Below are 119,270 nucleotides of genomic sequence, written 5' to 3'. Positions count from 1 at the left end.
ATGCCAATCAAAACCACAATGAGATATTGTTTCACACCTGTTTTGACGCCTATTACCAAAGAGACAAGAGATGACAAATGTTGGTGAGGTTACGGAGAAAAGGGAACCCTTGTACACTGTTGATGGAAAAACAATATAGAGGTATCTGAAGAAAACAGAACCATTATCTGGAAGAGATATCTGTACTCCCATGTTCAGTGTGGCATTATATGCAATGGCCAAGGTATGAAAATGACTTAAGTGTTCATCAACAGATGAAAAAGAAAGAAAAGTGATATATAATCAGTATACTATTCAGCCTTAAAAAAGAAGGAAATCTGCCATTTGCAACAATATGAATGAAACTGGAGTGCATTCGTGCGTGTATGCTATGCCGCTTCAGTAGTGTCCAACTCTTTGCAACCCTATGGACTGTAACCTGCCAGGCTCCCCTGTCCGCAGGATTCTCGAAGCAAGAATACTAGAGTGGGTTGCCATTTTCTTCTCCAAGGGATCATCCCTACCCAGGCGTCTCTTAAGTCTCCTGCCTTGGCAAGTGGGTTCTTTACCACTAGCGCCACCTAGGAAGCCAGGAGGCCATTACGCTAAGTGAAATAAGCCAGAAGAACAAATACTGCATGGTGTCACTCATATGTGGAATCTTTAAAAAGTTGAATTCTTAAAACAGATAGTGGAATAGTGGTCGCCAGGAGCAGGGAAGTGAAAAAAATGGGGAGGTATTGGTAAAAGGGTACAAACTTTCAATTACAAGATGAATAAGTTTGAGGATCTGCTGTATAACACAAAGATTCTAGTTGAGAGTACTGTGTTGTATAATTGAAATATACTGAAAGTATACGACTTAAGTGTTCTTGCCCCCCAAAAATATATAGATAATATAAAAGTTCACTATGTGAGGTAATAGATGTGTCAATTAACTTGATTGTGGGATTCCTGTCACATTTTATGTATATCAACTCACCACACTGTACACTTTAAATATATTACAATTTTATGTGTCCAGTTTACCTCAATAGCACTGGAAAAAATATACACACATGATATTTGCAAGCTCATGCTTTGTAAGAAAAAGTCCTTCATGGAGTTACATTTTTCTCATACAGCAAATGATAGGGAAAAAATTGCCCAAAGTGAGAAGGGGAGTAAAAATATATCTGTTTATTTAAACATCAATGGGGGTGCTTTCCTGGTGACTCAGTGTTCAAGAATCCACCTGCCAATGCAGGAGACACGGGTTCGATCCCTGATCTGGGAAAATCCCACATACTGTGGAGCAACTAAGCCACTACAGCACAACTACTGAGCCTGTGCTCTGGAGCCTGGGAGCTCACATGCCACAACTACTGAAGCCCTCAGCCTAGAGCCTGTGCTCCACAACAAGAGAAGCCACCACAGTGAGAAGTTCAAGCACGCTGCAGCTAGAGAGGAGCCCCTGCTCGCCACAACTAGAGAAAAGCCGGTGTAGCCATGAAGACCCAGCACAGTCAAAAACAAACTAATTAAATTCTCTTTTTAAAATTAAAAACCAATGGAGAGGGATGGAATGAGCCATACCCCCTCCCCTGACTTACAACATTGCACTTCAGGAACACTACAGACCAATCAGAGTGGGGTTTGGGACTCATATTTGAGTTCTGCTCATTGCTTGAGGGGAACAGGCTGTGTAGGGTGTGCAGAGTGGAGAAAAGATACTCAGATTTGTGCCACAGCAGTCGGGGGTGGGGGGATTCTCCTCATTCAATGAAATAAACAGTTGCAAACTCCCAGCAACAAACATATCATCTGAAGACCCTTTTGACTCTGGCTTACTTTTGCACAGATCCTAATCCAGCAACTTGGCTGATGACAGGAATGAAATGGATTTGCAATATCTGTCAGCACAATTCTTTTCCCAGGAATTACTAGGAAGCTTTAGCTCTTATTTGAGACTGTGATTTATCTGATTGGCATGTTTGGGAAGAACAAACTAGACGTGCTTGACTTTTCAAAATACTGAGAAGCAACAGAATTTGGCCTCTGCACCAGAACCTGAGCAAATCTCAGAATTTCAATAGTTGCTTTCATGTCAGATTTCTCCCTGGCATATGGTGTTGGGTTGTCATGAAGTAAATAAAACATAATCTTGAACAGAAAGAAGAAAGTTCTCCAGATCATCTAAAGGGCTCAAACTTTCATCATGACCTGATTTCAAATTCCCCTTACCCCTACTTTACCTAAGACAAGGGCCTTTGTTGTAATTCTCACCAGAAGCAAGTCTCTCTTATGAGATTTCCATTTCAAAGATGAAATCAGTGGTAAGATAGCTCTGCTCTTTTGGTAACAGAGCTGTGCAAGCTTCCTCAACTCTAGCTGAATGAGGTCCTGCAACCTCCCTTCAACTATACTCAGGGAATGCTGAGGAGTGATTGGATGGGGAAGCCCTGGAATCTGTTCCCTAGTCAGAGAATCCCACATGAGCTGGCTTAGATCTGTAGGATTGGAAACAGTGGCTATGAGAACAGATGGACATAAATTCTACTTGAATTATGTCAATAGTTGGTAAAAAGATCCTTCATGGTATTTGTTTGCAAGAGTCTTTGCCCAGGTTGATGAGATCAGCTGTCTTTTTTGAGACATTTTGATGATCATCCTTCTGATGTTGCTGGAAGCTAGTTGTTAATATGTGATTTGGCAAAAAGGGAAGGGCGACAACTCAAGAATGGACTAGTTTAGACAGAGTATGACATCCCTTATACGCAAAATAAGGGATGCTTAATAAATACGCTTATACGCAGAATAAGGGATGCTTAATAAATACGCTTATACGCAGAATAAGGGATGCTTAATAAATACGCTTATACGCAGAATAAGGGATGCTTAATAAATACGCTTATACGCAGAATAAGGGATGCTTAATAAATACGCTTAATAAAAAGACATGATACAAAAGAACTTATTTACAAAACAGAAAGAGACTCACAGACTTAGAGAACAAACATGTAGTTGTCAGGGGGAAGGAGAGGGGAAAGGGATAGTTAGGGAGCTTGGGATGGACAGGTACACACTGCTATATTTAAAATGGATAACCAACAAGGACCTACTGTATAGCACATGGAACTCTGCACAATGCCATGTGGCAGCATGGACAAGAGGAGTGTTTGGGGGAGAGTGGATACATGCATATGTATGACTGTGTCCCTTTGCTGTCCACCTGAAACTATCACAACACTGTTAATCAGAAACACTCTGATATAAAATAAAAGTTAGGGTCTTCCCTGGTGGCTTAGATGGTAAAGAATCTGCCTGCAATATGGGAGCCCTGGGTTCAATCCCTGGGTGGGGAAGATCCCCTGGAGAAGGAAATGGCAACCCACTCCAGTATTCTTGCCTGGAGAATCCCATGGGCAGAGGAGCCTGGTGGGCTATGGTCCATGGGGTCACAAAGAGTTGGACTTGACTGAGCCACTAACCCACACAAAATAAAAGTTTAATAAAAATTTTTTTTCTTTCAGAAAAAAAGGGTGGACTAGCTGATTCCAGGAAGAATCACGGGCCAATCATTAAAATGGTATTCTAATAGGAAGCTATCAAGAAGTTTCCCACCTAGGTATTTTCCAAGAAATTAAGAGTTACAAATAGCAACCAGAGGCATCGCATTTAGATTCTGCTATTGCATACATTCTTTTCAAAACTGGAGTTTTGTTTTTGTTTGTTTTGCCCTAGGAGAGGTCTGACAGAATGTGGTCCACTGGAGAAGGGAATGGCAAGCCACTTCAGTATTCTTGCCTTGAGAACCCCATGAACAGTATGAAAAGGCAAAATGATAGGATACCAAAAGAGGAACTCCCCAGGTCATTAGGTGTTCAATATGCTACTGGAGATCAGTGGAGAAATAACTCCAGAAAGAATGAAGGGATGGAGCCAAAGCAAAAACAATACCCAGTTGTGGATGTGACTGGTGATAAAGGCAAGGTCCGATGCTGTAAAGAGCAATATTGCATAGGAACCTGGAATGTGAGGTCCATGAATCAAGGCATATTGGAAGTGGTCAAACAAGAGATGGCAAGGGTGAACGTCGACATTCTAGGAATCAGCGAACTAAAATGGACTAGAATGGGTGAATTTAACTCAGATGATCATTATGTCTACTACTGGGGGCGGGAATCCCTCAGAAGAAATGAAGTAGCCATCATGGTCAACAAAAGAGTCCAAAATGTAGTACTTGGATGCAATCTCAAAAACGACAGAATGATCTCTGTTCATCTCCAAGGCAAACCATTCAGTATCACAGTTATCCAAGTCTATGCCCCAACCAGTAACACTGAAGAAACTGAAGTTGAACGGTTTTGTGAAGACCTACAAGACCTTTTAGAACTAACACCCAAAAAAGATGTCCTTTTCATTATAGGGGACTGGAATGCAAAAGTAGGAAGTCAAGAAACACCTGGAGTAACAGGCAGATTTGGCCTTGGAGTACAGAATGAAGCAGGGCAAAGACTAATAGAGTTTTGCCAAGAAAACGCACTGGTCATAGCAAACACCCTCTTCCAACAACACAAGAGAAGACTCTACACATGGACATCACCAGATGGTCAACACTGAAATCAGATTGATTATATTCTTTGCAGCCAAAGATGGAGAAGCTCTATACAGTCAACAAAAACAAGACCAGGAGCTGACTGTGGCTCAGATCATGAACTCCTTAATACCAAATTCAGACTTAAAATGAAGAAAATAGGGAAAACCGCTAGACCATTCAGGTATGACCTAAATCAAATCCCTTATGATTATAAAGTGGAAGTGAGAAATAGATTTAAGGGCTTAGATCTGATAGATAGAGTGCCTGATGAACTATGGAATGAGGTTTGTGACATTGTACAGGAGACAGGGATCAAGACCATTCCCATGGAAAAGCAATGCAAAAAAGCAAAATGGCTGTCTGGGGAGGCCTTACAAATAGCTGTGAAAAGAAGAGAGGCGAAAAGCAAAGGAGAGAAGGAAAGATATAAGCATCTGAATGCAGAGTTCCAAAGAATAGCAAGAAAAGATAAGAAAGCTTTCTTCAGCAATCAAGGCAAAGAAATAGAGAAAAACAACAGAATGGGAAAGACTAGAGATCTCTTTAAGAAAATTAGAGATACCAAGAGAACATTTCATGCAAAGATGGGCTCAATAAAGGACAGAAATGGTATGGACCTAAAAGAAGCAGAAGATATTAAGAAGAGGTGGCAAGAATACACAGAAGAACTGTCCAAAAAAGATCTTCATGGCCCAGATAATCATGATGATGTAATCACTAATCTAGAGCCAGACATCTTGGAATGTGAAGTCAAGTGGGCCTTAGAAAGCATCGCTACAAACAAAGCTAGTGGAGGTGATGGAATTCCAGTTGAGCTGTTTCAAATACTGAAAGATGATGCTGTGAAAGTGCTGCATCAATATGCCAGCAAATTTGGAAAACGCAGCAGTGGCCACAGGATTGGAAAAGGTCAGTTTTCATTCCAATCCCAAAGAAAGGCAATGCCAAAGAATGCTCAAACTACTTCACAATTGCACTCATCTCACATGCTAGTAAAGTAATGCTCAAAATTCTCCAAGCCAGGCTTCAGCAATATGTGAACCGTGAACTCCCTGATGTTCAAACTGGTTTTAGAAAAAGCAGAGGAACCAGAGATCATGGAAAAAGCAAGAGAATTCCAGAAAAACATCTATTTCTGCTTTATTGACTATGCCAAAGCCTTTGACTGTGTGGATCACAATAAACTGGAAAATTTTGAAAGAGATGGGAATACCAGACCACCTGACCTGCCTCTTGAGAAATCTGTATGCAGGTCAGGAAGCAACAGTTAGAACTGGACATGGAACAACAGACTTGTTCCAAATAGGAAAAGGAGTACATCAAGGCTGTATATTGTCACCCTGCTTATTTAACTTCTATGCAGAGTGCATCATGAGAAACGCTGGACTGGAAGAAACACAAGCTGGAATCAAGATTGCTGGGAGAAATATTAATAACCTCAGATATGCAGATGACATCACCCTTATGGCAGAAAGTGAAGAGGAGCTAAAAAGCCTCTTGATGAAAGTGAAAGAGGAGAGCGAAAAAGTTGGCTTAAAGCTCAACATTCAGAAAATGAAGATTATGGCATCCGGTCCCATCACTTCATGGGAAATAGATGGGGAAACAGTGGAAACAGTGTCAGACTTTATTTTTTTGGGCTCCAAAATCACTGTAGATGGTGACTGCAGCCATGAAATTAAAGGACGCTTACTCCCTGGAAGGAAAGTTATGACCAACCTAGATAGCATATTCAAAAGCAGAGACATTACTTTGCCAACAAAGGTCCGTCTAGTCAAGGCCATGGTTTTTCCAGTAGTCGTGTATGGATGTGAGAGTTGGACTGTGAGAAGGCTGAGCGCCGGAGAATTGATGCTTTTGAACTGTGGTGTTGGAGAAGACTCTTGAGAGTCCCTTGGACTGCAAGGAGATCCAACCAGTCCATTCTGAAGGAGATCAGCCCTGGGATTTCTTTGGAAGGAATGATGCTAAAGCTGAAGCTCCAGTACTTTGGCCACCTCATGCGAAGAGTTGACTCATTGGAAAAGACTCTGATGCTGGGAGGGATTGGGGGCAGGAAGAGAAGGGGATGACCGAGGATGAGATGGCTGGATGGCATCACTGACTCGATGGACGTGAGTCTGAGTGAACTCCGGGAGTTGGTGATGGACAGGGAGGCCTGGCTTGCTGTGATTCATGGGGTCGCAAAGATTCGGACACGACTGAGCAACTGAACTGAACTTGCCCTAGAAAGAAAAAGTTAAAGGAAAGTCTAGACATCATATAAAACACCCACCCTAATTCTGCTGGTACTAAATTCTAATATAAAGTGTACTTGGCTAAATAGTGCCCCCCCCCCCAATTCACATCCTCTCAGAACTTGACCTTATTTGGAAATAGGTTCTTTGCAGATATAATTAGTTAAGATGAGGACACACTGGATTAGGATAGGTCCTAAATCCTTAGACTGTTGTCCTTACAAGAAGGTCATGTGAAGACTCAGACACACACAGGGAAGATGGCCATGTGGCATGTGGTAATGGGGGCAGAGATTGGGGTGACAGAGGTACAAGCCAAGGAATGCCAAGAAATGGCAACTACTAGAAGCTAGGAGACGGTGTGGACCTGATTCTTATTTCCAAAAAAAGCCTGCCCTGCTGACACTTTCACTTCAGACTTCGGACCTCTGAAACTGCAAAAGAACCCATTTCTATTGTTTCAAGCCACCCATTTTGTGGTAATTTATTACGGCAACCCCAGGACATTAAGGCACAGGTGATTTGGAGAGAAAACTACTGCCTAATGAATAAGCCTCTTTAACATTCCCCTCCCCCATTCCCGCACTCATCTGATGATACCTTTAATGACACCTCTACAGACGACCAAGCATTCATTCTCCACTGAGGAGCCTCCCATGTAGGCAACTTCTGTGTGTGTATGTGTTAGTTGCTCAGTCATGTCCGACTCTTTGTAATCCCATGGACTGTAGCCCACCAGGCTCCTCTGTCCATGGAATTCTCCAGGCAAGAATACTGGAGTGGGTTGCCATTTCCTACTTCTGTAGGCAATTTGAAAGTGAAAGTGAAGTCACTCAGTCATGTCCGACTCTTTGTGACCCCATGGACTGTAGCCTACCAAGCTCCTCTGTCCATGGGATTGTCCAGGCAAGAATACTGGAGTGGATTGCCATTTCCTTCTCCAGGGGATCTTCCCGACCCAGGGATCGAACCCGGGTTTCCCGCATTGGAGGCAGACGCTTTAACCTCTGAGCCCTTAAGCAATGATTATTCAAGAGATATGGGTTCTCATTCTAGCTCCATGGACTAATTTTGTATCTTCAGATAAATTACGTACCTTCTCTGGGTCCAAGATTTCATCAATCCATTAAGGAGGTTGAACACCCCTGGAGGTTCTTTAAAATTCCATCATGCTCCCATCTTCTGTGGTTTCACTGGAAGATGTTCATTTTCCCTAATACATGCATGCTGCATGCTAAGTCACTTCAATTCAGTTTAGTTCAGTTCAGTTGCTCAGTCGTGTCTGACTCCATGGACTACAGCAAGCCAGTCCATGACCAGTCCCTGACCATCACCAACTCCCAGAGCTTGCTCAAACTCATGTCCATTGAGTTGGATGGATGCCATCCAACCATCTCATTCTCTGTCATCCTGTTCTCCTGCCTTCCATTCCCAGCATCAGGGTCTTTTCAAATGAGTCAGCTCTTCACATCAAATGACCAAAGTATTGGAGCTTCAGCTTCAGCATCAGTCCTTCCAATGAATATTCAGGACTGATTTCCTTTAGGATGGACTGGTTGGATCTCCTTGCAGTCCAAGGGACTCTCAAGAGTCTTCTCCAACTCCACAGTTCAAAAGCATCAATTCTTCGGTGCTCAGCTTTCTTTATAGTCCAACTCTCACATCCACACATGACTACTGGAAAAATCATAGCTTTGACTAGATGGACATTTGTTAGCAAAATAATATCTCTCCTTTTTAATATGCTATCTAGGTTGGTCATAGCTTTTCTTCCAAGGAGCAAGTGTCTTTTGATTTCATGGCTTCAAGATGGTTAATTTCAGGAACAAGAGGTTAGGATGGGGGATATCACTTTTAGAATCAAACCCAATACCCGCCAGAGATGCTTGGAGGACTCAAAAAAAAAAAAAAAAAAAACCTTGTGCACACCAGGACCCAGAGACCCCACAGAGACTGATCCAGACCTGTGTTTGAGTCTCCTGTGGAGGTATGGGTCAGCAGTGGCCTGTCATAGGGGCAGGGGCTCTGGGTGAAGCTACCTGGTCACACAGCCTGTGGCATAAGCCCTCTCGGAGATCACCATTAATCCCATCATACAGCCGCTGAGCAGACAACCCACAAACTGCAGAACAATTATACCAAAGAAATTCTCAGAATGTTAAGAAAGTTCTAGGACCCACAACAGATTTCCCAACCTGGGGATCTGGCAAAGAGACTGAGAACTCCCAGAGAATTTGACTTTGGAGGCCAGTGGGATTTGATTACAGAACTTACACAGGACTGGGGAAACAGACTTTGGAGGGCATAAACAAAACCTTGTGAGCACCAGGACCCAGGAGAAAGGAGCAGTGACCACACAAGAGACTGGCCAAAACTTGCCTATGATTGTCCAGGAGTCTCTGGTGGAGGCATGGGTCGGCGGTGGCCTGCTGCAGGATCAGGGGCATTGAGTGTGGCAGTGTGTGCACGGGACCTTTCTTTGGTGTCAGGTCAAACAACAGAGAGGGAACACAGCTCTGTCCATCAATAAAAAATTGGATTAAAGATTTACAGAGCATGGCCCTGGCCATTAGAACAAGACCCAGTCTCCCCCATAGTCAGTCTCTCCTATCAGGAAGCTTCCATAAGCCTCTTATACTTATCCATCAGAGGGCAGACAGAATGAAAACCAAAATCACAGAAAACTAATCAAACTGATCACATGGACCACAGCCTTCTCTAACTCAATGGAACTATGAGCCATGCTGTGTAGGGCCACCCAAAACAGACAGGTCATGGTGGAGAGTTCTGACAAAACGTGGTCCACTGGAGAAGGGAATGGCAAGCCACTTCAATATTCTTGCCTTGAGAACCCCATGAGCAGTATGAAAAGGCAAAAAGATATGACATTGAAAGATGAACTCCCCAGGTTGGTAGGTGCTGCTACTGGAGATCAGTGGAGAAATAACTCTAGAAAGAATGAAGAGACAGAGCTAAAGTGAAAACAACACCCAGTTGTGGATGTGACTGGTGAAGGAAGCAAGGTCTGATGCTGTAAAGAGCAATATTGCATAGGAACCTGGAATGTCAGGTCCATGGATCAAGGTAAATTAGAAGTGGTCAAACAAAAGATGGTAAGAGTTAGCATTGACATTCTAGCAATCAGTGAACTAAAATGGACTAGAATGGGCGAATTTAATTCAGATGACCATTATATCTACTACTGTGGGCAAGAATCCCTTAGAAGAAATTGAGTAGCCCTCATAGTCAACAAAAGAGTCCAAAATGCAGTACTTGGGTGCAATCTCAAAAATGACAGAATGATCTCTATTCGTTTCCAAGACAAACCATTCAATATCACAGCAATCCAAGTCACTTCAGTAGTGTCCAACTCTTTGCAATCCTATAGACCATAGCCTGCCTGCCAGGCTCCTTTTTCCATGCGATTCCCCAGGCAAGAATACTTGAGTAGGTTGCCATGCCCTCCTCCAAGGGGTCTTCCTGACCCAGGGATCAAATGTGTGTCTCTTACGTCTCCTGCATTGACAGGCGGGTTCTTTACCACTAAGCGCCACCTGGGAAGTCCAAAACTAATTAATTTATTTGGCAGTACAAGGTCTTAGTTGTCACATGTGGGATCTAGTTCCCTGACCAGGGATCAAACCTGGACCCCATCTCACTCCTGCATTGGAAGTGCAGAGTTTTAGACACTGGACCACCAGGGAAGTCCCTATACAGGGTGTGTATAAATTTCTTTCTTCTTTTTTTTTTTGTGTGGCATCTTTGTCTGGTTTTGGTATTAAAGTGATGGTGGCCTCATAGAATGAGTTTGGCAGTTTACCTTCCTCTGCATAAATTTCTTGAAGACAAAGATCTTTCTCTTGTTCATTGCTGTTTCCTTGGTGAAGATCAGCGTCTGTCACATAGCAGGGGCACAATTAGTCCTTGAGAGTGAATGAATAAATGAAGACACAATCAAGGTAAAATGAGAATAACTGGTCCTGATGATTCAGGTACCTTTTTGCCTTTCCTTTTCCCAAGGCTGTTGAGACCAAGGTGAGGTCAAGGGTTCTAGATTGACTATCAACAGTGAGTGAGTGGTAGTCACTCAGTCATGTCCAACTCTTTGCGACCCCATGGACTGTAGCTCGCCAGGCTCCTCTGTCCATGAGATTCTCCAGGCAAAAATACTAGAGTGGGTTGCCATTTCCTCCTCAAGGGGGTCTTCCCGACCCATGGTTCAAACTCATGTCTTTCACATCTCCTTTTGCATTAGCAGGCGAGATCTTTACCACTAGCTCCACTGGAACCCTATCAACAGTGAGCATTGATGGGATTCACGAGATAATTATTCCTTCTGCACTTCCTTTGCTTGAGGAGATAGCTGAAGGGCCTATATGCACAGGAGTGAGATACTCAATTTTTTCTGGCTCAGGACATATTCAAAAAAGAAAGGAGGGTGGGACTTCCCTGGCAACCCAATGGTTAAGACTCTGAGTTTCCAATGCAGGGAGCACAGGTTCCATCTCTGGTTGGGGAACTAAGATCCCACATGGCCAAAAAGTAAAAAGAAAAATTAATTTTAATCAATCAATAAAAAGAGGAATAGTTTGAAATAACAATTGAATTACTGCATTGGAAAAAGTAAGATGGTCTGCCAAAAGTCTTTTGGAAAAGCTGTGGGGAAAAAAAAAGACCACATTTCTTATGAAGATAGGAAAATAAATCTTCCACACATGGGAAAAAAGCATAATGCTATCAAGTATCTGAGTACAGTTTAAATACAATTTTCATGGTACTTCAATTTTAGAAATGTTATAAAATATTTTGACAAGCATTCAGTCTCTACATTTCCTGGGGTAAGAGGCTAATGGTAAAATATTGAATGCAAAATAATAAATGAGAAGTCCTGCCACAGCACAGATCCCTAATCCAGTTTGGGGCAGGCTGTGTTTTAAATTATTAAACTGTTAAAAGAGTCATCTGACAGCTGCTTTTAAAGAAAACATGACAACTGTTGATTTTTTTTCTGGAGCAATACAAAATGTGGTAAAAAAATTTCCACTTGAGATGGACTTGAGGTCAAATATAATTCACTTAGAAATCTAACAGAAACAAATCTGTTCTGGATCTGTTATGCTACTGCCATGGACTATTTCCACTGTTATCTTATTTCCTTCTATGAGTAACACGGGACAGGACTACTTCCCAAACCCAGATTGATTAAGATCAGATGTTCCAACAGAGCAAGGGGCAAGAAGGAGGCCAGGGAAGGACAGGCCCTACATATCCTCTTGCACCCCTAGAACCACCATCCATACAACTTAGTTTAAAAGGAATGTCAAGGTCAGTGTAGTGTGAGGGATGAGGAAGGAGCTTGAGTTGACTGTGCACATGCTGGTTGTTTTTTTGTGTATTTTTGTGATTGAATAGGATTTTATTTTGTTTTGTCTTTTGACTGCGGTTAGAGCCTCCTCTTCCATCTCACCGAGAGTTGGTCCTAAGCCACTTGCTCATTTGTTGACAAGGAAACAGGCCCAAGTCAGATACTGCTGGATGCCTGCTCAATGGCCTTCCTACCTCCATGTCTTTCCTGATAGAGGGACCCTGATAGTGTCAGACCTTCAAGCCAAGAGCCCTTGATCTCAGGGAAGATGTCCCCACCCACTGTCATTAGTGGTTCAAGCCAAGCACAGCAAACCCACTTCTCTTATCATATTATAGGTGACCATGTTGCCTACTTTGGGTCAGTGAGATAAAGGAGAAGTTCACTGGGAGGTCTCTGGAAAAATTCTTCCTCTTTGATCAAGGATAGAGGTAGAGAGAGAGAAAGTGTCTGCCCTACACCCACTTCCTGCTTTGGGAGGTTGTCAGGCCATTGATTTAGTAGCTACCGAATACACCACTAAACTGTCTTTACCCACAGAAGATAGCAGTGTGCAAGGATAGAGAGAAAGCTGGGTAAGGAGAGGCTTAAGCTGTGGTCTTTTCACTGGAACTGTTTCCAAATGTTTTAATATGTGAGAAAATGAAATGTATTTGTCATTTAAACCAGTGTTAGTTACTCTAATACTTGAAGCCCAAAGCAACCTAATTGATTGATTTTGTTGTTCAGTAGTTCAGTCATGTCTGACTTTTTTTGACCCTATGGACTATAGCACTCCAGGCTTCCCTGTCCTTCATCATCTCCCAGAGTTTGCTCAGATTCATGTCAATTAAGTCGGTGATACCATCCAGCCATCTCCTCCTCTGTCTCCCCCTTCTCCTTTCACCTTCAATCTTTTCCAACATCAGTGTCTTTTAAAATAAGTTGACTTTTCTCATCAGGTGGCCTAAGTATTTGAACTTCAGCTTCAGCATCAGTTCTTCAAAAGAATATTCAGGGTTGATTTCCTCTAGGAAATTGATACTTGACACAAATAAACAAAGCAACATGATACAAGACACAAATAAACAAAGTGACATGACCAAGTGCCCTCAGGTCATTGGCATCAGTGGAACGACTAGATGTGGAATGAATATGGAGTTTGGAATTAAACAAACCCATATTTTTTGGCTCTTTTATTAAATTTTTTATTGAAGTAGAGTTGATTTGCAATGTTATGTTAGTTTCTGCTGTACAGAAAAGTAGTTCAGTTATATATATATATATATTTGTGTGTTTTTTTAATATTCTTTGCCATTATGGTTTACCCCAAGATACTGAATATAGCTCCCTGTTCTATACAGTAGGACCTTGTTGTTTATCCATCCTCTATATACACCGCTTTGCATCTGCTAATCCTTAATTCCCAATCCTTCCCTCCCCGACCTCCCCTCCCCTATGACAAGTCTATTCTCTGTTAGACCCACGTTTGAATCACTAATTTCCTGTGTGCTCTTGGACAAGTTACCTGATCTCTCTGGGCCTGTTTTCTCCTCCATTACATGGGGTTAACATGAGCATCCACCTCATGGAGTTGTTGTAAGTTTTAAATGAGATTACATAATGTGTCTGAAAGTCAGTGAATGTCAGCTCGTTCTGCTTCCTCCTTGACACTTTGTCCAGTGTAATCTTTTTTTTTCTTGTTTTAACAAATATATTTATTGTAACAAATATAATTCTAACAGAGTAATAATTTGTAAATTGATCATTTTATTTTTTACAAAATATGTTTGAAACAACGCAATCTTTTGACCTTGTCTTTTCAACCCACTCCAGTATTCTTGCCTGGAGAAGCCCATGGACAGAGGGATCTGGTGGCTACCATCCATGGGGTCACAAAAAGTCAGACATCACTGAATGACTAACACTTTTGGTTTCTTTCCTTAAGAACTATATTAGCAGTTGTGTTTTCATGATAAAATATTAGCTGTATACAACCTCATAGTACTTAGAGGATTAATTTTATTTCATTATAGACATTTTAATAATATTTAAATGTGCCTCCTCTTGGTAAGTCCCCCAAACAGTAGATTGCTTAGTACATTAATATCCAGAAAAGTTACCTCTGAATGCCTATATCTCTGGCTTTAAAAAATATTAGAGACTTGAAATTCGATGCATCATCTTGAAATCTTTAAGTTTTTCTAGGTAGTCCTTAAATCTCTGGGGTTTTTTTTTAATGCTATCATCAGACACCTACGACAAAAGCAGATGAATATAAGGAGTGACTCAATTGTTCCTACCTGTGAATATTGGAAAGAAAAATTATGCCTAAGTAACAGTAATTTACTTCCTGGTGGCTCAGAGGGTAAAGCGTCTGCCCACAATGTGGGAGAGCCCAGTTCAATCCCTGGGTCAGGAGGATCTCCTCGAGAAGGAAATGGCAACCCACTCGAGTGTTCTTGCCTGGAAAATCCTATGTACAGAGGAGCCTGGTAGGCTACAGTCCATGGGGTCCCAAAGAGGCGGACACGACTGAGCGACTTCACTTTTCACTTTAACAGTAATTTATGACATGGCCATAGTGTTTCTACAGCACAGGTCCTAATAACATCACATGTGAACAAATGCACTATCATAAATTTCTTCCAGTCATTATCTCAGCAAGTAGTGCCAACAACCCTAAATGGTGAGTTCTGTTATCCCCATTTGAGGGATGGGTAAACTGAAACTTGAGATAGTCAGTGATTTCTCCGAGGTCACACAGCTAGTTAAAGTGCTACAGCTGAGACTGGACTCAAGTTCTGTCAGACTTGGGAGCCCAGGTTCTTAATTTCTACACTTTCAGTTCAGTTCAGTTCAGTCAGTCAGTCGTGTCTGACTCTTTGCGACCCCATGGACTGCAGCACTCCAGGCCTCCCTGTCCATCACCAGCTCCCAGAGTTTACTCAGACTCATGTCCACTGAGTCGGTGATGCCATCCAACCATCTCATCCTCTGCCATCCTTTTCTCCTAGTGCCTTCAATCGTTCCCAGCATCAAGGTCTTTTCAAATGAGTCACCTCTTCGCATCAGGTGGCCAAAGTATAGGAGTTTCAGCTTCAATATCAGTCCTTCCAATGAACATTCAGGACTGATTTCCTTGAGGATGGACTGGTTGGATATCCTTGCAGTCCAAGAGAATCTCAAGAGTCTTCTCAAACACCACAGTTCAAAAGCATCAATTCTTTGGTGCTCAGCTTTCTTCACAGTCCAACTCTCACATCCATACATGACCACTGGAAAAACCATAGCCTTGACTAGATGGACCTTTGTTGGCAAAGTAATGTCTCTGCTTTTTAATATGCTGTCTAGGTTGGTCATAACTTTTCTTCCAAGGAGTAAGCATCTTTTTATTTCATGGCTGCAATCACCATCTACAGTGATTTTGGAGCCCCCAAAAATAGTCTGCCACTGTTTCCACTGTTTCTCCATCTATTTCCAATGAAGTGATGGGACCAGATGCCATGATCTTAGTTTTCTGAATGTTGAGCTTTAAGACAACTTTTTCACTCTTCTCTTTCACTTTCATCAAGAGGCTTTTTAGTTCCTCTTCACTTTCTGCCATAAGGGTGGTGTCATCTGCGTATCTGAGGTTACTGATATTTCTCCCAGCTCTCTTGACTTCAGCTTGTGCTTCTTCCAGTCCAGTGTTTCTCATGATGTACTCTGCATAGAAGTTAAATAAGCAGGGTGACAATATACAGCCTTGATGTACTCCTTTTCCTATTTGGAACCAGTCTATTGTTCCATGTCCAGTTCTAACTGTTGCTTCCTGACCTGCATTTAGGTTTCTCAAGAGGCAGGTCAGGTGGTCTGGTATTCCCATCTCTTTCAGAAGTTTCCACGGTTTATTGTGATCCACACAGTCAAAGGCTGAGGCATAGTCAATAAAGCAGAAAGAGATATTATTCTGGAACTCTCTTGCTTTTTTGATGATCCAGCAGATGTTGGTAATTTGATCTCTGGTTCCTCTGCCTTTTCTAAAACCAGCTTGAACATCTGGAAGTTCACGGTTCATGTATTGTTGAAGTCTGGCTTAGGGAATTTTGAGCATTACTTTGCTAGAGTGTGAGAAGAGTGCAATTGTGCAGTAGTTTGAACATTCTTTGGCATTGCCTTTCTTTGCGATTGGAATGAAAGCTGACCTTTTCTAGTCCTGTGGCCACTGCTGAGTTTTCCAAATGTGGTGGCATATTGAATGCAGCACTTTCACAGCATCACTTTTTAGGATTTGAAATAGCTCAACTGGAATTCCATCACCTCCACTAGCTTTGTTCATAGGGAAGCTTCCTAAGGCCCACTTGACTTCACATTCAAGGATGTCTGGCTCTAGGTAAGTGATCATACCATTGTGATTATCTCAGTTGTGAAGATCTTTTTTGTACAGTTCTTCTGTGTATTCTTGCCACCTCTTCTTAATATCTTCTGCTTCTTTTATCTCCATACCATTTCTGTCCTCTATCAAGCCCATCTTTGCATCAAATGGTCCCTTGGTATCTCCAGTTTTCTTGAGGAAATCTCTAGTCTTTCCCATTCTGTTGTTTTCCTCTATTTCTTTGCCTTGATTGCTGAGGAAGGCTTTCTTATCTCTCTTTGCTATTCTTTGGAACTCTGCATTCAAATATGTATATCTTTTCTTTTCTCCTTTGCTTTTGGCTTCTTTTCTTTACACAGCTATTCGTAAGGCCTCCTCAGACAGCCATTTTACTTTTTTGCATTTATTTTTCTTGGGGATAGTCTTGCTCCCTATCTCCTGTACAATTTCACGAACCTTCATCCATAGTTCATCAGGCACTCTGTCTATCAGATTGAGTCCCTTAAATCTATTTCTCACTTCCATTGTATAATCATTAGGGATTTTATTTAGTTCTTAGCTGAATGGTGTAGTGGCTTTCCCTACTTTCTTCAATTTAAGTCTGAATTTGGCGATAAAGAGTTCATGATCTGAGCCATAGTCAGCTCCCGGTCTTGTTTTTGCTGACTGTATAGAGCTCCTCCATTTTTGGCTGCAAAGAATATAATCAGTCTGATTCTGGTGTTGACCATTTCGGTGATGTCCATGTGTAGAGTCTTCTCTTGTATTGTTGGAAGAGGGTGTTTGCTATGACAAGTGCATTCTCTTGGCAAAACTATTAGCCTTTGCCCTGCTTCATTCTGTACTCCAAGGCCAAGTGTGCCTGTTACTCCAGGTGTTTCTTGACTTCCTACTTTTGCATTCCAGTCCCCTATAATGAAAAGGACATCTTTTGGGGGTGTTAATTCTATAAGGTCTTGTAGGTCTTCATAAAACCTTTCAACTTCAGCTTCTTCAGCGTTGCTGGTTAGGGCATAGACTTGGATTACTGTGATGTTGAATGGTTTGCCCTGGAAACGAACAGAGATCATTCTGTCGTTCTTGAGACTGCATTCAAGTACTGCATTTCAGACTCTTTTGTTGGCTTTGAGGGCTACTCCATTTCTTCTAAGGGATTCCTGCCCAGAGTAGTAGATATAATGGTTATCTGAATTAAATTCACCCATTCCAGTCCATTTTAGTTCACTGATTCCTAAAATGTTGACATTCACTCTTGCCATCTCCTGTTTGATCCTTTCCAATTTGCCTTGATTCATGGACCTAACATTTCAGGTTCCTATGCAATATTGCTCTTAACAGCATCAGACCTTGCTTCCTTCACCAGTTACATCCACAACTGGGTGTTGTTTTTGCTCTGGCTCTGTCTCTTCATTCTTTCTGGAGTTATTTCTCCAATGATCTCCACTAGCATATTGGGCACCTACCAACCTGGAGAGTTCATCTTTCAGTGTCCTATCTTTCTGCCTTTTCATATTGTTCATAGGGTTCTCAAGGCAGAAATACTGAACTATTTTGCCATTCCCTTCTCCAGTGAACCACGTTTTGTCAGAACTCTCCACCGTGACACATCTGTTTTGGATGGCCCTACACAGCATGGCTCATAGTTTCACTGAATTAGACAAGGCTGTGATAGAGTGCCTGATGAACTATGGACGGAGGTTCATGACACTGTACAGGAGACAGGGATCAAGACCATCCCCATGGAAAAGAAATGGAAAAAAGCAAAATGGCTGTCTGGGGAGGCCTTACAAATAGCTGTGAAAAGAAGAGAAGTGAAAAGCAAAGAAGAAAAGGAAAGATATACCCATCTGAATGCAGAGTTCCAAAGAATAGCAAGAAGAGATAAGAAAGCCTTCCTCAGTGATCATTGCAAAGAAATAGAGGAAAACAATAGAATGGGAAAGACTAGAGGTCTCTTCAAGAAAATTAGAGACACCAAGGGAACATTTCATGCAAAGATGGGCTCAATAAAGGACAGAAATGGTATGGACCTAACAGAAGCAGAAGATATTAAGAAGAGGTGGCAAGAATACACAGAAGAACTGTACAAAAAATCTTCACGACCAAGATAATCACGATGGTGTGATCACTCACCTACAGCCAGACATCTTGGAATGTGAAGTCAAGTGGGCCTTAGGAAGCATCACTACAAACAAAGCTCGTGGAGGTGATGGAATTCCAGTTGAGCTATTTCAAATCCTGAAAGATGATGCTGTGAAAGTGCTGCATCAATATGCCAGCAAATTTGGAAAACGCAGCAGTGGCCACAGGACTGGAAAAGGTCAGCTTTCATTCCAATCCCAAAGACAGGCAATGCCAAAGAATGCTCAAACTACTGCACAATTGCACTCATCTCACACGCTAGTAAAGTAATGCTCAAAATTCTCCAAGCCAGGCTTTAGCAATACATGAACCGTGAACTTCCAGATGTTCAAGCTGGTTTTAGAAAAGGCAGAGGACCAGAGATCAAATTGCCAACATTCACTGGATCATTAAAAAAAGCAAGAGAGTTTCAGAAAAACATCTCTTTCTGCTTTATTGACTATGCCAAAGCCTTTGACTGTGTGAATGACAATAAACTGTGGAAACTTCTGAAAGAGATGGGAATACCAGACCACCTGACCTGCCTCTTGAGAAACCTATATGCAGGTCAGGAAGCAACAGTTAGAACTGGACATGGAACAACAGACTGGTTCCAAATAGGAAAAGGAGTACATCAAGGCTGTATATTGTCCCCCTGCTTATTTAACTTCTATGCAGAGTACATCATGAGAAACGCTGGACTGGAAGAAGCACAAGCTGAAGTCAAGATTGCCTGAAGAAATATCAATAACCTCAGATATGCAGATGACACCACCCTTATGGCAGAAAGTGAAGAGGAACTAAAGAGCATCTTGATGAAAGTGAAAGTGGAAAGTGAAAAAGTTGTCTTAAAGCTCAACATTCAGAAAACTAAGATCATGGCATCTGGTCCCATCACTTCATGGGAAATAGATGGGGAAAGAGTGGAAACAGTGTCAGACTTTATTTTTGGGGGCTCCAAAATCACTGTAGATGGTGACTGCAGCCATGAAATTAAAAGACGCTTACTCCTTGGAAGAAAAGTTATGACCAACCTAGATAGCATATTCAAAAGCAGAGACATTACTTTGCCAACTAAGGTCCGTCTAGTCAAGGCTATGGTTTTTCCAGTGGTCATGTATGGATGTGAGAGTTGGACTGTGAAGAAGGCTGAGTGCCAAAGAATTGATGCTTTTGAACTGTGGTGTTGGAGAAGACTCTTGAGAGTCCCTTGGACTGCAAGGAGATCCAACCAGTCCATTCTGAAGGAAATCAGTTCTGGGATTTCTTTGGAGGGAATGATGCTGAAGCTGAAACTCCAGTACTTTGGCCACCTCATGCGAAGAGTTGACTGTTTGGAAAAGAGTCTGATGCTGGGAGGGATTGGGGGCAGGAAGAGAAGGGGACGACCGAGGATGAGATGGCTGGATGGCATCACTGACTCGATGGATGTGAGTCTGAGTGAGCTTCGTGAGTTGGTGTTGGACAGGGAGGCCTGGCATGCTGCGATTCATGCGATCGCAAGGAGTAGGACACGACTGAGCAACTGAACTGAACTGAACTGTGGTCCATGTGAATAGATTGGTTAGTTTTCTGTGATTGTGGTTTTCAGTCTGTCTACCCTCTGATGGAGAAGGATAAGAGGCTTATGGAAACTTCCTGATGGGAGAGACTGACTATGGGGGATACTGGGCCTTGTTCTGATAGGCAGAGCCATGCTCAGTAAATCTTTAATCCAATTTTCTATTGTTGGGTGCAGCTGTGTTCCCTCCCTGCTATTTACCTGGGGCCAAACTATGGTGGAGGTAATGAAGATAATGGTGACCTCCCTCAAAAGATCCCATGCATGTACTGCTACAGCCCGTGCTCCAACCCTGCAGCAGGCCACCATCGACCCATGCCTCTGCCAGAGACTCTCAGACACCCACAGGCAAGTCTCCTGTGGGGCCATTGTTCCTTTCTCCTGGGTCCTGGTGCACAAGGTTCTGTTGTGCCCTCCGAGGGTCTATTTCCTACACTCCATTGTTGCCTAAAATACCTGCTAAACTTCCTAAGTAACCACATTTTCTTAAACAACTGAACTGAAACATATATTTGTCATTCATCATACTACTTAGCATTTATTGAGCACCTACTGTATGCCAGGTAAATATCATTTCATTATCAGAACCCTGAAAGATAGGTATTATTGCTATAATAAAACAATAACTACTTATTGTAATCTGTATTAATATCAGTATCAATAGCATCAACATTAATTAATATCAACATTAATGGTAATATTTGTTAGTGTTAACATTCATTATTAGCAATGTTGATTAATAATATTAACATTGATTAACATTAATATTGATTATGAATTGATATGTACTGTGTGCTATGAATTAAGATAGATATTATTCATTCATAGTATTATAAATAAATATATTGTCTATTATAATAACTTTACAGATGAGGAGTGGGCAGTAAGTTCTCCAAGTCTGCACAATTGGTAGTGGGCATTCAGTTACAACGCAGCTCAATTTCAAAGCCTGTGTTCTTTCCATTGTGCCACATAGCTTCCTGTCATAACTAGAGTAACTGCCTTAAGGAAGCTGTTCCAGGTTTAAAGTGGAAAATATATCTATAGTAATATATTTTAAGTGTCTCAGGGGCCTTATAATTCTTTGGTTCCCCAAACAATTAAAATAGTGCTAGATACTGAGCATTCAATGATTGACTGCTTGATTGATAACGGACTGGTTGATAAACAGCAATGATCCCTTACTTACACCCATTTCCTTCTGAAGAAATGTTTATGGGCCTGACAGTGATGTGAATCTTATCATGCTTTCCAAGATATGTGTTATATTTGGCTGCAGGACATCCACAATGGCTGCAGGATGACCTCGCAGCAATGACAATGTCATCAGTTTGTGAAAGTCTTGAGGATACAATTGACAAAAGGAAAGCTGATCACATCATTTTTTTTAAGGTTACATATAGCAGTACCTTTACATGAGGAAAAATGAAAAGCCTGGAGATTTGATTCTTCATTAGTCCTTTATGCCAAAGTCGAGAAATGGATATGAATCATAGCTTGTAGACCTAAAATCTTAAGTGTCATGGCCGTAACTCTCCAGTAGATAGTGAAAGTGAAGTCGCTCAGTCGTGTCCGACTCTTTGCGACCCCATGGACTGTAGCCCACCAGGCTTCTCCATCCATGGGATTTTCCAGGCAAGAATACTGGAGTGGGTTGCCATTTCTTTCTCCAGGAGATCTTCCCAACCCAGGGACTGAACCTGGGTCTCCCACATTGTAGGCAGACGCTTAGATATATAAGCTGAAATTCTTGACATTTTATATATTCATGACCCTGAAGGAATAGAATGAATGGGAGTAGGAGTTGGTGTGTATTTTATGAAGAAAATTAAGTTTGGTGTTTAAAAGAATGTATTGCAATTTTATTTGTGTAATTTCAGATTGGTGGCCTGTGGGAAACTAGAGAGAAGAAAAACAGAGTCTAGTGCTTATCTAGTTGCTAACTTACTGTGTGACTTTCTTCCCACTCTCTGGAATTCCATTCCCCCTTCTCTACAATGAAGGCTTGACCTTATGATCTGTAAAGTCCCTTTCATGTCCAAGTCAGCCTATTTTCTTTCCTTCTACTCCCCAGGTCTTTGCCACAGGAAGAAGAGTGGACGTTCTTGAGAAAAGTCCCTTTGAGAGAAAATATACCATCTAACGAACCTGGAGAACATTACGCAAAGTGAACTTAGGCAGTCACAGAAGGACAAGCACCACTTAATAGGACGTCTATGAGGAATGGACTTCCCTGGTGGTTCAGATGGTAAAGCGTCTGCCTGCAATGTGGGAGATCTGGGTTCAATCCCTGGGTTGGGAAGATCTCCTGGAGAAGGAAATGGCAACCCACTCCAGTATTCTTGCCTGGAAAATCCCATGGATGGAGAAGCCTGGTAGGCTACAGTCCATGGGGTCGCAAAGAGTCAGACACGACTGAGAGACTTCACTTTCGCTTTTCACTTTTCATGAGGAATCAAAAACAGACAAACTCATAGAGGCAGAGAATGGAAGGGTAGCTGCCAGGGGCTAGAGGAATGGGGAAAGGAGGAAATATTAGTCAAAGGGTACTGAATTTCAGTTATAAGATGAATAAGTCCTAACAGGGAACTATATTCAATACCCTGATATAAACCACAATGGAAAGGAATATAGAAAAGAATGTCTAATGTATAACTGAATCTGATATATAACTGGACCAATGCTGAAGCTGAAGCTGCAATATTTTGGCCACCTGATGTGAAGAACTGACTCATTGGAAAAGACCTGATACTGGGAAAGAGTGAAAGCAACAGGAGAAAAGAGTGGCAGAGGTTGAGATGGTTAGGTAGTATCAGCAGTTCAATGGACATGAATTTGGGCAAACTCTGGGAGATAGTGAAGGGCAAGGAAGCCTGGTGTGCTACAGTCCATGGGGTCACAAAGAGTCGGACATGGCTTAGTGACTGAACAACAAAAATAACTAAATCACTTTGCTGTAAAGCAGGAATTCACACAACATTGTAAATCAACTATACTGCAGTACAAAAGATGATGAAGTCCTAGAAATCTATTGTATGGAATAGTGCCTGTAGTTAACAATACTCTATTGTATACTGGAAAGTTTGCTAAGAGAGTAAGTCTTATGTTTAAGTGTTCTTTTTCTTTTTTTCCTTAAACTCCAATAGTTTATTTCCCATATCCTAAGTTATGAAGTTCAGGGTAGAGTTTCAGCATTAAATAATGAAACATATCAAGTTTCAGACTATTTATTCATCAGTGTAAACCCCAACACAATACACCAACGTGATTTCGTGCATTTAGAGGGGAAATATTTTCTGGTTAAGTGGAAAATTGTGCGGATGGCTTCTGGAAGACCTTCATTCTAATCAGCTTTATAGTGAAATATTTCATTTAGAAGTCTGGACCTTCTTTCTTCAGTTTGCTGTAATCTACATTCACAGAGTAGAACTTGTACTGATCATTAGGACCTAGTTTTTTCCAAGGTTCTGGGTTATTCTTTCTGTCCCAACTGACATCGGATTGAACAATGGCAGGCGTGTGACATACAGTGCTGCTCCAGTCCCTCCTGCTCCAATAAATATGAAGAGGGGGATCAAGCTAGGATGCCTCTTGGCCTGACCAATGATCTGGCGGAGCATGGTTGCGACAGTGGCCTCGAGTCCAAACCGAGAGAAAAACTAAGCCTCAAGGCCGGAGATTAAGCACTCACCGCCTGTTTAAGTGTTCTTATCACAAAATAATAATAATAGTAAAAGAAGTGGGAAGAAACTTTGGAGGTGATGGGTATGCTTATGGAAAAAGTTGTGATGATGGTTTCACAGGTGTATACTCACCCTAAACTCATCAGGTTGTGTATGTTGATGTTTAACGCACAGCTTTTTGTCAAACAGACCTCAACAAAGTGGTTTGAAAAAAAAATACTCTGTCTTGAGTTGAAAGTACATGGAGACTATAAGGCTCTTCATTTTTGGAGCAAATAGCATGTTTCTTGTGTGTATTAGGATTCTTGGGGCTGCCAGAGATTTAAACTCAGCTGGAATTTTACTTATGCCAAAATGGGAGACTTCTTGGTTAATGTAACCAAGCCATGGGAAAGTCAAGGCCAACTGAAACAAAAGCCTGTGATAACTGTCAGGATTCTCTTTCTTTCTCCCTTTTCTCTCCCTTTCTTTTTCAGACTCCCATCTCTGCCTCCCTGAGTGTCAGCCTCATACTCTCAGAGTAATTTCTTGACACACAGCTAGATACATAGTAGCTGGCCAGATCTGTACTCATATTCCCAGAGTTGCTGTCAGAGAGGAATTTCTACCAGTTTTTCCTGAATGTCTTAGAAGTCTCAGGAGAGATTTTGATTGGCCTAGCTTGGATCAGGTGCCCACATCTCTACCAATCACTGTATCCAGGCAACAGAATTTGGCAAGAACATAGCAGTGTTCCTTCCATCACATGGTGGGAGTGGAGAAAAGAGCATTTTTCCAGAAGGGGAGTGCTGCTCTAGACAAAACACTAGACAGCCACTGAGTGAAGCTTCATTGTCTTTAATGGGAGACTGATGAGTACAATCCACAATAACACCAAAAGACTCTATGACATTTTGGTACTCGGGGCATGCTATAGACTGAATGTGTCCCCATCAAAATTCATATGCTGAAATCCTGATGCTCAATGTGATGACATTAGGAGGTAGGGCCTTTGGAAGGTGATGAGGTCAAGAATGTGAAGGCCTCATGAATGGGATTAGTGCCCTTATAAAGAGATCTCAGAGAGATCCCTTGCCCCCTTCAACCACGTGAGGACACAGCAAGAAGATGCCATCTATAAATCAGGAAGTGGGCTCTCACCAGACATCAAATTTGCTGGTGCCTTGATCTTGGGCTTCCAGCCTCCAGAAGTGTAAGAAATAAATTTCTGTTGTTTATAAGCCACCCAGTCTATGCTAATATTTTTATAGAATCCAGAACAGATTAAGGAGAGTCAAGGAAAAACAAATACATTGCTACATTGAACGCAAAGGGCTGAGGGTCTGAATGTGTTTTACCAGTTTCTTTTCTACAATGCAGACTTGCAATTTGGTAAAACACATCCATTTTCTATTATGTCTCTCAAGGAGTAAGCAACAGAAACTTCATCCATTTTTATTATTCATAACAATACTTGATACTTACACACTATGGCATTTTCATCAAAGGATCTCAGAACATACAATTAGCAAGTATTAGTCAGTTTTCAGATGGGAAGTCAGAAGTGCTGAGAAGGGGAAGCCAGGCACTGTGAGTCTGCCTGGGATGGTAAACTTCTGGAAAGTACCTTTTCTAACCCTGGCCTACTCAGCCAATTCAGAGAGGAGATGCCCTCCAGTTCAAAAGCACTATTCCAGTCAAAATAAAGAAAAGACAAAGGTCATGCTTTCATGGAACCTGAGATTCTCAGATATGGAAGAGTACTTGGAGGTCAGCTAATTTCCCATCCCTGCATATCTTTTTTCTAGATCATCAGCCATCTAGAGGTTGAAACCTATTCACTAAGCAACACATTTTATTCTTGAAATGGGAAGTTTATTCTTTACATTGGAATCCGTCTTTCCCAGGGCAGTGATTTTTTTTTTTTTAATCCACTCTTGAAGGCATATTCTGTGACTGACACCCAGCTAAGTGTAGGGCTATGGAGTGAGTAAGCATTGGTCCCTGTCCTCCAGGATCTTGGTGTTTAGTGCAAGATAGCTGTCTATGGTTTAGTGAAGGTGTGAACATGGGAACCCAGAATCACGCATGCTGACCTCTGTCCAGAGAGGAAGCCCTCCTGGAAGAGCTAGCCCCATAGTTGATGTCTGAAGAAATGATAAGAATCTGCCAGATCAGCAAGGATGGATTCTGGATGAGGTGGAGGTGAGACTGGTGTATGCAAAGGCTCAGAGATGAACAAAAGAATGACTAATGGAGAGAACCACAGGTAGTCCGCTGTGATTGGAGAAGTGATATTTGAGGTTTGAGAGGCCAGGTTGATTCAGAGAGATGTGGGTGGTCCTAGAGATTGTCATACAGAGTGAAAGAAGTCAGAAAGAGAAAAAAATATACCATATAATATCGCTTACATGTGGAATCTAGAAAAATGGCGGAGTTGATGCAAGGCAGAAATAGAGACACAGATGTAGAGAACAAACTTATGGTTACCAAAAGGAGGAAGAGGGGTAGGATGAACCAGGAGTCTGGGATTGACATATACACACTACTATGTATAAAACAGATACCTAATGAGAACTTGGTGTATGGCACAGGGAACTCTACTCGGTGTTCTGTGGAAACCTAAATGAGCAGGAAATCAAAAAAAGAGGGGATATATGTATACGTATGACTGATTCACTTTGCTGTGCAGCAAGAAACTAATACAACATTGTAAAGCAACTATCAGTTCAGTTCAGTTGCTCAGTTGTGTCCGACTCTTTGCGACCCCATGGACTGCAGCACTCCAGGCTCCTCTGTCCATGGGATTTCCCAGGCAAGAGTACTGGAGTGCGTTGCCATTTCTTCCTCCAGGGGACCATCCTGACCTAGGAATCTAACTTGTGTCTCCTGCATTGGCAGGGGCATTCTTTACCACTGAGCCACCTGGAAAGCCCATAAAGGATAATAAGGGAATACTACAAACCTCTCTACAGTCCTAAATTTGCAGGAATTTGTACCCAAATATTCATAGTGGCTATTTATAATAGCCCCAAACTGGAAACTACCCAAATGTCTTTCAGTAGGTGACTGGTTAAACAAATTGTAGTTCATCCTTACTGTGGAATGCTGCTGCTGCTGATACTGTGGAATACAGCTCAGCAAAACAGAGGAGTGTACCACTGACACACAGCAACAACTTGGATGAGTCTTAAGGGAATTGTGCTGAGGAGGCGAAAGCTGATCCTAAAAGAATAAATACTGTATAAGTATTATATAACATTCTCAGAATGGCAAAACTGTAATGATAAGAGAGCAGATTTGTGGTTCCCAGGGATGAGGAGATTGGAAGGGAGAGGATGGGTGTGGCTATAAAGGCATAACACAAGAGTTTTGTGGTGACTTCATGGCCAAGCATTTTGATTGAGGTGGTGGTTATACAAATCTTCACATGTGATAAAATTTCATGGAGTTATACACACACGCATACACAAGTGTATGTATATAACTGAATGAACTTGAATATGAGCCCTAGATTTTAACGGTAGCAATTTCTTGACTTCCCTATTGTGCTATAGTTGTATAATACTACCGCACAATTACACTCATCTCACAATCTAGTAAAGTGATGCTCAAAATTCTCCAAGCCAGGCTTCAGCAATACATGAACTGTGAACTTCCAGATGTTCAAGGTGGTTTTAGAAAAAGCAGAGGAACCAGAGATCAAATTGCCAACATCTGCTGCATCATGGAAAAAGCAAGAGAGTTCCAGAGAAACATCTACTTCTGCTTTATTGACTATGCCAAAGCCTTTGACTGTGTGGATCACAATAAACTGTGGAAAATTCTGAAAGAGATGGGAATACCAGACCACCTGACCTGCCTCTTGACAAACCTGTATGCAAGGCAAGAAGCAGCAGTTAGAACTGGACATGAAACAACAGACTGGTTCCAAATAGGAAAAAGAGTACGTCAAGGCTGTATATTGTCCCCCTGCTTATTTAACTTATATGCAGAGTACATCATGAGAAATGCTGGGCTGGAAGAAGCACAAGCTGGAATCAAGATAGCCGGGAGAAGTAACAATAACCTCAGATATGCAGATGACACCACCCTTATGGCAGAAAGTAAAGAAGAACTAAAGAGCATCTTGATGAAAGTGAAAGAGGAGAGTGAAAAAGTTGGCTTAAAGGTCAACATAAAACTAAGATCATGGCATCCGATTCCATCACTTCATGGCAAATAGATGGGGAAACAGTGGAAACAGTGTCAGACTTTATTTTTGGGGCTCCAAAATCACTGCAGATGGTGATTGCAGCCATGAAATTAAAAGACGCTTACTCCTTGCAAGGATAATTATGACCCACCTAGACAGCATATTAAAAAGCAGAGGACTTTGTCAACAAAGGTGTGTCTAGTCAAGGCTATGGTTTTTCCACTGGTCACATATGGATGTGAGAGTTGGACTATAAAGAAAGCTGAGTGCTGAAGAATTGATGCTTTTGAACTGTGGTGTTGGAGAAGACTCTTGAGAGTCCCTTGGACTGCAAGGAGATCCAACCTAAAGGAGATCCTAAAGGATCATTCTAAAGGAGATCAGTCCTGGGTGTTCATTGGAAGGACTGATGTTGAAGCTGAAACTCCAATACTTTGGCCACCTGATGCGAAGAGCTGACTCATTTGAAAAAAAGACCTTGATGCTGGGAAAGATTGAGGGCAGGAGAAGGGGACGACAGAAGATGAGATGGTTGGATGGCGTCACTGACTCAATGGACATGGGTTTGAGTAGACTCCGCAAGTTGGTGATAGACAGGGAGGCCTGGCGTGCTGCAGTTCATGGGGTTGCAAAGAGTCAGACACAACTGAGCGACTGAACTGAACTGAACTGCGGGAAAGGCTACTCATATCTTCCCTGTGTATTTCTTTGCAACCTCCTATGAATCTATAATTGACTGTTCGTACTCAGTCATGTCGATTCTTTGTGACTCCCTGCACTGTAGCCCACCAGGCTCCTCTGTCCATGGAATTTTCCAGATAAGAATACTAGAGTGAGGTGCCATTTCCTATTCCAGGAGATCTTCCTGACCCAGAGATAGAATCCGACTCTTTCACGTCTCCTGCACTGGCAAGCGGATTCTTTACCAGTGCATCACTTGACCCATTTTAATTATTTCAACATAAAGCATTATTTTAAAAAACATATGAAAGCCTCCATATATGAAATCCGTAGTCAACTGAGAAAGGCTGCATGTGCTGCACTGTGCTTACTTAGTGGCTCAGTTGTGTCCGACTCTTGGAGACCCCACGGACTGTAGCCCAGACTCCTCTGTCCATGGGATTCTCCAGGCAACAATTCTGGATCAGGTTGCCATGCCCTCCTCCAGGGGATCTTCCCAACCCAGGGATTGAATCCAGGTCTCCTGCATCGCAGGCAGATTCTTTACCTTCTGAGCATGCATGCCTATTATTAGTGCTGTTATTACTCATCTACCTTCCTGGTCCCAACTTTTCTCCATGTATAACAGCCTCAAAGAGGGCTTCCCAGGTGGCACTAGTGGTAAAGAACCCACCTGCCAATGCAGGAGACATAGGAGACACGGGTTCGATCCCTGGGTAGGGAAGATACCCAGGAGGGCATGACAACGCACTCCAGTATTCTTGCCTGGAGAATCCCATGGATGGAGAAGCTTGGTGAACTACGGCCCATAGGGTCGCAAAGAGTCAGACACAAGCGAAGCGACGTAGCACACACGCACAACAGCCCCAAAGAGTATTGCCAAAGTAAGCAGCTTTGCCCATCATGGTCGCTCCAGGGAAAACCAAAATCTTTTTGTTAACCTAGCTAAGGCATACAGTCCTCTATCACTCTGCCTCCTTCTAGTCCTTCCTTGAGTCAAGACAGCAAGATTTCTGATTGGACAATAAAATGTATTTTTATTAACACAGTACGAAGCACTTCAATAAGGGTGAGCTTCATGTCTAGTAAGAATAAGAGTTAACAAGAGCACCAGCATCTTCAGCTTTATATAATTGTATATGTATTAAATATAACAAGTGTGGTTTGTCATTAATTTATAGTAATTTAGACATAATAAAGACACTCTGTTCTCTTGCTTTGGAAATCAGCTTATTATTAATTCAAATCTTTCCCACTTTACTGGCCTAGGTTAAGAACATGGGCACTGACATGAGGTAAATAATGTATGTTTATGTCCCAGCTCTGACACTTACAGGTTGTGAGAATGTGAACAATTTGTGTTGAATCGTATAAGCCTGGCTTCCTCATCTATAAAATGAGGTCTTAATCACAACTAACCCAGATGGTTGCTGGAGTGAACCAATGAGATTTTGAAAAATTGGTCATCATGACACCTCCTGACATATAAAGTGAAAGTGTTAGTCACTCAGTCATGTCTGACTCTTTGTGACCCTATGGATTGTAGCTCGCCAGGCTTCTCTGTCCATGGAATTCTCCAGAAGAGAATACTGGAGTAGGTAGCCATTCCCTTCTCCAGGGGATTTTCCTGACCCAGGGATTGAACCCCAGTCTCTGCATTGCAGGCAGATTCTTTACTGTCTGAACCACCAGGGAAGCCCAATACACAGGAGTATTTGTAGTAAGTATTATCATCATCGTGATTATCACTTCACCACCCACCTCTTGTGGTGGCCAAGGCCCAGAACCCATGGTTTTAGGTGTCACTCGTTATTGTAATTCCAAGTGAGGCTGGTTCTTTCATTCTGCACCCTCTCAAAAACTTTTGAGAATATCTTCAGGCTCCAAGTAAACCTGTACTTATTTGGGGTCTACATTGTGGTTTTGACTGAGTTTCATTCTGATATTTAAGTTCAGCCAGAGGTAGAGTTCAAAGTGAAATCTAAAGAGGAAAGGCTCTTTTAAGCAATTATAACTGAAAAAAAAGTTTCTACAAAATGGAAAGTGCTGAGTGTTGCACAAATCTGAGGTCAGTTACTTTCTCAGGCCAGACAACAATTAAAGCTTTAATTCACTCAGCACTCCCACCGCCTGTTAGTCACACCATTCCCATGACTAAGGCAATGCTTTTACCAATGGAAATTCCTTTCTGGGGTGCCTTCTGGGTATAGCATTATAGAGACACACATTTTACATGTCAAACTAGAGAGTATTTTGTCTGGTGCAGTAAAAAAAATAAACCCCTGGGTGAATGGAAGATCCAGGAACATCTAGCTGAAGGATCCTGCCAACATAAAATAAATTTGGAGGATTATTCTTCCGCCTTGTTTATGAGTTTCACTTTTTCAATTTCCTTGCAGATTTTGGGATGCATTGCTTGATAAGAGAATTAGGAAGAAAAGCAGTTACCAGATATGCCTCGCTCATCCCAGCTAATGGCATACTCCTGAGTGTTTTCGATACCATTTCTTTAGGAAGTTTTCTCTGACCTTTTCTCCAGCTCCATTAGGTTGGGGCCCTATGGAATCTGTAGGAGAGCAAAATTTGCCACCCCAAGATATCTCTTTGTAATGGGGATTATTTCAAGCTGAAAATAATCAAGGCCCAAAATGACTCAGGAAGAAGCTCCCCCTAACTGCCTAAAGAGTGTAGCTTGAGGACCAGTTCCAGGCTGGGAGCTACCATCATTGGTAACTATAGTGAGAACTAAGTATGCACACAGGGCAGAACCCAGCAAAGTCTCTTACAATTCCTCTTTGTATCCTATTATCTCCACATAAAGCAGCAAACATTTATTTACCAAATATTTGCTTTTCCAGCTCCGTATGAATTGCCTTTCTCCCCTTTGAAACCCCAAACCACTACCCTGAATATCCTCTTTTGTCTTTTGCTGAAGTTAGTATTTCAGGTGAGAGTTTCAATCATTTGGGGAGTTAGTTTTCCTGGGTCTCTATCATGTATATATGTTCTTAAACTTGGCTTGATTTTCTCCTGTTAATCTGCCTAATGTCAATTTAATTCTTAGACCAGCCAGAAGAACCTAGAAGGATAGAGGAAAATTTCTTCCTCCCCAGTAGATCTCACAGTGTCTTGTTCCTTTCTTTCAGAGTGCTCATCACACTTAGAATTAAATAACAAATCACGTACTTGTGAGTGTAGTGTGGTTTTTTTTTTTTTTTCCTGCTAGACTGTACACGCTCTGAGGACAGAGCCTGTGTCCAATTTGGCCACTGCTTCTGGGACTCCTAGCTCACCACCTGGCACATAGTGGATGCTCAGTAAACATTTCTGAGTTAATCTAGTTTCCCCTCCATCCTTGATCTGAATTAGCTTGATGAACTTCTCTGCCTTGCCAACAAGAAACTTGAATAGAATACAAAGGAATCAATGAAAACTCAAAGCTTAGCTCAGGTTTTTTGCAAAGGGATTCCTTCCGTTTGTAACATGAAGGGCCCACATTTCTTTCCCAGGGGCTTGGATGAACTAGATCTATTTCCTCTTCTCAGGGGTAAAGTGTTAAACTACTCCTTCTTTCCTCACCTCCATTCTAGTTTCATTTTCAGCTTGCTAATCTGACCTTTAGTTTAGTTTTTTTTTTTTTTTAAAGGCATCAAACACAAAGAGTAGGTATTTTCCCCCAGTGATATTAACAAAGTGAGACCACATCTATTTCTTAGAGTCTCTGTCGTTAGAGACCCGTTTGCTGTTCAAGGTTCCTGCTCCCCACGCATATGCCAGAATGTGATCCATCCTTATCCCAAAGCCATTTTTTCTTGGAAAAGTTAGGCTGTGATGTTTATATGAATGTAGATCACTGAGAAAAGAATGGTGTGGTTTAAGCTTTGCTCAGGAAACCCAAAGACTTAGCAAATGCCAGACTTCTAAATATACGACTTAGGAATTACTCCCCCAAATGAGACATTTGCTCCCATTTAGTTCAGAATTTAATAAATGCACACAATTTCCTTCTCCACCCGGCTAAACCCCTATAACATTCAGGCAAAAATTGGAAGACCTCAGGCTGGCTTATGGTCAAGCAAAGCTCTGTACTGGGTGGAAGGCTGTCCTAGAAAACGAGGCCCCCTCACACCCACAAGGCAACTTATTAAGAATTACATAAGTTCAAAAAAGTCTGAGACATTTCTTGAGAATTCCTTTTAAAAATAATTATTATTCTTCACTCTTTTGCGGAATATCTTGGCAACATATTTTAAAATATAAGAAGACATTACTTTTCTGCCTCGGTTTGCAAGAGACATGGCTGCTCCTAATGATCTTTTGATCTCAGCTTAAGATGCCACATCACCTCCTCCAGGAAGCCCTCCTTCACCCCCACCAAGAAGGTGTCTTCCTCTGTGCTTCGAAAGCTGTCCTGGTGGGTCTGAGCTGAGCACTTAACCATGTAGTCCCTTCTGCCTGTTTCCTCCTGTCTCTCCCACTGGACTGAGATCCCCTGAAGGCAAAGAACACATCTTTTCCGGTCAGTCAATTCTGCCCTGGGAATTCCCTGGCTGTCCACTGGTTAGGATTTTGTGCTCTTACTGCTGAGGGCCTGGGTTCAATTCCTGGTCAGGGAACTAAGATCCCACAAGCCTCACAGCATGGCCAAACGAAAAAAAAATCTGCCCTTTCTTGCTTCTGGGCCTTCACTCCTAATTTTCCTTCAAGGCTTTTGTTTAAGCTCTTCTCCTCATACTCCCCACCCTAGACTGAAATCCTGTAGCCATGTGGCTTCCTAGCGTTACTGAAGCCATGGATTTGCTACTCTAGCTCCAATGGTTATGCTGGTCAATGTTTAATAACTGGTTTTCTGGGAAAAAAAAAAAATTCCTAGTTACAATGATCGCTGATTTCCATGGTATAAATACTTCTACCATGGTCAATTTCAAGCCATCAGTGTGAGGTCACTCAACATTGACTTGGGAAAAAGTACAATGAAAAATAAAATGATGAGGAAGTAATATACTTTGAGTATTTATTGCCTGTCTTAACTAAGTATATTTGATTTACTTGTAAGTTTATATAAATTAATTTTTAATTTTAACTTTTATTTGTTTATTTGGCTGTGCTGGGTCTTAGTTGTGGCATGTGAATTCTCAGCTGTGGCATGTGGGATCTAGCTCCCTGACCAGGGATTGAATCCTGACCCTCCTCAGAGTCCTAGCCACTGGATCACCAGGGAAGTCTCTATATAATTTAATTTTTAATAGCAGTGTGTTTAGTAATCAGTTTTCTAAATTTTTTAACATTTATCCACTCTCCCAAGCCAGCAGGAGCTCATACCAGCACAACCAAGCTCCCTCTTACTTCTTTTCTAGAAGGGACAAAAGTATGGATTTGCTGGGCTGTCTCCAGTGAAAATGGGTGAGTGTCTCCTCTGAGCTCGGTTGTGCTGTTTTACCACAAAGGTGTTGGAGAGGAAGAGAGTTTCCTCTACCCTTCTTGGTTCTTCCAGCTGGCCTAAGAATTTAACTGACATGAAACTGATGAATATCCAAAAATCACACAAAAGTTTAATAAGACATATACATGGGAGAGACCCAGGCAAAATCAGTAACTCCCCAAACATATGAAACCCTCACCTTAAATACCATCTTCAGTTAAAAACAAAAGAGGATGTCGGGGGTAGTGGTTTGGGACTTCAAAAGGGGTGGGAAGGCAACTGACCTGGAGATGGTCAAGCAAATGTTTGGTAAGGAAATGTTGGCTGGGCCCTGTAGATGCAAGGAGACACAGAGTGGACTTTGATCTCTAGGCCCTGTTCTGCCTTCCACCCCCGGCCCATATCCTCTGCAGATGTCTCTGCTGATAGCTCTATTCTGGAACCAGGTCTCTGAGTAAATTCTTTTAGGCAGTTAGAGAGAAGGTCTTGAGTATTTGGGGCTTTGATTATTTTCAGCTCAAACCCCTGACACCTCACAGCTGTATAACACCTCACAGCCAACTTCCTACCCACTAAGCTCATGCGTCACTCCCTGCTGAGAAACTGAACGAAGCTCTTCTAAGCACCTTACCCTGGACTTGAGGGGCAAGCACCCACTTTCTTCCTAAGGAAGCAAGCAAAACAGTGCAGGTTTGATATTAATGCCAAATTCACACCAAATCCCTTACAGCAAAAGAAAATTCTTGCCTTTCCAAGCCTCAGACATTGATCCAATTATTTCAAGACCCATTAGAATTCATTGAATTCCAACCCAATGGAAGAATTTAGACCCTTCTCTGAGGTTTCTTGGAATGATTTTGACTATCCTAGAGCACCAGACCAGCTACCAACAGGGTGTGTGTGTGTGTGTGTGTGCGTGTGCGCGCGCTCTCAGTCGTGGCCAACTCTTTTGACTCCGTGGACTGTAGCCTTCCAGGCTCCTCTGTCCATGGGATTTCCTAAGCAAGAATACTGGAGTGGACTGCCATCTCCTTCTCCAGGGGATCTTCCCAATCCAGGGATCGAACCCATGTCCCCTGCATTGGCAGGCAGGTTCTTTACCTCTAGCACTACCTGGGAAGGCCCCACCAACAAGATAGAACTACAGAATAGTCACAATGTGTTTGAGACCAAATCCCAGTCACAGTAGACCTACTTTTCAGGCACTAGTGGAATGTTCTGGAAAAGAACTTTAAATAATCAAAGCAATACCTCACACACAATGGATGCTTCCTACCTATGTGCCAAGCACAGTATAAGGCCATCCTCACAGACTAATTCATAAGGCCTCATGTAAAGACCTCAACTGGGCGCACCCTCATCTAAATTGTCAGCATGCTGGGGCTGTTGCCAATCCAGTGACATCAGACTGTGGTTTGGATCAAAAGTTTCTGCTTCATTATGTGTCAGAATGATGTCGTGGCTCTCTAAGAATTCACAGCTGGGGGGAAAAGTCTCTCAGGGACTATTCCTTTTCTGCCAAAATGGTGCCATTCAGAGTTGTAGGAGACGTGGCTTCCCCAACAAGGTGCCCAAGTCACCTTTACTCACTCCTTTGAGAAGCACGGCAGGAAGACATCCCGTGGGCTCAGCTTTGCCCCTCTCTGACATCCGTTCAGAGAGTTGAAATCCGTTGGCTCTTCAGGGCAGTGGGTGACACTACCCACGGTCCTTACAGATCTTCAATAAGTTGACATTTCGCATCATTTGCATAAATCAAAGTGACGGAGGTGCATGAAGTTGCTGAGTTTGGGAGATGATCATACAGAAGAGAAAAAGACATTTCATGTTCTTACTGATGAGTGAAATAAGTAAATTTTGAAAAGGAAGTGAGAAGCTTTGTGGGAGGAACCTCTCAGGGAGAGGGCTGCAGTGGTACCTCTGTCTTGTACCCCAGTAATACACTGCTGGGGAAATGTTTCAAAACCACCCATTATGTGCACCCTAAAACCCAACATGCAGAATCCACATTCTCCCTGGAAACAAGAGAGTCTTGATTAGCTAAATCCTGATCTCAGAATAAAAACTCTCTGTGTCACATGGAAAATTGATCTGGTTTCCTCTAAATGAAACTTGAGTCTTGGTCCCCTATGGCTGTTGATCTTTATCTTTTCCTGCAAAAATAAGTTTTTTTTTTTTTCCTTACTGTTGGTGTGCAGAAACAGCCTAAATCAGCTTCCAAGCTGCTTTCTTCAAAAGGAGTTTCAGTGGCAGTAAACTAAATGTCCATAGACAGAGGAAGGATGAAGGAGATGGAGTACATCTATACAATGGAATATTACTCAGCCACAAAAAAGAACAAGATATGGATGGACCTAAAGATTATCACACTGAGTGAAGTCACTCAGCCAGAGAAAGACATATATCACATGATATCGCTTATATGTGGAATCTAAAAACATGGTACAAACAGACTTATTTACAAAACAGAAATAGAGTTGCAGATGTAGAAAACTAACTTATCCTTCCAGGGTGTAAGGGGAGGGGGATAAATTGGGAGACTGAGATTAACATACACACATGACTATATATAAAATAAATAACTAATAAAGACCCACTGTATAGCGCAGGGAACTCTACTCAATACTCTGTAATGTCCTATATGGGAATAGACTCTTAAGTAAATACCATGTATACATATAACTGATTCACTTTGCTGTGCACCTGAACCTAACACAACTTTGTAAATCAACTGTACTCCAATAAAAATTAAAGAAAAAAAAAAAAGAGTTTCAAGAGTTCAGTGAGTGTCCCAGTTCTCAAGTGTTTCTTATGCACACAATAAATCATTGTGAAATGCAAAAAAAAAAAAAAGAGTTCAGTGAGTGAATAGAAGAGGCAAGCAAGCAAACAAACAAACAAAAACCCCAAGTGGCACAGCAATTTGGGTCAGAAGTTGAAAAACACAATGGTTAGGCCTCATTCAGGAAGGAAGATCTTTTTCATGTTAATCAACTACTAATTATAAAATAGGTGAGAGCAGGCGCTGTGAGGGACTGAAAAGGTGGGGGCTGGGGTGGTGCTACTTCGTAATTTACTCACCCTGGATTGGAGAGTGGGCGTTGTAAGATTTGGCACCAAACCCCAGCGAGTCACTCTGTAGCGTGGGTTTCTCTCAGTTTGGGCTTTCGGTTTGGATACCACAGGGTGGAGGAACTAAAGTCATTGTAAGACCAAGTTATCACATTGCTGATGTCCACTGCCCAGAACCAAGTCAAACGGAGGGGATTTGTGGTCTAGGAAGTAAATGGAAACAAAGTGATCTCAATGCTGCTTTTGTGTTAGAATTGCTTGGAGAGCTTTAGAAACTCTTGGTGTCCAGGCTGCACTGTGAATGAATTGAATCAGATTCTCTGGGAGGAAGATTCAGGAATCAGTTTTTTAAAGATAATTAATTTTTTTAAAGTTAATTAATTAATTAATATTAAGTTACTGTTGATTGATTGTTTCACTTATTTATAGGTATTGGCATTTTTAACAACAAAAACCTCCCTAGGTTGGCTTCCCTGGTGGCTCAGTGGTAAAGAATCCACCTGCCAATGCAGGAGACAGGTGATTTCAAGGTGCAGTTAAGATTGAAAATCAAGAATTAAATAGCAATAAAACATAGCTAAAATAATCAAGCATTCTAATATGTTCAGAGTCTGTATTTTCTCTTATAGTTGGCATGCAGCATGTGCGGTTAGCATTGTTGCCTCCTATTAGCATTGAGATACGTGTAAACTGAATACCTAATCAAGGGGCCAAGTATGGGGACTGACTTTGAGCAGACAGTAGGCTGGCAAAGCTGATGCCCTCCTCAGAGAGATAGGCCCCTGTGAACTCATGGCCTTGGCACTTGGTATAGTTGGCCAATCAGTTGCTACCAAGTGATCAAGGTGGAGCAGAGATCCGAGAGCCAGACATGCAGGCGGATCTGGGATTCTGAGGAAACAGCATGGAGAGGCATTAAATATGGAAGCCCCCGGACTTCCCTGGGGGTCCAGTGGTTAAGACTGCGAGTCCAGTGCAGGGGGTGCAGGTTCCATCCCTGGTCGGGGAACTAAGATTCCACTTGCTGTGTGGTATGGCCCAAACAAAAGAGAAACAAAACCTATGGAGGCCCCCCGAGACGGGATGGTGCACTGGAACACAATCAGAGAGGGAAGGAGCTTCATTCTGCCCCACGCTATAGAGTTCTTGATTTAGGTGCAGGCAGTAGCCACCCTCCTCTTTGGTGGGGTTTTTGGAGTTTGAGGGGATCTGCTAAGGCATCTGCTTCCTGGTAGGTCTGAGTTAGTTTCATGTTCAACGTGTTCGAGTCAAGAGCCACCTGTCAGATGGAGGACAAACTTTCGAGGTGCCTAAGACTTTCCTGGCTAGGAGAGCTGTGTGCTGCTCTGATGGGACTGGCACACCAGGCCATTCCTCCATGGCTGAATTCCTTGTAGCCTTTGGGGTCTGCTTGTGAAGATGGCACCCAATAAATATTCTTTTGCAGCTCATTTGAGGACATTCAAGGGCTTCCCTCAGAGAAGGCAATGGCACCCCACTCCAGTACTCTTGCCTGGAAAATCGCATGGGCGGAGGAGCCTGGTGGGCTGCAGTCCATGGGGTCGCTAAGAGTCAGACACAACTGAGCGACTTCACTTTCACTTTTCACTTTCATGTACTGGAGAAGGAAATGGCAACCCACTCCAGTGTTCTTACCTGGAGAATCCCAGGGACGGGGGAGCCTGGTGGGCTGCCGTCTGTGGGGTCACACAGAGTCGGACACGACTGAAGCGACTTAGCAGCAGCAGCAGCAGCAGAGAAAGAAGAGTTCATGCAGGAGCCAGAGGAGCCTCAGGAAGATTTGAGGAGAAGCAGCCAAGTGGCAGGAGGGATTGTCATGAGATCCCAGGGCATTGAGATAAAAGATCCAATTTAAATACTATTATATAATTAAGTCTTTGCCCACATTCCTAGTACCAGTCTATACCGACCCTGCTTTGCACGTATGGGTAAGATGAATTTCGTGCAATGATCAATTCTCTGTAGTTAAAAAGTTCCCTTTAACAAGAAATTTTTTTCCAACAGGAACATTTTTTAATTCTCTCCCCCAACCCTTTGCTACAAAATGCATTTACAGGCAGACCTCAGATATATTGTGGGTTTGACTGCAGACCACGATAATAAATCAAATCTCACAATAAAATGGGTCACGTGAATTTTTTGGTTTCCTGGAGGATATAAAATTTATATTTACACTCTACCATAGTCTATTAAGTGTTCAATAACTGTATGCCTGGAAAAACAATGCCTTGATTTTAAAGTATTGCTAAAAATTGCTAACTACCATCTGAGCCTTCAGTGAGTCAGAGTATTAACATCAGAGACCACTGATCACAGTTCAGTAAATAGAATGACAATTTAAAAGTTTGAAATATTTCAAGAATTAACAAAATGTGACACTGAGACACGATGCGAGCAAATGGTGTTGGGAAAATGGTGCCGGGAAAATGGTGCCAATAGACTTGTTCGATGCAGGCTGGTCACAAACTTTCAATTTGTAAAAAACCCAGTATCTTCAAAGCACAATAAAGTGAAGCCCAACGAATAGAGTTCTGCCTGTATTCTCCTATTGCATATATGGTACATATTATAACATCCTTTTTGGATAACTGTCCTGCTAATAAGAGACATTTCTAACTATTAAAAAATGATGCTTTGGAGAAGGGAATGGCAACCCACTCCAGAATTCTTGCCTGGAGAATCCCACGGACAGAGGAGCCTGGTGGGCTACAGTCCGGGGGGTCACAAAGAGTCGAACACGACTGAGTGACTAACATGCAAGCTTGTACCAGACTGGAATTTAGTCTAATCTCTATGTTAATAAAACAAAGTCTCCTTAGAATGCAACTTTCAAAAAAAAAAAAATGATGCTAAAGCTGAAACTCAGTACTTTGGCCACCTCATGCGAAGAGTTGACTCATTGGAAAAGACTTTGATGCTGGGAGGGATTGGGGGCAGGAGGAGAAGGGGTCGGCAGAGGATGAGATGGCTGGATGGCATCACTGACTCGACGGACGCGAGTCTGAGTGAACTCCGGAGTTGCTGATGGACAGGGAGGCCTGGCGTGCTGTGATTCATGGGGTCGCAAAGAGTCGGACACAACTGAGCGACTGAACTGAACTGAACTGATACCAATAAATAATCCATAAAGATATATTGTACAGCACAGGAAATACAGCCAATATTTATAATAACTTTATTTTTCTTAATATATATATTTTATTGAAGTATAGTTTACTTAAAATGTTTCAGGTGCATAGCAAGGTGATTCAGTTATACATATACACATACATTATTTTTCAGATTAATTCCCATTATAGGTTATTAATAAGATATTGACTATAGTTCCCTGTGCTATACCGTAAACTTTGTTGCTTGTTCCATATCAATTTTTTAAATTAAAAATCTAGCATTCTTTTCATACCAAGTCAAACAACTGGAATCAAAACATCATAAATGTTTTAACTAGGTAAAAATTCATAAGTTTTCAAAAATATATATTATACGTACTTTTTATATATGTGTATACAAAGGCTTTTCTACTATGCTTAGAAAGAACATAAAAAAAAGTGAAACTGGAAGACATAAGTAAATGAAATGGGAGCACTGAATATGAAATAGAAACAGTGAAACAAACTAGATAAAAGAAAAAGATCCTCATATAGTCCAGCTGTTTTCAAACATGGCTGCTGATAAACATATGTGGAGCTTTGAAGAAAAAAGACATACTTGGGCATTTATATTTTATCTTATATTCCAACATAATTCTGACACACATCTGGATTTGAAAAAGTGATTACAGATTTTTCTATTAAATGGTAGTTTTGCTGGTCTGGAATATAATAACTTTAAGTGGAGTAAAATGTAGAAAAATTTTGAATCACTATGTTGTACACCTGAAACTAACATTATATTGTAACTTAACTAAACCTCAGTAACAATTTTTAAAAAATACACATCAAATAAGCATCTTAGTCTCTCAAAACATGATTTAATTAAACTGCTAATGTAGAAACCATATTTCTGGTCACTGATATGAGTGGTGTGACTCCAGAGGCTTATCAACACATCACTTGCAGATGAGATTGTTTTTAACAAGAACATTGTAAGTTTCTCTTTAAAAGTCCCAGTCCCTGGGACAGTTTCCCTGCTGCCCCTGCCCCTAGAAAGGCAGAGATCACCTCTCTAGGGCAGAATTAGTTCCTCCACGCTCAGCAGCCCTGTTATTCCTGTAGATCATCTTGGAAATAAGAGGAAGAGGTGTGGTCCACAGAAAATTGAAAAGTGAGCTGTCAGTGTGGACTCAGCACACATGTCCTAAGTTGCCTGCCTCATGTTTTGACAGTGATCTTGAACGCTGACATTTATTAAGTGTTAACTCTATGGATAGCATAAGCCTTTAATCATCTCGGTTCAGTTCAGTTCAGTCGCTCAGTTGTGTCCGACTCTTTGTGACCCCATGAATCGCAGCACACCAGGCATCCCTATCCATCACCAACTCCCGCAGTTTACTCAAACTCATGTCCATCGAGTCGGTGATGCCATCCAGCCATCTCATCCTCTGCCGACCCCTTCTCCTCCTGCCCCCAATCCCTCCCAGCATCAGACTCTTTTCCAATGAGTCAACTCTTTGCATGAGGTGGCCAAAGTATTGGAGTTTCAGCTTCAGCATCAGTCCTTCCAATGAACACCCAGGACTGATATCCTTTAGGATGGACTGGTTGGATATCCTTGCAGTCCAAAGGACTCTCAAGCGTCTTCTCCAACACCACAGTTCAAAAGCATCAATTCTTCAATGCTCAGCTTTCTTCACAGTCCAACTCTCATATCCATACATGACCACTGGAAAAACCATAGCTTTGACTAGACAGACCTTTGTTGGCAAAGTAATGTCTCTGCTTTTTAATATGCTATCTAGCTTGGTCATAACTTTCCTTCCAAGGAGTAAGCATCTTTTAATTTCATGGCTGCAATCACCATCTGCAGTGATTTGGGAGCCCCCCAAAATAAAGTCTGACACTGTTTTCACTGTTTAACCATCTATTTCCCATGAAGTGATGGGACCAGATGCCATGATCTTTGTTTTCTGAATGTTGAGCTTTAAGCCAACTTTTTCACTCTCCTCTTTCACTTTCATCAAGAGGCTTTTGAGTTCCTCTTCACTTTCTGCCATAAGGGTGGTGTCATCTGCATATCTGAGGTTGTTGATATTTCTCCCAGCAATCTTGATTCCAGCTTGTGCTTCATCCAGCCCAGCATTTCTCATGATGTACTCTGCATAGAAGTTAAATAAGCAGGGGGACAATATACAGCCTTGACATACTCCTTTTCCTATTTGGAACCAGTCTATTGTTCCATGTCCAGTTTTAACTGTTGCTTCCTGACCTGCATACAGGTTTCTCAAGAGGCAGGTCAGGTGGTCTGGTATTCCCATCTCCTTCAGAATTTTCCACAGTTTATTGTGATCCACACAGTCAAAGGCTTTTGCATAGTCAATAAAGCAGAAGTAGATGTTTTTCTGGAACTCTCTTGCTTTTTCCATGATCCAGCGAATGTTGGCAATTTGATCTCTGGTTCCTCTGCCTTTTCTAAAACCAGCTTGAACATCTGGAAGTTCACGGTTCATGTACTGCTGAAGCCTGGCTTGGAGAATTTTGAGCATTACTTTACTAGAGTGTGAGATGAGTGCAATTGTACGGTAGTTTGATAATTCTTTGGCATTGCCTTTCTTTGGGATTGGAATGAAAACTGACCTTTCCCAGTCCTGTGGCCACTGCTGCGTTTTCCAAATTTGCTGGCATATTGAGTGCAGCACTTTCACAGCATCATCTTTCAGGATTTGAAATAACTGAACTGGAATTCCATCACATCCTCTAGCTTTGTTCGTAGTGATGCTTCCTAAGGCCCACTTGACTTCACATTCCAGGATGTTTGGCTCTCGGTGACTGATCACACCATTGTGATTATCTGGGTCGTGAAGATCTTTTTTGTACAGTTCTTCTGTGTATTCTTGCCACCTCTTCAGAATATCTTCTGCTTCTGTTAGGTCCATACCATTTCTGTTCTCTATCGAGCCCATCTTTGCATGAAATGTTCCCTTGGTATCTCTAATTTTCTTGAAGAAATCTCTCGTCTTTCTCATTCTGTTGTTTTCCTCTATTTCCTTGCATCGATCACTGAGGAAGGCTTTCTTATCTCTCCATCATTTAGTGTTCAAAAATAACCTTATAAATATGGTTATCCTTCCCATTTCACAGATAGGGGAAACAAGGCAAAGAGAAGTAAAGTGACTTGCCTGCTGCCGTCTAGCTAGAGCCTAGTAAGACTGGCAGCACTTGGCCTTAACTGCAGTCTACCGCCTCTCGGGAGGGGCTTCCCTGGTGGCTCAGTGGTAAAGAATCTGTATCAATGCAGGAGATGCAGGTTCGATCCCTGGGTTGGGAAGACCCCTGGAGTAGGAAATGGCAACCCACTCCAGTATTCTTGCCTGGGAAATCCCATGGACAGAGGACCCTGGTGGGTTACAGCCCACAGGGTCACAAAGTGTGACACAACTGAGTGTGCATGTGCGCACACACACACACACACGCATATCCTGCCTCTCAGGAAGCAGGAGCACGAAGCAGCACCAGCACCGTGAAGGAGTAAAGTGAGTGAATTCGAAGTCAGCTAGTCAAGTCCAAGCTCTGTATCCTAACAGCTGGCTGTGCTACATTTGGCAACTTAGGCACCCTCTCTGAGCCTCAGTTTTCTAATCGATACCAGGAGGATATGAATACTCGCTCTGCAAACCTCACCCGTTTGTTGGGATGATCAAATGAGATGTATTCTAAACGAAGGCTTTAAACGACAAAGCTTTGTGCAAACGCGAATAGGTGATAATATTATTTTCGCAGAACCTCACTCGGCAGTGGACGCAGAGTAGGAGCCGAGCACCGCTGATGAGGGGATCTCAGCCATCCCGGTCCATGCTCTGGCGACACGATCTGCACTGTATTGTAACTCTGCTTGGGAATCTGTCCGAGACTTGTTCGGGACTTGCCAACTCTGTCTGCACAGCACCTGGCTCAGCCCTTGGCCCTGAGAGAAGCCTAGGACATGGTACTAGTTTGTGGGGGTGACAGTGGGAGCGGCAAGAGGAGGAGAGGCCCTAACAGCAGCACTTGGAAGGACTCTTTCTGGGTGGCTACACCACCAACCTGTGGCCAGCAGAGGGCAGCAGAGACCCTTCCGAAGCCCAGACAGTCTCAGCGCAAGCCCTGGTACCCCGCCAGGAATCCGTGCATCTCGGACCTTGCTTGAGATTTAGCCTCTCTCTAGGGAGGCCTGATGTGCTGCAGTCCATGGGGTCGCAGAGTCGGACGCGACTGAGCGACTGAACTGAACTGAACCAAGGGGTGGAAATTGCGCTCCGTTTGACTAAAGTGTTTTCCGACCCTTTAGCAGTTTGCGAATTTCGGCCTGAAACTAGGGCAACAGGAGTCGTTTTAGTCACCAAGGCCAGACCCAACGTTCGCTAAGCCACCGCATCCGTGAGCTCTGAAACTCTCCGCGGAGGGACAGTTGTGCTGCCCGCTTCCTTGCCACAGAGTTCCATGCGTTTGACAAAAGGTATTATCAAATTTAGAAAGAGTTCCTGGCTTTTGAAGATTGAGAACTGGAAACTTCTGTTTTGTTTTGAATAGTGTATTCAAAGTCCCTTAGAGAGAGCTGCTATCTACATATTATTTTGATGTTCTATAGTTAATAGAAAGGCTCATAAGTCCGCATTGGGAGTCACTTAAAGTGGTTGAATGGATGGTAATTATTTTAGCTAGCAATGGAAAGAAGAGCCCAGCATACTGGTAAAGTGGCCTGCTTCTACTAATTGATGGGCCAGCCTTATTATTTTTTCCATTTGACACCAAAAGGCTGCTGGGACTAATGGCCTTTCAAGAGAAGGCAAAAGCTTTCTATTTATTTACCTTATTCTCTAGCTTTTACAGGGTCCCATTTTAATACCCCTTAATTACTCTATAGCAGTTGAGTGAAGGGGTTAAGAGTAATGGGCTTTGGAGTCAGACAAAACCGGGCTTGAATCCTGTCTCTAACAGCTGCCTGGGCTGGGCCACTTATGCTACCGCTCCGAGCTTTAATTTCTTATCTGTAAAATGGCAACACTAATTCCTGCCTGGAAGGGTTATTGTAAAGATTCAATGAGATGATGCATCTAAAGCACTTAGCCCAGAGCAGGGACCGATGAGTGCTCAGTAAATCATAGCCCTTGATATTACTCAAATATTGTAAGAATGCTAAAACACACGCATACGCAATTATGAATTCACATTGAGGATAGTCAGTAGCCATGATAAAATGCTCAAATCAGACCCTCATAAGGTAATGAGGTTCAGAGGGATGAGGTAATGCCCCAAAGTTGGTCAGAAACTGCTAGAGATGGACCTTAAGTCCTGTCTGTCTGAAGCTAGAATTAAGTTTTCCGTGTCAACTTTCTTCTGGAATGGCAATCAACTCTTCCCTCCAGCCTGAGATATCTCAGAGCTCTGGTGTAACGGGCTGCCCTGAGTCTCCTTGGACAGCCATCCTAGAGCCCATGTCTCTAATTGAGGCTGTCTCCCAGGAAGCTGAGTTATTTGCCTAGAGTCACACAGTTGGCTGAGCAAGACCTGGAGAAAGAGTGGGAAATCCATTGTTCCTTAGCCTTGACCCTGTAGTTCTAGAACATAGAGTATAATTAATATTCCAGGCATCCAGTCATTCATAAATATGGCACTGGGAATATGGTGGTGATCAGGACAGACCCAGTTCACTGTCTAGTGGGGAAGAGACAAGGGGATAGTCACCTGGGATAAACATGGGGTGGCCAGTGCTGTGATGGCTCCCAGGGAGCCATGGGAGCTCAGAGGAGGACACCTAATCTGGGCTTAGGTGGAGGTGAGGGTGCGGGCCTCTTTGTTGGCCAAGAATAACATCAACTGGCCAGTGACACAGTGCTATTTGCATTCATTTTTTGACCAAACATTTACTGAACGAGGTACCTGTGCCAGGCACTGTGCTAGGCACGATAAAACACAGAGATTACTCAGCCCTGGGTATTGCCCTTCTGAAAATTGGCACTTTCCGTTAGGAAGTAGGTGGCATGGTGCTTTTCAGTTTATTCAGAATTATCAACTCCCTCACCTTCAGGAAACAGGTAACAAAGTCTGAAAAATTCATTGGTTGGATTTCTGCCTGGTTAAAACATCTGTTGATTATTTGTTCTTTTTGCATCACAAAATGTGTTATTTTGTGAGCAGGAAAGCGCACCTGTATTTCTGGAACTTCCTGCATGGTTATAGGTTGTGATATTAACTAGTGGAGTCTTGAACACTGACCTTTGCCTTTTGAGGATGAAATCAAACTCAACGTCAGTGATATTAAAGCAGACATGTTAGCACTGAGGTTTGTTTTTTGATTTTGGCTTCCATTTTTTAAATTCTAGTTTTATTCCATTTAGAACCATGACATTTTCCACCATAGGTTTGTTCTACCTGAGTATATAAATTTTTTAACTGTATATAAATGGAATCTTGCTACTTCTTTTGGAACTCCAAAGTATTTCTCTTTTTGGTAAAAAAGGCAATATACTCTCAGGGTACCAAACTCTTCTGACCTAGAGTTGGAAATGCTTCTAATTTCAATAATTCTAGAAGTTACTGACATTAAGCCAGTTAGAGTGGACAGATTAACATTGCAGTCAGGTTTGGGGATACAAAATCTTAGCAAAAGGGTTGGGAAATTCTGAAAAATGTATCTCAATTATCTTCCTCAAAGTCCCTTTTCTGTCATTAGTAAGTTGGATGCAAACTAACAGAAAATGAGAACGTCATGTCACGGCCTATGTTATTTCAATGTATTTCACTTTCCAACTTCGCAAAGAATATATTCAGAGTATTTCCAATGAAATCCACTGCTGTTGCCTTCACAACATGACCAAATCATAACCAGAAAACTAGGGGTTTGTACCATCTTGCAGGATCTTACTTCCCTAACCAGGGATCAAACACGGGTCCCCAGCAATGAAAGCTTGAGTTCTAACCACCAGGGAATGCCCTATAAATATATTCTAAGTGAACGATTCTTTAAGAAAATCTCTGTGGGTGCAGGTCATTGTAGATTGTTTCATAGAGAGATTTTAGGTGCAAGGAAATGGTCAGCTCCTGCATTCTGGTATTATGATGAGCTCTGTGGCTTGATTGTCACCTTATCTGGAGATTCCAGATCTGCATTGACTCTGGGGTTGGGGAGACAGCAACAAGTGTGCCCTGTTAGAGCATCAGTTTTCTCTTTCTTCTTTCTGGGACATCATTTAAAAGTTCCCACGACTAAGAAAAATATTTTTTAGACTTTAAAAAATGTGATAGAAAGCACATCACTTAAAATTTATCATTGTAACTGTTTTAAGTGTACAGTTCAGTAGTGTTAAGTATAGTCACAATGTTGTATTGCATATCTCCAGAACTTTCTATCTTGCAAAACTGAAATTATACCCATTAAACAACTCCCTGTTCCTCCTCCCATCTCTAACAGGTTTTATCAAGGGACCATCACCAATCCTTTATGGGTCAGTGTTCTCACTAAAGGGAATAATTGTTACAGAAACTGTTCTCTCCTTCTCCCAGTGTTGGGACCTAACAAACGCCATGATAGGCTTCAGGGACTAAGGTAGGACTCACGGGAAAGGCTGAGTCATTGCCCAGTGAGGTCATCCCCGCGGATGCCAGGACTTGTCTAATCAGCATACTCCCCGTAACCTGGTTTGAGTTTATCAGGACGTAAAAGACATCCCCCTGCAGCCAATAGCCAATTAGTAAATATCCGGAAACCCCTGCAGCCAATAAAGATTAGCCAATTAGTAAATACTAGGAAACTCCTGCAGCCAATCAGCCCTTGCCAACTCTGTTCTAAAGCCTATAAATACTGCTGTAAATCTGGGCTCGGGGCTCCTTGCTCCACTCCACTGTGTTGGATGTGGCGGGAGCCCTAGCTCGAGCTAGAAATAAAACCCCTTCATGCTTTTGCATTGCTGTGGACGTCTTATTCTCTCAGTTTTGGGGACTCGGACTCTGGGCATAACACCTACCCACTACTCAGGAACAAAAGAAAGATTCTGAAGTAGTGATGTTTTATCTTTTGTTAACTCAGATCTCAGAGCTGAGTTCTATTTCCCACCATCATTGCCCACAAGGGCTAGAAGCAGAAGTTTGGAGACCTTGAAATGCAGGGTTTTTGTAAAAATAAAAAGTTAAAATTAATTCTTTTTTTAAAAAATTGAAATGGCAACCCACCCCAGTATTCTTGCCTGGGAAATCCCATAGACAGAGGAGCCTGGTGAGTTACAGTCCATGGGGTCACAGAAGAGTTGGACATAACTTAGCCACTAAGCAATAACCAGGAAAAAGTTGCAGAGATCCCCCTGGGCTAATAGAACATTTTCCTTAGAAAGGGGAGAGCTGGTTTGGAATTCCAGCTCTGAAGAATTTCAGGCTGTGTGACTACTACAGACTGAATGCATAGCTCCAAATTTATATGTTTTGACCTAACCCCCAGTGTGGTATTAGGAGGTGAGGCCTTTGAGAGATTAGGAGGTCACGAGGGTGGAGTACTCATGAATGAGATCAGTGCCCTTATGTAAGAGACCCCAGAAAATACCCTCACCCCTTCCCTTACCTGAGGACACACCAAAAAGATGACTGTTCAACGCAGGGCACATCATGAGAAACACTGGGCTGGAAGAAGCACAAGCTGGAATCAAGATTGCTGGGAGAAATATCAACAACCTCAGATATGCAGATGACACCACCCTTATGGCAGAAAGTGAAGAGGAACTAAAAAGCCTCTTGATGAAAGTGAAAGAGGAGAGTGAAAAAGTTGGCTTAAAGCTCAACATTCAGAAAACGAAGATCATGGCATCTGGTCCCATCACTTCATGGGAAATAGATGGGGAAACAGTGGAAACAGTGGCAGATTTTATTTTTGGGGCTCCCAAATCACTGCAGATGGTGATTGCAGCCATGAAATTAAAAGATGCTTACTCCTTGGAAGAAAAGTTATGACCAACCTAGACAGCATATTAAAAAGCAGAGACATTACTTTGCCAAAAAAGGTCCGTCTAGTCAAGGCTATGGTTTTTCCTGTGGTCATGTATGGATGTGAGAGTTGGACTGTGAAGAAAGCTGATCGCTGAAGAATTGATGCTTTTGAAGTGTGGTGTTGGAGAAGACTCTTGAGAGTCCCTTGGACTGCAAGGAGATCAGCCCTGGGTGTTCTTTGGAAGGAATGATGCTAAAGCTGAAACTCCAATACTTTGGCCACCTCATGCAAAGAGTTGACTCATTGGAAAAGACCCTGATGCTGGGAGGGATTGGGGGCAGGAGGAGAAGTGGACGACAGAGGATGAGATGGCTGGATGGCATCACCGACTCAATGGACATGAGTTTGAGTGAACTCTGGGAGTTGATGTTGGACAAGGAGGCCTGGTGTGCTGCGTTTCATGGGGTTGCAAAGAGTCGGACACGACTGAGTGACTGAACTGAACTAAACTGAACCAGGAAGCAGGTTCCCACCAGACACCAAATCTACCTGTACCTTGATCTTGGACTTCCCAGCTGTGAAAAATAAGTTTCTGTTAAGCGACCTGTACGTGTGTGTTCAGTTGTCTCTGATTATTTGTGACCCCATGGACTGTAGCCCACCAGGTTCCTCTGTCCATGGGATTCTCCAGGCAAGAATACTGGAATAGGTTGCCATTTTCTACTCCAGGGGATCTTCACATTTTAAAAAAACAAATGGGTTACAAAATTATTTTCAATTATGTCCAGCTGGAGAAACAGTTATGGAAAGGGCAGAGTTTATTGTTTATATGGGAGAAAGATGTGATACAAAGATAGCTACTTAGTTTTATCTCTGGAGGGGTTACTTGTTTTCTGTGTTACACTTGATTTTTAGAACGAAAAACTGCTTCTACACAAGTCTCAACTGGCTTTGCAAACATCCTTATTTGGAATTCTTGAGTTTTTGCTTACTGAAAAAAGGAAATTGTTACCTTTTGTTGTTTTTTTTAACCCAGGTATCATTCAAGTGAGTTTCCAGCCCACTGGAAACAATTCCCATTCTTTCAGATCATAAAGTTCAGGAATGGGTGTGTTTGGGGGGGAAGGGTCGCAGCCAGTGAGTCAGAGTGGATCAAGCCGCTTGTCAGTTTCTCAAAACTGTAGAGAAAAATGTGTTTATGGGCTCTAGCCCTATTGGGCTCGACTTTCCAGTTTCAAACCTTGATCCACCTGATTCCACCCCTTTCCCAGCTAGCTAGCATCTCATAAGATTATCAACTGGGAGTGTAGATTAAGCCCCACAGATAATACATGGGGCCGGCTTGTGTATGTGTGTGCAGTCAGCATGAGTAAAATGCCAAAAGTAGTCAAAGAAATGCTTTTCAAGTTAGCTTTTTGGAAGTGAGGGGGAAAGTAAGAAAGGATGGTTCTACACAGATGATCTGGGCAGGGATTTACTTGTATCAGAAGAGCTGGGGTCTTTCAGAGACAGGAGGCCTTTTCTTTTCTCTTTGTTAACGTGGGAAAATTGACTTCTACTTTCAGCTTTATACGAGAGAACTTCCAGGCTGAGGGATTTTCGGGGAAATAACATCAGATTACCCAGGTTACACCAAATGCCAGCCCTCTTGGAATCATTTCTTTTTTTTCCCTAAATAGCATAATTGAGTTCAATTCTGATGGTACGTGTTACCTTCTAACACAGACGAATCTTTCTACAGTGAGCCAAGATAAACACCCTTGTATAATGATGCACACAAGTGCTAGAGTCAGCCTCCACCCAGATTTTTCCCAACCATCACCTAAAAAAGAACAGCACTTTCGAAGGAAAATAACTTTGAAGGAAAATGTACTGTTTTTTTTTTTCTCTTAGTAAATCTCAGAAACACATGTAACACATTGGAAAAACGATTGAGACAAGAGAATTGCTCTATTACTACCAAGGTTATAGATTCACTCATGTAAAAGCTGTGGTCTTTATTTACACAGCAGATGGGAGAACTAAATATCTAACAGCCACCTTGATGGTAACCCTTGGTAAGTATTATGGTGGAGAGAAGAGCCCTGAGATCAGACCTGGGATCTGGGCTACGTGACCTTGGGCAGGTCATTGGCCAACTCTGAGTCTTAGTACCCACATGTATTGCTGCTGCTGCTGCTAAGTCGCTTCAGTCATGTCCGACTCTGTGCGACCCCAGAGACGGCAGCCCACCAGGCTCCCCCGACCCTAGGATTCTTCAGGCAAGAACACTGGAGTAGGTTGCCACTTCCTTCTCCAATGCGTGAAAGTAAAAAGTGAAAGTGAAGTCGCTCAGTCGTGTCTGACTCTTAGCGACCCCATGGACTGCAGCCTACCAGGCTCCTCAGTCCATGGGATTTTCCAGGCAAGAGTACTGACCCACATGTATTACGTGAAGGTAATCATGTCAATCGCAGAGTTGCTGGCAAATTTGCATGAAATCATGGAAGTGAAAGAATTTAGAATTAAGAATAGCTTAATCCAGAATTTTCACTTTATTAACCCTTTGAGCTATGGGAACAGGGGGTATATGTGTGGGGAGTGCTGAGGGCAGGGATACCGGGATTGTCAGAGCTAAGTACCAAGCTCATGCTGGACTGTGAGCTACCAGATTGGAGAGATGGAAGAATTTGGAGAAATTGGTCATTTCATCCAGAACAATCTGCAGGGAGGTCCCGCTGCCTGGTCTTGGACCCATGTGGGTATCCACCCGGGTAGCCCCAGTGGTTCTGTGCTGAAAAGTTAGTGTTTTCTCGATGTCACTGACAGTGGAAGAGCTGCAGGAAAGATCCCGTGGTGATGGCAGTCAGGCGGGCCCCTGTGTGAGGCTGTCAGGGGCAGACGAGCACACGTGGGGTGTGGAGACCCAAGGTCCTCCTTGGGGGGACGGCAGCCAAGAAGTCACGGAGCTCATCTAAGAATGCTCTGGATACAGAACTTACTCTAGGCCTGGCTTGGGATGGGACAGTTTGCTTACTAATTTGTGAGTTACTTGTCAGATTGCTCAGTGATTAGAATCACTGTTATGGAATTGAGTGATCAAATTTTTCAAGTGACAGTATCTCATTCATCAAGGCCAGCCTGAGACTTCTTCAGCTTCCCTTGAAACTTCAAGGATGCAGGAACCGTCCTGCCTCCCAGCCACTCTCTGTGGGTCTTGCCAATGCCATTAACAGGGAAGCTGGGTATCATCTGGTTAAGGCTAGAAAGTGTCAGGCTGTTTCTGGAATCTCTCTATTCAGTTGGAAGAGTGGGACAACCCCATTGGGTACCATGTGGTCACTGTTGATATGGGCAACCATGCTGATGGAGGGCAAGTTGGCCAATTGCTAAGTAGGAGGACAGTGAACACAGAGGGTGAAATTTGTCATTTTATTGGGAACAATCTACAGGTTTGCTCCCCACCACTAAACAGCTCTTTTAACCATCTTATATGCTCAAGATTCACTTAACAAGTTTAAAAAAAAACAAAAAACATGCTGCAGGGCATAGGTGCCAAGAAAAAGTATAGAATTTCAGAGAGAACAGAAACTTGCTTTGAACCCAGTGCTCTTTGGTGGCAACAAGAAAAAAGGACGGTGATGTCTCCAGACCCTCTGGATTCACAGCAGAAAACCAGAAGCAGGTTTGGAAAAAGGAATTCTCTTCTTTAAACCCATGTTCAATAAAAGAACAGATCTCTTCTTCTCTCTGGAGACTGGCTTCCTGAAAAATAGAATAAGCTTGATGAGATAGCAGCTGGCTTGGTGCCCAAGGAACCCAGGTTTGAGTCTTGACCTCACCACTCCCAGCTGTGTGACCTCAGGCAAGTTACCTAGCCTATCTGAGCCCCCCTTTCCCCATCTGGTAAATGGGAATACTAATGATACCCATTGCCTACATGAGTTAAACACATGTAAAGACCTTAGAACAGTGCCTGGCACAGATAGGCTCAGTAATACTTGTTAAAGAGGTAGTGTTCTTATATGGAGTAGAGTAGAATTAGCGTGTGGTCACACTGCAGCTAGCTTATTCGGTAAGACCAAGGACAGAAAACTGACCCTGGCACTTACCTTGACTCTGGGCAAGTTACTTAACCTCCCTAAAACTCCATGTTCCCATCTGTGAATGAGGATAAAAACAGCACCCATGGTGTAGCGAGCTATGGGTTCTTCTTTTACCTCATTTCTGTGGTTCTTGCCATTCTCTGCACCTTCTAATGACCTTTGGTTCACAGTGCCTCAGTCAGCCATTCGCTGTGGCCACACACTAGACCTTGTCATCACGTACACAGGTGGCACCCCTACCATCTCAATTTCAAACCACCATCTCCCGATGTCATTGGCTTAAGCAGTCTTATCACCACATTTTTACATACTCTCATCCTCCAATCCATCAACCTCTACTACCCAGCACCTTCCATCTGCCTCCATTTCCTTCTTTGAGCAGCTTACATAGCACGATCCCATGCTATGGGCCCTCATTCATCAGGCTCACTTGTCAAACTCTCAACCCTGGATGAGCCAGAGTTTGGCTTCTCTGTGCATTACATTAACCCAACAGCCCTGGTGGAAAAAAAAAAAAAAATCACACAAGTCAGCCAACTGTTTCCACTTAAACTCATGATGTCAGCCTTTATAGCTGATTCAAAATCATTTGATTAGTATGTTTCCGACTCCCCACAAACAAGCCTGCAAATCTAGTGGCATCTGTGTCCTTACTCCCCATCTTTTGTCTGCTTTCAATGGTAGAATGCCCCCTCCTCCTAGCAAATGCCAATGCTTCCCCACATCTTTGCAGTTGTCTCCAGCCATGAAGTTATTGTCATTGTCTTGTCATCCATCTCTTCATCTCTGTACAGGCTCTATTTTTATTTTTTCTTTCTGGTCACCTGAGGGGTTTTTTTTTTTTTTTTTTTTTTTTTGCAGTGGGGGGGAAGCTAATTACTTTTCTGTATAGGCTCTAATATTTGCCTTCTTTAAAAAATAAATAAATAAAAGACCCTCTCCACCCCACTAATCTCTGTAGCTACTACCTTACTTTTATTCACCTCCCTCAAGGCTAAGCTTCTGCAAGAAGCTACTGCCATTTACTGTGTCCACTTTCTCAGCTGCCATTCTCTCTTCAACCCACCCCATCCAGCATTCGTCCACATGCTATTAACGAAAACTGCTCTTAACTACATTATCAAAATCTCTGATGCCACATCCAATAGAAATTTCTCTGGCCTTCTCTCATTTGATCTCTCGGAAGCCTTTGACACAGGTAATCACTCTCTGTGTTTGGAAATTTTCTCCTCTTTGAGTTCCTGTAACACCTCACTCTCTGGCTCTTCTCCCACCCAGGGGCTGCTCCTTCTCTGTATCATCTGCTTGGTTCTCATATCCCCCAACTTCTAAATATTGGCACACTCCAGAACTCTGTCCTCTGCCCTTTTCTCTGCCTGGGTGATCTTTCAGTGGCTTGTAGTGTTGTTTTCATACCAAACAATCTCAAAAGTTTACTCAGGCTCTCCCCCGCTTCTGAACTCCATACTTACATACAACTGTTGGAGAGGGCCATCCACTTGCATGTCTTATCATCACCTAGAGTGAATGTGGCCAAGGCCGAGCTGTGTTCTCCTACAATCTGCCTCATTTCCACACATGTACCAGCATCCACAGAGTTGCTCATGCAGGCAAATGAAAACCTAAACACCCCACATATTAATAGATCTCAAACACATTCACTTCATCCAGCGTCCACAATTGCCATCTGATTCGGGCCACCATCTTGTGCTTCTGGCCTCCTAACTAGTTCTTTCTCCAATGCATCCTCTGCACAATAGTTCCGTAGCCTTATTAAATGCAAATTGGATCACACTTCAAACCCTGTCATACCTCACTGAGTCACTTAGAAGAGAAAATCAACCTCCCACCATGATCCAGAAGGTGCTGTGTCTCCTGGCCCCAGTTGACCTTTCCAGGGCTCACTCTGCCCACACTCATGTTTCTCCTAGTCCTCACTCACTTCTGGTCTGGGCAGGGCAGCCTCCCCCATCTCCATCCCAGCTCATCCTAAAGCTCCCGGCATCCCTCAGTCTATTTGGGTCCCTGCTCACATATCACTTCATCATAGAAGCCACCCTAGACCCCCTTTATCCAAAGCTGACCTCTGTTTTGCTCTGTTTCAACACTTGGTATGTTTCCTTCAGACTTACCGTAACTTGCAAACATTTTATTTTGTCCTTTTTTTTTTTTTGGTGGAGTCTACCTTCCCAACTAGACTAATAACTGTGGGAGCAGGGACCAAGAAGAGTTTTCTACACCATTATATATATATGTGTGTTAAGTGTACCATGTCTGGCAATATTTTCTGTAGAGATTGAAGGAATGTACAGTGAACCACTGTCTGTTTCTGCAGATTAAAAAAAATCAAATTCACTAAGTATTTTGGCACGTTTTGGGGAGTCCCTCCAGAAAGGTCCCTCCAACTATGCTTCCAGCAGATTGCTCTTCTCTCCACATGGTCTCTGCCTCATGTGGGTGTGTGGTACCCACTCGAGAGGACTAGACCATATTGGAGGGGCAGGAGAGGATTGCCTTCCTTCAACAAATATTTATCTGGGGCCTAACAGAGGAAATCTTTCAGACTACCAAAATCTTTCCTGACAGTTTCATCTAGCTCACTTCAAAATAAGGTCAATATATGAGAACTCCCTGGTGGCCCCATGGTTAGGACTCAGCATTTTCACTGCAAGGGCCCAGGTTCAATCCCTGGTTGGAGAACTAAGATCCCGCAAGCCACTTGGCATGGCCAAAACAAAACAAAAATCCCAAATCAGGTTAATATAAAATATATCAAGACTCAAACATATAAAGAGGCTAATGAGTTCCATGCCAAAACTACTCAACCAGGAAGTGATGGTGCAGAATCTGGGTTTCACAAGCTCCCCTCTGGTTTTCAGCATCAGGCAAGATGGGGAAATGGGCGCTGTGCTCTCTTAAGAATGTGGGCTTTGAGGGGTGTTCCTGGTCCTTTTTTCACCTAGAAAGTCACCCCCTTCCCACTCTCCATGTCCTGCTGCCTCCCTCTGCCCAGAGCCACAGTGGCAGAATAGCCAACAGAGGGCTGTTGGCATAGCCAGGTACCCATTCCACACTTCCTGTCAACTATTCTCCACATGGCCCCTTCTCAGGGTAATACTGCTCCTTTGCATGCTTTCCAAGTTTCTGCGACCCCTCATCTCAGGATACTGTCCTGGTTCACAGATGGACAGTGAGCCCATATACAGTGAAGCAATCATACCAGTTGCTAGTCTTCACTGCTGTACACTTGATTTAAGTTGGAATTGTTTTTGATGATTTATGTTTAATGTAATTTATGATGTTGATGATTATGACACTGTGAGAGCAAAGAAATAATTGTAACCCTGCCACTTGCTATATGATCTTAAGCCAAGTCCTTTCACCTGTTTTGAGACTCAGTTTACTCATCTATAAAATGGGTATATTCATTTCTTCACTCATCCAACCTCTACTTACTGCATGCCTCGTGTAAGGCACCTCTAGGATGTCTTCATACATGAATCATAAGGTCATTGTGGGGACTGAGCTCATAGCCACCACCGATACATGGTGTTGCTGTTAATTTGGGCCTATGAGCAATTGAAAGCATCAGGCTTTTGGTAATTCTAAGGCTTACAATTTTTTAAATGTATAAGCTAACAAGTACTTAGGAGACTTGATAATCCTGATTTCATACATTAGAAGGTGAGCAGAGCTCATCCCTTCAGGAAGACTTCCATGAAGCCTGATAAAACTGCTAAGGCTCTTGGATCAGCCCTTAATCTATCTTGTCACTTGGGCACAACCAGTTCCTCACAGAGGGTGATTTGTGACTTGCTTGTTTCTCTCAACGGCATCAAAAAAATTTAATTTATACTCTATCGATAGATAGATTTTTACCATTTCCTTTTTTGATGTTCTTTTATTGTTTCCGGCATCTGCTCACTCATTCATTAGACACATATGTTCTGACCTCCATGCCAGGCACTGCCACAGGTGCCAGGATGGGTTAGTACACCTCTCAAAGTCTTGGCCCTCAAGGAGTGGACATTTTAGGGAGGTCTATATATTTTGCTCACCCCCACTCCACACCAAACTGTAAAGTGCCAGAGATCCGAGGCTGCGGTGGCAGCTCTTCCCTTGATGCCTCTCAGACACACAGAGTGAGAACAGCTGAAGGCACATGGATGCCCTCCCTAAAGGCACTTTTTGCTGCCTTACCGTGTGCTGACTTACTAGAGTCTCATTTCCATTAGAATTTACATGTCAATACATATATGTAAATTAATCCTTATCAGAAATCTGATGAGGCGGGCATTATTTTAATCCTCCTTTTATAAAGCTACTGAGGTATGGAGAGATGAAGAAATGTGGTTAAAGTTCCTGAAGCTAGTAACTAATGAAGGTGGATTCAACCCTGAGCCATGAAGGTCCTCACGTCAAACCAGCGATCGCCCTCATTGGGCGGTTCTTACTAACACCACTTTCAAATTGAATGTGGGGCCCAGAGTCCTAGCCTTTGGTATCAGATGGCATTTTCTGACTGCAGAGTCCTGGGGTGGCCCTATGTTCTAGGCTGAAAACTGAACATCTGGGAAAGAACAGGCTAACCTTCATGAATTTGTTCATTTTCCTGCATCACCTTGGTTACCTCACTAAATCCAGCTCAGATAAAAGAACTTAATAAAATTGCTTTCACAGCCAAATTAGAAAATGGGCAAACCATTTTACAAGATACTAAGTGCATGGGCTCTTTGAGACTCAAAGGCAGTCAATTCTAAGGGTAAAAACACTAAATAACAGAAATGAGAGTCATTCAGTTGCTGGAGATCCTGGTTTTTCTGCTAGAAGTTTGTTTTCAGGATGTGGAGACAAGATATCAAAGACAGAAGCAGATACTCACTTTCAACTGCAAAGCTGGCACCGGCAGGTCCCCCATCAGGGGGGAAATAGATTTTCTTAACTAGGAAAGAAGAAAATATGATTGGGAATGAAATCAGGGACTGGGTTAGAAAGTGCACAGTAGCCCCCCAAGGAACCCTAAATCATGTGCTCCTCAATTTTGACATTTGACATGTTTTCTTTTATCAGATGCTACAAAAACAGAGACACTTCTGTTTTGTATGCCCTTGGGGTTTTGTTCCCATATTATGGGCAGTGTTTCTGATCAAAGGTTGCTGACTTCTTCCACAGATCCTGGACTGTCAGCCACTGATTCATCCAGTGGATATCAGCATTAGTCGGAGAGTGTAAAGAGTTAGCAACAGTTGAGACTTTGGTGATGAATATTTGTTTGAGAATCGATCTAGAACTTTCGGGACTATGATAATGCTGGCATTGTGGTTTTGCTATGATGTGCCTGGCATATACTAGATGCTTGCTAAATCTTTGCTAAATTTGATTTGAACTGCATGGGCTTGTTTTGTTTGGGACGCGATGATTTGAGCTGTATTCTAACCATCCATCAAGTCAGGGTTCTGCTGTGTGCGCACAAGCATATACACACAGTTGGCCTCATTTTCCCCTCTGAATCCAGCAGGAACAGATTTTTGAAAAAGAGGACAAGGGTGGGAATGCTCATAGGTTTCCCAAGCTTGACATTTTTATGATTTACTCTTTAAGTACATTGCTAATCAAACTCTGCAAATGATGGAATGGTATTTTAACAGAAAATTTGTTTTTGACATTAGGATGGAACACAGCATCTGACTTTAGACCTCGGTGTAACATAAATATACTTAGTTCAGAAGTAAAAGCAGCTTCTGGCAATTTCTTTCAGGCACAGACCAGGGAGCTGTAAAAGAAAACTCATCCAATGTGCAGAAAGCCAAAGATGGAGCCCCAAGAAACTATGAAGCATCTATTATTACCAATATTTCATGTGAAGGGCAAATCTTGCAGGAGAGTCACTTGTTTTTTTTGGTCAAAGTACACTTCAGGCCAGTTCTTTCCCATCCTTTTACAAAGAAGGGAGTCTTTTTTCTCGATGAGTATTTTGCATCTGCTGCTGCTGCTGTTGCTGCTAAGTCGCTTCAGTCATGTCCGACTCTGTGCAGCCCCAGAGACAGCAGCCCACCAGGCTCCCCTGTCCCTGGCATTCTCCAGGCAAGATTTTGCATCTAGTAGGTGCTAATTAAATATGTCGGGTGAGTGAGTAAATGGAATAAAACAGTGAATGAGCATTAAGGAGGTTTTCGTTTGGATGAGGAGTAGGGGTCAGGGAGCAAAAGCCCCAGACAGCCAGGCACCATGACGGTCTCCACGCAACAAGGGGGCAGCCTCCACTGTTTCTTTGAATTTTAATATGTGGAGCAGATGGTTGGTATAGATGGCCCTTATTTCTACCCAGGAGTCTGGCATTATTGCAAGTTGCCAACCTGTTTGGAGGATAGTTTTGAGCCTATAGGTGTATCACTGAGCTCTGTTTTACACATGGGTTATCTGGCAATTCACAGTGAGGTGAATGCAAGACCCTAAGATTTTAAGCAGCAGCCCATCATTTTTCTAGGCTAAGTCCGAGTCAGCAGACCCGGGTGAATATTCTGGGCCAACTGCATCTGGCTGGCTATCTATGCAGCCCTGTAGTCATTAAACAGTGACTATCGATACAGCCTAGTGAAGATAGATGTTTTGTCCCTCAGAAGCCCCACAGCTGGAGAGGCAGCAATTAGTCTTCCCATCCCATCTCATGCCAACTCACTCTCAACCACAACCAATCAGAAGCAACCCTCCAACCGTACTTGGAGGCATTTCCTTACAGTGGGCTGAGCTGGGAGGCAGGTTGAAGAGCAATCCTGTGCTTCCGGCCATCTGGGCAGAGTTGCCATCCTCCCACGAGGCAGATTCTTGAGGATGGGTTAGGCATCTCTCTGGCTGGAGGAGACTTAGGAGGGGCTCATACTTCCCCTCAGGCTGGGGCTCCGGAACCAAGTGCCCAGTGGAAAAAGCATGAGGGTAGCCAGGCTCTGGGAAGCTGGGGCTGGCGAGGGAGGAGAAATGCCACAGCTCGCCAGGTTGAACGGAGGGGCCCCCAGTCAGGGACAGTGGGTACTGATCCATAGGCATGAGACCAGATCCATTCAAGCTGCAGCTGGCGGCGCCATTTGCAAAAGGTACTTCCGGCTGTGGCTTTGTCCACGGAGCAGAGAAGCGCCACTGATTTGGAGGCATGTCACTATCTGGGAAGGAAAGATTTAGAAGACAGGTTTGTTTCTTGTTTTCAAAATGGAATTAGCTTTTTTTATGGTTAACACAGGGGCTTCCCAGGTGGCTCAGTTGTAAAGAATCCATCTGCCAATGCAGGAGATTCAGGAGATGCCAGTTCAATAGATCTCTAGGTTGGGAAGTGCCCTGAAGGAGGAAATGGCAACCCACTCCAGTATTCTTGCCTGAAAAATCCCATGGACTTACAGTCCAAAGGGTTGCAAAGAGTCAGACATGACTGAGCAACTGAGAATGCACACACCTACTATGTATGGTTAATATAATGTATTTTTAAATGTGAAAAATGTAGAGAAGGTTAAAAAAATCACTCTAAGGATAATATCAGAGACTATCAGTGTCTATCTTTAGGTGTACTTCTTTCCAGGATGTTTCTATATATGTACACATTGTTTTTCCAGTTGTTCTCATGTTATTAAAATATCACAAACATCCTGCTATAGCAACAAATAGAACCAACACCAGCTTTTCAAATCACTGCATGGCATGCCGTCAGAAGGCAGTAACATGACTAACAAACACAATACTTGGGCAGCTCAGTTATTCCATTTTTTCAATTAACAACATTGGGATAAGCATCTTCATATATACATCTTTATATACTCGTCCAACTAGCCCCTCAAGGAAACTTTTCTAGAAGTAGAATTACTTGATTAAAGGTGATTTATGTTGTTTGTTGCCATTGTTTGACTTTTATTTTATAGCTGATGTTTTGAATACACTGAAGAGAAGAACCCTTCATAAAGTTTTGTGAAGCCTTTCCTCTTCAATGTATTCCAAACACCGGTTGCCAGTATCATACAAGTCTGGGGTTGAAACTTCATTTTCAAGAACGGTCTGGGCCATGGGGATGTTAAGAGACTGGACCAAGTTAGCAAAGCAGATTAGCCAAGTAGAGATCGGAGCTGGAGGGGGTCAGTGATGGGTAGGAAAGTGGTTGCTTCATGGGCTCAGTCATGTCTGACTCTTTGTGACCCTGTGGACTGTGGCCCACCAGGCTCCTCTGTCCACGGGGATTCTCCAGGCAAGAATACTGGAGTGGGTTGCCATGCCCTCCTCCAGGGGATCTTCCCAACCCAGGGATCAAACCCAGGTTTCCCACATTGCAGGCTGATTCTTTACCATCTGAGCCACCAGGGAAGCCCAGTTTCTTGGATTTCTTCCTATAAAAGCAAAATGTTCAAGGTCAAGTGGTGACTCGGGTTCTTCTTGTGGACTAGCTAATGGGGATGGAGTCTCCTGTGGTCTCAGAGACACTATTCAAATTGTGCCTCTAACAGCAGCTGGATTGGAGTTCTCAAAGATCTTGGGCAGCTTGACATGAACGGATGTTTTCCCCATTCTCAACACCCACTCAGGCAAGAGGGGAGGTGGGAGAGAGCCCTGGCAGATGGTCCTTAAAGCCTGGAGGTTCTCATCTATCCAAGATAATGAAGGGGGCATGGGTGTGGAGACAAAGGGAGACTGGAGGGCTGGAGAGGCCGTCTGGCCCCCTTCCCTTCCTTGTGCACCTCACCCAGCGCTCCTGAATGTTCAGTTTGCCTGGATCTTTTCTGATAGGTCTGCCCAGTGATGCTGGAGTATCTTACGCACCAGCACAGCTTTTCACGTAATATAGATGGTAAGGGCAAAACAAGCCCTACCCTACATAGCAGATATTCTGCTCAACTTCTCACATTGTTCATGAGCAACGGTTGACTTCTTTTAATGAGGTCAAGGGCAATGAAACAATTAGCAAGATTTGTTCCTGAGGATGACTGCTACTTTTGAAAACTGATATCTGCTGGGTAGTAGCAATTCGAGGCAGTATCTATGTGGGGTAGTAGCAATTCAGGGCCACTGTGTAGCACAAATAGAATGATTAAGCTGACTTAGGCTAATCACTGTTCCTGCTTCATATTGAATGAGGGTACTGCATGTCCTAAGCACAAATGAGAAACAATGTTTAGCCTCTGACAACTGGGCAGTTTCCATCTGAACTGGCCTTCCAGATCTCATACATAGGACCAAGGTTTGGAAGGCTTGAAATGTGGAAAGCAGGGCCCCAGCGTGTTTTGAATATTTTCTTTAACTGCTTCCCTTCCAGAATTGTCTGACTGAAAGGTTAAGGGGACGGGGTGGATGTGCCTGTCCAAGGTCCCACTTGGTCACTGAGTGCACCAGAGCACAGTTTGGATGGGAGTATGTGGGAAGACACAGAGAGTCCCAATCCTGAATTCACAGTAACCCAATTGTAGCCCTTGGGGAGCCCAGAAAAGTCAGCTTTCCAGGGCAGGCTTGGGTGTGGTGTCCCATGGAGTGGACATCCTGGACTTTGGTGGTCTCTTTCTCAGGCTTCTTGGACAAACTGCTCCAGTAACCACACCCATCTAGTCGGAGAACCACTGGACTGGCTCATGGTGGCCGGTGCAAATAAGTGGCCCTGGTAACACTTCCTTACCCAAGTTCCCCCTCTTAGAGCCCCAGGCAAGATTCCACTGCCTTCTCAAACCCCAGCCTACACTAATGAATGGAGAGCAAGCAAGGAACACCTTGGGGACATTTAGGGAAGGCTAGGTTTTTCATGTTCTATTTTTTCCTTCAGATGTGAGTCTATACTAGGCAGTGTTTATGAAATATTAACCACCCATATCTTATGATGTCTTAAAGTGGATGCAGCTTTAGTCTTTTTTAAAATTGAAATATAATTGGCTTACAATATTATTTTAGTTTCAGGTATACAACAGAGTAACTCAATATTTTTAGAGATTATATTCCATTTATAGTTATTCTAAAATATTAACTATAGTCTCTGAACTATACATTACATCCTTACAACTTCTGTCCATAGTAGTTCGTACTTCTTAATCCCCTTCCCCTATTTTGCTCCTCCCCTCCCCCCCAGGCTGGATCTTTCTTTCAGTAGGAATACAAAAAGCTTCCAACCCCTGGACTCCTACTGTGAGCATCTAGCCCCTGCCTCTTAGTTCCATCCATGCCTCTAGCATTCACGAAGCCCCTGGTTCTAAGACCAGGTCCTGTTCAGAGAGCACAAGTCCCCATTTCCTCCTTATCCCTTTAGGATGAAAATGTCAAGCTACTCTCCCACCTGTTAAGCAAACCCAGAGACATCACCCATGACCACCATAGATGCTTCTGAGAGCCCCAGAACCTTCTAGAAAGCACCTCTAGGAATCAAGGAGTTTGCTTCTACCCCAGAGGATCCTCCCTACACTCTGTCCTTGCATGGTGGCCCTGACACCCTGTTCCAGGCTGGCTTCTGGACACACCACCTTCAATGTCAACCCCTCAGAGAGGCTTCCCCTTAACAGCCAATGACAGCGAACATGTTTCCTCTCATGGATGGAAGAGGACAATCCATGTAAAAGGTTTAGCATGGTGCCCAGGACCTTATAGGCACTCAAGAAGTGAGAGCTGCTGCTGTGGTTAATATTATTAATTATTATTTTGGTTTAGAAACGCAGCATAGGCTCACATTCACGGGTTTCTCTCCTGGCTTGCGACACTCTACAGGATCAACCAGGAAAAAAGCCAAACGGTAACGCGGGGGGGCCTGAGGAGTCTCTTTGCCCTCAGTCATCACAGAAGGGAGGGGAGGAAAGGCCAGAGCCAAGGAGCCTGGGAAGCAGCGGTGCTTCAGGGCTGATATGGAGGATGGAGTAGATACTGGCTATAAAAGAGAGATTTCTGGGACTTCCCTGGTGGTCCAGTGGCTAAGACCCGCGTTCCCAATGCAGGGGTCCAGGGTTCCATCCCTGGTCAGGGAACTAGATCCCACATGCCACAACTAAAGATCTTGCCTGTTGCAACAAAGATCGGAGATCTGTGCGTCAACTAAGGCCTGGTGCAGGCAAATAAATAAAATAAAAATTAAGGGAGATATCAGAAGCCTTTGCTCCGTGTGTCAATTCCCAAAAATAATCCATCAAAGGTGGGCAGCAAAGATTGTCAATCTAGAGGAGCTTTTGTTTACTAAGCACTTACTATGGGCCAGGCTCTTTGTCTAGCATTCTGGATGCATCTCAGGAGAGCTTCACAACTGTCCAGATGAGAAAATAGAGACTCAAAGTGGTTAATGTAACTCGCCTAATGCCACAGAACTAGCAGGTGGAGAGCTGGCTGAGTCTCAGCTTCACGCTTGGCCGGCTCTGCCTCCTATTATCTTGAGAATGCACCCACTCCTGCAGCTGGAAAGGTGGCAGATGAGCACAATGGGCATAACATTTCTGGCAGCAATTTATCAGCAGATATCAAAACCCTGAAATCTGAGTGGACTTTTTGATATAGTCATTCTACCCACAACAATATATTTTAAGAATATAATCAATGATGCTTATAAAAGTTGAGCTGCAAGGATATTCAATGTGATATTTACCTATAGTGAACGACTGGCAACAATCTAAATGTCCAAAAATTTTAACAGATTTGAAACACCTATAAAAAAGGATACTCTTGAGGCATAAAATGATGTCTTAGTAGAACATGAAATGGCAGTAAAGATATATATGGTTTATTACCCGTTAAAAATCCAAGTGATGTTAGGTTGTAAAACTTAGTATGGGCACCTAGATGTGCATGTGGTTTTGTGTCCTGAATACTTCTCTGTGTTTTGTAAAGTTTCAAAACTTAACACAGTATCTTTGTGATTAGAAAAATTTGTTTTAAAGTAAAAACTTAAGAACCCACTTGACTCAATGAACCTGAGTCACAGCTGTGAAAGGCCAGTGCATAATTGCCTGGTTGCCTTCCATCTAATCTTTCCTTCCTTCCTTCTTCGTCCCGTCTCCACCTTTAATATAAATGCTGCTTTACAATGAAGTCGAAGCCGAGAACCCTCTGAACACACACACATATCTTGCCCCATGAAGTTCCCAACTTTGGCCTGACCGATGTGCACACACTGACACTCCCCTCTCTGCCATTTTGGCTGGTGGCACTTGTCTCTGATGTATTCACTCCAGAAACAAAGAAATATTATTTGTATTAGCTGAGGTTGAAATAACACTAGGACAGAGAGACAGCTTGTGGGGGACAGCTCTGTTTCAGGGCACCCCATGTATGTGTAGGGGGGAGACTTTCCTACTCAGTCTCACCCCCTCCTTCACAACCACCTGTCTAGGTCCTTTGCTGATTAGCCAGGTTCCCTTTCCCAACTGAAAATGGACATGAAATACAGAACATGTTCTTGTATTTTGAAAATGGCTAAGAGCTCTGTGCATGCATGTTCAATTATGTCCGACTTTTTTTGCTACCCCATGGGCTGTATGTAGCTCACCAGGCTCCCGTTTGTGGGATTTTCCAGGTAAGAATACTGGAGTGGGTTGACATTTCCCCCTCCAAGGGATCTTCCTGACCCAGGGACCAAACCCAGATCTCCTGCATTGGCAGGTGGATTCTTTCCCACTGAGCTACCTGGAAAACCCAGTAAGAGCTCAGTATCTAGAATCAAATGATTTGGTTATGAACAGCTGCTCTTATGAGCTGTGGGATCTTGAACAAATCACTTGATTCTCTGAGCTTCATTTTCCTTATCAGGAAATGAGCACGGTTAGAGTTAACCAAAAGGTTACTGTGAAGATTCACTAAAATAATTCACGTGCCAGCCCCTGGGAAAGGGCCTGGAACATAGGAAGCACTCAATAAATGTTGGCCATTAGAAACATTATTAGTGAGAGTGCTTATGGGCAACAGTGTGGATGACCTAGAGATTGTTCTACTGAGTGAAGGAAGCCAGACAGAGAAAGACAAATATCATTATGATATTGCTTATAGGTGGTACCTAAAAAGAACTTATTTATAAAAATAACACAGACTCGCAGGCATGGAAAACAAACTTATAGTTACCAAAGGGGAAAGAGGGAATATAAATTATGAGTTTGGGATTAACAGATACACTCTCACAAGGAACTATATTCAGTATCTTGGAAGAATCTGGAAGGGAAAAGAATCTGAAAAAGAATAGATACATATTATATACTTATATATAACTGAATCATTTTGCTGTACATCTGAAACTAACTCAACACTGTAAATCAACTATACTTCAATTTTTAAAATTGAAAAAATAAATAAAAAAGAAAGAAAGAAACCCAGCATTTCTTCCCCAACCCCATTGGATTCTGGAGGAGGGGAGGGGAGGAGACTGGCTATGAAAGACCTCGGAGGGCTCAGGTTGTGCGAATACCTTCTCTCAGCAGCCCTTGAGGGAAAGGAGCCAGCCCTGGGGCTGGGCTCATGGCTGGGACAGGAAGAATACAGGGTGGGTTGTGCACCAAGACAAGCCCCCAGAAATGGTAATTTATGAAGCTTCTCCGAGTTACCTACTCTGAAATCGCCAATGTCCTTTTAAAAGGGAAACAATTCAGATACTTTCAGCCTGTGTTTTCTTTTCTACCAGTAGGGCCAGTATAAATTATACATAAGTAAATAAAAAAACCAACTTGGATTTGAAAAAAGCAGCCAGGAAATTCAATGGCATTTCCTAGCCACATGGGCCTGTCAGAGTACCCTTAAAATGTGGGTGAGCCCGCCATGGGAGCCCATGAATGGGAGCCTGTTCTCAGCTTAGCTGGGGCCTCGCTGAGGCCAGGCAGCCTGGGGCAGGCCTGCAGGGGCTGAGAGGATGCTAAGTGTCGGACGAAGAGCCACTTTATGGATTTCCCACCATATTTGAAGCTGCGTGCAGTTCATAGAACACCTCCAGTGAGAACCACTGGGGACACGTCTTCTTTCAGGGGACCCTCCCCAGAGGCAACAGAGCTTATGAGAAATTTGACTCCTAACTGTGTAAGAGAGGCCTTGAAGAAAAGAGGCTTTCTCCTTCATTTGTTCAGTCAGCTGGACAAACACCGGCCTAACCCACAACACATGCTGCGAGGGAGATTTCTTCACAGTCGGGGGATCTGTGAGACTATCACACGGAAAATGTGACAACACAGAAGGTAGGTAGAGAAGAAGGCCGCCTCTGTTTGGCCAGAGAAGGCTATGTTGGGCCAGATACAAGACCACGTCCAAGCTTTCTTGGTGGGCAGGGGCTTCATAGAATACAAAGTGAAGTCAGGAGAGTTAAGAAACAGGGCAGCGGCCACCCAGCAGAAGCCAGTGGACAACTTGGAGGCTGAGGGGAGGGTCCTGCTGGTTTGAAGGCGGGCCCTCACATCCACTGTAGACATTCAAAAAACCTGCCTCGAGCCCTCACACACCACAAAAATTAACTACCACCTCCATGGCATTTACTATGCGCCACTTGACATGAGTAATCTCACGATTCCTCCATTAGTTCAATGATACTCAGTTTTACAGATGAGGAAACAGAGGCCCAGAGAGATAAAGTGATGTGCCCTGAGGTCACATGGTTAAACAACAGTAAAGCTGACCCAGCCCCAGGGTGCCTGGGTCTAAAGCCATATACCAAATGATACTGTCTCTCCAGTAACCCCATCAACAACAGACATCAGCACCCTGTGATCCAAATCACAATTTCATTCATTCTCTAAATATTTATTGAGTACCTTCCATGTGTCGGACATTAGGGTGGGTACTTGGAAAACAGCACTTTAACAGACCGACAGCGTCTAGGGGGTAGGAAGAGATAAGAAACCCGTAAAATACACAATATGCCCGATGGTGACGCATGCTAAGAGAAATAAAACAGGGTAAGACAGTGACAGGGTGGAGACTTCTATGTTTTAAATAGACTGTTCAGGAAGGCCAGTCTGAAAGACGACATTCTAACAGAGATTTCAATAAAGGGGAAGTCTTGCAGTTACCTGGGAAAGAGCATTTCAGGAAGAGGGGAGAGAGGAAGTGCAAAAGGCCTGAGGCAGTACTGTACCTGCCACACGCTATGAAGAGCAAGGAGGCTATGCTGGAGTGAGAGGATGATGAGATCAGAAAGATGACAGGGGCTCAGGCAAGTGAGGGCCCCCTGTAAGGCCTTGGATTTGACTCCAAGTAAGATGAGAAGTGGAGAAGGCAATGGCAGCCCACTCCAGCCCTCTTGCCTGGAAAATCCCATGGATGGAAGAACCTGGTGGGCTGCAGTCCATGGGGTCGCTAAGAGTTGGACACAACTGAGGGACTTCACTTTCACGTTTCACTTTCATGCATTGGAGAAGGAAATGGCAACCCACTCCAGTGTTCTTGCCTGGAGAATCCCAGGGACAGGGGAGCCTCATGGGCTGCCATCTATGGGGTCGCACAGAGTTGGACACGACTGAAGTGATTTAGCAGGAGCAAGATGAGAAGTTACTGGAGGATTTTGAACAGAGAAGTGATATGGTACAACTTTCTAATGGCTACTTTGAGAACAGACTGAAGGGGAGCAACAGAAGCAGCAGAGAGACTGATGAGGAGGCAAAAATCCAGTGGGGAGAGGATGGCTTTTCAGACTAAGGGGACAGAAGTGGAGGTGGAGAAACATGTTCAGAGCTCAGACAAACTTTGAAGGTAGAACTTACAGAATTGTTCAAAGGGTTGGATGTGGGGTATGAGATAAAGAGAGGAGTTAAAGATGACTGCAATTAATTGGAAGGATGCAGCTGCCATTCATTGAGACTATGGACAGAGCAGGGTGAGGGGAAGATCAAGAGTTCAGCTTGGGGGACATCCCTGCTGGTCTGGTGGTTAACACTTAGCCTTCCAGTGCAGGGAGTGTGGGTTTGATCCCTGGAAGGGGAGCTCAGATCCCACATGCTTCTCAGTAAAAAAACCAAAACATAAACAGAAGCAATACTGTTAACAAATTCAATAGACTTTTGGTCCACATCAAAAAAAAATCTTAAAAAGAAAATTTAGCTTGGGACCTGTTTGGTTTAGATTCCTATTAGCTATGTGAAGTGAAGATATCAACTAGGCAGCTGTGTAGATAAGTCTGAAATCCAGTCTGGGTAAAGATATGATATTTCATCAGCACATAGGTGGTGTTTATGTAGATGGTATTTAAGACAAAGAGACTAGAATAGATCCCCCAGGGCATGAATGTAGAGAGAGAAATTGAGATCAAAGTCCTAGGGCCCTCAAATGTTTAAGAGATGAAGCCTTGAAGAGAAGAGGGCATTCAGCAAAGGAGACTGAGAAGGAGGGGTAACCAGGGAGAGAGGTGGAAAACCGTGAGTATGATATTATGGAATCCAAGCGAAGGAGGTTACTTCCAAGAGGAGGGAGCAATCAACCGCAGCAAATGCTGCTGATGAGTCAGCTAAGACGAGGACAGAGAAAGACCATTTGCTTTGGAAAGTGGAAGTCTCCCACGAGCCTGGATAACAGCATTTCAAAGAGTGATGAGGATGACAGCCTGAGGGGAGCAGATCCGAGAGAGCAGAAGAGGAAGAGGAAAGAGCATGCATGGACACCTCTTAGGAGTCTGGCTGCGAAATAAAACCAAGAAATGGGACAATAAGCAACCAAGAATTGGTTATATCTCAGGTTGGGTTTACGAGGCAAGGAGAGAGAAAATGAGGGATGACGAATTGCTGGTGCTGACAAAGAAACGATTGTCATATATTCAAGGCAATGTGTTTAGAATTAACTCAGAGTCAAATAGCCAAAGTGGACAGACTTAGCTATGCATGAAGAGCCTGGGATTTTGACCCTTCCTAGGAGCCAGATAGAGCCTCTGAATCCCATTGACCACATGGATGGGCTTTTACCCACGCATCAATTCCCCAAACAACTCAAGAGCAGCCATTCCTGCAGCTGCTCTGAAGTACTCAGCACACCCTTAGACAGCACCTCCATGCTCTCCACCCAGCCCCTGGTCCCCAGTGTTAGCTTTAGTACCTGCTTCTACTATGCTCCCCTTCCACATGTTTCCTGAACTCCAAAGAGTCTCTGAGAAACCATCTCACCTGACTGGAAAAGTTATTTCTAGGAGAGAAGCAAATCTGAAAGGCTAGAGAGGCTAATACACCAATTCCCTATCCAGACCCAGAGTCTAGCCAGTCAGAGTGATGGCTTCTGAAAACCAGTGAGCTCTTCACCCACAGGCAGAGGCCCCCTCCTGGGAGGCATGTCCATCCTCCAACGGGAGCAGGGCATTCAACGCATAAGCTCAGCACCTTTTGGCATTGTGCTCTTGAAGTAAGTGTTTTGAGATGAGACAATGCTTTAAAAAAAAAAAATCACCCAATAGTGTGTGCAATAGACACCCCCAGTACTGTTAAGGGTAGGGAGACGGATGCAGAGAGACAATCATTTTATCCACCTCCCTCTGGCCCCACTCCACCCACTATTAACTGAGAGAAGCCTGGGTGTTTCTACAGGGGACGCATGCCCAACTCCTTTGGTGTTCTTGCCCTGTCAGACCAAGGTAGTAACAATAATGATAATGGTGCTCTCATCGCATACTGAGTGTGAACCTAGCATTTAACCTAATTGAGGACACAATGAAATCCGTATATTAATTTGATTAAAGTGTCTTTTTTTTTCTTTTTTTTTGCCCACGTCATGTGGCTTGTGGAATCTTAGTTCCCTAAACCAGGGCTGGAACCTGTGCCCCCTGCTGTGGAAGCGTGGAGTCTTAACCACTAGCCAACTAGGGAATTCCTTAAACAGTGTCCATTTTCAAGCGAAACTTCTGAGAAAGGGGTGTGGCTTCTCACGGAACAGAATGATGTACCTTTAGCAAATATACACACGTCTCAGAACATCAGAACTGTTCTTTGATGATAGCCTGATAGGGAATTCCAGCCCCTCCCTCCCGACATGCTCACCATTCCTCAGCAGCACATCTCCACTCGGGCTGGAAGGGTTCTGTCCCTGGGGGCTCTTGACATTGCCCAGAGCTCTGGAGAAGTGTTCATCCACCACACTGCTAATGTCCCCTTGGAAATAGGTGAAAAGGACACAGCGGGAATTCCATTCAGTTTTAATAGGGCTCTGTGTGTGGACGGTGGTCTTCGTCACGTCTTCCATGGTGACTCAGGGGAGAGCTGCAGAGCAAACGCAAAATGTTACTGGCACTCTTTTTCCAAGCGGTTTGGCTAAGTTGGCAGAAGTGGCTTCCTTGAGGACAAGCAGTTTGCACCTAAGGTTCAGGTTCTCTCACTGGGGCTCCCAGGAGCTGCGCAGCTGCTGAGCAGTCTTCAGGAAAAAAGATAAAGTGCTGAAGGGGTCCTCTCTTATAAATGCAAAAGAGTGCCTGGGAACGTGATTAGAAGAGCATCAGGAAATGAAAAAAAAAAAAAGGGAAAGAAAAAGGACACTGAAGCCAAAGACTGCAGTATTGCCAGCTGGGGAAGTGCCTGCCTCCCACTAGATTCCCCTGAACAAGGGCACGAGTCCTCCAGTAGACCTTGACTAAGCAATCAGTGGATACTGACAATTTGTTTCCCTAGCAAGCCTTGATTTCCACCTTGCCCACTTCTGTGCAGAAGCACCAAACATACCAAATTCTCCTGCTCCCCCTGACACGGTGATTCGTGTGGGATGGGGTCCTGTACTCACCCCCACCCCATCTTAGAATTAGCAATTACAATCAAGGCCTCCAGACAGACATACTCTGCCCAGAGTCACTTAGAAAATGTCAGAGCTTTAAATCCAGGTGCATATTGTTTTATTTTTATTTTTTTGGCTGCACAGTGTGGCTTGCAGGACCTCAGTTCCCCAGTGAGGGACTGAACTCGGACCATGGCAGTGAAAGCCCAGAATCCTAATTACCAGGCCACCAGGGAATCCCCAGACAGACACACTCGGCACCCAATGCAGCTAACATTTTTCACACTGATACTCTGTTGGGAAAGAGCACTCTGTTCACCAGGCTTCCTGTGCGCCTAGAGCGGTGCCTGCTCAATATTGAGCAAATGCTCCAACAGTCATTTGCTGAATTGCCTTCAACTTGGCCTCAATGGGTCCTACCTGTGAGCTCCCTGAGGGCAGAGGCTGTCCTTTTTTGCACCTAGGCAGGGACCAGGCACGCAGACGGAACTGCAGAGAGAAGCCATGGCTTTTCTTTACCAGGGAAATAATAGTTCTGGGTGCTTCGTCACCTCTGGCCATCCAATCCAACTTGCCCAGAGTTCTGGCTAAAGACATTCTAGTCATTCTGATGCATATAATGCAAATGACTAGAGTTGAATAGCCCTTCTCCTGGTCTAGTCTCTGAGATCCAGGAGGATGGGGGCCATTTCTTATTCATTTCTTTATCTCTAGCACCTAACACTAAGTAAACAATGGCTGAGTGATGAAATGCCATTTCGTGCAGAGAAAGCACAATGCAAGGAAATCACACCAATTAGGGCTCAGAGGACCTGGGCTTGCCCTTGACTGGGTGTGTGCCTTTGGGGAAATCACAGGGCCTCTCTGGCCTTCAGATTCCTCTACGGTAAAATGAAGAAGTTGGAGTATATGAATTCTCCAGCCTATTTTATTTTCCTGCCAGAAGTGTCAGTCGATTATCATGGGAACATTAGGAGGGAGTCTGGGAGTAAGCAGAGGACCCTTATTTAAAAGTTCTCCTTTCAGAGTCTCAGCCCCAGTCACAGCTGGATTCTGCTGTCTCTAGAAGCCTTTGATTGAGCACGTCAATCTGTTTCCCCCTGGGTGATAGGCATGTTAAGCATCACCAGGCACCATCCTAAAAAAAATGAATCCACTGTATTCTTATTTCAAAAACACATGGGAGCCACCACGTTGAAAAACCGTGCAGCGGTGTCTTCTAAAGCTAAGCGTTCGCTTACCATAAGACCCAGCAATCCCACTTCTAGGCACATAACCAAGAGAAACGAAAACAGATGTGCTCACAAAGACTTCTACATGAGTGTTCGTAGTGGCTTTGTTTATAAAAGTGAAAACAGCCCAAATGTCCATCACCAGGAGAACAAATAAACGAACTGTGACATTTTCATACAATGGAATGTTCTTCAGCCATAAAAAGGCACAGACTACATCCACCCAACAGCATAGATGAATCACAAAAACATTAACCTGAGTGACAAAAGCCAGACACGAAAGACTGCATATTGTATGACTTCACTTACATGAAACAGGCACAAATAATCTATGGTGATAAAAATCAGGACAGCAGTTGCCTTGAGGTAGAGCTTGGAAAAGAGTGAGAGTGGACTCACAGGGGTGCTGGAAATGTCTTACATGTTGAAGAGGCTGAGGGTTACATATGGGTGCAGATGTGTCAAAGCTCATCAAATTGTCCAGTTCAGGTCTGCAAGTTTCACTGAAGGCAAATTATTCCTCAGTGAAAAAGCACATGATATCTTCAGATACTTGGGACTTCGAGCAATAAAGCAAAGGTGTAATCCTTGAGCACGTTACGGCATCTCAAAGTATAATCTCATTTATCTGTGGAATTTTCAAGAGCCAAACTACAGAATAAAATGGTCATTCCCAGGGGCAGGGGGGACAGAACCAATGTTGTTTAAGGGAATAAATGTGCAACAAGCAGTGAACAAGCCCTAGAAATCTACCACACAGTGCAGTGAATCTAGACAATACTGCATTCTAATCATCAAACTTGCTAAAAGACTAGAATTTAATTATTTGAACCAATAAAAAGGGTAATGATGCATCATGATAGAGGTGTTAATTATGGCCATGATGGTAATTGTATGACAATATATAAATTCATCACATTAACATGTTGTACATGTTAAATCTACACAATGTTATCTATCAAATATATTCCCAAAAAATAGCAAATCAAATGAATAATAAAGGGATGGTATTATGAATGACCAAGTAATGATAAGCATGGACGAAGCCTTTTTGCTAAAGCTGCAGTTCACAGAAGACCTATTCTGTCCCAGAGGCTCCAAATATATTTTCTCCAATCTTTACAACCCTCAGACTAGGTACTATTATCCCCATTTTAAAGATGAGCAAATCTGGGCTTAGAGAAAGAGGAAATCAAGGGCCCAGGCCATGCACCTAGGTGGTGGCAGAGCTGAGGTTTGAACCCAAGTCTCCCTGGCTTCGGTGTCTGGCCTTTTCTCACCATCCCTTTCTACCTGTCGGGGCGAACAGTCCCTTCCCCTCCATGGGACCCTCATCCTAATCCAGTCCTCTGGCTCCCAGTCAGGCCGGCAGACGGTCTGTCTGTGCATTCTCATGGTGTCTCCTGGAAGCCTTCACCTGCAAGGACAGCATAGCACCTTTGTGTGTCTTGCCCTCTTACCCTCTTGCCAGTGGCCGGTGCCACTGGCTCAGGTATGACCCAGCCTGCCACCTCTCCTTGCTAAGTCTCCCTGAAGCCATGAGAAGCAGCTGGCCGGACCCCTGAGACATCAATGCCGTGAAACACGCTCCTAGCCTCCCTGGGCAAAGACCATATGCTATTCCATAGAAATAGAGCAGATCAGAAAATACTGTCTCGGTCCCCCTCACCTGAGGAGCTCAGACCTCACACAACTGCGGATCCTCAATAAATCTTAAGTCCTACACATGCCCCTCTTTTCCTTGCCAAACACATGGACACATACTCTAAAGGAAAGCCCTGGAGTACATCTCTGGATCACATCTCATGAGCAGTTCCCTGGCTGTAGTCAGACCTCGGGGGATGAGGGTCGGTACTTGAGGGCTATTCACATCTGTGAGCTGTTACCTGGTTTAATCCTTTACAGAATCGCCTCCCACTGGACCTCTGGAGTGACTTGAGCGGTTTCATCCCCACACGAACCCTCCTTGAAGGGTCTCTTTCCTCGGGAAGTGAAGTGGTGGGGTGGGTCTGGCTTAGAAGCAGGTGCCGCAAAGCTGGAACCGAGGGTAGGACTTTCCTGGCCAAGATGCTACTGTATTGGAGCCTGGCTTTGTAGCAAAAGCCTCTTGCAGACAAAACCCTTGGCCTTGGCCAAGCTTTGCCAGGTGTGCAGTTCAAATAATGTAATTACAATATTCCCCAGTGCTCAGAAATTTAAGACACCAAGTAGGCATCGAAATAATGCCTGGTTTTCGGCCCAAATATTTTGGGCCAAGAGGAAAAGAGCAATAGTTTGGCCTCCATTCTACCAGGATGCCTACCTGCACACGCTTACCACCCTTCTGAGAAATGGTACCCAGCACCCCTGGGCTTGGGATGGGGAGTCTGAGAGGTTGTCACAGTGATCACTTGGAACAAAGCCCCAAGGGCACCGGAAGGCATCTCCTTAAGCAAAGCATGTGATGCCCCCTACCACCACCACCTCCCCCCCAGCCCCAGTTCCTTCTCAGTTGAATTCACATCCCTCCTGCCTCCCCCAGAGTTCCTACCTTCTCTCACCTTAATTCTCTACCATCGGCGGCGGAGACACAGCAAGATGCTATGGCCGGTCGAAGGTGTGTTTTGCTGGCTGGAGCTGCCTGGCCTGCTTTAGAGCAGCTCAGTACTGGTCCGAGCAGGGCCTGGCGATCTTGTGCCCTCCCCTCGCTAACTTTCTACCCCTCTAGCTGAGCCTATACGAAGCATTTCCTGCTAGCTATCTATTAAGAATGCAGAAAATGTACTCCAACAAGTCAATCGGGTTGGGCACCTGCAGGAATGAGGAAAATAGGTAGTTCTTTTTTTATTTCTTTCTTTTTGCATTAAAAAAAAAGTGCTTAGCGATATTGTCTCTTAAAGTGGGCAGCCAATTGTTAGCCCGGAAACCACACACAGAGTAGTAGCGTCTCCAGCATCAGTGCTGGGGCTGGGATCCAACCGATGGGACTTTGGCACTGAGAGAAAGCTTGGCTGGTCACTAGTTTCTTCCTGTGGGAAGAGAAAGGGAGCTCAGCCCTCTAGGATTCTGGACTTTCTCAGGCTTCCATGGGCCCGGAGGGATCAGGGATCGAGGACTTCTCCAAACCTGCAATAGATGAAGCAGTTCAGGACTCCAGCTTCAGGCTCATAGCAAAGGAGTCCCAGTCCACATTCTGAAAAATCTGCAATAGCACCATCATTCAGACCCCAAAACCTGGAGCCGTTCTTTGCTTCTCCCATTCTCTGTTTCAACCATATTAATTTAACAGATATTTATTAAACACTTCCTATAATGCCAGGCACCATTCTGGGAATTTTGTTCCATAGTGAACAAAACAGACCAAATCCCTGCCTTCGGGGAATAATAAATATGTAACATGTTTTATGTGATGTTTGCCTATAGTATATGGACTTGTCAGGTGTCAGTAAGTACTATAAAGAGAAATTAATCAGCCAGGGAATAGGAAGTGTCTCATTTATCTAGGATGTTCACGAAAAAATTTTCTGATGAGGTGACATTTGATCAGAACCCCGGGTAGTGGGGGAAGCATGTCAATACCTGCTTGCCTGATATCTGGGGGAACATCTAATACAAAAGATGGGATCACACCCAACCTGTTCACAGAAGGGTGAGGAGGCCAGCATGGCTGGAGAGGAGGGGAGAGGAGAGATGGGGCCATGGCACAGAAAGCCTCCTCGGCCATGCTTAGGCTGTGGACTCCTCCTGTAAGTGAGAAGGAAACCCATTGGAGACATTGGAGAAAACCATCAGAAATCTTGACACACAGAGCGTCAAAACACATTCCAGTCCCGTCCTTTTCTTGGTCACCTCTGTCCTTTGTCACCACCTCAGCCCTGCTCACTCTCCTGCAAAACCCCATCATTTCTCTGCAGGACCGCAGCTTCAGAACTCAGTACTTCCACCTTTCACTTTTCTAATTCTTCACCCCAAGACAGCCACAGTGATCATTTGAGGATGTGTATTAAACACTGTCGCTCCCTGTTGAAAAGCTTCTAGTGGTTATTTTTTCCTGACTTGCCCCAACCTTGCTTCACTCCAGCCCCACTCACTGCTGACTGGTCCTTGACCCAGGATGCTTATCCCCCAGACCACCTCCTGACTGGCCCGCCTCTTCAATGAAACCTGGGCTCCGTCACTGCCTCTGAGAAGCCTTCCCTCACATTCCTATCCAAGCCAGCAGCCTCTCATACTCTTTGTCCTCTTCTCGCACTTCCTATTTCTTCAGGGTACTTTTCACCTCTGGATGTCGTATTGCAGAGCTCTTTATTTATAGTTGGTCGCCTCTTCTAAAATCATGCCTGGTATATGTATTACTAGGATTTCAGTAAATATTTGCTAAATGAATGAGTGAGTAGTGAGGGGAGAGAGAAATTATTCAGGTATTCACACAAATAAATAGACGACCGCAAAGGTAATGAATTAGTATCTGGTGCCAGGCGAGGCTGTGATAAGGATGCTTGAATTCATCAGCGAAGGCCAAGTTGTCTTCCCTGTGCAAATAATGCTCGAGCTGAGATCCCAGAGGCTGAGAAGGAGTTAACCACACGAAGAGGGGAGAGATGACTGGTCCAAGCAGAGGAAACAGTATGTTCAGCAGCCCTGTGGCGGGAGGGGCCTGGCAAATATGAGTCACAGGGAAAAAGGTAGGGAGACAGCGGCAGGGAGTGCCTTGCAAGGTGAGCTGGAAAAGTAAGCAGGGGCCAGAGCCAGCAGGGCTTTTTGAGCCCTATGGAATAACTCTATCTCTTTCCTAAGAAGAAGAAGAAGCTATTAAATGGTTTTATGGAGATGTGTGTTAAAAATGGGGAAGGGGAGGGAGTTAGAAGCCCCCGATAGTGAAAGCGCAGAGTCCTAACCACTAGACTGCCAGGGACGTCCCCAGACACACATTTTGAAAACCTTGGTCTGACTGCAATATCAAGAAAGAATGGAGGGAGCACGTGGCCGTGAAGAGATCACTTTGTGGTCTAGGGTACAGAGGATGGTAGCTGCATCTGGGAGTTGAGGTGAAAGCAGAGAGAAGTGGATGGATTCAAGATGTATTTAGAAAACAAATTTGATACTGGATTGGACACAGGGAATGAGGGGTCTCAAAGATGATAACTCCTAGGTTTGGAGGGTGCATAACTTCATTAATTAGTGTGGCTTTCAGAGCTATGAAATATCACTAGTGTGTTTTCTTTAGGAGAGGAAATCAAAGATTTCTGTTTGAACATGTTGATTTTGAGGAATTTTTGAGCTGTCTAAGAAAGGATTGACAGTAGTCCATAGGCAGATAGGTCTGAGTTGGAGATAGAAACATGGAAGCTAATGTTATATAAACTGTTATTAAAGCCTTAGACTCTAACTCACCCAGGAAGGGTAGAGACTAAAACATAGAAAAGAACTAAAGCACTCTAAAAAATAAGGGAAAATAAAGGAAGCAAGACCTGTTCATGTAACTGCAACCTTTACCAGTCAGGTGGAAGTGACAAGCCAACAGACATTACAGAGAAAGAATGGCAAAGGAGAGAGGATAAACATCATGAGTGTCAGGACCCTACAGCCCAAAGAGGACCATGTTTCAAGATGGTGGAACCTATCACCTGGGTCCCATATGCTGAAATGTGGGAGAATCTGATGCCTGAAAATTGGATTTAGTAGCATGGAAGTCATAAGTGATTTTAGTGAGAGATGCTTGCTGGAGGCAGAGGCAGGCTCCAGTGGGATGGGAGAAGAAGAAAGTACCCACAATGTAAAGAGGAGTTTGCAGGAGTTTGGAGGTGAAAGAGAGTGGAAAGATAGAGCAGAATCGAGCAGTGGGAGCATCAGGGCTTGAATGACTTGGGATAGATTTCAACATGACTAAAGACCAGTGGAAAGGGTCCAGTTCAGAGCAAGAGATTGAATCTACCACAAAAAGAAGGTATTGTTAATAATAAGAAAATATTAGAATTGAAGATTTTAAAATTAAAAAAATAAATAAAGAAATAAAGAAACAAAAAAAAAAAGAAAAAGAAAAGAAAATATTAGAGAAAGCAGGAGGAGAGAATGGGATCAAAGTCCAGGTGGAAAGATGGGCTTTAAATACAAGGAAGGACTGTTCTGTTTTCACAGGAGAAAAGGGACATAAAATGGCCACAGACATACATAATTTATACCTTTGGTACCTCTGGTAAGTATTTATCTACTTATTTTCAGTACGAGAGGAACTGGACTAAGATGCAAGAGATCTTGACTTTTGTATCAGTCCTTCCCCTAAATAGACTTATAGCTGGAGAAGTTCTTTCTCATTTCTTTGCCCATTTTTAAAAGGAGCGTGCTCTATTAGATGATCTCTAGGACTTCTTACAGCTATACTTTAAGTAAATCAAGGGAACGTGCAATTCAAATAGCACAGTGGTAAAGAATCCACCTGCCAAGGCAGGAGACACAAGAGATGGGGGTCAGGAAGATCCCTTGGGGAAGGAACTGGCAACGCACTCCAGTAGTCTTCCCTAGGAAGTCCGATGGACAGAGGAATCTGGCAGGTGACAGTCCATGGGGTCACAAAGAGACGTGACTGAGCACAGCACACACACATACTTTCAGCACTTCCAGTGGGCCAGCTATTGCACTAAACAATTAATGTGTTTTAAACCACTTAAATAATTCTGCAAGGCTGGCACTATTATTATCCAATATAAAAACGAGTAAACAGAGCCACAGAGAGGTTAAGAGCTTGTTGGAGCCAGGCAGGCCGATTCCATAGGACTGTACACTAAACCACTGTTATCTGACCTTTTGGAAACAATAGGAAATTTCTGGAAATTATACTCTGGAACCCACATCCTGCTCACACAGGAATGGAAGAAGGATATTGGGGAAATGATTATGAATCTTCCAAATAGAGCCCCTGAAAAGCTCAGAATTCGCAGGGCTTAGCAGCTAGAGTGAGTCATGAAACAGAAAGTAGAGAAGATAGGTAAAGGTCTGCCAAAGTGGCTGGGCCATTCTCCAACTCTGTGCACAGTGTCTTGCTGTAGTGTTTAGCCCTGGCCATGGCCAGTGAGAGAAGCTTTCTAAATAAAGCCCTTCTTGTGCACAGAAAGGGAGCCCAGCATTGACTCTGTGGCTGGAGAGATAAGTGGGGATTGTCCAGGTAATTTGTAGACCACCATAAGGCTATGGAGAACAAAGGACATGTTGGAATAGCAGTTAAGTCCTGTAAACCATGATACATCCACTAAGACACTTTCCCCACCTCTGATTGCCACCTGTTCCCCACCCATTCCTCATAAACAGGAATCCTCCTGTTGGCACATCCTAACTGTTCACCTGCATAGCTCTGTCACATTTCGAGAAAAAACCTGTCTGGTGAAGAGTGATTCACAACTGCTGTAGACTACAAACCAATTAACCAAAATGTAGCCACCTCAGTCCTTCATACGAATGGCCTGTCAGTAGACGTTTCAGGAAAACCAACAGCACAATGGAGAAACACTAGAATGAACAAGAAAATAATTGACTTCTGAGGGGAAAGTTCATGCGGAAAATGCTTTAAAAATTCTACCTTGCATCCTGAGAGATGTCCAAGAGAATACTGCATTGCTAGAACAAAATTAGTCTGCTAAGAACAACTGCTGAGATAAAACAGGTCAATCACAATGGGCATAACTTGAAAATGGCCTTAGCAGCATGGAAGCCAGATCATGGAAGAACAGTAGGACAGACTATGGAGTACAAAGGAGTATTTCATATTTTTTAAGGTTCCATATCAGCAGGGAACAAATGGATGAATCAGTTGATGGTATCAAGACAACAGGTTATTCATTTGGAAACAAATTAACTTAGAGGCATATCTTAGAGTTCAGTTATCCCCTTTCTCTCCCACTTGAGTTTCTCAGTCTCTATTGGATCATTTCCATCATTATTCAGATATGCCCATGTATCTCCCATTTTTAACACCTCATCCATCTCCATTTCCATTCTTTTGTTCTTCTTCAAAGCAACATTTCTTAGACTTGTGGTCCATGAGTAGTCACTATCTCTACTTCTTACCTTTCCTTTCCCTCCTAAACTCAATCCATGGGGGTGTCCATTCTTACCACTCCAACATATCTGCTCTTGTTGAGGTCACCAATCATCTCAACATTACTAAATTCAGAGACATCTCTCTGTCCTTTTCCTACTTGATCTCTTACAGGTGTTTAGCAGGGTTGGTCACTTGCGTTCTTCAAACATCCTCTTCTGGGTTTCCATGGCACCACTCTTTCTTGTTTTCCTCTGACTTTACTGCCTCTTTTTTCCCAATCTGCTTTGTTCAACGGATTGCTTAGTTTTGGGCTCTCTCCTTTGATTCTATAATCTCTTGTTTGATAATCCCACCTCCAGAGTCATAAATATCTTCTATGTAACAATGACATTACATTACTTTGCCAACAAAGGTCCGTCTAGTCAACACTATGGTTTTTCCAGTGGTCATGTATGGATGTGAGAGTTAGCTATAAAGAAAGGTGGGCACCGAGGAATCGATGCTTTTGAAGTGTGGTGTTGGAGAAGACTCTTGAGAGTCCCTTGGACTGTAAGGAGGTCAAACCAGTCCATCCTAAAGGAAATCAGTCCTGAATATTCACTGGAAAGACTGATGCTGAAGCTGAAACTCCAATACTTTGGCCACCTGATGCGAAGAGCTGACTCATTGGAAAAGACCCTGATGCTGGGAAAGATTGAGGGTGGGAGGAGAAGGGGACAACAGAGGATGAGATGGTTGGATGGCATCACTGACTCGATGGACATGAGTTTGAGTAAATTCCAAGAGTTGGTGATGGACAGGGAGGCCTGGCGTGCTGTAGTCCATGGGGTCGCAAAGAGTTGGACATGACTGAGCGACTGAACTGAACTGAGCTGACACAAATTTACATCCCTAGCCCAGACCTCTCCTCTAATATGCACTTCGAACATTGCATGTTGAAAACTGAACTCTGAATTCCTTGTGCTCCAATTGTTTCTTATGTTTTATGAAAAGTAAATACTAGAAGAGTTAAAGATAGAAACATAAAAATTAAACCATTAAACTACAAAAAGAATATGTAGAAATGTATATAGGGGAAATATATTACAGTAAGTATCATTTGAGATGGGGGAGGTCTTTCAAGCATGCCACAAAGCTCAGGAGGTATAAAGGGAAAGATTTTTCTATTGAAACACAGAAAACTCCTGCATACCTAAAACGAACATAGAGTTACAAGACTAAGGACGGAGAGAAACTTCTTGCAGCACTTATCACAAATGGCTACTATTTAGAATAGAAAAAGAACTACAAATCTTTGAGAAAAGCCAAGCAAGTCAATAGAAAACTCAACAAAGGATATGAAGAAGCAAATACAAGAGGAAGAAACATCAAGAGCCAACAAGAGAGAATAGATGTTTCACTTCCCTAGTTATTAGGGAAATATAGATTAAAAAGAGACCACTTGCAACTATCAGACTAGCAAACATTTTAAAGATTAACAACACTTAGTAATTAACAAAAATATGGGGAAACTGCACACTTTCACACACCATTGTAGTGAGCAGTGGTGTGAGCTCAACATTTTTGGAGAGCAATTTGGCAAAATTTTAAACATGTACATGATTTATGATGCAGCATCCTTCCTTTATGAAACATATTTTAAAGAAATACTAAAAGGCATTTAAAACTCAACTGGCATTTCACACAATGTTCTGATTTATAACAAGATAACTACAGGTCAACTGTGATCGTTTGAACGTGAACACCGTTCATCTGTGTAAACCTCCGGAGAGACTGATAATAACTGTTAGTCTTTGCTTAATTTAAAAACAAAACAAAACTAAAGCGAACTAAAGAATGTCAATCTACAGAGAGGTACAGTAAAAATTCCCTTTTTATCAAATGGGTAGAGCCTGCAGCTATTAGATAAGCACCGGTATTCTGCGGGTGTGGGGGAGGGGAGACAGTGGATATTTATCTAAAGCATTTCTTAAAAATTTATTATAGTTTATGGTAGGAAATGAAGCACATTTGTGTCGCCCCTCTTTCCCTCTTTTAAAAGTGAATTGCTTCCCATAATCTAAATTCACAGTTTAGAAATGGTCAAGTGTTATTCAAATCATTTCCTACCATATTTATTTAGTAAAGCTAACACCTCATGAAGACTGCATTATCTAAAATCAGTGTTTCATTGTAATGCTTGGCAGCACAGTGGATATGTTCATTACAGCTGTGTTAACAATCAATGTCGATCGCCACGTGACCTATTTAGTTTCTCCTGACACCACCAGAAGTGCCCTCCCTCTCCTTCTGTTCTTGGTGTGCCTGACTTAACACATCTTTGCAGCTCACATACTTTCCTTATGAAGCTTTTCCTGACTCCTGCCCCTCTCCCCCACCATGGAGATGGGATCAGTGTTTATTTGTGGCCCCACTGCTTCCAGGCCAGCCTTCTATCAAGACTGGCTGCACCAGCAGCACCTGGGAGCTTGTTAGAAATGCAGAATCTCAGGCTCTACTCCAGATTTAGGGAATCACACTCTCTGGGGGTGGGGTCCAGTGTTTTAACTAGTTTTTCTAGTTTTATATACTAAAATTTAAGAAGCACTGACCTAGGGATACTTGACCAGAGCCTCATCAATCTCTGGGTACAAATGAAATCACACTGACATCACTGCCCAAATGACACTAGCTCCCTTGGTCACCCCCATTTGTGGGATTCTCAAATCCTTTCCAGGTCTGCTCCCTTCCCCACCAAATATTTCTGGGAGTCCCTAGGGTGTGTTCACAAATGTGCCTGAGTTGATCAGGATGGCTGCTCACCCCCGCTGTGCCTGATCTCCAATGCTGCTCAAGAGGAAATTTTTTTGAAACAATAAATTTGTTTATTTTTGGCTGCACTGGGTGTTCGTTGCTGTGAGGGCTTGCAGAAAATGGGGGCTACTCTCTAGTTGTGCTGCATGGGATTCTCACTGCAGTGGCTTCTCTTGTTGTGGAGCATTGGCTATAAGGCACGTCGGCTTCAGCAGTGGTGGCCCCTGGTCTCAGCAGTTGCAGCTCAGAGGTTCTAGAGCACAGGCTCAATAGTTGGGACGCATGGGCTTAGTTGCTCTGAAGTATGAGAGATCTTCCCGGATCAGGGATTGAACCCATGTCTCCTGCATTGGCAGGCAGATTCTTTACCACCGAGCCACTAGGGAAGCTCAACAGGCATCTTTTAAGCTGATAGTTCTACACAATCCACTTAAGAGCTAGTTCAGTTCCTCAAGTGAGCAAAAATATAACTGTGTTTTGGCCTGGTGGAGTTAGATGTGAATAACTGCTGGTCACAGCATAAGGCTAAATGTGTTATCTGCCCCATAACTTGCATGGAGCAACTGAATTGCCCAGCCAAAGGTAACTTGCTTGCATCTCCAATTGAAACATCCTACTGAAGTGTTTCCCTGGTAGCTCAGATGGTAAAAGCATCTGCCTACAATGCAGGAGACCCGGGTTCGATTCCTGGATGGGGAAGATCCCTGGAGAAGGAAATGGCAACCCACTCCAGTATTCCTGCCTGGAAAACCCCATGGACGGAGGAGCCTGATAGGCTATAGTCCTTAGGGCCACAAAGAGTCGGACACGACTAAGTGACTTCACTTCACTGAAGTGTTTTGACCTGTAAGTACCCCCTCTTCTCTTGCACATCCATTTCTCTGCAGCATACCATCTGCATAGTGTCACACACTGTGTGTGTGTGTGTGTGTGTGTGTGTGTGTGTGTGTATGCTCATTAAAAAAAAAAGACTTCCAGTTCTGGTCTGATCTGTAAGAAACTTGGAAGTCACCAATGCATCCTAACAATAAGTAAAAAGCTACAAACTTAAAAATCAACAACTCTTCTTAGATTCGTAAGACTAGTGAGGTCACAGGGCAAACTGCTGCCCCCAAATAGAAGAGACTGACAGGGGAATACAGAGAGCCCCAGTTTACTGGAGCAGAAACCACTGAGGAAAGTGGTGCTCGGGCAGGAAAACCTGAACTGTAATCAACAAATTGCTGGAGGATCAGTATGGGCAAGTCTGAGAGATAAAATACTCCAGGGGGACCTAGTCAGCAGTGAGTGTCCACATTTTATGAGTTTTACCTCCAGGAACTCGACCAGGTTCTCACAGTAAATATTCGAGAAAAATTCCCTTGTGCTTCCAAAAGGGGGAGGGGAAAAGGAACCATTTTGAAAAACACCAGAGCACTCTGGTTTTTTTTAACAAGATATACCCTCAAGAGAGACAAGAGAGACTAGTTAACCAGAGCCTAACCTACTAAGGTTTTTAGTGGATCCTCTCACTTTCCACTTTCATGCACTGGAGAAGGAAATGGCACCCCACTCCAGTGGTCTTGCCTGGAGAATCCCAGGGACAGGGGAGCCTGGTGGGCTGCCGTCTCTGGGGTCTCACAGAGTCAGACACGACTGAAGCGACGTAGCAGCAGCAGCAGCAACTGACCTGAGAGAAGGGAAATACTCAACTCTAGCCCCCTCTAGCCTTCCTCTCCCACCTAAGGAGGGAGAAAAAGCTGAGAAACACTTGTGAGTTCATATTCCCGAGGCAAAGTTTCATTAAAAGACTGAGACCTAATCCTAGGACTGTAGAATGCCTCCCCTTCCCCAACACCTTATCTGCCTATCACTAAAGTTCTGTGTATCAGAGTTCCTTTCATCTCATACATTGCGTCTAAATTTCATGAAAAAATTCCAAGGCATACTAAAAGGCCAAACGCATATTTTGTTGTTTTTAAATGATCCTTTCAGTACAGAAAAAAATTTAATAAATTTCAACACCTATTCATACACATTCATTCTGAAGCTTTTATAACTTCAGGAAACTCAGAATGGAAAAGAACTCCCTTAATTTGATAAAGGGCATCTGTAGAAACACTGACATAATAATAAATAATACATCAAAATACAAATTTGAAGAAACAGAGCAACCATCAGAACCAGATGTTGGAATTATCAGACCAGAAATTTAAAGTGACTGTGACTAAGTTGATAAGAGCTCTAATGGATAAAGTAGACATTGTGTCAGAACAGATGGGCTCAGTAAGCAGATAGATGGAAATTCTAAGAAAGAATCATAAAGAAATGCTAGAGACCAAAAGTTCTGTAACAGAAATGAAGAATGCCTTTGGTGGGCTTATTCATAGACTGAATACCACTAAGGAAAGAGCCTCTGAGCTTGAGGATATCTCAGTAGAAACCCCTAAAGAAAACAGGAAAAAAAGAGTGGGAAAAAACCCCAGCAGAATATCCAAGGACTGTGGGACACCTACAAAATGTGTAATAATACACACATAATGAGAATATCAGGAGAAGCAAAGGAACCGAAGGATTATTTCAAACAATGATGATGTCCCCAAATTAACGTCAGACACCAACCTACACATCCAGAAAGCTGAGACAACACCAAGCAGAATAAATGCCGACAAAACTACAGCCAGCTGTATTAGTTTCAAAGGACAGAAAATCTAAGATAAAGAAAAATTCCTAAAAGAAGCCAGAGGGGAAAAAACACCTTACCTGCAAGAGGTACAAAGATAAGAATGATATCTGATTTCTCAGAAACCATGCAAACAAGGAGAACGTCGAGTGAAATATTTAGTGCTGAGAATAGAATTCTACCAACCTAGAATTCCATAGCCTGTGAAATTATCTTCCAAAAGTGAAAGCACAATTCCTTCACTTTTTGTTTGTCTAAGAAGGTCCTCACTGTTTTTTCACTTTTGGATAGGTCATTCTTGATTCTTCTCTTGCCCTCAATCCCCACTCTATCAGCAAATGCTATCACCTCTCCCAGAGAATTATATCCAGAATGAATGCAATCATTTCTCACCATCTTTACTGCTATTTTCCTAATCGGAACCACCATCACCTCTCACCTGGAACAGTGCAATAGCCTCTCGGGGCATTGTTTGTCCTCTAGGCAGTCAGCAGGATCTTTCTGAAGCAGAAATCAGATCACATCACTCCTTTGCTTAAAAGCGCCAAAAGCTTTCTTTTGTATAGCCTCTTTCTGATAGTGTGTCTTTGTGTGTTGGAAATTACTTAATAAGTAATAAGGGACTGATATTGGGATAACACAGAAATTGTGCTGGTTAACACACTGTTTTTCTAGTGCGTTAACATTTTAAAGTGATCTGTGGCAACCATCCTCACTATTACAAAGGCCTGGGCAATGTACAAAGACCCTAAGCAAAAAGCAGGAAATCTACAGAGAGACTTTCTATGAGTACTAGTATGCCTGGTTTAGTGCTCTGCATAGAGGCTGTGGTCTTTTCTGTGGTAAGCTATCTGTCCAAGCAATGAGTACAGATGAAGATGCTGCAAAGGCATTTCTCTCATGGTAAAATGACAAATAAAAAGGCTATGCCCTGGATTTCACTGGTGGTACAGTGGGGAGGAATCTGCCTGCCAATGCAGGAGACATGGGTTCGAACCCTGGTCTGGGAAGGTCCTACATGCCGTGGAGCAACTAAGCCTGTGTGCCACTACTGTTGAGCCCACGAGCTGCAACTACGGAAGCTTGTGCACCTACAGCCCATGCTCTGCAACAAGAGAAGCCACTACAAGGAGAAGCCTGCACACTGCAATAGAGAGTAGCCCCCACTCACTGCAACTAGAGAAAGTCCACGCACAGCAAAGAAGACTATGTTCTGATTCATTTTATTTAATTTCACTGTGTGTATGTGTGCTTAACTATGTCTGACTCTTTCTGGCCCCATGGACTGTAGCCCGCCAGGCTCTTCTGTCCATGGGATTCTCCAGGCAAGAATACTGGAATGGCTTGTCATTTCCTTCTCCAGGGGATCTTCCCAACCCAGGGATTGAACCTGTGTCTCCTTTGTCTCCTGCATTGCAGGCGGATTCTTTACCACTAGAGCCACCTGGAAACCTGAGGATGGTCTTTATTAGAAGTGAATGCCCTCAAGAACTCATGTCTTGGAGAAAGAAGCTGACTCAGGGATTAAGACTGTGAAGGATTAACTGGCTGGGCTACAGAGCATAAATGCCATCAAGGTATAACTCTACTATTACCGTAACTGGAATTTTGTGTGTTAGTCGCTCAGTCGTGTCCAACTCTTTGCAATCCCATGGACTGTAGCCCACCAAGCTCCTCTGTCCATGGAATTCTCTAGGCAAGAATATTGGAATGGATTGCCATTCCCTTCTCCAGGGTGTCTTCCCGACCCTGGGATCGAACCCCAGTCTCCCTCACTATAGGCAGATTCTTTACCATCTTAGCCACCAGGGAAGCCCATTAGAATTGGTATTGCTTTTTAAATGTTCTGGTTACCATGTTTCTTGGGTTTTGAGTGGTTTGCCCTAATGTTACATTTCCCATTGTTGATTGTTCAGTCGCTCAGTCACATCCTAATCTGACCCTATGACTGCAGCACACTGGACCTCCCTGTCCTTCACCATCTGCTAGAGTTGCTCAAACTCAAATTCATTGAGTTGGTGATACCATCCAACCATCTCATCCTCTATTGACCCCTTCTCCTCCTGCCTTCAATCTTTCCCAGCATCAGGGTCTTTTCTAATGAGTCAGCTCTTCCCATCTGGTGGCCAAAAGTATTGGCCCTATTATTTTTAGCACACATTCTCTGCAGAATGTGAAGTTTTTCAGAGGCATTGTTATAACATTAATAGAAACATCTGTATTTACATAATCAAAACTTCTTACCACCTTCATCCCCCATGTTAGATCTACCTCCAAAACATGTCCTTAATCCAATCACTTCTCACCTCTTCCATAGCTACAACCCAGTCCAAACCACCATCTTTGCTTGCCCGGACTACAGAAATAGGCTCCTTTCTTCTCTCTTCCTTCTAGTTCATTCTCTACGTAGGAGTAGAGGTCTCTGAAGAGATCCTTTTAAAACACAGATCAGGTGGCACCAACACTCTGTTTAAAAATCAACTCTCTGGGTGGGGGGAGGGGTGATAAATTAGGAGTATGGGATTAACAGATGTGCAACATTGTATATAAAATAGATAACCAAGGACCTACTGCATAGTACAGGGAACTATATTCAGTATCTTGTAATAAACTATAATAGAAAAGGAGAAAAGAATATACATAAATATGTAGAACCAATCACTTTGCTCTATACCTGAAACTAACACAGTATTGTAAATTCACTATACCTAAGTCAAAACCAAGTCCAAAAAAAGTAAAAGAAAACATCAACTCTCTAATGGCTTCCCATTATATTCCAAATAAAACCCATTCCCTTTCCTTGGCTCTCAAACCATGCTTTAGAGTCTGTTTGTTACTCCCTCTTCCTGGAACTGTCTTCTCCAACTCTTCATCTGGCAGGTTCTTTCTTATCATTCGGGTACTGGCTTAGATGTCATCTTTCCAGTGACCTTCCCTCTTTACCACACTAAAGAATTTTCTCCCCACCAAATCAACTCTAGCACATCATCTTGGTTTTACTTGCTCCCAGTATCTACCATCTGAATTTATCTTTTAAAAATATATGCATTGTCTATCCACCCTCCAGATTCCCCTTGTTCACTTCTGTATTCTCAGACCTAAAACAATGTTTGGGCCATAGTCTCTATCCACTGAATGAACAGATTAACTAGTACTTCTGAAAGCTGTATAAGCAAACTCCTGATTACATGGGACTCAGACATAAAAAGTTCTAAGATTTACAGACCTGTTCTTGTATTCTATGGATATACTTGAATTCTCCTACTCATTCATTTGAAGAGGTTCCTTGACTTCACCATTGTCTCTGTCATCATTCTGGGTGATTTCAACATTGAAGTGGAACTGGAAATGAAGCTCAAAATCTTGGTATTAAGGCAGTGAGTTTGTAACAGAGATATTGGTATATATGGAAATGAAATAGAGTCTTCCCACCAACTTGCCCAAACCCCTACTCTCTTGCAGTGATACTGGCCTTTGTATTTGAATCTGGCTCTTGTTCATTAAAGATGGAGCTACTTCTACTGGTTGGTGATGATGTGCATAGTCAGATTGGAAGAGACCTAGTTTGTAAAGAACAACATTTTGGTAAAGTTTCCAGCTGTCTGCAGAGCTGGTAGAGAATAAAATGACAGGGAAGAAGAGTGTCAGGAAGTCAGAGAACGAGATGAAAGGGATTTTACAATGGAAATATTCCACTGTTCATTTGCAAGAGATACTTTCTACCCAGTAAGATTTCCAGAAATGAAGAGTCCATAAGCTCCCTAGAGAGAGTTCCTAGCGATTAACTGTCAGAATGCTTAACCTATCTTAGCAAGGCCTTTTGCTATAATTCAAATCCAGTTTTGTATGAAGATGAAGAAAAACAATGTGATAAAACTGTAATAATGAAATTTTTCATGTTCCCCAATAGAGATTAACTCTAACCATGAACCTTGTGTTTACAAAATCTTATCTCATTGGTGTTACATTACAGATAACTGTTGCCCTACTTGAAGTTCTTCACATTTTTCTAAAAATGTGGAGATTCTCACAGAACACAACATTCTTGATTATGATTCCCAGCCCTGAAAAAATATTTGATTGTCTATTATGTGGGAGAAAGCTGTGGCTGTTACTGAGCGTGCAGGCAGCTGGGTCTGGCGGGGGTGGCAGATGGGAGGAGGGGGATAGGGAAGGCAAGTAAACAAAATAATCTGTTGCTATGAAAGGGGTTCAACAACAATAGTATCAAGGGGGAGAGGAGGGTGGGTTACAGAGGGTCAGGATTTCTAGGCAGGTGATACCTGATGGGAAGGGCAAACTCACTGGGAAAGACCCTGATGCTGGGAAAGATCAATGGCAAAAGGAAAAGGAGGCAACAGAGGATGAGATGGTTAGATGGCATCATTGACCCAATGGACATGAGTTTGAACAAACTCCAGGAGACAGTGAAGGGCAGGGAAGCCTGGTGTGCTGCAGTCCACAGGGTCACAAAGAGTCAGACATGACTGAGGGACTGAATAACAATACTTAGGCAGCCTGAAGGATGAGATCCAAATTGGCCGGGGAGACAGCATCCCAGGCTGAGGCATGTGCAGAGGTCCTGGGATAGGAATAAGAACCCAAGGTGATGGCAGTGTGAACATGAGTCTGGAGAGGGCAAGATCACTCAGAGCTTTGTGAGCAGGCCACAGTAAGCAGTTTGAACTTTATTCTAAGTGTGAATGGAGCATTTTAATAGAGACCCATCAGGGCACTGTGGGCAGTAAATGTGGTGGAAGTAGACATGGGATGAAGTGTTCAAATGTTGGGTATATTTGGAGTTAGAGCCAACATGGCTTGGACGTGGGAGGTGGAGAGAGAAATCAAAGATGATTCCTAGATGTGGAATTTGGAGAGTTGGGCTGCTGAGGTGGGAGGACCAGGGGGAGAACAGGATAATTTATTTTGATTTGAAACTCACCAAGAATGATGATGAGGTAGTGGAAAAGCCAACAAACGTCTTCAAATGAATGAATGACAGTGTGCAAATGTATCCATAGAATAAATTCATTCATTCAACAAATATTTGAGCCCTTATTAAGGGCAAGGCTAGTGTCTCAGCAGTAAAAGAATCCGCCTGCCAATGCAGGAGATGTGGGTTTGATCCCTGGGTCAGAAGATCCCCTGGAGAAGGAAATGACAACCCACTCGGATATTCTTGCCTGGAAAATCCCATGGACAGAGGAGCAAGAGTCAGACGTGACTTAAGTGACTAAACAACTGTGCAAGGCTCTAGAAATGGTACTGATGGATCACTGCCACATTTGCTTTTCTCCTCCACACCGCAGGGCATGTGGCATCTTAGTCCCCTCAACTAGGGATCAAACCCGTGGCCCCTGCATTTGGAGCTGAGTCTTAACCACTGGGCCACCAGGGAAGTTCTGTCACTTTTTTTTTTTTTTTGTCTTATCTAAACATAGATTACAGCTGCCTATTGAGGAGGGTTCATGCCTAATGCTGCCTCTATTCTCACTGCCCCTTCTGTCCCACTCCATCTAGTATATTAATAGATATACATTGGCCCAATCTATACTTATTAATGGACTGAATCAAATGAAATAGATGCTACAGTGAGTGTAAATATACCAAACCAAGTCTAAATTACTTGTATGTTAATATGGCCCCTAGTAAAAAGCATTAAAATGATATACAAATTTTGATTACCCTCATCTGTAATTTCTTAAGAATCTCCTGAAAACCAAAGCTTATGTTACTGGAATATAATTGTTTTACAATATTGTGTTAGTTTCAGCTGTACAACAAAGTGAATGTTATACGTATATATATTTTCTCTCTTAAACCTCCCTCACCCCCCACCCCCAGCCCACCTCTCTAGGTCATCACAGAACACTGAGCTCAGTCCCCTGTGCAATATAGCAGCTTTCCACTAGCTATCTACTTTACACACAGCAGTGCATATACGGCAGTGTTATCCTCCCAGTTCATCCCACCCTCCCCCATCTTGTTTATTTAAAAGATAGTTTTGTGAGATCAGTAATATTCTAACCTTCTGACATGGATTTTCAAGTTTATTCCTATATAAAGTAGTTGAAGACTCAGAGGGCATGGTGTTCAAGCCTTTCAAAGGCATTCCTGAAGCAACTTTTGGTTCGTGCACTCAGAGTGGAATACATTATACTTATAGTTTTAAGAAGCACTACTCCTTAGAAATTGTCAGGGAATTGTTGAGCATTGCTGTGCTTACCACTCACCCTTACATTTTAATTTTCTTTTGATAACAGGATGTACTGCTGCTTAACAATAAATTCTGTTTTTAGGACCAATAAAACCTGATTACTTGGAAAACAGGTGGGTGCTTCATGACTCTTAATGTCTGCTCACCAGTATCACCTCATAAATTATTTACCATTTTACAGCTGTTGGTGAATTTTGCTTCCAGGATGTTTATGTGAAAAGAGTATGAGTATTTGATATAAACCAAATTAATGAGCAGGGGAAAAGAAGTTAGAACGAAAATGGCCTCCTTCTAAGTCTTAGAGCTAATGTATATTGTAGTTACATGTTCCATTGTGTACAGAAGATAAAGCATTCTTTCCTTTTTGTTTAGAAAAAGAATTCTCCAACAAATTACTATAAACTGTGAAGTGAAAGGGAAATCACTCAGTCTTGTCAGACTCTTTGTGACCCCTAGATTGGACAATCCATGGAATTCTCCAGGCCAGAATACTGGAGTGGGTAGCCTTTCCCTTCTCCAGGGGATCTTCCCAACCCAGGGATCGAACCCAGGTCTCCTGCATTGCAGGTGGACTTTTTACCAGCTGAGCCACAAGGTAAACCCATAAACTGTAGTAAAACGCAATAAATAAAGTGTTTAAATACTTCTGCCTTATCTTTAAAAGGAGCACTATTTTGGTGTGCAATTTTTCTGTTTAACTATCTTCACCTCTTTCACTGATTTGTCCCTGGTGAAAAGCCTGAAGATTTTTAACAGATCCCAGACATGAACTAAAAAATTCTCAGAAAGTTGGCTTGAAGTACAAGTCTTTTCTGTCTGAAGAGGGTAATGATTACACTGACAGACGGTATAATGAAAATGCACCAATGCAGTTTATTTTAATTCTAATTTATGAGAATAACTTCTTAAGTGCAACATGAGAAGTCAATTCATCAATACTGAATTTGGAAAGCGCAATCAAGAAAAGAGCCACATTTTTTTTATTGGAACAACACAATTTCCATAGTACTAGGTACCACGATTCTAGAACAAAATCAAAAACAAAAATCTGAAGTATGTGTGACAATAGTTCTTAAACTCCAGGAGATCCACACGAACTGCCCCAAACTGGATACAGAAGGTTGTGTAGTGTACGTACAGATTTTTCTGGGGAAAGGTCCTGTAACTTGAATCACCTTCTAGAGGTGTCCAAACAGTAAATGGTAGAATTCTAATCTCCTCCATATTTTCAGTAATGGAAACTGTGGACTTTGGGAAGTTCACCTTTGCACATTTAAGAGTGAATTTTCATGGGAAGAGGGTAGAAAAAAGTAACTTGTGAGGACTGGGGAGCAAAAAACGCCGAAGAGTTCTTTACTTCATAAGTTTTAGTAACATGTTCTGGTTTAGAGAGGGGAAATGGGGATATCAGTGGTAACATCATAAAGTGGAAGCAAGGAGACACCTACAGGGATTTTTCAAGGCCTTAAAAAAAAAACCAAATGTTAGTATGAATAAAGCAAGAGCAAGAATTAAAAATGCAATTTAACTCAAGTACAGTTTTCTGTTTCTGCATATCAACAACTTTCTTTATTTCTGAATGTCACAAACTTCAATCAGAATACTTTAAAAAATATTATTTTGCATGCACTTAAGAAATCTGACAAAGGACGAGGAGCAAGTTAACTTGCATTATGCTATGGAGTTTGAACTGAACAGCCAATGAACACATAAAATTTAAAATCATTAGGTACAGGTAACCATGAACACGTCACTGCATTAATCGGATGGCATCCTACCTCTATGCACACGTTCATGTAACACTACGAGTAATTACCCTGCAGCAGAGGCAAAATGGAGATGGAATCTCCCTAAAAAGCAAGTTTAAGGGATTAAATAGTGTCGTCATCATCATCATCATCACTACTGAGAACAAAGCTGCTGCCTGTGGACAAGGGCCCTTCCTCCTTAACATTCCCTAAGCCACCCACAGTCCCTCTCTCATCCGAATCTTCAAACAATTTGTCACTGGAGTCATCATCAAACAACTTCTCGTTGGAATCATCATCTTCAAACACCTTTTCATCTATGTCTTCATCTTCCTTTACATCTCCATCTTCCTCATCTTCTTTTCCGTCCGAATCTTCAAATACCTTTTCATCTGCATCATCGTCTTCGTCTTTTTCATCAGCATCTTCAAGTTCCTTTTCTTCTGCATCTTCTTCGTCCTCTTTCTCATCTGACTCATCATCAAATACCTTTTCATATGCATCTTCCTCTTCTTCCTTTTCATCTGACTCTTCGTCTAACTCTTTCTCAGAGCCTTCTTCATCAAACACTTTTTCAGAGCTGTCATCTTCGAATTCTGATTTTTCAGACTCATTTTCGTCTAACTCTTTTTCCGGAATGTTTTCATTAAATTCCTTGTCAGAGGCATCTTCCTCAAAACCTTTCTCAAGGCCATTTTCTTCTAACTCTTTTTCAGAGCCATCGTCAAACTGCTTTTCTGAGCAGTCTTCAGACTCTTGTTCTGAGTCGTCATCTTCAGAAGCCACCTTTTGGGGGCTGGCCTCCCCCTCAGACTCCTTGCCGGGGCCTTCTTCTTCAGACTCCTTCTCACGGCCGTTCTTGTCAGGATCCGTTTTGAGTTTCTTCTTTTTGGATTCTCTTTCAGGGACAGTCTCTTTTGACTCTTTGTTAGGATTACCCTCTTCACGCTCTTTCTCAGGGCTGCCTTCTCCAGACTCTCTCTCGGGGAAGTCTTCTTCACGCTCTCTTTTGGAACAGCCTTCCTTAGACTCTCTTTCAAGGCAGCTCTCTTCAGATTCTTCTTGGGGACCTTCAGCTTCTTTTTCAGGGCCACTTTCTTTAGCATCTTTTTCAGAAGTAGCTTCTTCAACTTCTCCCCCATCTTCCATTTTCTCAAACTTCTTTTCATCTATAGGTTCTTCAAATGCCATTTCAGTTGCAGCTGCTTGAACATTTGTTTGAGATGTGCCAGGGTGCTCAGAAAAATGCCTAACTCTAGAAGGCCCTGCCCTTTCTGGAGCACGGATGGAATTTGAACGCTGTAGGCCTCTGTTGGCCTCAGGAGCATTGAGGAAAGCCTCCCATCCTCTCAGCCTTTCCTCCCTTTCTCTTGTGGTCTCCTCCACCTGTGTACACATGGAAACTGCTGTTAAGAGATGTTTTAGGCCAAAAGAAGTAACAACGTCTTGGAACATTTCTAATATTGCTCACAGTACTCTGATTTTATAAGGTATCACTTCTGGGAAATGAAAGCAATTCCCTATCTTCACTTTCCAAACTTTACACCTTAATTTAGCAGCGCTGATCTTAAGATCGTTTAAATAAATGCCCAATGCCACAGCACTGCAGAAATGTCTCATCAATTAAAAAGTTAATCATTGAACTGTCTGTACTTTATAAGACAGAAAAGAAGAGAAACACTTTAGCTTAATGCGTTCTTTCCCTATTGCTGTTCTGAGCAAGCTCAACACTTCAGACTTATAAACTGAAAGAATGAAACATTTTTCTTTCCATACTCTCAATGTAAAGGATTATTTAAAGGTACTGTTACATTAAACAGATTACACATAACTGAAAACTTACATGAAAAACTGCTAGATCAGTATCTGTTGGAATGAAACAATTCATGTGCCCTTGACAGTTGCAGAACTCACCTGATAATCCGTAGTTCCATCCCATGCTTGGGCAGTGATTTGACGCCCACCAAACCACCTTCCATTGAGGGTTTGAATACAATAATCAGCTTCCTCTGGATCCTTAAAGGACACAGAGGCCACACCATCGGGGTGTCTCTAAAAAAACAAGGAAGATAAAAGAAGGAATGAATGAGAAAACTGAAAGAGAAATATACACATGTGGCAAAGTAGGGCAGTAGTATTTTTTCTGATCATTTAAGCTAAAGATTTTATGTATGAAGTCTTTCTTTCCATTTATTCCAACCAGTGACAAGCAGCTAGCTACTTCTTTAGCCTAACTTTGTCTAGCAAAAACCAAGCATGATATACTTGGCAATGTTCCTGCTCGTAACAGTGTCAAAGGAGAAGCAGAACAGCATGGTTGTTAAGAATGTGGACTCTGAAGCTGAACGGCCTGGGGATTAAATCCTGGCTCTGCCATTTAGCAGCTAAATGACCTTGGGCAGGGTGCTCAATCTCTAAACTCTCTCATCTGTAAAATGGGTAAATAAATAAAAATAAGTAAAATAGCACGTACCTATCTCAGAGGATTAGGAGGATTAAATGAGATAACATGTAAAGTAACTGTAGTTTGCAATCAATAAATGTTGACTCTTTTATACTTTCACCTGGCCATACACTCACTCAAGAGTGATGACAAAGGAAAATAACCAAGGCATAAGCAAGTCTATCAAAGTCTTGGCTTGTAATCCATGTTCATCTAATTATGCTATCTAATACTGCTAACAGACCACCACCACTAGAGAGCAGACCTACTACATAAAAACATTAATATAAAAAACTTGGAGGCATACTGACATTTGGTAATAACTTACTAAAATGGAAAAAAAAATTGCTTTAGGAATCATTTGTTTAAGCCACGAACTTACATCAAAGAGAAGGAGCTTCCTAATTTGTCCAAACTTTGAACACTCTACTCGAAGGTCTTCTCTGATTTCATTCAACACCAGTGGATCATCCTACAAAAACACACTCAATTAAAAGGGGTTTTCCCCTTTATAAATCCTGAGAATGAAATTTATTGCTTTGACAAACCAACAAACAAAAGTTTTGCTTAAGGTTATTAGCTATGTTTGCCTGCAGTCTACAAAATTAAAAAAAAGTCAAAGTCTAAAGAAGTTAGACTATCACATCTGCTGCTACTACTACTAGTCGGCCTGGCTTTAAGATAGGGGAATGGACAAGTATGGTAGGCAGCAATGGGAATGTCCAGTGGTAAAGGAGAAGGAAGAAACATGTCAGTGAAAATCCCAAATAATAGCAACTGTAGAAGGTGAAGTCCTGTGGCATATATTAAGTCAGAGACTAATAATTCTTATGTTCTGCATCGGCATCACAATGACTGTGAAGATGAAAAACCTTTGCTTTGTGCTTTGCATAGATTCCTATTTACCAAAATGTTGCAAGGAGGAGACATATATCCTTTTCATTGACTGAAGTGAAGTGAAAGTTGCTCAGTCGTGTCCGACTCTTTGCGACCCCATGGACTGTATAGTCCATGGGAATCTCCAGGCCAGAATACTGGAAAGAGTAGCCTTTCTCTTCTCCAGAGGATCTTCCCAACCCAGGGATTGAACTGGGATCTCCTGCATTGCAGGCAGATTCTTTACCAATTGAGCTATGAGGGAAGCCCTTCACTGACTGAGTGTCCTACAATCATTCTTCATGCTTCTGAGATTTTATTTTAACTCATAGGGTAAACCTCCCCTATAAGGATTCCTGTTCATCTTGCCTCCTACCACACTGCAATAGAAACCCACAAATAAGGAGCTGCTGTTAACCACACAATAAAAACACGCACTTAACTACTGCTTTATTGCAACTATGAGTCTATTAAGAATACTCAAACACTGCTGCTTCTAGTGGTCTTGAGTCCCCCCTCCCCCAACAACAAAAGGATTTAAGATTTCTTGTGGGAATTAAATTTTCTTCAAGTTCCAAAGCATGAAAAAGGCTCATAAAAAGTTATATTATCAACTTGAATTTCAACTACATAAAAACATCTACAAGGGTATCCTACCTACTAATTTCTATTGAAGCAGACCTAAACACTTTTTAGGAAACATTTGAATCCTCACCAACTAAAGAGAACAGCCAAAAAATGACAAGTGGCTTCTCCTTCCTAAAGTTTGTCAAAAGGCAAAAATAAACAACTGGTAGGCAGTTACTGAAATCAAATTTAAAATTAAAACTGTAAAAATCCTATAAATCTGAGGCTTCTAAAACTATAGCTGGCAGGACTCTGGATTTCTCCCACTTATAAAACCTAACTCTGGAGAATATGCCAATTTGTTTTATATAAAATTCTCAAACCTGAGAGGAATGGGGAATGGAACATAAACTCTATACTCATTTGGTAAAGCCATGGGCTGGCTTCTAGGGATGTGTGTGTGGCAGGTAGCTCCTATCAGATTGGGTGCTTTCTGCAAACAGGAATCTCCCTTGACTGAATTTCAAATACCTCATAGAACACAGCACAGTTTTTTCACACAATGAACAGTCGATAAAAACTTTTTCAGTTTGATAAACTGCTCCTAGTAACTATTTTCTTTACCAAAGGAAATCAGAATTATATTAAAAAAAAAAGTTTCAAAATATTTAACGAATTTAAGCATGATTCCACAGCTCTACTGTGGAAGGGAGAGGTGCATTACTGTCTTTGTTTCTTTTTTAAAAACTTTTTTATTTTTATTTTTGGCTGTGTCAGGTCTTAGTTGCAGCATGCAGGCTTAGTTGCCTGGTGGCATGTGGGATTTCATTTCCCCAACCAGGGACTGAACCAGTGTCCCTTGCATTGGAAGGTGACTGTCAACCACTGAAGCGCCAGGGAAGTCCCTGTCTTTATTTATCAAAGCCTCAGTGCCCTTCCTAAAAGAACATCAAATTTCAGCCAAAGACTTCCCAGACTTCTGTTTTCATTTTTACCAGCTTGAGAAACAAATATGTCTTTACAGCTATAGTATCATGAGACTTAAAGATAGTAACCCCTTCCCCTGGTTAAGTATCTTTAACTTGGCTAAGCATGAAAATTTTCCAAAGACAGCTCTTTGCAAGCAACAGACCTGAGACTAAACTCAGACTGTTAAGCCGAAACCTTCCACATGCGACACTCATAATTTTTTTCCAGAGTGGTGCTTTGTTTTCCCAGGAATAAACCGTATTTCTCATTCCTTTCCAATCTAAACCTATTCAAGACAATAGCTACCCCATGTAGCTACTGAGCCCTTGAAATGTGGCCTGTCCAAATTGATGTGGGCTGCAGGTGTGAAGTAAATACCAGATTTTGAAAATTTAGTACCAAAGTGGGGGGGGGGGGACAATGAAACATAGCTTATTAACATTTTTATAGTATATGCTAAAATTATAATACTTGGATATATTGGGTTAAATAAAATTCATTATTAAAATTTACTTCCCCCGTTTCATGTTGTATTTATACTGTGGCTGCCAGAAAAATTTAAGTTACACATGTGGCTCAGATTAGACTTCTATTGAACAGCCCTGGTATACACAATGAGAAACCCACCTCTGCATCTGAGTTTCAGTTTTCCATCTTTTAGTATTCAGATTTGCCAGGCATGATTTTTTTTAAATAAGGCTTTGAATTAAACACTGAAAACCCCCTAAAGTTACATTTAAAATACTAGCCTTCACTGTTCACCCTGATACCAAAAAGTATTTCTAGGTATTTTGCTTCTAGCACTAATCAACTGTTTGGAATAAAGACATACAGGCATACCTTGGAGATACTGCAGGTTCGGTTCCAGACCAGCACAATAAAGCAAATATTGCAATAAGGCAAGTCACACGAACTTCTCTGGTTTTCCAGTTATGTTACACTATACTGTAGTCTATTAAGTGTACAAAAGCATCATATCTAAAAAAGATATGCCTTAATTTTAAAAATACCGCTAAAAAATGCTAACCATCATCTGAACCTCCAGCAAGTCATCATAGTAACAAAGATTACTATAACAAAGACTATAACACAAATCACCATAACAAATATAGTAATAAAGAACAAATATGAACTACTGTGACAATTACCAAAATGTGACAGAGAGAAAGAGAGTGAGAAAATGCTACTAGAAAGATGGTGCTAACAGGCTTGCTCCACACAGGGTTGCCACAAAAACTTCAATTTTTTTTTTTTAAAAAAAGGTTCAACCCCTGGTCAGAGATCTAAGATCCCACAAGCCACATGGTATGGCTAAAAAGGAAAAATAATAATGATAAAATAAATAAACTGAAATAATTACATGTGGCTATAGTCTACCATACGGGACAATCTGCTACAGTGGACAGACCTATACTGATACACTTTTACATTCAAGCCGATGAAACACTGACCAAAAAAACAAAAACTGCTGACAGGCTCTCACCAAGCTGGGCAGACCGCACGAGCCCAGGTAGATGGGCAAACAAAGACAGCACCAAGGGTTTCTCTGCCCAAGAACTCTGAAGCCCATCACTGCCCCTCCCAGCCGCTGTGGCACAGCTGTCTGAAAACTTTCCTTCATTTGCAAAGATGCTAAAGAGAAAATATTCTATTCATTGAGTGAATGAAAACACTCTGCCTTGTGAGTAAAAGGGGTTTCATTCATTCTTTCACTTCTTCAGATAAATATTGAGGGCCTTCTGTGTCCTACGCACTGGGAATATAACAGCAAACCAGGAAGACAGAGCCCTGACTCTCACGGAGCTCATATGCTAACAGATAAGATCCAAAGACTTCAGATAATAAATGCTATGAATAAAATAAAACTGGCTACTATAAAGGCTCTATAATTCCACAGTTTATACTAAACCAATAAAGACTTTCTTTTTTAAACAATCAAGAACTGACAAGCATAAAATTTCTATCCTTTAAAACATCCACTGGAGGGAATTTGTAGGAGTCAAGGAAGAATAAATGTGGCTTTTGGGAGGAAAGATTATTTGTTAAGCTAGGAAAAATTAAGTCTGCCCAGGGTGATAGCTAGACTTAAGTGTCTCAATGAGCAAGGCAGGAGGCAGAAACAGGTTAATCACTCAACAGACTTCAACTTACAGAGAACCTGGATACTTAATAAATTAAATATACATTTATGTTCAAGTGTTAGGAGTATAGAATGTTGTGAATCTAGAGGTCTCCAGTCATAGAAATTAATAGGTCACCTAACTAAAAAAATAACTATCTGCCAAAGAAATAAAATGTAGATGAATCACAGGGAATTCTGGAGTTGTACCAAGCAGACTAGATACCATGATCCATCTATACATGCCTTTCAAAGCCCCAGCTGGGAGGGACAGCATTTCAAAAAGCATTTAGTGTGCATGTGAACGTGTGTGGGCTTTTTTTGGCCAACCTTCCAGCTTGAGGGATCCTAGTTCCCTGACCAGGGACTCAACTTGGGGCCCCCAGCAGTGGAAGCTCAGAGTCCTAACCATTGGGCAACCAGGCAAGTCCCTATGTGCATTAAAAAATAACAAACCATTGGGCAACCAGGCAAGTCCCTATGTGCATTAAAAAATAACAACAACAACATAGTTCATTATCACTGCAAGTCTAAACTGGCTCTGTCGTATTTCAAGATTCTTCAGGATTCGAGACAGAAGAGACACCACACAGTACTAATAGACCACATGTATCTTCTCGATGACCTCAAAAGATACAGGCTTCATAGATGCACAGTAAATCTTATCACCTCACTATTTGCAGAGATGGAGTTTCACAGACCATTTTGGAGCTCTCTAAAAGGGGGGTAAAATGATATTGCCACTCTGACTCTGTTTCAGTGCACAAAAGAAACAAGAGTGGGCTTTGATAGGAACAAGAACATATGCAAACTGTCTGGAATTTTACATTACGAACATTGTTTTCTTATGTGTAACTTGTTATCATTAATTTCAGAATCCAGGCAGAGAATAAAGAATTGTTCTTCCATGAATGATCCCATGAGTCTAGGCCAAAACACACAGATAAGAACAAGACGCAGAATGTAACACAAGGTACTCTGATGGCAACTAATATTTCTTAAACCTCTCTAGTAGCTCTTCTTCCTTTATTCACTTTTATTTGCTGTTCCTAGAATTGTCCATGGACATCAAGTATTACAAAGTCCTCCTAATAGCCACTAAAGGGTTTTGTAAAAATTAGATTCTGAAAAAACAACCTCCACTACTCAAATGTCAGGGACTGTATTTCACTTGGAGAAGGAAATGGCAACCCAATCCAGTACTCTTGCCTGGAGAATTCCATGGACAGAGGAGCCTGGTGGGCTGCTGTCCGTGGGGTGGCACAGAGTCAAACACGATTGGAGCAACTTGGCATGCATGCATGCATTGGGGAAGGAAATGGCAACCCACTCCAGTATTCTTGCCTGGAGAATCCCAGAGACAGAGGAGTCTGTGGGCTGCTGTCTATGGGGTCGCACAGAGTCAGACACGACTGAAGCGACTTAGTAGCAGCAGCAGCAGCAGTATTTTACTAACCTATGGTTTTTTTCAGGATCAAACTTTTAGCACTAAAGTGAGGTTTTCATTTCCAATTGTGAAACTGGTCCTCCCCACCAAAGTAAGCCTGTATTGTTGAACTGTACTTAGCATCCACAAGTAACTCACAGAAATCTTTTTAAGACTGTATTTTTATATAGCAGCTGCCATCTGGGGCCACAGTATGGGTATTAGCCTGGTTTACTTGGGATATGACTAAAAGAACACTGGGCTAAACCTGGGAAAGTCTGAAACCTTCAATTGATTCTTGGTTCCATTTTCCAACCATGACAACTCATGAACATGCAGGATGTGACATGAGAAAGATGCGATGAGGCAAGCTTTGGGTTCTCTTGAAAGAGAGAATATCTGTGTTTCTAACCGTAAGAATACTTCTTCCTACCTCAAAATCCATTGGATGAAACATGTTTTTGATGATGACAACTCGCTCATGGCGCATTCGGGATGGGCCAGCTCGTCTCTCAGGTCTCCAATCCAACTGCCTAATGTGACAAAGTAGGAACAAGAAGTTGTGAATTTCATTTCAGACTTGTTGGAGAGAGAAAAAAACAAGCTATAAATATAATCCTTTACTGAATGCTTAATAATGATAATTATTATTTGATTTCAAAACAACAATGTGTATTTTAGTCACAGTTACTGCCCAGCTTTCTGAAATAAAGACAATCGGCAGGTGAAAGATGGACCCAGTATCTGAAATGCCCAGAGTAAGTATATTTTTCAGAACTGCTGTCTGGTTACAAACATTCCAATGAGACTCCTGGAAAATTGGTAATTATTTAGTATTTATGACTATCTAGGAAAAGACACTTCGAGGCCAAGGAAATGTTCAAATTGTATTAGTTTCTAGGTATTTTATAATTATAAAGAACAAACAACTGCACTGAAATATGTAAAACTACTCTGTTACAATCTTAAATCTTACTGGTTTGTCTATAAAGTGCTTAGGTATCTACTTTATTCCTATAAAAACTATTGGCATCACAACTAAATGCTTTTATAACCATTTTACCATTAGTTTAAGTCTGGTGTTAGAAGCTTTACTAGAATTCACCCTGATCTAAGTGCTCATCATTTTGGCTCATTTCTTAAAAACAGCATATTTCAAAAAACATTAAATAACGTAATAGAAACTTGATGACATGTATATATTATATATAAACACATAGTACATAAAAAATGATAAAGCTTATAATTTCTAACTCCTACTAACAAGTATGAATGTAAAAATTTAGCTCCTGGTACGCTGATTCCATCCACATTAAAAATGAACTAATGGCTCTTGTATATAAACCTAAAACATCTTATTTAATTTGATATTCAACATTTTCTGTAGAGATGGCTTTAGTTTATTTAAGTTCCTATTGTATTAAAAATGAACACCCCAGAAAATGAAAAACACCGTCACTACCAAACATCCTGTTACACAGATTACTGAAGGTTTCTGAGGATCTAATAAAAGTTTAAAAAATTTTTGTTTTACATTGGCATATAGTTGATTTATAATGTGTTATTTTCAGGTGTATAGTAAATGAAATTCCTTAAAAATAATCTGTAGGCATATTTGATGGAACAAAACTATGCAGTTATTACCAAAAACATACTCTAGAATATTTATACAAAATCTTTCAAAACAGAAAAAAAAACCACCAACTTTTGTTGCATAGACAGCTTTTTCTTGTAGTCTTTGCACTTCTTCTTCTTCTTTGAGGCGTCATATTCTCCCTTCAACTGAAATTTTGCCACCTCCACATGTAATTTGTAGCCTCTAATTTCATCTTCATCCAAAAGTTTTAATGCCAGATCCACAGATTCTCTCTTTGTAAAGTGAAAACAAGTTACAATCAGTAAGTTACACACTGAAATGAAACTTTAGGAGTGTTTTAGATGAATGATTTGACTATACATAAAATAAAAATTTAAATGTAACTACCTACATGGGAATAAAGAACTCCAGAATGCCTATCAGGAAACTTGTATTTAAGTCACAACTGTCCCCAACCGGTTATATGAAGCTAGGCAAGTTATTCAAGCTCCCTGAGCCCCAATTTCTTCATCTACAAAATGGGAATGGAAATGCCTTCTTTGCAGAGTTCTTGACAAAATTAAAGTTATACCATTACTGGAATAGCAGTTTTGCCTTTTGGAGTATCGATTTCTCATCTGTATAATGAGGCAAATGGACTTGCGTGATTTCTAAGGTGCACTCCAGTTTTAAAATTCTAAGTTTCCTACTTAAAAGACTAGATGACTCAAGAAACTGGGAATAGTTTGGTCAGCCTTTAATTTTTTTTTGTTCATCAATTAAAATGTAGGTCTGTGATATACTAGGAAGATGATTATCTGACAACTTGAACATTACACACATGTGTGGATTCTGGGTCCTATACAAAGGGGGCAGTTGTCAGCTCTGCACTGACTCAAAGATCTAAGGAAAACTCAAAAGGACAACTGAATTCAGCCACACAATCAAATATGGATCCTGGAACAATTAACTATGTTATTCTGGAACTCAATTCACTGGTTTGGTAATCTTGTACTTTTATGGGTCATAAATTTTATATAAAAAGTTTATCAAAACCCTACCTTTCTCTTTAAAAAATTTTAAAACTCAATGAAACCCCCTAATAGACTCTTCACAGATTTTTAGTAAACCCTGAAGAACTTATTAAGTGTTCAAGCTCCTTACATTTGAAAATTACATAAATATCTTCCTATAATGGTCATAGTCTTGTATGATCCCCATTATGTTCGAGAACGAGGTCAAAAACCTATCTTTCCCAAAGCTGTCAGCTTACTCTTAGCCCCCTCTGATTTCACTGAAATGCTGTATACCCGCAACACACTCGTGACATTGATACTGTTGTTTTAACACTTTGAGTTCACTTTGTAATTATTTTCAGGTTCCATGACATATGTAATATGCCATCATTGTGCCCATTTCTTTTGTACCCCGCAATAATGCATAGTAACACATGCTCCTAACGTGACAGGTGTTCCAAAAATAATGGCTGCCTTGACACTGAGCTTTCCCCTTTGCAATTTATGGTACCATGAATACATAAAGTTCTGCAGATGTCTGTTAATACCATTCTATCTTCTCTCTCATTCAAAATATATTTCAAAGCACTAAGCTTAAGTTATCACTTCCTTTATGGTTTAATTCAGGGGTCAGAAAACTTCTTTTGTAAAGAGCTGGTAAGTTAATATTTTAGGCTATGTGGGCCATGTGGTCTGTGTTGCAGCTACTCAACTTTGCTGTTGCAATGTGAAAGGAGGTACAGGCAAATGCTTAAATGAAACAATGTGGGAATGTTCCAATAAAACTTCATTCACAAAGACAGGCAATGGGCAGAAGTTTGCCAAACCCTGGTCTAACTCATTCCAATGGGGGAATAAAATGTTAGACTTTCTTATCTTTGTGGCTTTTTGAATGTGTTCTGCGTTGATTACATTCATATACTCGTAAAGAGATCTTTGCAGCAAGAATTCTTTTAAGACAAAAGAAGCACCTCTGTCCTACGACTTACATAATACCTTGACTTGGTAACATAGTTTCTTACAAGAGCAAGTGAGTAACTTTACAACATAGTTTTTTACTACAGCAAGTAAATAACTTTATCAGTGTGATACACACAGGCACAATCAGAAACAATAGTTTTATTCCCATCCTGTTTTGAATAGCCCTCACCCTTGGTTATCAACTATACAAAATTATAGCCCTGGTTCCTGAGCTGAAAATGGAGATAGAAGAAACTTCCATGACCATATAACTAACCTTCAAATAACAGCAAAGTCCATCTCCTTTAAGATTTCCTTGATTATCTTTATAAAGCTTGACCTTAAATTCTTCTGTTTGAGGATCTCTCATAATAATGCCAAACTTTGACATGAGCTGTATAAATTCATCCACTGTAATGTCTGGAGGCAAACCTGTGATGTTAAGGAAAAAAAATTATAAAGGCATCTATAACAAAGGTGAGGGTTACTTAAGTTTCTACTAATTCAAAATCTGTAACTTGGATAAGTGATAAGTGCACCAAAATTTTGGTTTTCTAAAAGTGTAAAAATCTCACATCTATAGACTTGAAGAAATTTCATGTTTACATTTGAATACATACATACTCATTTGAAATATACATACTCAGGTAACTGCTGAGTTACCTACAGCCATCAGAAAGGATGGCATGCAAAGTTATATACATGTATTTTTTCTTAGTTTTATAAAAAAAACAACATATTCCTCACTAATGTAAATGGCTGAGCAAATAAATGACACAATGGTTAAAAAATAGAATTCAGAGATATGGAAATCTAAAAATAACTTTGTGGAAAACCTCAAAATCAAATATTTTCTATTCTAAATGTGGTTAAAAGGTATACATACCAGATACATAAACATTTGTATTTCTGCCTTCTTCAACATGAAACCATCCTAAAAATAAAAATCGAGTAAAAAATCAAGTAAAAACACATGCAAGAAAAGGTAAGAGTCCCATTATGAAATCCTGACAGTGTGGCAGTTTCTCAAAACTTCCAGAAACTTTTTCTTACCCTTAGAATAAGACAGACTAAATCAAATCACTGGCTAGTTTTCAAAGTATTTGGATCTTTGGACAAGTAATTCACTTCAGAGCCCTGTCTGAAAAAAGATGGCTAGCTTACCTCGGTTCTTTATGAATCTGATACTACCTTAAGAAAAAAAAAAAACCTTACTCTTGCTCTGACTTTAAGCCTTGGCATAGGTTGCTTCTGACTCCAATCTACTGTCAGATCTGGCCAAGCTGAAGCAAAATTGACTTGTTTAACTTAACTGGAAGTACCAAAAAAAAAAAAACAAAAAAACCCAAACCAACCATATAAACAGAACTTTAAATAATCTCCTAATAAGAATTCTGTTTTGGAAAGGAAGAAACTGAGAACTGAACTGAATTGAAACAATCCACTTGATGCCTACAGGTTAGTGGGAGAGCCAACACATGAACCCAAATAATAATAATAATTAAATACCCATCTTATGATTCTGTCAAAGTTCTAATTCTCCAAAAAGTAAATACATATACACGTACTCATATTTTTAACTTTTATACTCATGTTTTGCAAGCTAAATCTACTTGCCTGATTCAGCCTTTCTCTTTTCTCCCTTCTTTTTCATATCACTGGGTTCAGGGAGTTGTCTTTGCGGAGGTTCTTCTGCAGTCCTAGCACTGACATCTTGGACACTTGCAGTAGAACTCGATGCACCATCGTTAGAAAAGCCATAATTGGCCTGATATGTAGCAATGAAATCTTCAGTGATCTAAATAAGAAGTTTAGTGCACACACACACAAATTAAAAAATGATTTCCTACTGTGAAAAGTTTACACTGTATTAAATAACAGTATATTCAGTTATACAATGTCACATTTGAGTGTTTCTGTGGATAACAGTAATTAAAGCATATATGAAGAATAGTAACCTACATAGAAAACTGTGCAAAAGAGAATAAAAAAATTAAGACATGGGTACTTGGATTATCAACACAAAAGTCTGAGATACTATTAAAGGCATTTTAAGTGATGTTGGCACCTTTCCTAGTTGTTTCATTTGTAAATTACTATCTCTGTAGTCTACTTGACTAAGACTACAAATATATATAGCAAAGGAAGTACCAGATAACAATAAACAGAATAAAAACCAACAGTCAACTAATAATCTAACAACAGAATCAAATTTTCTTTTACTATATAGATGAACATAAGTATATGTACTCAAATCACATTATCATTTAATGTCAAAACAAATCAAGAACAAATCCAACTCACATCCATCCTCCTGGCTCTTAGAGAAAAGAACAATTGCACAATGAAACAAATGTAGTTATATCTTCCTACCAGTCAATGTGAGGCACACATAGGAATGAGGAAAATTTTAAACTTGGAAGTTTGAAGTGGTATGGGTTCCATAACATAAAAAGATAGAGCTAAAAATTACTATACTATCAGATGACTGTTGAAGTACTCAGAAGGCTGAAGAAACCAAATCTGCACTCTAGCTGGCACCACCAGTACCCAAGTGAAATGTTAAGTTTAACAATTTAGAGGGATTGGAACATACACACAAATAAAAAATGGGAAAGAAAACAGTTTAAATAAATAATTTAAAAAATAACACTCAAATTACACAATGCAGACACGGTTTGCATCACTGGCTTGCAAATCTATTAGTGTGCGATAAGCATCCTTTTTTTCCACCTGTACCACAAGACTTTGATTAACAGGGTACTCTGACCAAAAAGTTTACAAAACCAAGTTTAACATCAGTCATTTTACTTCCAAGCTGAAACTGCATGCTTAAAAATTTACAGGTACTCTAAATAAATATGCACAGATCCTTTCCATCCAAATTCTGTGCTCCTCCTGTCATATTCCTGTAGTGATATGGTTCAAATATACGTGTCTAAGACCAACTTTAGTAGGAAAGAAAAAAAAAGATGCAACCTTTAATCAGTAAAAATTTACCAATTTATCAATTTTTTTCAACTCAAGAAGTTGCATTTTGCACCTAGCACATCAGTTAACCATCTGAATTCCTAGGATAAGTAAGATTGAGACTACCTGAGATTAACATCGATTGAATTTGCTCTTGATGTTTTTCTCTTTGCAATAAAAAGCAGTCACTGACATAAACCAACTGCAACCTTCATAGATAAAATTAATAAGGCATAAAAAGGACTTAAGAATTAAATTACATTGAAGACATTTTCCTAAAGATTTCCGTTCCTTTACACGTCGGTTCTGCCACAGACACAACAAAAAGAAACGTCACTAGCCAGAGGGGCTCTAACCCAGGACCTCAGCAAAGAAAACGTGAAAGGAGCGCCCCGCGAGGCTGGCCAGGTGGGCCCGCTGTGCAGCGGCGCCCGGGCGACTCTTACCTTGGGGAACCAAGCCTTCTTGTCTAGGTCCCACTCGTACGGGGTGTCAGTCGGCTGCTGCCCGAAAGAATCGGTTTCTCCACCGGGATCTTTCTCGGTGTCGTCGTCCTTGGTGTCTCCGTACAATTCTTGCATTCGCAACTGCTCATCAAACTCGTCATTCGCATCCAAGTTGTTGCCGCTCATGTTGCCCACTTAGCCTAGAGGCAAGCTCCGGTCGAGCGAAGAGGCCGAGCTGATGCTGGAGGGGAACAGAGAAAAGGAGGTTGGCCACACTCAGCCCGCTCCCCACCGCCCCCCGGCCCGCCTCCCCGCGGCGCCCCAGCAGCCCCCGGGAAGTCAGGGCCACTCGCCGGCCGCACCGCCCCCCGCTCCGCCCGCTGCCCGCCCGCCGCGCGCGCGCGCGCGCGTCGCAGGTCCCGGCCCCGCCGCGCCACCGCCCACCTAATTCGCCTCGCCGGGCCTCGCCGCCGCTGCCCGATCCGGGTCGAGGCGGGAGCGCGCACGCGCGCCGCCGCCGCCGCCGCCGACCGGGTCTGAGGCAACTGCGGCTCCCGCGTCAACGTCTGGAAACCACTTGGAAACCGAGGCCCGCTCAGGATGACGAAGTCGCCATTGTTGGCGCGTCGCGTCGTCGCGGGGCGCACCGGCACGCCCCCAGTGGCGTCAGTAGGAGCCGACACGGGCCAGAGGCGTGGGGCCCCGGGGGCGGGGCTCCGGGAGCTGCGCTGCTGCCGAGCGGAGATGCTCAGCAGGGCTGTCCTGGCGCGGGGGCCGCGGGGAGCGCAGGGCCTACGGCCTCTGGGGAACGTTGGGCTCCGCGGGGTCCGCAGCGGGGCGGTAGCCCAAAGGCGTGGGAAGATTCCCACTCGGCCGGCGCCGGAGCAGGCGTCGAGGCGGCCGCCATCTTGGGGGAGTGGACGGGACAGGCGGGACATGACGCGCTGCGACAGAAAGATGCGCCTCCTTCTCCCAGAGGCCCCTCCTCCGCGTGGGAAACGAGTCTTTCACTTGTTTCGTGAAGACTTCCCTAGGAGAGCCGGGTTAGCCCGAGCTGGTAGTACAGGGTCTGATGTATAGTGCGTGTGTGGTGAGTGAATGAATGAACGAACGAATGGTGAGTGGAAGGACCAACCTTCTCTCCAAGTCTCTGCTCCGTCCTTTTCTCTTTCTGGTACCTTCCTCAGGCTGGAGATGACTCTGGAAAGGAAAGGCAAGAGTTGCCTGTCCCTTGTTCTCCATGTTTCAGACTTGCTCAAGCTACAAATCTGAAACTGTAACGTCTAGTGTACACACCACCTTTACTGCCCCACTAACGTCGTTTTTTGATGTTTTAGGAAAGAAGTGCATGTGATAGAACTTGCATGCATATTTATAGTGTAGATAACATGAGTTTTATTGGGCTCATATACGTTTTGCTAAATATTTCTTTTAGGATCCAAAAATAGTATACAGCTGTTTTCAGCAATGTGTTATTGAGCTTCCATTTCATTCCTGAATAGGTTCACAGCATAGGTGAACTAAGCAGTTCATAGGTATACTAAGCAGTCCTGCTGCACGTGACTCTGAGCGCCTGCTGTATCCACAGGCCCTTCCGAGCAGGTGGCCAAAAGTTGATGTTTAGCTCCTGTGTGACCCAGTTGGAGGCCTGTGAGGTGACTTGGTAGGGTAGCCCCGCATTCTAGACTGAGTTTGACTCACTGAGCCAGTAAGCCTCTCCCAGAAAGAGGGACGAGTAGGAAATGTGGGCATGGGCAGAGTAGTCTTCTGTGGCCAAGTTCCCTATGGGTGAGAGGAGAAGCTGAGGCAGTGATAGAGGGTCATTGAGTCACCACTATAGTGGAGTTGGGAGCGAAACATGCTTGTATCTATGATAGCATTCTGTTTGGCCATTGGGTCCCACAGTTTTGTTGTTACTGTTTTAATGCTGTTGTCCCTATGAGACCTGGTTCCTCCTTTTATTTCCTTGTGGATTCCTAGAATTCAACCCCTAGTAACTGAGTTAATCTGGAAGTGTCTCTTTATAACCTGTTCTCACCCCCACCCCACCCCACCCCCCGCAAGATTTTTTTTGCAAGAAACAGTCCAGGTAACAAGCAAAAGCGGGGAGGGCTGGGTCCTTTGTTATTATAAAGATAGTGGGTACCTCCTGAAACTCCAGGACTGGAATGTAGATAGGCTATACAAGGGGCTGCTGGACCCAGGAACCCAGAACCCAGTCAGCTGGCTTCTCCCTGACTGTTCTCTTCATCCTTCTCTTGTTCTCTGTGAAGGGTGGTCTGTGCAGTATTCCTGGCATAATAGGCCACCAGCTTCTTGGTGTATAAAAATTCATTAACCTACAAAAGCAGAGACTACCTGGCCAGAGGAGTCACCTACCTGGCCTAGGAAGTCTTCCTGGAAAATGACTGAGTTATACCAAACTAGGGATTTTTTTTTTTAATGGCCCATTCAGGCTCACTCTGTTGGGGAGTTTTCCTCTCCCCATTTTCTATAATCCCAAGACTTAGTGGAAATAAAAGTAACTCCTTTTGACAAAAAATGTGATGGATCCCTGACTTAAGATGGTTATAATTGCAGAAATTATTTAAACCCAAATTTGCTATTGTCAGTAGGAATGCCAGTGTTCAATGTTTTGTGGTACTATCAACCTCAATGACAAAGACTTAATCTAAGTTTGTGACTTTGGTTTCCTGCTTTGTAGCAGGAAAAAAATATGGTCCATTATTCTAAGTCTTGGGTCAGGGCAGACCCTGAGTAAAATTGAGAAGTATACAAAATTTATTTTTCATGTGTCCTCCCCCCACCCCACCCGCAATTTGGGAGCCTGTCCAAAAACAAAGAAATATTCCATAGTAGCTTTTCTGAACACAATAGTCAATGTGAAACAAACTCTGGATTTCTTGTAAGGTTAGCTCTGACAAGGATAATCTGTTTTTTTTTTTAAAGACCACCCCCTCCAAAACAAAAAGCAAAGCCATGAATTTTAATCCCAATTAAATCAGTTTCTATCAGATCTTTAAGTTACCTAGGGATTACTCAGGATGAAAAAATCAAGTTCTTTGAGCTCTAGTTTTATCAACTGCTAAAAAGCTTGCTTAGCTTTTATTATCTGGTACTTTTGTGAAGTTATTTCTAAAATGTTATTCTTAGGAGAGTAAACGTGTAATTTTTACCCAGAGTAAGGAAAACAGTAAAATATTTTGGAGTTTGGGAACTTGAAAATACCCTTTGGAGTTAAAATGCGTTCTCAGTGATATTCTGTTAGAAGTCCTGTTTTTAGAATATAAAGTTACACAAAGTCATTGAAAACTTTATTTCATATTTATTTTTCTCCCCACTTATTACAACATCCAACTCAAAACAATATTAAGACAATTCTAACATCCCCTACTTTAAGTAAACCAATTTTGCTTAAATGTAAAGTCTAGTGTTAATATTATATCCCCTTTAGAAGCCACATCTTTAAGCAAAAATTCACAGTTACACAAGCCATTTAAGGAAAGCTCAAAGCTATCAAAAGCACACCCCAAAGTCAAGTTTTTGAAAATACAAATTTAACTATCGACAGTTAAAGGCTTTAATTTGCCACAAGAAAACATTTTCTGAAACCACAGATCTAAAACTGACACGTCTATTGACAAGTGTTTTGAAGTAATATTTATTACAACTTTATAGTGTTAGCAAGTAGGAACAGAGGATAGAAAATCAGAACCTTCCATCTGATTTCCAAGGGCAGAGATTAATTAGGTCACACTCTTATTAGAGGACTTAGGCACACATCAGTTTTAAGATAGTCAAGCAGAAAGATGATCTGATAACAACTAAACACCCAGGTGTTCGGGATTCCACGTGGTACTTCTGCATTTTTTAGAAAGAGGGCACTGCTTACCAGAAAGAAATGATTTTTCTCAAAGGATGAATTTCAGACAGTGACAACCTCACAGATTTTTTGACAGGGATCCTTCTTTGGAGCCCTCAAATGACACTAAACATGGCCAGTGATTCTGCCTAGGAAGGAGACAGGTTCTTCACAATATCTGTGAAAGAGAACTTTGCCCAAGTATCAGTCAATGGGAGTTGTAACTCCAGAACTACCCTAAATGAGTAAGTGCTGACCTAGTAAGGCAAACACCCAGCCCCAGATCCTTACTTAACACTGACCCCTCAACACTGTCATTGCCATTGCACAGCTTTAGTTCCGATGGGATAGAGATTAATGGAAAAGGGCAGTCAAGAACAAATTGTGTGAAATTTTATTTTTTAGGACTTCATTTTTTTAAAGAAAATTGCAGAAGAGATGTTTTACCTCTCTTTGATCCCCTTTTCATATGCAAAGTATAATCTCTAGATTTACACCACATAATAAACACAAACACAGTTTTATGTAAATCACAAGAGTATATGAGAAATAAGCATCAGCGATGTGATGGAAACATATAAAGTTTTTAAGTGCCATGTGTACTTCACTTTATCTCCTATTTGGCCTCTGACATAGACAAATGTGTCACTATACCTAGTGGGGCTCCATTTTATTTAGAAAGCCCAGTAACGTTAATGCTTGTACATTGAAGAAAACTATGATTTGTCAAATTCTTCCCTCCTAAGATGCCACCACAATTTACAAGCCATTGAAAGTTCTGGCACCATATACCTACGCATAGCTCAGAGTTGAACAGACACTCTGGGAGGAAAAAATACCATTTTTAATTGAAAAGCTAGACTCTGTCATCTTCCTTCTTCACACTGCAGCCAGTGAATGGGGACACACTAATTTCAGACATCTGAGTGCTTGCAGCACCCGGGACCCTTCCCATCACTGCTAGGTTGTCAAGAGGGGTATTAGCAGCAGTAGGGTCAGGCCCCGCTGCCTTGCAACAGAATAATTGAGCTTTAAAATGCTGCTGGAAGGTATTGCTCAGCCAGTAAAGAGCAAAGGGGTTTACACAAGAATTGCTGAAAGCCAGAATCCGAGAGATGATGGTGACAAATAAGTGAACGGCAGAGGAGTCCATATAGGTTTGAGAAGTGAATGAGCGGTAGAGATACAGAAGGTGATTCGGCAACCAGCAGAGAGCAAAGAGAGCCACCAGTACCAGAACTGTTTTGGCAATTCGCTTCCGGGATTCAATCTATAGAGAGAAGAAAAATGACAGCAACAACAACCAAAAACCAAGAACCCATCGACAAACAAAACACCCCCAAAAAGAAAACACTGAGCTGGCAGAGATTTTAAAAAGCCATTTTCTAGATTAACTGAGAAATTTATAGTTAACAGGCTGGTGTCTCTTTGCACATGCAAGTGTGGGAAGGCAGCCTGTGGCTACAGAATACAGCAAGTGAATTGACATAGTAACCTGTGATGTTGGTCTCTGATTAGCTCTAATTCAGGCTCCTGTCTCTGGTTTTGAGATACTCTAGAGTGTCTCTAACTATCTCAAGGAGTGTTGTGGAACCTTTGAAGATTTAATTTTATTAAGAAATAAATGCTGTACAAAACTTTTAACTGCATCAGCAGAGGCTGACTAAGTTTGAACAGTCTTCTGGGGATTGTGAAAGTTGACAAACTTGTACCTAAAATTGTTTTTAATGTATAGGAATTGTACCCATATAATCAGGGGAATAAAAACCAATGTGCCATCCTTCATATATGAAAATAATCCTACCTACACCTCTTAATAAGAGAAATGACCCCAAAGAAGTGAAGACATTGCCTGTAGTCACAGAGCAAAGAAAACTGTTCACATGGGCATGAAAATGCAACTTTATAAAATGGTGAATAAATAAAATACAACTTTAGCCTCCTGAGCTAGCCTCCTGAGCACCACTGTTGAACCAACTGAAAGGACTAGCTTGAAAAAAAAGCACTGAGCTCTCCATGTACTGGTCAAGAGGTAAATGGAATCATCTCCTACCCAAGAAAGATAGAAATCCTGTTGGGTTGTTTTTTTTTTTAATTAAGTGGAACAATGTTTTGCCAATATTCTTTTTATTCCATTCATATTTATGAGAGGACAGCACACCTGGGTCTTGCAATGGTCTTAATCAAGCTACTGTGAGTCACTGTGTTCTCTTGCCACTGGCGCTGGGTCCCTCGAGACCCCCTACCCCCAGTCTGCTCATCCGTGTGTAAGTGGTTTGCATTGAATAATGTTATGGCTTCTTGCCAGTTCTACCATCCTGCGTTTTTCTATCATTCTGTTATACTTTCTAAAACAAAAGATGCTTCACTTTATAGTCTCATCTTGTGTGATGTTTCTCACTGTTCTATGGGGTGATTTTTGACTTACCCCAAACTTCAGCTGCCCCTTTTCTAATAATAACAGTCCTACCATTTACTGAACATTTACTATGCAGTAGGAACTATGTTAAGCACTTCATATATATCATCCAGTCCTCATTTTCATTTTATACATGAGGAAAGTGAGGCTCAGAGAAGTTAAGTAGCTTGCTCAAGATTGTTCAGCTGGTATGGAATTAAATCCTGGGTCTGACAGACTCCGGAGCCCATGATCATAGCAAAAGTATGATACCGCTATTATATTTATTGTCCAAAGGTGCAAAATGAGGCATTTCCCATCTAAATACATGCATGAGTCCTGATGAATACATACCTGCTTGCGGGCATGGCGTTGTTCCTCAGTAGGTATGTTCAAGGTGCTTTTGTAAAGAGTTCTAGCAATCAGAGAATAATAGACAGAGATAATCGAAAGTGGAATAATGTAGAATACTAAGAAGCACAGCAGAGAATGTATCTCTTGCAGGAGCCTCTCAGAAACAGGGTAAGAGGCACAGGCTTTAAATGTTACATTTTTGTCAGGATCTTGAAAAGTATATACATTTGAAAATATAGCCTCCGGTAGAGCAATGATCATAGACACGATCCAGATGCAGCCAGCTTTGGCACAGGTCTTCAGGATGGCATTGGGGGGCTGACGCTCCAAGGGCTTCACAACTGCCTTGTATCTAGAAACATAATCACAGCAAAAGGCAAAATCAATATAAAAATGACAGAATCTAAAAATTAGAAGTGACTTTAGTGATCATCCAGTTGTACCTCCTATCCATATGTATATAACCAGCTCAACATTGACTAGCTGAAATTGGCTAGGATTTCCAATACACATAATACATCCCAGTAATTTTTATTTATGCTAATCACTTTTTCCTTTTATTCACTGTTGAGATAGTCCAGATTTGCAATTTATATGATTTTCTTGTAGATCCTCTATTTAGGGCAAATAAATATTTTTTGGCATGATTTTGTGTGTGATGGAGAGTAATTCATTACCTGTGTATTACCTTAAGTGTTCTAAAAGACTTCATTTTTAAGTAAGTGACTGATATTGAATCTAATTCTCCTTTCTTCATGAGTGAGCAGTCATCAACCTTACTATAAAAGAATTCTATGAGTTTATGCAGAAAAGAGGAGAGGGTTAATTTCTTCCCTGTTCAAATGCTAATTTCTTGCCCAAGCCAATCTGTAGGTAGTTTCAGGGCAAGGCAAGGGTGAAATCGAAAAACCCTATACCCATCCAAAGATGCTTCCTTATTCTGACAAATCTACCTCAAAATCTATATAGCCTTTAGGTAAATCTGTCCTCAAACAGAATATAAAACCAGTGAAAGAAAATTCCATAAAAGACACAAGGAAAGATTTTCTTCCTCTCAGATCCTGGAATCTGAAGAAGCTTTTCCTTCTGGTACCGCCAGACATTGATTACTTACCGGCTTCTTGCAGGCTTGATAAAGCATCATTTTAAACATTTGGAGCCTCAATTTTTTTATGCTTTCACAGTTATTATTCTACAATAGGCGCACAGAAAAACACAGTACTTAGGCTGAAAATATCCTAACAGAGTCCAAACACCCTGACTGCCAGAGGTTCTCATACACTCCATTCATACAGCTCTAAAAGTCAACCGGGATTAATTTATGTCTCTGGAAACGAGAATGTCATTGAACGCTTATAGAAAAAAACAAATACAATTAAGTCACGACATTACATTGAGTTACCAGGAAGCCAAAAGCCTCACCGTTTTTTCACCATTAATTAATTTGATTCATTTCAAGTAAATTAGACGCATGTATCTTTTTAACCACTCTTCCGGTAGACAGTAATGTATATGCGGTCAATTTCACACCTATGCTGATGTTTTAATGTTGACAATATTGCACCACTAGGCTGCACTAATGTATAAAGCAAAAATTGTTTTTCTTTTTCACCTGGAACAATTTGCCTTAATAAACTGAGGGGAGGGGGGAGACCGTTCGGTATTCTTTCAAACAAACAATTACAGTTCAAAGAAAATAAACGATCCCCGAAGCACACAGTTTCAATCTCTCCTCCGATGCTAACACAGAAATTTTAACATTCTCATATCAACTTTTATTTAAAATGCCTCCCGATTTCCCAATCTTACATCCCGGTTACAGAGTGTGAGAAAAGCAGCAGAGTAGCCAGTAAACGCTACATACAAGCTTTCCTTTCTTTTTGTCTAATTTCACATCCTGGCAAATAGAACTGAGAAAAGAAACCCACCTGTCAGCACTGAGAATTGTTAACGTGAACACTGATACACCGACAGAAGTGAGCCGGATGAAAGAGAGCACCTTACATCCAATTCTTCCGAACAGCCATCCCTCTGCCAGGTAGTGGGTTACATCGACTGGCACACAAGTTAGCAGAAGTAAAAGATCTCCAAAAGCCAGGCTGGTGATGAAAATATTGGGAACTGTTTGCATGGATTTGGTCTTGAAAAAGACTTTGATGAGAATAGCATTTCCAAGGATGCCCACTGAAATGATCACGGCATAAGTGATATAGATGGCACACAATGCTTCTATTCCTGGAGAGTTGTCTCCGGTCCTTCTTTTATTTGTGGAATCATTAGGGACGACGGAGCTCGATGATTCTGTGTCATTTGTGGTTGAAATTAAAGTCTGATTAGGTGACTGAGGCTGCCTTTGAGACATTTCTTCTAAAGCCTATGCCTTGAAAATTTCTCCTGCTCAGTTCAAATGTAGTTGATTGTCACGTCTAATGCCTACGTCTAGTAATGAGATGGTAGAGGAACAGAGCAGAATGGCAGGCAAATCCAAGACACTCAGATACTCCTTTCCTTCAGTTGTTCTGTGTCTCCCAGCATGCTTGGCTAAATGCTTACTGATCTGGCACTAGAGGGTGGGAGGTGGAGGAGTTTTATTGACGTTTCCATGACAGAAGGAGGGGGGTA

At 42.3% G+C, this 119,270-nt stretch overlaps 3 protein-coding genes and 1 non-coding gene across 5 annotated transcripts; 1 reads left to right on the top strand and 3 right to left on the bottom strand.

Annotated features, from left to right (window-relative positions):
* Positions 1-52,979: 52,979 nt before the first annotated feature.
* Positions 52,980-71,478, bottom strand: VGLL1 (vestigial like family member 1). The gene is made up of 4 exons (XM_052663892.1): positions 71,277-71,478; positions 60,102-60,521; positions 58,247-58,306; positions 52,980-53,023 (listed from the first exon to the last, which is right to left on the bottom strand). Exons 1-4 carry the CDS (start codon positions 71,476-71,478, stop codon positions 52,980-52,982), a joined length of 726 nt encoding a protein of 241 aa, XP_052519852.1.
* Positions 71,479-84,665: 13,187 nt separating this feature from the next.
* TRNAC-ACA (transfer RNA cysteine (anticodon ACA)) lies at positions 84,666-84,738 on the top strand. The gene has a single exon. It is a non-coding gene; the product is annotated as a tRNA-Cys (tRNA).
* A 9,047-nt stretch (positions 84,739-93,785) lies between these two features.
* HTATSF1 (HIV-1 Tat specific factor 1) lies at positions 93,786-110,566 on the bottom strand. 2 transcript variants are annotated; one of them, XM_052663083.1, is made up of 10 exons: positions 110,479-110,566; positions 110,035-110,275; positions 108,236-108,416; positions 107,505-107,552; positions 106,896-107,050; positions 104,772-104,935; positions 103,500-103,599; positions 97,492-97,581; positions 96,581-96,718; positions 93,786-96,052 (listed from the first exon to the last, which is right to left on the bottom strand). In XM_052663083.1, the coding sequence occupies exons 2-10, from the start codon at positions 110,218-110,220 to the stop codon at positions 94,790-94,792; spliced, it is 2,325 nt and encodes a 774-aa protein (XP_052519043.1). In that variant the 5' UTR covers positions 110,221-110,275; positions 110,479-110,566; the 3' UTR covers positions 93,786-94,789. The 2 variants fall into 2 exon arrangements, with proteins under 2 accessions (XP_052519043.1, XP_052519044.1); XM_052663084.1 differs by lacking the exon at positions 110,479-110,566 and having other exon boundaries at positions 110,035-110,300.
* A 4,186-nt stretch (positions 110,567-114,752) lies between these two features.
* On the bottom strand, positions 114,753-119,010 carry BRS3 (bombesin receptor subtype 3). Its single transcript, XM_052663811.1, has 3 exons — positions 118,577-119,010; positions 116,649-117,000; positions 114,753-115,166 (listed from the first exon to the last, which is right to left on the bottom strand). The coding sequence occupies exons 1-3, from the start codon at positions 119,008-119,010 to the stop codon at positions 114,753-114,755; spliced, it is 1,200 nt and encodes a 399-aa protein (XP_052519771.1).
* Between the last annotated feature and the right edge of the window lie 260 nt (positions 119,011-119,270).

The sequence above is a fragment of the Budorcas taxicolor genome, chromosome X (assembly GCF_023091745.1).
Source record: "Budorcas taxicolor isolate Tak-1 chromosome X, Takin1.1, whole genome shotgun sequence".
Classification (NCBI taxonomy): domain Eukaryota; kingdom Metazoa; phylum Chordata; class Mammalia; order Artiodactyla; family Bovidae; genus Budorcas; species Budorcas taxicolor.
This window is presented reverse-complemented; position numbering and strand designations above follow the sequence as displayed.

Excerpts from the sequence above, each read along its gene's own strand:
- BRS3 (XM_052663811.1), bottom strand. The coding sequence starts at position 119,010 with ATGTCTCAAAGGCAGCCTCAGTCACCTAATCAGACTTTAATTTCAACC. Across the intron at positions 117,001-118,576 it reads ACAATTCTCAGTGCTGACAG|ATACAAGGCAGTTGTGAAGC; the intron begins GTGGGTTTCTTT and ends TTATGTTTCTAG. Across the intron at positions 115,167-116,648 it reads AACGCCATGCCCGCAAGCAG|ATTGAATCCCGGAAGCGAAT; the intron begins GTATGTATTCAT and ends TTCTCTCTATAG.
- VGLL1 (XM_052663892.1), bottom strand. The coding sequence starts at position 71,478 with ATGGAAGACGTGACGAAGACCACCGTCCACACACAGAGCCCTATTAAA. Across the intron at positions 60,522-71,276 it reads AGATGTGCTGCTGAGGAATG|ATAGTGACATGCCTCCAAAT; the intron begins GTGAGCATGTCG and ends TTTCCTTCCCAG. Across the intron at positions 58,307-60,101 it reads GCCTCCCAGCTCAGCCCACT|TTAAGAAAATCTATTTCCCC; the intron begins GTAAGGAAATGC and ends CTTCTTTCCTAG.
- HTATSF1 (XM_052663083.1), bottom strand. The coding sequence starts at position 110,220 with ATGAGCGGCAACAACTTGGATGCGAATGACGAGTTTGATGAGCAGTTG. Across the intron at positions 108,417-110,034 it reads AGAAGGCTTGGTTCCCCAAG|ATCACTGAAGATTTCATTGC; the intron begins GTAAGAGTCGCC and ends CTTCTTATTTAG. Across the intron at positions 97,582-103,499 it reads TTCATCCAATGGATTTTGAG|GATGATCCACTGGTGTTGAA; the intron begins GTAGGAAGAAGT and ends GTGTTTTTGTAG.